This window comes from Stomoxys calcitrans, chromosome 4 (assembly GCF_963082655.1).
Source record: "Stomoxys calcitrans chromosome 4, idStoCalc2.1, whole genome shotgun sequence".
Taxonomy (NCBI): domain Eukaryota; kingdom Metazoa; phylum Arthropoda; class Insecta; order Diptera; family Muscidae; genus Stomoxys; species Stomoxys calcitrans.
The window spans coordinates 127,890,527-128,032,030 of NC_081555.1; the positions used below are offsets into that span (position 1 = coordinate 127,890,527).

Genomic DNA, 141,504 nt, shown 5'->3' on the forward strand with positions numbered 1-141,504 from the left:
TGCCTTAAGACCCTAAATTGCTAAATCGTTCTATATTGCAGATATATCTAAATCTGATCCGATTTGGCACAATCAGGAACATAACCTGCGTAGAGAAGAAATACCATTCTTTACAAAATTTCAACTCATTATCTTCATTTTTAAAGACTGTAGCGTGATTACAATTGACGGAAACACAGTGGGAGAAAATAGTAAAAAATATGCCGCATAAGATACTTGGTACGGTTGAGGTGTTCTCGAGATCGTGTGCAAAACTTCAACGCCCTAGGTGGTCGGGGCGCCTCTTAGCAGACCCATAAAGTTGGTCACCTTGACATTTCCAAAAATGGTTCGGGCTGCCAAATCTTCATTTGTAGTTCGATTTTCAAATTTTTGTTGTATGATGCTCAAAAACCCCAACAAAAAAGTCCGCTTAAAGTATACAATATCTCCACTTGTTTCGGGAATATACGAGTGTTAATTTTTATTAGTTGAAATTTTGGCCGAGATTGGCTTTGTATTTTGCGTTTTTCGTTTTTTATGTATCATTTGGATTCCTGACAAAATTTACAACAACTTTGCTGCAATAATTGTCCATATCTGATTATTCAGGTAATAATTATACAGTTTGGAATTCAAAAATATGAATCAAGTATATTTCTTGCATTTGTTGTTCAAGAAAAGTATTTTCATGGATTAGTCTTTAGTCCTGCTTACATATGAATATTTTTTCTTCCTATTTTGTGAAGAAAACATATAGTAGATTCGTTTTGAGTGAAATTTGAACAAAATATGTAAACTCAAACGGGTCCTATATGTACTTCAAAATAGGCATTTTTTTAATTAAAAAATTGGATAAACCCCTCGAATTCAAAAATTCCATAGTTCAGATGCCCCAATTAGGCACACATTTTTTATTTTCCTCCATATGTCCCCTAAACCCATGTAAAAATGTTTTTGCACCCAACAATATTTGTAGCCTCCACAGCAAATTTACTAAAAAATTACAATTTCGAACCAAAATTTGCCCGAAAGTGGTATTTGGAGATTTTTGTAAGAAAAAATTCTGGCAGAATTTATTTTTGGTTCTTTAAGGACATTTTTGTCTACAAAACTCATAAAGAATTACTTAGATATCTCTATTCGTTTTTTTCTTTGAATTTGTTTACTTACCTTTCACTTTTTTACTTTTACTTACTTACGTCCACCCTAATGTTTCCAAAATCTCTTGGAAATATTCTAAAATCGGCAACGTCCTATGCGGCTGTGTGCCTGTTATCATATTATTGCTGCTCCTGTTGTGTATCATTGCTTGGCTCAATTCCAACAACAATAACACATATGTGATAAAAAGAGATCACCACATATGCAATTGTTGTTGTTTAGAATATGCAGTGAACAGTTATTTTTGCATACCTCTTTGCAATAACAAACACACAACATTGCCAGAACAATGGACCATAGAGCGGGTAATGTTTGTTTTAAAAAATGCCACAGATGGCAGTGATTTTGATGAGATATAAATAAAGCATCTGCAATGGGGGGCTTACATTAAAGTTTGTACCTATTTAAATCTTTAAAAATTTAATTCAAATCATCAAGCTTTAATCAAATAATTGGTTTTGTTTCTTCGACCTTTTTAAAATAGATTTAACAATCATCAAGCTCGAGGTATTTTGTGTTCAATTGATGTTTGCTTATTACCGATATTTAGCAATTTCATTGAATTGCATCGGGATATAAATCAAAATTAATTGAACACCAAAGACAACAAGCTTGACTATTTAAATTCAGTTGATATATCTATTTTAAAAAGGTCGATGGAACAAAACCAATATATAAATAAAATCCTTATTCAAAATAAAATATTGTTAATTGTCGAAAATAAATATTCAAATGATAATTTTGTTCCACATAAAGTAAAAGAAGGCGCAGCGGAGCGGACCCTGTTCAGCTAGTATTAATTATAAAAAAATAAATAAAATTTGTTTTGTATTTTTTTAACAATAATATTTATATTTTTTTTGCTTGTTGTCTTGTTTTTACAGGTTTGCTTCAAATATAACCTGAGAGGTACATTGCGAAGATAAAAATTCAGTCTGGTGTGGAATTGCAAATGGATTTTTAGCTATTTTCCATAAAAATCCTCTAATTATAATTAATTTTTTTCAGTTTGTTGTATAAAAATAAATTAAACAAAATTCGTTTTTATTCTAATATACCTTATAATATTAATATAAATTTTCTATTTTTTTAATTTTTTATCATTTATTATGCCTAATTTATAATTTTTTCCAATAAAAATATAAAAAAATTCTTAATTAGTAAAAGAGTTGGGTTTTATTTCACTTCATTTGGAATGAAGTTTGTGTCTTGAAAGATGTTTTGCATTAGATGAAAAACTTGAACCCACCTTAATGTCTATTTAAATGTTTCACTTCGTCCTCGGCAACTTCATTTCATTCTGTTCGCCTGGTAATTTTGTGGTTTTTTTAATTTTTGTCTTGGATTGGGGGGAGGACATTCTTTGAAATAATAAATTCCACCAAAACAGCAGGCAATCAGAAAAAATAGCATAGTGTCTTATTTAATAGTTTTCTTTTTCCTTAAATGGCAACATTCTGTAATATATGTTGGCCTGGTAAGTAGTTAGACTTTTTCACTTCCAGTAAAGAAGGATTTGAGATCGATCCATCCGTCCGTCCGTCCGTCTATCTCACACAATCGATTGAAACAAATTTTTCTTAAAAACGTAAAATAATCAATCAGGCGAACAGAAAAATTAGCAAGAAGACTTTTCTTTCTTATGGTTGGCACTTTACCCTGCCTTAAAATTATGGTTGCCTGGTAGTTCGGGCTCATTTAATAACATTTTATGCTAAGTCAAATTGTCTGACTGACTTACAAACTGACAGTCCCACTGACTGATCCCCCCACGCACTCATTAAATTAAATTTTCTTTTAAAATGCCTAAAACTCACACAAGTAATAGGTAAACAGCAAAATAGCAAATAGACTACCAAAACTTAATTACTGAACTTAATCCAACTGACTGACGTTCTTGCTGACTTACTAATCCACCCACTCACTCACTTATCAACCACCACCCACAATAAAGTCGGTTTTATTAGCAGAAAATTTTCAAAAACTACCAGGTGAACAGAAAATCTAGCAAGTAGATATTGCATAAATTTTGCAACATGTTTGTTATTGCTTTATACAAAACATAGAGTGTAAGAGAGCAAGGGAGATAATTAAATAGTGAGAGATGATAAATGGATCTCTTACTATTTCCCTTTTTCTCACACTCACTAGTCTTATCAGCCTATTAAATGTTAGGTGATGCAAGGTCGATATTCATGGTAGTTAGAAAAGGAGTAAATGGATCAAGTTACATAGTCAATGAAATTGGAATGGTAGTAATGACAGTTTTAAGTAAAAAGGAACAGGAAAAAAGTAAAGAGTACAATTATATTGGAAAAATAGGCATACTTACTATTTATTTTACAAAACAATACCCAATAAAAAACATTTAATTTTATGTTTATGAAAAAAATTTTAAGGATTGTTTCGTTTTCTTTTTTTTTTTTTTTGTATGAATAAAAGAAGTTTAATATATTATAACAAATTAATGTAGGAAATGTTGCGTTTGCTTTGCTACATGCATACTTTTCTTATATTTTTATCAAAAAATAATTTGAAACAAATGGAATATATTCACATTTTCAAAATTTTTTAAAAAAAACTGGGAAAAAAAGACGGATCATTTGACTGAAAGAAAAAATATTAAAAATTTTTAATGTATAAAAATGTACAAAAACAATGATTAAGAGTGATAAGGACAATCATATAGGTCAAATTGCAAATTTTGCCAATGAATATTCCTCTAAGGAACAGGGGCAAACTTCTCACATATCAATGAGTGCTGTCCGATTAAGCTCATTGCCGGGTAGTCTCCTTTTAATAGCCGAGTCCGAACGGCGCACAGTGTGGAATTTGAACTCAAAAGTGTCGTTTAAGTCAACAGACAGGCCGATTTTCATGAAATTCGGCAAAGATGACTGATAGGTGTAGAAAAAGAAAAAAATTAAAGTTTGAAGCAAATCGGTTCAGATTGTGACTCTGTAATTGCATTCTTTCTTCTGTCAGTTATCAGCTGTTACTTTTAGCTTGCTTTAGAAAAAAAGTCTAAAAAAGGTATATTTGATTAAAGTTCATTCTAAGTTTTATTAAAAATGCATTTACTTTCTTTTAAAAAATCCGCAATTACTTTTTGGGCAGCCCAATATATATACTAGCTGACCCGGGCCCGCTCCGCTGCGCCTTCTTTTACTTTATATGGCACAAAACGATCCTTTGCTCTCCGCCAAATACATGGTTCCATATTTGGATATCAGATTCGTATTCTATTCCCAAATACCTTTATTTCAGCCCCATATAGCGATGGTCGGTAAATAATCGCTGTTTGTGGAGTGTTTTGAGAAAAAAAAATGGTCCCGAAAGTGGGTATCAATTTCGTGCTTTACTCCCCAATACCTTTAATTTGAGGCCAACATTGACATGGTCGGTAAATATGTCTAATTTAGGGGTGTTTTGGGCAGTGGGGTCGTCCCCCAAACACTTTACCCTGAAAATAAATCAGCATCGTCCAAATTAGAGGTGCTTACTGGAGTGAGGTGGTCCCCCAGACAATAAGCATTGTGCTCTACTTTCAAATACCATTTATTTAAACCCCATGTTGCCATTGGCTTAAATTCCCCAAACACTTGGCTCCAAAATTGGTTATCAAATTAGTTTTCTAATCTCAAATACCTTTCATTTGAGCCACTCATTGCCATGTTCGGTAAATTTGTACTATTTGGAGGGTGTTTTGGGGAAGGGGCTCTGCGCCAAATACATGATTCCACATTTGGATATCGGATTCGTATTCTACTCCGAAATACCTTTATTTCAGCCCCATATGGCGATGGTCCCAATCGCTATTTGTGGGGTGTTTTGAGCAAAAAGAATTGGTCCCGAAAGTGGGTATCAATTTCGTGCTCTACTCCCCAATATCTTTTATTTGAGCCCAACATTGACATGGTCGGTAAAATGTCCAATTTAGGGGTGTTTTGCCCTGAAAATGTATCAAAATCGTGCTCTTCTCTGATATATCATTTATTTTAACCCCATATTGCCATTGGCCTCAAAATTGGGTATCAAATTTGTTTTCTAATCTCAAAAACCTTTCATTTAAACCCCTAATTGCAAAAGTCAGCAAATATATCAGGTTTAAGGTATGGGCCCTAAAAATAATCAATATCGAACTCCACTCTCTTTAAGGCCCAAATTGTCATGGTGAGCAAATACGACCTATTTGGGGGTTGTTATGGGCGTGGGTCAACCTTTAGACAGTTTGCCCGGAATGTTGATATCAGATTCGTGATCTACTACAAAATACATTTCATTTGAGCCCAATATTGCCATAGTCTGCAAAAATGTCCGATTTGGAAGGTGGTTTGGGGCGGCCACTCAGTGACTTGGCCCTGAAAATATATATCAGATTCGATATAAGATTCGTGCTTTACTTCTAAAGACATTTCATTTGAGCCCCATATTGTTTTGGTCGTAAATTGATCCTTTTTGGGGGATATTTTTTTTGGGGAGGGCGGGTCCCAAACAATTGGTCCCAGATTTAAATATCAGATTCGTATTCTACACTCAAATACCTTTTATTTAAGCTCCATATTGCCATGATCAGTAAATAAGTCCTGTTTGGGGGTGTTTTGGGGAAAGGGTGGACCCTCAAAAAGTAGGTTCGACATTTGGATAACCCAAAATTTCGCTTAAATCGCACCGCCCATCTCCGAGATGTGGCGTTTATGAAAATTGAGTTAAAGGGAAGGGTCCCCCCCACCTTCAGAAATCAAACATTGACGCATTTATTCGTGAGATACCGGCCGAAATGTTATCGACCATATGAGGCGCAGTCACGGACAACATTTGCATGAAATAATCTTCAAACAAACAAATTAAATGGACAGTACTATCTATTCAAATAAAGATTTCATGAATTTTTCTGAACTTTATGTGTTTTGTTTTTAAACTTTCCTATAGCTTTTAAGAAATGAATGTGTACCACCTAGGCCCACGTAACATTAAACCAGCTGAAAAAAATTAAGGCATCAGGAGCCGATGGGTTGTCGGCTGAACTGTGTAAGACCGGAGACGACACGCCGGTAAGGCGTATACATCAGCTCGTCTGCTCAATTTGGCTAGAAGAACAAATACCCAATGATTTGAATCTTAGCATACTATGTCCAGTTCACAAGAAAAGGGGACATGACCGTATGTGCCAACTACAGAGAAATAAGTCTCCTTCCCATGGCATACAATGTACTATGGAGCGTATTGTGTGAAAGATAAAAGTCCCAAGTGAACGGAATAATTGGGCCCTATCAGTGTAGCTTTAGACCTGGAAAATCCACCTTTAACCAGATATTCACACTACGCCAAATCCTTAAAAAGACCCCAGGACAAATCAACACCTTCCATATTTTCGTTGACTACAAAGCCCACTTCGATAGACCTATACGTTCAAAGATATTGCAAGCCATGTCTGAGCTAAGTATCCCTAACTGATACGACTTTGCAGGATGACGCTTACTGTTACACGCTCGTCAGTTAAAATAGGAAAGAATCTCTCCGAACCGTTCAATACTAAACGAGGTTTCAGACTGGGAGACAACTTATCGTGTGGTCGCTTTAATATCCTATTGGAGAAGATTATACCAGATGAAGGATGAATATGCATAGTACACTACTCATAAAAGAACATACGCTAATCCCCAAGCTGACGACATCGATATTATGGGCCGTTCATCGGAATAGGCAATTGCAGCTCTCGAAAGAGAAGCAACGAAAGTGGGTTTGGCAGTAAATGGCGATAAGACAAAGTGGATGGTATCAACTCCCACAAAGTCCTGTGCACCCGAGCAGATAAAGAAAATTGGGAAAGTGGGGAACTATAACCTTGATATAGTCGTCAACTTTATCTTTATCTACTTTAACGCCAGTTTTAAAATAAAACGAAGTATAAGGGTTAGGTTAGGTTGGATTGAAATGAGTGTGCAGATATTACAAGATAACATGGTGCATGGTGACCTACAGCAGCTCTTTCCTAAAAGCCTATGTCCTCCTCTACAAATGTCTAGAACATTTTGTACTGCTAAGATCAACAGATAAAAAGTTGTATACTTATTTTAATTTTTTTTGCAGTTTGGCCCACTGTGCATCGTATGGTGGAAAATATTAACAAGTAAGTGCTAAGTTCGGCCGGGCCGAATCTTGGGAACCCACCACCATGGATTCTGCTACAAATGTATACAAAATAAATTCAGTTGAAGGGCATCATTTTATTCTACATACTAAACTTCTGCCAAACCAGCAAAAGTTAGAGCTTTTAGGAACTGAAAAAGGATGACGAGAGACCGGTTTACATAGGAGCTACATCAGATTATAGACTGTTTTGAACCGTATTTGGCACAGTGGTTGGAAGACGTAACAGAACACCGCATGCGAACTTTCAGCCAAATCGGACAAAAATGTCGGCTTGTAAGGACTCAAGAAGTCAAATCGGGAGATCGATTTATATGGGAGCTATATCAGGTTATAGACCTTTTCGGACAGTACTTGGTACATTGTTGGAAGTCTTAACGGAACACCACATGTTCAATTTAAGCCAAATCGGAAAAAATTGCGGCTTGTAAGTTCGGTTTACATGAGAGCTATATCAGGATATAGACTGATTCGTCCGTACTCGGCACAGTTGTTGGAAGTCATAACAGAACATTACGTGCAAAATTTTAATAAAATCGGACTAAAATTGCGGCTTCCAGGGGCTCAAGAAGCCAATTCGAGAGATCGGTTTATATGGGAGCTATATCAGCTTTAAATGTTCGACCGCTTTCGTGATTTCGAAAGACGGACGGGCGGGTATGGTTAGATCGACTTAAAATGTCGAGACGATTCAGAATATATATACTTTATGGGGTCGCAGATCAATATTTCGAGGTGTTACAAACGGTATGACTAGATTAGTATACCTCCATCTTATGGTGGTACAAAAATGCGTTGCCTACGTAAAGTTTAAAGCAGTTGAGGGTTGTCCATGGTGTTAAAAGACTATGGAATACATTTTTACATCGACCCTATTGGAAGTTGGTTTTGAAAATATATTTTTTTGGCTTACAAATATTTTGTCAAAACTATTTATTTGTTTTGGAAAAGTTAATATTCATAAAGTTCGTTATTAGTCATTTTACAATGACTAGCAAAAATGTAAACAACCAACAAATAAAACACTGTTCCCCCTCCAGCAGCATTGCACATCCCAATCAGTTTATGGTGAATTAGATTTGGCCAATGTAAGAAGCAATCACAGTGCCATCATCGACCGCAACTGAGCCCAAGACATACCCTAAAAACTTTTAGCTATGATGTGATAACCCGCACCGAATATTCAAATTATTCGATCTAAATCTTCAAAATTATGAATGTTTTGCAAAGCACAAAGACAAAAGATCTGTAAAGCATTTAGCCAGCTGCCAAAACAGACTATTTCTTTTAATTTTTTTCACATCTGTTTAAAGTGATTTGAAGGCATCGCTCAACAACACATCAAGGAGAATGAATATCATCACGAGCGCTTATCGATACAAAACTAAATTGCAACCTTCACCTTAGCTGTGTGAGAGGCCTGCATGCATTCGCCGTATCGTCTCAATTTCACAGATCTTAAAAAGATAACGTCTTATTTGAATTATAATAGGAGTTTGTTTATTTAAAAATAATGCTACACTTCGATGACACCTTATTCAAATTGCAAATTTCAAAAGGCATCTATTTATTAATTTGGAAATTAAGATTGAAGAAGGCAATTATAAAATCTAACCCAGATGTCATTAAATAAACATAATTTCAATTAAAGGAGATTATTGGTAGTTGATTGGTTTGCAATGGTTCACAGCTTTTAACCAAAAATCTGCAACAAAAGATTTGTTTTTGTAAAATCTTAAAGTATTCCAAAGCTGTTTTAGTAGCCGTTATGTAATTTTGTTTGCAATCAGAACTACACGGTAGTGGATTGTAATGCCATAGAAACAAAGAAGATGACTTCTAGTTCCAGCCACTGAACCATCCAGATATCTTAAAAATAGCCTTGTTTGCAATGTTCACATCCGCTGATTCAAACGAATCTGAATTGGAGCTTCATTCGCTTGCCTATCAATAGTATCGATAGTTTAAGAATCGGTAAAATTAAACTTTTTCTTGAAATGTATGTTTTTTATACCCACCACCGAAGGATTGGGGTATATTCATTTTGTCATTCCGTTTGAAACACATCAAAATATCCATTTCCGACCCTATAAAGTATATATATTCTTGATCAGAGTAAAAATCTAAGACGATCTAGACATGTCCGTCCGTCTGTCTGTTGAAATCCCGCTACAGTCTTTAAAAATAGAGATACTGAGCTGAAACATTGCACAAATTCTTTTTTTGTCCATAAGCAGGTTAAGGGTAAATTCGAAGATGGGCTATATCGGACTATATCTTGATTTTTTTGAGGGGGTTACCCTTATAGACCGATCTGTCAATTTAGGGTCTGAGGCCCATAAACGCCACATTTATTACCCGATTTAGCTGAAATTTGGGACAGTGAGTTGTGATAGGCCCCTCGACATCCTTCGTCAATTTGGCTCAGATCGGTTCAGATTTGGATGTAGCTGCCATATAGACCGATCTGCCGATTTAGGTTCTTAGGCCCATTATAGCCACATTTATTATCCGATTTTGCTGAAATTTGGGACAGTGAGTTGTGATAGGCCCCTCGACATCCTTCGTCAATTTGGCTCAGATCGGTTCAGATTTGGATATAGCTGCCATATAGACCGATTTCTCGATTTAAGGTTTTGGGCCCATAAAAGGCGCATTTATTGTCCGATTTTGCTGAAATTTGGGACTGTGAATTGTGATAGCACCCTTGACATTCTTCGTCAATTTGGCCGAGATCGGTCCAGAGTTGGTTATAGCTGCCATATAGACCGATCCGCCGATTTAGCGTCTTAGGCCCCATAGCCACATTTATTATCCGATTTTGCTGAAATTTGGGACAGTGAGTTGTGATAGGCCCCTCGACATCCTTCGTCAATTTGGCTCAGATCGGTCCAGATTTGGATATAGCTGCCATATAGACCGATCTCTCGATTTAAGGTTTTGGGACCATAAAAGGCGCATTTATTGTCCGATGTCGCCGAAATTTGGGACAGTGAGTTGTGTTAGGTCCTTCGATATCCTTCTTCAATTTGGTCTAGATCGGTTCAGATTTGAATAAAGCTGCCATATAAACCGATTTCTCGATTTAAGTTTTTGGGCCCATAAAAGGGGAATTTATTGTCCGATGTCACCGGAATTTGGGACAGTGGGTTGTGTTAGGCCCTTCGACATCCTTCTTTAATTTGACCCAGATCGGTCTAGATTTGAATATAGCAGCCATATAGACCGATCTCTCGATTTAATGTTTTGGGGCCATAAAAGGTTCATTTATTGTCCGATTTCGTCGAAATTTGGGACAGCGAGTTGTGTTAGGCTCCTCGAAATTTTGCTGCAACTTGGCCCAAATCGGTATAGATTTGGATATACCTGCCATATAGACTGATATCTCGATTTAAAGTCTTGACCCCATATAAGGCGCATTTATAATCCGATTTCACTGAAATTTGACACTTGACTTATGTTAGGCTTTTGAACATCCGTGTCGTTTATAGTTCAGATCGCTTTATTTTTAGATATAGCTACTAAAAAGGCCAATATTTTGTTATACTCAATTGAACAATGACTTGTACTTATTAGTATTTGGTCCAAATCGGAACATATTTCGATATAGCTGCTATGGGGCATAATGTATGCATTTTTCACCGGATTTTAACGAAATGTGGTTTACATATATACCCGAGGTAGTGGTTATCCAAAGTTCGGCCCGGCCGCACTTAATGACTTTTTACTTTTTATAATTGAGAATTATTGCATTAAGCAACAATTTAATAATTAATCAGCCAAACGTTAGTTTTGTAATACAAAGCCTTAAACATTACGACAAAATAACAAAAAAATATGAGTTTGTCCTATATTTACTCATTTTGTGGCATCCGTCAATATTTCCCCTGTAGAAGAGTAGAAAAAAGGACTCGGTAAGTGGATTACTGTTATAAAGGGTGATTTTTTTGAGGTTAGGATTTTCATGCATTAGTATTTGACAGATCACGTGGGATTTCAGACATGGTGTCAAAGAGAAAGATGCTCAGTATGCTTTGACATTTCATCATGAATAGACTTACTAACGAGCAACGCTTGCAAATCATTGAATTTTATTACCAAAATCAGTGTTCGGTTCGAAATGTGTTCATTCACCGTAACGTTGCGTCCAACAGCATCTTTGAAAAAATACGGTCCAATGATTCCACCAGCGTACAAACCACACCAAACAGTGCATTTTTCGGGATGCATGGGCAGTTCTTGAACGGCTTCTGGTTGCTCTTCACTCCAAATGCGGCAATTTTGCTTATTTACGTAGCCATTCAACCAGAAATGAGCCTCATCGCTGATCAAAATTTGTCAAAATTTGAACACATTTCGAACCGAACACTGATTTTGGTAATAAAATTCAATGATTTGCAAGCGTTGCTCGTTAGTAAGTCTATTCATGATGAAATGTCAAAGCATACTGAGCATCTTTCTCTTTGACACCATGTCTGAAATCCCACGTGATCTGTCAAATACTAATGCATGAAAATCCTAACCTCAAAAAATCACCCTTTATTAAGCAATTGTGTGTGTTTGACTTCTTGCGCATCTAGAATTCACAATTGTTTGCCACTGAAATCTGGCATGGCATCCTAACACTCAATTTGGCTTCTTAACCGCCAAGAAACCTCAAAAATACGCTGATATTTTATGTGTGAATCCCCCCCAAAACCACGGTTTCACTGCTTGAACCTCAAATGATGTAACCATTAGCCGATTTACTTTCTTAATAATAATCAACACTTTCCTAATAATAATTATCCACTGATCTAATAACACTGTGGAATTGTTTTTATCTGCCCTTTTGTTCCATCCTACTGTACTGTCCTGGTTGTTATAACCCAAATAGCCAGTTTACTGTCCAATCGCGCTTTTTTCACAATCGACGTACTCGCTTTAATACCATACCACCGCCTGCAGGATCACATTATGGTCAGGCAGTCGGAAAAAGATCACAGTCCTGGCTTCTCAATGTACACCCCCAAGCCCACTCTATTCTCTAGCAATGAGCAATACCAGAGTTTCTTCATTCCAATACCGTGCTGCTGGCAGTAGACCCTCGCGCTCGGCATCAAGTGTCATCTCAACAATCCGAGTATCGAATTTACTATCGGGGTTTTTTTTTTAGGGTCGCTACAAAGGTAGACCGATAGGGACAGCAAAAGACGCCATATTTTTCCTGCTCTTTTGACAATTCTCTTCAGTAAGGTTTGCCATTTCATGGTGGAAAGATATACGAGCCAACAATGAGTCGAAATTATTAAAATATACAGCCTCATCGTTTTGAGGCTCATTTCTAGCTGAATGGATTCGTCGATTAGCAAAATATGCGTTATTGGTCAGACAGCAATCCAAATGTACTCCATGAGTCATCATTGCATAACGAAAAAATTACGGTTTAGGGGCCGGCGGCATCTTTGGGACGTACTTCTTCTGTGATAATCAAGACGTTACTGTGAATGGGAATCGCTATCGTTCAATCATAACAGAATATTTTTGGACCCAATTGGAGGATATGGACATGGAGGACATGTGATTCCAACAGCAAGGCGGCATAAACCACAAAGCGAATGTCACAATCAATTTATTGAAAATCAAGTTTGGAGAATGTGTTATCTCATTAAATGGTCCAATCGATTAGCCGCCTCGGTCGTGCGATTTGGCGTCTTTAGACTATTTCTTGTGGGGCTAGCGACGGTTAATTACCTTCGTACGAACGCAAAATTGTCGATTTATGCTTGGAAACCATCGAATATTGGATTCAGCGTCTTGACTTCTGCAAGCGTGCCCGTGGTGGCCATGCAAAAGAAATGCCATACAATTTTAAACCGATCTCCCGAATTGGCTTCTAGAACCCTAACATAAATAAATACATTTTTATAAATTTTTAGCCGAATCCATGGTGGTTGGTTCCCTAGATTCAGCCCGGCCGAACTAAGCATTGCTTTATTTTGGTTTTTTGTTCTCAAATAACTGTAGTACCATTTTCTAATTGCTAGGGATGTAACAAGTAAAACTGTGTGCAGATTGTGGTTATGAAAGAAAAACACATAAAAAACTAACAAAGGAATTGAAGAAAAAAAATTAAAGCTATCTTATACAAGTTTATGTTTCTCATTGTATTGTTTGATTTATTGAAAAAGTTTCGTTTTACTAAGCTAATGAACTATCATTAATTAAAACAAGTTAAAACGTGCTAAATTCGGCCGGGCCGAATCTTGGAAACCCACTACCATGGATTCTGTTTAAAATTTGTTCAGATGAACTTTCTGCAAAACCACAAATAAAATTAAAGCTAATCGGGAGATCGTTTCAGAAAGCTAATCTAGAGATCGGTTCAGATGGGAGCTTCCTCAGGTTATTGACCGATTTAGATAGTACTTACCATAGATGTTGGAAGTCATAATAAAATACTACGAGCAAAATTTCAGCCATTTCTGAACACGTCAAATCGGGAGATAGGTTTTTATGGGAGCTACCTCCGGTTATAGACTGATTTGAACTGTAGTTGGCAAGGAGTCTTAACGAACGAAACACTGTGCAAAATTTCAGTCAAATCAGATATCAATTGCGGCTGCCAAGGGCTTAAGAATTCAAATTGGTAGATTGGTCTATATAACAGCTATAACTGAATATTGTCCGATCTAGACCATACCTGTCACGGATATCGAGGAGTATTATAAAACTCAATAATCCAAATTTTATCGAAATCGGGTCATATCATGCACATTTTATTGGCTCAAGATCCCCTAATCGGGAGTTCGCTCTATAGGCAGATGTATCTAATTATGGTCCGATTTGAATTTATCCAAATATGGTCTGATCTGGTTGTCAAGAAGTCAAATACAACCCAATTTTCCAAATTTAAACGAAATCGGATTAAAAATACGTCTTTGATGAGATCAAGAAGGCTAATGGAGAGATCGGAGTATTTGGGGGCTATATCAAGATATAGTCCGATATAGCCCATCTTCGAACTTAACCTGCCTATTACAAAAAAAAATTATCTTTGCAAAATTTCAGCTCAATATCTTTAAATTTTACGCCGATCAGAATACATGTACTTTGTAGGCTCGAAAATGGATGTATCGATGTATTGCAAACGGAATAACGAAATTTATATACGACTTACTTCGGTGGTGGGTATTAAAACGCTTTTATACCCTCCACCATAGGATGGGGGTATACTTGTTTCGTCATTCTGTTTGTAACTCCTCGAAATATTAGCCTAAGACCCCATAAAGTATATATATTCTTGATCGTCATGGCATTTGAAGTCGAACTAGCCAAATCCGTCCGTCTGTCTGTCTGTCGAAAGCACTCAAACTTTCGAAGGAGTAAAGCTAGCCGCTTGAATTTTGCACAATTACTCCTTCTTAGTGTAGGTCGGTTTGAATTGCAAATGGGCCATATCGGTTCAGATCTGGGCCATATCGGTTCAGATCTGGGCCATATCGGATGAAATATATATATGGGAGGTATATCTAAATCTTGATAAATTTTTTTCAAAATCAATAGCGTTTGTCCTTACACCTGTACCACAGTGGTGGTTTAGGATTTAAAAATTATCAAATAATGTGAGCATTAGTTTCTCACTAATGTTCGTGAAATTTCGCGTCTTAAGTCTTTCGATTTTATATAAAAAATAAGCACACCGGTGGCTAAGTTGGTAGCGTGCTTAAATGTCGTGGGTTCGAGTCTCATCAAAGACTTGGGTCGATCCCTAATGTGGTGTTTCATTGGTCCAGAAATTTACCAAATGTAACTCCAGCGGACTTCCCCTATTATTTACCTTATTCTGTATACTTAGAACTTCAAACTAAACAAGAACAAATAAAAACCCGTAAAAGAGCGGACTATATGGGAGCTATCTTAGATAATAGGCCGATTTAGATCGTACTTGGCACAGTTATTGGAAGTCATAACAGAACACTGCATGAACAATTTTAGCCAAATGGGACAAAAATTTCGGCTTTCCGAGAATCCAGAAGTGAAATCGAGAGATCGATTTATATCGGAGCTATATCATGTTATTGACCGATTTGAACCGTTGCAGTCACAGTTGTTGTAAGTCATAATGGAACACTACATGCAAAATTTCAGCCAAATCGGATGAAAATTGCGGATTCCAGGGGCTAAAAAAGTCAAATCTGGAGATCGGTTTATATGGGAGCTATAACGAAATCCATTTGCTATATCTGGCCCATTTGCAATCCCCGACGATCTACATCGATATTAAGTATCTGTGCAAAATGTCAAGCATCTAGTTTTACGCGTTCGACCTCTATCTTGATTTTGACGGACGGACATGGCTAGATTGATTCAGACTATCAGGTATTTATGTACTTTATGGGATCTTAGACGAATATTTCGAGGTATTGTATTACAAACGGAATGACTAGATTAATATACCCCAAGCCTATGGTTGTGCGTATAGAAATTGAAAAAAGGAATCAAGTGGGTCAGCCCCTATGACTGCTTGGCAAACAATTCAAAATTTGACATGCTTGAGGTGAGCAATTTTCAAGTCTGATGGATTAAGCTCTCAACCCACTAGGGTTCCAAAATTTTGCATACTTATAAGAAAACACCTCAACATTGACTATATTGAATTTCGTGTACATATCTCTATTCGTTCAAAAGTTCTAGCATTATTTCCAAGATTATTCGATTTGGTAAACATCCCTCTACCAACGTCTCAGTTTGTAAATGGATTTAGAGAAAAAATTCTTCATTTTGGCGAGGTAATTAATGCTATCGACCTGTTCCTATTGTATTAAGTGCCAGTCTATAACAATGTGTTCTATAATAAAGTCCCAAAACTGGGCATCTCGCTAGTCATCCAGGGTTATTCGTGGGCTGATTTTCATCCTCGAAGCAGACAACTGTCTTCGAAAGACTCCACTATTGCAGTCTTAAATCTCTTCTATGCCTTAGCAATACCAAATACCTTGCCCAGGTCTTCCTCTGAGTAGTCTTCTGAATTTTGTCCATTTCGTTTTCACCATATTGGGGAAGCTTACCGGATACGGCGCTGTCTGTGCTATTTTAAACCAAATATAACGATGGCCCGAGAACGATTGTTCTATATATACAATGCAATCCTGCACATCATCAACTAGTTTAAGTATTACTCGTCGTTGGTATTGTTGGCTTGGCCACGCTTAAGTAAGTATGTAAGGCTCCTGACATTTCCGTTTCATGTGAACACACCTGGCATATGGGATTTTCATATATGTATACACATGGGTTTTCAAATATAAGCAGTATAAAATTTTTATTCTATAGGAAAACCACAATTGCTTATATAAAATGCTTAACAATGTTTGAATATAAAGCTCTATTATTAACAAGACAGCTGTCAGTTTCATTTCCAAGAATTTTAAGAAGTATTAACATACATAAGCAGCAACATGAAATAAAATTGTATTGTGCACATGTTTCAGAGCCAATCAGGTGTTTGGGTATGAACCCACCACCATAGGGTAGGAGATATATTCGTTTAGTCATTCCGTTTGCAACACATGGCAATATGCATTTGCAACCCTACATTTTTGATCATCGTAAAATTCTAAGACGATCTTAAGAAGTCCGTGTGTCTGTCCGTTTGTTGTAATCATGCTACAGCCGTCAAAATTTGAGATATTAAGCTGTTTGTTTGTTGTTTGTTTGTTTGTTGTTTGTTTGTATGTTTGTGTGTTCCTTATAGACTCAGAAACGGCTGAACCGATTTTCTTGAAAATTTCACAGATGGTGCATAATGACCCCGTGGTGAAAATAGGGTACTACATTTTTTGATATCTGAGGGACCCTCCCCCTTACCCTAATTTTCAGAAACTCCAGTTCTAGGAGATGGGTGTTGCGATTTAAACGAAATTTTGTGTGCTCTCATATAGTACCCTAAAAATAAAAATTTGGTATTCAAATTTCGGATGGGGTACCTAGGGGGGCGGCCCCACCCTAATACCTACCAAACATATATTTAGACCAATAACGACAATATAGGACTCAAATGAAAGGTATTTAGGATAAGAAAACGTATCTGATATCCAATTGTCGAACCAAGTGCTAGGGGGACCACCCCAACCCCCAAAACACCCCTAAATCGGACATATTTACCGACCATGGCAATATGGGACTCAAATGAAAGGTATATGCGAGTAGAATACGAATCTGATATTCAAATGTGGGACGACGTTTCTGGGGGTCCACCCCTTCCCCAAAACACCCCCCAAACAGGACCTATTTACTTACCATGGGAATATGGGGCTTAAATAAAAGCATTTGAGTGCAGAATTAGAATCTGATATCCAAATATGAGACCAAGTGTTTGGGGGGCCGTCTCTCCCCAAAAACCTCCCCCAAAGGGGACACATTTACGACCATAGCCACATGGGGCTCAAATGAAAGGTCTTTGGGAGCAAAGTACAAATCTGATATCAATATTCGGGAAAAAAAGTGTCAATGGACCAGCCCACCCCCACAACATCACCCAACCCCCAAAACACCCCTAAATCGGACATATTTACCGATCGAAAAGTGTTTACGAGTAGAATACGAATCTGATATCCAAATGTGGGACCACGTTTCTGGGGGCATGCACCCCTTCCCTAAAACATCCCCCCAACAGGACTTATTTACTGACCATGGGAATATGGGGCTTAAATAAAAGGTATTTGAGTGTAGAATTAGAATCTGATATCCAAATATGGGAGCAAGTGTTTGGGGGGTCGCCTCTCTTTCCAAAAACATCCTCCAAAGGGGACAAATTTACGACCATAGCAATATGGGGCTCAAATGAAAGGTCTTTGGGAGTAAAGCACGAATTTGATATCAATATTGGGGAAAAGTGTCTACGGGGCCATGCCACCCCCATAACACCACCCCAATAGTAAGTATTTCTGACTATTGCATAATGAGGCTCAAATAAGAGGGTTTTTAAAGTTGAACACGAATCTGATATATATTTTCAAGGCCAACTCACTGAGTGACCGCCCATCCCCCAAAACACCCCCCAAGCCGGTCATGTTTGCTGACTACGGAAATATGGGGCTCAAATTAAAGGTATGTGGGAGTAGACCACGTATCTGATATCAACATTAGGGGCCAACTGTCTAGCGGACGTCCCACCACCATAACAATCCCCAAATAGGGCGTATTTGGTCACCAAGATAATTTGGGCCTTAAAGAGAGAGAGTTTTAAGGGCCAATACCCCAAACCGGACATATTTGCTGACTTTTGCAATAATGAGTTTAAAGAGATTGGAAAACGAATGTGAAATCCAATTTTGAGGCCAATGGCAATATGGGGTTCAAATAAATTATATTGGGTTGCCAAAAAAGTAATTGCGGATTTTTTAACAGAAAGTAAATGCATTTTTAATAAAACTTAGAATTAACTTTAATCATATATACTTTTTTTACACTTTTTTTCTAAAGCAAGCTAAAAGTAACAGCTGATAACAGACAGAAGAAAGAATGCAATTACAGAGTCACAAGCTGTGAAAAAATTTGTCAACGCCGACTACATGAAAAATCCGCAATTACTTTTTGGGCAACCCAATATATAGATATATCGGAATAGAAGACGTTGGTGATATATATTCTACGGGCTTAGTGTTCCGGGTTCACCAAAACACCCCTATATCGGGCATATTTACCGATCATGTCAATGTGGAGCTTAAATGAAAGGTTTTGGGGGGTAGAGCAAGAATTGATACCCATTTTCGGGACCAATTTTCTGGGGGTCTAGCCCTTTCCCAAAATAACCCACAAATAGCAATTTTTTTGTGACCATCGCAATATGGGGCTCAAATAAAGGTATTTGGGAGTAGAATACGAATTTGATATCCAAAGGGCATCACCCCTTCCCCAAAATTCCCCCAAAGGGTAAATATTTTTCGACCATGCCAATATGTGGCTCCAATGAAAGGTATTTGAGATTTTAGAAAACGAATTTGATAACCTGTTTTGTGTCCATTTGTTTGGGGGACGCTCCTAAACCACTGGCAATATGGGGTTTATATAAATGGCATTTGAAAGAAGAGCACGATGCTGATATTTTTCAGGGCCAAGTGTCTGGGGGACCACCTTACCCCCGAAGACACCCCTAAATCAGATAGCATGAGAATATCGGGCTGAAATAAAGTAATTTAAGAATGGAGTATACCTTACATCTAAACTTAAAATCGTAGACCAATAAATATGGGATTCAGATAAAGGCACTTATATTGTTACACTGTTTGTCAAGCGATATATTATTTCCGTAGCATGGTATTTCACTAAAAGTTCTTTAATTGTCGAAAATAAATATTTCAAGGGAACTTTTGTTCCATATAAAGTAAAGGAAGGTGCAGCAAAGCGGGCCCGGGTCAGCTAGTTGTATATAAAAATGTTTTTTTCCCCTGTCCATTCGCAATAAAACAGTTATGCATATTATGAGGAAATCCATTAACACATATAAAAATTTGCCAAAAATGCATGCAATGACTTTTGCCGATTTTGAGTTCAATTTAAAATCCATTAAGTTTGTGTCTTAAGTCTTTTGTTTACATTTTCATGTTGACTCAGTGACGACAAGTTTCTTTATTTTTTTTTGTTTTCTAATGATAACCACTACCAAAACCAAAAATTAAATTCTCTATATAAGCATTGTTGTTTGAGAGAAAAATTAAAATATATTTTTAAAGCAAATATAAAAAAACTTATAATTTTTATATAAATACGATACAATACAATACAAAATGTGCAACTGTTGTGGTAATGCATTCATACAATGGCACGACTTGCTATTATGTATTTTTGCCGCAAGTGGGATGATTTTACATTTTATTTAACGACTTTTGCTACTTTTGCAATTTCGAAGATATAAAAAAAAAGACTTATGCAAGGCACAAATATTTTGCATACACCGGCGAATTGGCAACAATGAAGCTTGATACAATCTCCAGCAACTAACAACGACAAGTTGTGGTGTGATAAAATGCAGAAGCATAGATCTCACCAATCCGATAAAAAACAGTGGAGATGTAGTGGCCAAACACATAGGCAATCAAAGTCTTCCTGATACATATTAAAGGACTAAGACCAAAATGTCGCAGGCAATAAAATGGATTAAAATTTTCAAACATGATTTTGAGCACACAAAAAACATTTGTACCATACACCACCCCTGTTGTTGTTGTTGTAGCAGTGGGTTGCGTTATATCTTTCGTCTGCTTGATCCTGTTGAGTGCCCAGATCCAAGAACTCTGCGATTAAGATGGGGTTTGTGCAGAGTGATCTGGGTCTGAGACAAGTGGGTCTGGCTGAGCAGTTAAATAGGTGATGTGTGTAGTGTGGTCCCTGGTCACAATCGGGACATACACGTTGGCATCAACCCTACTCTATAGGAATTGAGGTGACTGCATCTAACGGATCGTAATTAAGCCAAAACTACTCTGGTATGACGGGAAAGGTCCATTTCTTCAGGTGCAATGGGAGGCAGTCGTTCTCCAAGAACCATAGCTATTCACCGCATCTGCTACCGCGTCTGCATGAATGTTATCTAGGGCCGCTTGATCTAGAGGCTCTCTCATGAAGCGCTGCACCTCACGCTCTAGATCATGTAGATCTACCTTAAGGTTTCTGGGCGGTAAATACCTTTCCACAAGATGATGATTTGGATGGTCACTGCGATAACAGCCCAGAAGGTACCGTGTCTGCATGAATGTTATCTAGGGCCGCTTGATACGCCCCTTGATCTACAGGTTCTCTCATGTAGCGCTGCCCCTCACGCTCTAGATCATGTAGATCTACGCTAAGGCTTCAGGGCGGCGAATACATATCCAAGATGATGATTAGGATGGTCCCTGCGATAACAGCCCAGATGGTATTGCTGTAGTTATTTCTTCGCACGGGTAGGATCTTTGTCTCCTGATGGAGATGGTCCACAGGAGAACTGAGTAGACAGCCCGTCGCAGCTCAAAGGGCGGCATACTGGCTAGACCATGTAGATCTACGCTAAGGCTTCAGGACGACGATTACGTATCCAAGATGATGATTTGGATGGTCCCTGCGATAACAGCCCAAAAGGTATTGCTGTAGTTATGCCTTCGCACGGGTAGGGTTTTTGTCTCCCAATGGAGATGGTCCACATGAGAACTGAGAAGACAGCTCGTCGCAGTTTAAAGGGCGGCATTCTGGCCAGGGCTGCGGAGTGTAGCACTCGGCTGCGATTCCGGGTCGGAGTCGGCGTGTTAAGCCGGAGTCGGAGAGTGGTTCGGAGTTGGAGCTAGCTTGCTCAACTCCAAACCAAACTCCGAATCCAGCTCAATAGTCCGACTCCGACTTCCGGCCAAATAAGCTCGACTTCGCAGCCCCGATTCTGGCAGATCTGTATATTATTCCACGGCGTGTCACATAGCTGAAGAGACCATTGCATAAATTACCAAAAAACCGGCTAAGTGCTTTGTCAACAAAGTTTCTTTGCCAGCACCCCAAGTGCTGCCGACAAGTGACTTGAGGACCTTGTTTCTACTTTTGGCTTTATCGCAAATTGCTGCGGCGGCATGTGAGGAGAATTTGTAAGAGCTATCGAATACGACACCAAGTATTTTGGGACATTGATGGTCGGACTTGTCACTCCGTCGACCATCACTTTCAGCTCCCTACGCACCTCATGCGTGTATTGTATACATTGTTCACTAAACAATGTGGTGGCAGATATCTTCAAATTTCTTGCAGCAAAATAAGAGGCAAGTTCGTTGAGGTATATGTTTAACCTATTGCAGATGTCATCTACGGATGGGAAATTTAACAACAAGGCTCGAGAAGCGTATTCCATTAAGCGCCTTGACTGCTGGTTAGAGTAGGGAAATTGGTCTATACGACTCCCCCAAACTCGAGTCGTTTCCAGGATTCAGTAGCGGGATCACTCCGTTCATCTTCCGGGCATCGGGTACTATAAGAGTTTAAGGTTGAGGACTCGACTCCAGGCAGACCCATATACTTTAGCATCATTCTAGAGATTTTGTCGAGGTCCAACGACTTGGTAGACTTGGGCGCCACGGATGACATTCGTAACTTCGTCCACGGTAGATTATGATGGCTGTTCTTCGGCTCGAAGAACACGGATACGACAAATGGCTCTCCTCCTAGCACTGTCACTCTTGGGATCCAAAATAAATTGCCGGCTGAACAACCTGACGCACCTTTTCGGATCGGTCACAGTTACGTCGTCAAAAGTGACTAAGGTCTTGTCGTCCCAAGGGTGACTTAACAGTAGACCACAGTTTGCCAACACCAGTACCTAAGTTACATTGCTCCTAGTGTTCCAGCCACTTATGTTGACTTATGTTCGCTGACTGCAAATGCAAATTTGACCATGAACCATCCATTTAGGAACAGGGGCAAACTTCCCACATATCAATGAGTGCTATCCGATTCAAGTTTAAGCTCAATGATAAGGGGCATCCTTTTTATAGCCGAGTCCGAACGGCGACACCTCTTTGGGGGGAAGTTTTTACATGGCATAGTACCTCACATATGTTGCCAGCATTAGAAGGGGAAAACCATCCCTTAACATTTTTTTTCTGATGTTCTCCCAGGCGTTACGCGTCATAGGCGGAGATGCTAAACTCTGCGCTACGATGGTCTCCATGTTCGTTGACTACCTTATTAATTTCCAGATTCAGCTCGCTGATTCTGGGGTTAGTGTATAGTCTTCAATCTACTCTGCCAAATCTTTGCCCCGCTGGTCGTTTCCTAGGGGAGAATATCTTGGAACTTGATGCGCATTAAAGTCTCCTAGAACCTGACGATTATGGCCAGATAGTCCACTTATGTCGGGATTGCAAACCTGGCCGTTAATTGGGATGCAGCCACCAACCGGCGGTATGTATACCTTGTATAGCTCTATCTAGGCAGTACCGGATCTGACTGCTATCCCATGCACTCCATTTAGGGGCCACTAGCGCCAGGCGCAGGCGAGATGGGTCTATATTGCACGGAATGGAGTATCACGAAGGCCAATTCCCCACTTCCATTCGTAGCACATTGTATCCGTAACAACTGTGCAAGCTGCAGGTGTTGGTCAGGTTAGTCTCCTATATCGCTGCAACCAATATGATATTTCGGCTCATAAAATCCACAATCTGAACGATCTTGCCACGGAGACCGTTGCAATTCAATTGCAAAAATGATGCACTTAAAATGCAAAGTCCAGATTCCCTATTCGGGCTAACGTTTTTATACCTACCACCATAGGATGGGGGTATACTAATGTGGTCATTCCGTTTGAAACATTTTGAAATATTCATCTAAGACCTCATAAAGAATATACATTTTTGATCGCCTGGACATTCTGAGTCGATTTAGCCATGTCCTGCCGAAATTACGATAGCGGTCGAACGCGTAAAACTAGCTGCTTGGAATGTTATACAGATTATATAAATGTAGGTTGTTGGGATTGCAAATGGGCCAAATCGGTTCAGATTTAGATATAGCTCCCATATAAACCGATCCCCTGATTTGACTTCTTGAGCCCTTACACGCCGCAATTTTTGTCCGATTTGGCTGAAATTTTGCATATAGTGGCTGAAATTGCGCATGTAGTATTCTGTTAAGACTTCCAATAACTGTGCCAAGTACGGTCCGAATCGGTTTATAACCTGATATAGCTCCCATATAAACCGATCTCCCGATTTGACTTCTTTAGCCCGTACACGCTTTTTTGTCCGAATGGCTGAAATTTTGAATATAGTGTTCTGTTATGACTTGCAATATCTGTGCCAAGTACGGTTCAAATCGGTTTACAACCTGATATAGGTCCCATATAAACCCATCTCCCGATTTGACATCTAGAGCCCCTAGAAACTGCAATTTTTGTCCGATTTGGCTGAAATTTTGCGTGTAGTATTCTGTTAGAGCTCGCAACATCTCTTCCCAGTACGGTGCGAAGTGGTCTATATCCAGATATAGCTCCCATATAAACCGATCACCTGATTTGACTTCTTGAGCTCTTACAAGACGCAGTTTTTGTCGGATTTGGCTGAAAATTTTTATGCGGTGTTCTGTTACGGCTTCCAACAACTGTGCCAAATACGGTCCAAATGAGTCTATAACCTAATATAGCCCCCATGTAAGCCTGTCTCTCGATCATTCTTGTTCGGTTCCTGGATGGTGGTTTGAGAGGATTTTGGTATGTAGAATAAAATTGCGCCCTTCAACTTAATTCATTTTGTATAAATTTTCATCAGAATCCATGGTGATGGGTTCCCAAGGATCGGGCCGGCCGAAATTATCACGCTTTTAGTTGTTATACCCACCACCGAAGGATGGGGGTATATTCATTTTGTCATTCCGTTTGCAACACATCGAAATATCCATTTCCGACCCTATAAAGTATATATATTCTAGATCAGCGTAAAAATCTAAGACGATCTAGCCATGTCCGTCCGTCTGTCCGTCTGTCCGTCTGTCCGTCTGTCTGTTGAAATCACGCTACAGTCTTTAAAAATAGAGATATTGAGCTGAAATTTTGCACAGGTTATTTTTTTGTCCATAAGCAGGTTAAGTTCGAAGATGGGCTATATCGGACTATATCTTGATATAGCCCCCATATAGACCGATCCGCCGATTTAGGATCTTAGGCCCATAAAAGCCACATTTATTATCCGATTTTGTTGAAATTTGGGACAGTGAGTTGTGTTAGGCCCTTCGACATCCTTTGTCAATTTGGCTCAGATCGGTCCAGATTTGGATATAGCTGCCATATAGACCGATCCTCCGATTTAGGGTCTATGGCCCATAAAATCCACATTTATGGTCCAATTTCGCTAAAATTTGGGACAGTGAGTTGTCTTAGGCCCTTTGATATGTTTCTTTAATTTGGTCCAGATCGGTTCAGATTTGGATATAGCTGCCATATAGACCGATCCTCCGGTTTAGGGTCTTAGGCCCACAAAAGCCACATTTATTATCCGATTGTGATGAAATTCGGGGCAGTGAATTGTGTAAGGCCCATTAACATCCTTCGTTAATTTGGTCCAGATCGGCCCAGATTTGGATATAGCTGCCATATAGACCGATCTCTGGATTTAAGGTTTAGGGCCCATAAAAGAGGCATTTATTGTCCGATTTCGCCGAAATTTGGGACAGTGAGTTAAGTTAAGCCCCTTGACATACTTCTGCAATATCACACAGATCGGTTCAGATTTGGATATAGCTGCCATATAGACCGATATCTAGGTTTTAGGTTTTGGGGCCATAAAAGACGCATTTTTTGTCCGATGTCGCTGAAATTTGAGACAGTGAGTTTGGTTAGGTTCTTCGACATCCTTCTTAAATTTTGCCCAGATCGGTCCAGATTTGAATATAGCTGCCATATAGACCGATCTCTGGATTTAAGGTTTAGGGCCCATAAAAGAGGCATTTATTGTCCGATTTCGCCGAAATTTGGGACAGTGCTTAGTGTTAGGCTCTTCGACATGTTTATGCAACTTGGCCCAAATCGGTCCACATTTGGATATAGCTGCCATGTAGACCGATATCTCGATTTAAAGTCTTGGCCCCATAAAAGGCGCATTTATAATCCGATTTCACTGAAATTTGACACAGTGACTTATGTTCGGCTTTTCGATATCCGTGTCGTATATAGTTCAGATCGGTATGAGGTATATGAGTATAAGGTATGAAATTTTCACCGAATTTTGATGAAAGGTGGTTTACATATATAACCGAGGTGGTGGGTATCCAAAGTTCGGCCCGGCCGAACTTAACGCCTTTTTACTTGTTTTCACTTCATATGTCCCCTAAACACACTAAAAAAATCTTTGGCACCAAACAAGGCTACAAGGAGGAGGCTACAAACTCTACAGAAAATTTACTAAAAAATGTCGATTTTGAAATAATCTTTACCCGAAAAGGGTCATTTGAGGATCGGACAAAATTAACTTTTGTCTGCACAATTTAAATAGGACATCCACATTCCTTTTTTATACCCTCCACCATAAGATGGGGGGTATACTAATTTCGTCATTCTGTTTGTAACTACTCGAAATATTCATCTGAGACCCCATAAAGTGTATATATTCTTGATCGTCGCGACATTTTATGTTGATCTAGCCATGTCCGTCCGTCTGTCCGTCCGTCCGTCCGTCTGTCTGTCGAAAGCACGCTTACTTCCGAAGGAGTAAAGCTAGCCGCTTGAAAATTTCCACAAATACTTCTTATTAATGTAGGTCGGTTGGTATTGTAAATGGGCCATATCGGTCCATGTTTTGATATAGCTGCCATATAAACCGATCTTGGATCTTGACTTCTTGAGCCTCTACAGTGCGCAATTCTTAACCGATTGGAATGAAATTTAGCACGACGTGTTTTGTTATGATATCCAATAACTGTGCCGAGTATGGTTCAAATCGGTCCATAACCTGATATAGCTGCCATATAAACAGATCTTGGGTCTTGACTTCTTGAGCCTCTAGAGTGCGCAATTCTTATCCGATTGGAATGAAATTTTACACGACGTTTTTTGTTATGATATCCAATAAAATCCGATCACTAAATGATTTTTATCAATGGGTCTAGCTCTAAACCTTTTGGGTTTTACAAACAAATGTACTAAGTTGAGGATGGAAGCAGCTCATACCATCGCGGTGCCAAGTATGGTTCAAAACGGTCCATAACCTGATATAGCTGCCATATTGGTCTTTGACTTCTTGAGCCTCTAGAGGGCGCAATTCTTATCCGATTGGAATGAAATTTTGCACGACGTGTTTTGTTATGATATCCAACAACTGTGCCGAGTATGGTTCAAATCGGTCCATAACCTGATATAGCTGACATATAAACCGATCTGGGATCTTGATTTCTTGAGCCTGTTGAGGTCGCAATTATTATCCGATTTGCCTTAAATTATGTACTACGGATCCTCTCATGGCCATCAACATACGTGTTTATTATGATCTGAATCGGTCTATAGCCCGATACAGCTCCCATATAAATCGATCTCTCTATTTTACTTCTTGAGCCCCCAAAGGGCGCAATTCTTATTCGAATTGGCTGACATTTTACATAGGTCTCCAACATATAATAATATAATAATAGCAGAGCAAATCTTTTCTTATATCCTTTTTTGCCTAAGAAGAGATGCCGGGAGAAGAACTCGGCAAACGCGATCCATGGTGGAGGGTAATTAAGATTCGGCCCGGCCGAACTTAGCACGCTTTTACTTGTTTTTTCTTAAAATGGTTTCAATCTGTATCAGAAAATTTCAGTTTTTCCACATTATTGCAATATTAGTCTAAGTCTGACGAACGTATATATGGTCTGATTGGTTGGTCTGACGAAGAACCAGACGGACGTGAATCGCTCTTTCGAATTTCCGACACCGGTTCTAAAGTCCGATGACGATCCAATTCAGACCATTTAGGTATAGCTATTTTGTCAGTTAGCGAATGCTCCCATAAAATAAGGGTGACATCTGGCAGCCAGTTAAAACACATGAAAACGAAAAAAGGATCCCAAGTCTCGACGTTTATTTCGTACAGCCGCAGCAGGAAAATGCAGGCGTTAATGTCCTTTTGCAAGCCTTTCAAGTCACTACCACATTCGTTATTAACAGTAGGGAGATTAAACAACGACATCAGTTGAATATTTACAAGGACACGTTTGTTCTCGTAATGAAAACAAAGGTTATTCCAAGCGATTCGAAAATTTTCATTAGTCAGAGGAACCTTTTTGATTATATCATTGGCCTCACCCTTCGTCCTCTGATTAAGATGGAATAATTTTTAGACCTGACTTAGTCGTGGATTCTTGACACACATGGCTATGAACATATCACGAAATGCCGGCCAAGAAGGATAGTCACCGCTGAAAACCGGGATTTCCCAAGTGGGAAGTTTAAAGCCCTAATGCTGATTGGGACTAGTCAAGGACTAGGAATGTCAAGGTCGAAAGTGTATGAAGCTGCTCGCCAAGTTGTGCAATGCAGCGGCAGTACGTCGTACAAGCACTGCCAAATTTGGCCTTCTGGACGGTCTCTACTTTGGACGATCTAGTCTCCTTCGATTTCAAACTGCCCTCTCCTCGCTCTGCCTATTCGGCTGCCTCTAATTCTAAATCGAACAAGCGTTGTTCATATGAAACTCTAAATTCATAAAAACATGAACCAATTTCTTCCAATTTCAATAGGCTTTGTCTCCTGTCTAAAAAATGCTGGAGTCAGACAGACGTTGCGACAGATGGACACACAAACAGACAGACGGACAGACATGACAAAATCGACTCACTAAATGATTTTTATCAATGGGTCTAGCTCTCTTCCTTCTGGGTGTTACAAACAAATGTACTAAGTTGAGGATGGGAGCAGCTAATACTATCGCGGTATAAACGATGCAACGATAGGAAACCTGGAAGGAAGGGAAGAGGTTTCCGATCGGTTACCTGAGGCGACACTTGAGGTCGAGTGCGTGGCACTGCTGCCGGCGGCACAGTCTAGGATCAACGGAGCCCTAGTATTGCCATCTGGAAGATCATGTTACACGAATGGATCAAAGCTAGGGGACAAAGTGGGCCTGGGGTCTACATATAGAACCCAAAGACTGAGATCTGTTTTAGACAGCCTGACCATAATATGGTCCTGCAGGCGGAGATCCCGGCGATCACGGAATGCGTGAGGTGGTGTGGTGCTAAAGTGGCCATAAGGGCTATAACAACCAGGACGGTAAAGTCACGAACAGTTTTGCAGTTTAAGAAGGACGAAGGACGATAAGACGTTGGAGCATTTCCTATGACTTAGGTGGGGGCACAATACCAGACATAAACCAACTAAGGTTAGGTTGAAAAGAGGGTGCAGATATCAATCCGCCCCATGTCCCTATGGACATACACCTTTGCCAGTAATCGTCTGGTTGTGCACAGCAATAAGTGAACATTTTTTGTATATGCGGAAAATAATTTTATGATTTATCAATTTCTAGTAATAAAAATCCCCCAACTCCATTAAAACGGTGGACAAAATGCACAAAGTATTCATCACAGCATCAAAGGGGGGAAAAAACAACAATTTAGCCTTGCACACTTTATTGCCTTAGAGGAAAAAATGCAAACATTTCCAAATAGCATGGGGTAAGAAAAGGCGGAAAAGGCAGCCAGTTTTTTGTGTGTTGTCTGCAAGTGCCTTAACCGTTAATAGACAAAAACATCACGCTTGACAACAAATAAATTTTGAGGTCTTTTTCGGAATGTTTTTCCTTTTTTTCTTGTAAAAGGGGACAGACTTTTCGTTGACTTCAAACCAAACAAGAAATAAAAAAAAAATAAAATACAAAATCAGCACGAGCATAGTGATGATGATGATGGTAAAGTGATGGTATATGGCAAAGACGGCAAAGAAGTAAAAAAAAAATCCACAAAATTCAAGTTTTTTCGTTGGTAGTTGGCCTAACGACATAAAAACAAAATTCCAGTTTAGATTATGAGGTGCCGATGATTGTTTTTTTTTTTGTTTTTTGTTTGTTAGCCAAATATAACAACAACAACAACGAAACGAGAGAAAAACGGTGTCAGCAGTGTCAGCGAAACCAGATTGATGCCGTTTGCCTGAATCACTCAATAGCTGGCTGATAATACTTTCGATTTCAATACGAGTGGAAGTGCTCGTTTTTGTTTTTCAGCGAGGGCAAAAGCTTTTTTGGCCAAACCGATAGAAAGAGAATTGGTCGAATGAAAGAGAATTGTTCGAAAGAGCTAGGCTTTTATAAGAAAAGAGCACAGAGTAGATGGCCATGCGCAAGCGTACATTTTTGATGTCTGTGTGATTTAAGCCTCCTTTTCATGACACTTACAATGACGGCAAGTCACAAAACCCCTAAAAACGAGTACAATGATGGCCTATAGACTCAGTAGAGAAGGCCTCTCTGAGACTGCCATTTGTTGGTATAGGTGGGCACCTCTATTGTGTGAGCTGCCAACAATGTCTGAGTTAAGGTGTTGGTTTAGCTCACTTTGTTGTTGCTTGTTGGGGCTTTTGGGGAGGTTTTCATTGCGACAAACTGGCGTTTAAGCTTTAGTCTGTTGTGGTGTGATAAAAATACGTTAGTAATCAATTGCAACTCCAATAGCATAGACACAACTCGATATTAAAGCGCGTCTATCTAGTCCCCCCAGTGTTGAACAACAAATTTTTGTTAACCAAACGTAGATTTCTGCTTTTTGGTCGTTTGTTTCACCCCTTTATTTGCCACCATTACAAAACAGAGGATACTCGGTCAAAACGTGAACTAAAACACCGAAAACCGTTCGAACGCCAACAACAAGTTTCGACGTTTCTACTAAAAAATGTATGTGTTACCAATTGTTGTATAATATGAATGAAACAAAAACAAAACAAGCGAAAATTTTTGGATTTTTGTGAATTTTGCCAAAAAAGTAACCAAAAAAAAAAGTAAACCTTACATGCCAAAAAACTGCATAGCTAAAAAAAATGTTTAGTTAAGAAATTCAAGAAAAAACTAAAAAAGAATGTAAAACTTGTGTTGATCTAGCCAAAACAGATAAAACCAATCAATGGCAGTTCTTTATGAATATTCTGATTACAACATGTGTTATATTTCAAATCTAGAATAGAACTCAGCATTGCTCTTCAGTTTGCATGAAATAAAAACCGTTTCCAAAAAAAGCTTAGCCAAGGACGTTTAATGAACTTCAGACCCCTCAACAACAGTTAACCAATACGTCGTTTTTTTTTTCTTTTCTTCACATATTAAACACCAATAAAGTGATTTAAGTTTTTGTTGGCTTTTTTCTTCACTATTCAGTTTTACGCAATTTAACGTTGTTATGGGTTCGTGCTGGTAATTGTTATGTTGTCTTCGCCTTAATATGGATTATTTTGATGAAAAAGAATTGTGAAAAAACACCTTGCAGCAGTGTTATTGGCAACTTTGTTAACAAAAAAAAAAAAAAAACGTTTTGCCAATAAGTCTTTAAATTAGAAATAAAAATTTACTATTTTCGCAAAGCTTAATTAATATGTATGACTTTGGGCTATAGCCCAGACTATTTTTGAATAACAAATGTGAATTAAAAATTATTAATTTATACAAAAATTTTAAGCATGCTTTAAAAAATTTACAAAAACAAAATATTTTGGCTTATTTTAGAACTTCTTGGTGTTTGTTTCTTAAGTCTTTTGTTTGTTCTGACTTAAAAACGGTACTCATACATTTTAAAACTATCTATTTGAATAAATTTAAGTGATTTTATGCAGCGACATTTACATTCCCAATTTATTTTATGTCACTACACTACTACGAGTTTTAGCTTTTATTGGTGTTCGTGTCTTAAGTCTTTTGTTCTGATCCAAAAAATTTTTCTAAAAATTTGAAAAATGATTTTTTTTTCAAGAATTTTAAATACCGGCTTTTCAGATCCATTTGTTATCTTACAAAACAATGCTTTAAATATGTTTTCATAAGAATTATTTTTGTACTTGAAAAAATTATTAAAAACTATGGACATTTATTTCTTATTGATATACTTGAAGGTTCGTGTCTTAAGTCTTTTGATTTTATTGACCAAATATGCCCAAATTATATTTAAAATTGTTTCTTTAAACTTTTGTCGCTGTTGACTTCAACTAACTTTTGACTTTTTTTAAAAACGAATTTTTATGACAAAAATGTACATCATTCGGTGGCTGAGGTGGTAGAGTGCATGGGTATCATACGTTCGATTCTCACCAAAAACTTTGGTTGGTCCCTAATGTGGTCTCTCATTAGCCAAATGTATTTGCAGCGGACTTGAGCTATTAAATAACCCATTCTACATACTAAAAACTTCAAATGAAACAAGAAACCCGTATGGAAAAACTAAGGTCGGGCACGGCCGACTATATAATACCCTACACCACCGAGTCTACCTACTACTTTTAATAAATAGAACCTATGCCTAAATCTTGTCGGACGTTAATTTTGTATACATACTGAAATATCAAATAGAACAGCAAAATTTTTTACAATGGATCCCAAATTCTTGCTACCGCAGTTTTAAAGGCAAATATCATTTAAAAAATGTATATGGGAGCTACATATAAATGTGGATCGATTTTGAAGAAATTTGACACACTTATTGGAACGTCAAGCAAAAATTGTGGCTTCTCCGATTTTGAAGAAATTGTGCTGGAGTTCAAACAAATCACGTCATGTTGAATTTGATAAAAAAAGGGCTAAAATTGTGGCTTCTACAGCCTTAATAGGCCATATCGGATGAAAGATATATATGGGAGTTATATCTAAATCTTGATCGGGTTTTTTTCAAAATCAATAGCGTTTGTCCTTAAACCTGTACCTCAGTGGTGGTTTAGGGTATAAAAATGATCAAATAGTGTGAGCATTTGTTTCTTACTAATGTTCGTGAAAGTTCGTGTCTTAAGTCTTTCGATTTTATATAAAAAATAAAACAAAATTATACTTAGAGACATTAGGTGCAATATGCACTTTAGACAGCACACCGGTGGCTGAGTTGGAAGTGTGCGTGAGTGTCGTGGTTGCGATTCTCATCAAAGGCTTGGGTCGATCCCTAATCTGGTGTTCCATTGGTCCAGAAATTTACCAAATGTTACTCCAGCGGACTTTCGCTAATATTTACCTTATCCAACTAAACAAGAACAAGTAAAAATTTGCTATGTGTGTGTGGTCGAATTTTTGAAACCCACCACCATGGATTGATAAAACATAAAATTAGTTGAATGGCAAAATTTTGCTCTATGTACCAAATTTCTGCCAAACGAGGCAAAAATTAAAGCTTCTAAGATCCGAACAAGGATAATCGAGAAATTGGTTAATATGGGAGCTATATCCGATTATAGCCCGATTTGGACCGTACTTGAGAAAGTTGCTGGAGGTCGTAGCAGAACATTACATGCAAAATTTAAGCCAAATCGGACAAAAATTGCGGCTTCCAGTGGCTCAAGATGTCAAATCGGGAGATCGGTTTATTTCCAGGGGCTGAAGATGTCCAATCGGGAGATCGGGTTATATGGGAGATATATCAGGTTATAGACCGTTTTTAACCGTACTTTGCACAGTTGTTGGAAGTCATAACAGAACACTACATGCAAAAGTTTAGCCGGGTTATATGGGAGCTATGCCAGGTTAAAGACCGATTTCAACCGTACTTGGCAAAGCTGTTGAACGTCGTAACAGAACACTTCATAACAAATTTTAGCCCAATCGGATAACGATTGCGGTTTCTAGGGGCTAAATATGTCAAATCGGAAGATCGGTTTATATGGGAGCTATATTCAAATCTGAACCGATATAACCCATTTCCCGTCCCTATTGACCCACATCAATAATAAGTATCTGCACACAATTTCATGGGAATATCTTTATTTGTTCGACTGTTATCGTGATTTTAACAGAAGTATAGACGGACGGACATGGTTACATTCACTTAGAATTTCAAGACGATCAAGAATATACAGGGTGGCTGATGAAAGCCGCTACCAAAAAAAAATGTAATAACTTTTTTTCTATTTAATAATAATAATTTAATAATTAATTTAATTAATTAATTAATTAATTTAATTAATAATAATTTAATAATTAATTTAATAATTTAATTTAACATGAATAAAAGAAAAATGTATTCCATACACCGAAAAAAAAATGTAGCAATATTCATCATTGTAGCAATATTCATCAGCCACCCTGTATACATTTTATTGAGTCGCATATCAATATTTGGAGGTATTACAAACGAAGGGCTACTTTGGTATACCCCCACCGTATGCTGGTGGGTAAAACAATGAACGAATAAATATTTTTTCAATAAGAATTCTAATTATCTACTTCACCAGAAACAAGGCACAAAAATGTTTTATAATACATTTTATGTTTTTTTTTCTTCATTTTTTTTTTTTTTTTGCGGCTTCGTTTTAAATTTTACCCACGCACATCCCATTAAGCAATAAATGGTGCACTTCTCTCTTATCAATAATTGCCGCCTTGTTTAAATCTTAGCTTAATGATAACGAATATATAGCCGAATGTGATCGGTCTTTCAAACCTAAAATAATCATAAATTCATCAGCATTAGTGAGGAGGCAATCATCGCTCAATTCATTAGTAATTTATTTATTTTTATATTCTTATCAGGATTCTTGTAGATTAAATAACGGTCGTTATTCAAGTTTTTTGGTTTTAATGTTGGCCGTGCCGAATCTTGTATACACTTCTATAGTCCGAACAAGTCATGTGGGGGATAAATTTTTATGGGGGAAATTAGGTGTGTACTCCACGTTCCAAATTTAATCTAACTCGGATAAAAAACGAAGCTTCTGGTGTCTCAAGACGACAAATTAGGGAATAGCTTTGTATACCTACTTATTGAGCTATCTGGACGGGATTTGGTACGCTCGGTGAAGGATAAAAGCGTGTTTAACATACCAAATTTAAGCCAAATCGGACAAAAAATGAGGCTCAAGAAGAGCGGGGTTATATCGGCGTAACGTAATTACATACCAAATTTTAGCCAACTCGGACAAAAACTAAGGCCTCTAGGGGCTCAAAGAGTCTAATCCTGGGATCGGTTTTTATGGGGCTGTATCTATTTATAAACCTATCTGGGCCGGATTTAATGGAGGTGTTGAATCCTATGTCATATACCAAATTTCACCCAAACCGGACAAGAATTTAGGCTTCTTGGTGCTAATAAAGTCTAATCCATGGACCACTATATCCACATTGTAACCGATAATCGACGGTCGCGATTTTGACAGATGGAGAAACGCACACACTGAGGTACCGACATGCCTAGATCCACTTAAAAGTCCAAGACGATCAAAAATATATGTGTTTTAGGGGATCACGAGAGGACGAGGCTATTACTGAAAGGAAGTAAGAAGAACGTCAGTATAGCTTTTGGTGTCGTAACGGAACACATAGGACTACGAGCTCACTTATGTAAAATCGGTGCAACAAGTGATAACATGTGTAGGGAATGTGGAGAAAATGATGAGACGTTTGAGCATTTCCTATGTCATTGCCTGGCTTTCGCGGCTAACAGACAGCGGTACTTAGGTGCGGACACGATACCAGACATAAACCAACTTAGGGTTGTGGTATGGAAAACAATTAAGAATTTTGTTAGTAGCTCGGAATTCCTGCTTTAGATTTTCTTTTTCGAGCTTACTTTTTAGTTTTTAGAGCGCACAACAAGCCAGTTACTGGCTTAGGTGTATGTCCATAGTGGCATGGGGCGGATTAATATCTGCACCCTCTGATAAGGGGTTTCCTTTTTATAGCCAAGTCCGAACGGCGTGCCGCAGTGCGACACCTCTTTGGAAACAAGTTTTTACATAGCATGGTATCTCACAAATGTCGCCAGCATTAGGATGGGATAACCACTCCTTAAAATTGTTTCGGATGTTCTCGCCAGGATATTCGAACCCAGGCGTTCAGTGTCATAGGCGGACATGCTAACCTCTGCGCTACGGTATATTTGTTTTGTCGTAAAAAAACACTAATACGAAAGGTAGAGTTCCGCCTAGGGTTCTAAACGTAAACCCAAAGAATACTTAAATCTGTCGTTTTATGAAAAAAAAAACAAGCAAAGTGTAATAAGTTCGGCCGGGCCGAATCTTATATACCCTCCACCATGGATCGTATTTATCAAGTTCTTTGCCCGGCATCCATTATCCTTTGTTTGCCTATAAAACAAAGGATAATGGATAAGAATTTCTATACTATTGGAGTTATATCAGGTTATGTACCGATTCGGAACATACTTGTTGGAGACTATAGCATAAACTTGTCACGGAGACTTCGTCTATGCCCACCACAAGGTGAGTTCCTTCCTTCTGTTCCTACCTGTGGAAGACCTCCCATTTCTCTACGACCAAATCTTGGTTTCGCTTGTTTAAGAATTTTATCATGCGCTACGTCGCGAATTTTTCTCCCTCACCCTAAATGAAGACCATCGCCTTTGTGAGCTGGGGGATGTCCATCTTTCTCACCAGTTCAAGCTTTGCGCCCCAGGGAGTATGAATACTCCTAAAGAGCTTTTTGACAGTATCAATACATTCCGCAGCGTTAAGATGTCCCCTTTATACTCGCAGCTCATATGTTCGATACCCGGATTCCCAGATGGTCCACTTGGACCGATGAACTAGTGGAATTCTACCGGATGCACTGCCGATATCGATGACTGCATAAGTCAGCTCATCTCTCTTGGCGTAAGAGGGAGGCTCTTTACCTTTCTTTTTGATCATCTTCCCCTTCCGTGATGGCTGTGGCATCCTTTTGGAAGTACCAGTCCTCCATGAAGACTCAATGGCAGTGAGCATTTCCTTTGTTGCTGTTCCGACTTTGTCTAACCCCCCAGGACACAGTCTGGAGTCTGTATTGCGGTAGGGCTGGCCTGGTCTTCCCAGAGTACTTGAAAGCGAGGAGCTATTTTTCTGAGATCTGATTGCTCTTCAGGAGGTCTGATTATCCTCCCAGCTTCCGTAGAAGTACCTAGAATGGCAGGTTTAACCCTTCCAGAGGAGTACCTCTGCCGTTGCATACTCCTCTGTCTCCTTCGTCGTGTCCCGTATTACTTTCTCGGTCTTCCTGTTAGCTTAGCAAAACACTTCTGTCGTCATCCCGCTATCCTCATCTCTAGATTCGGCTGCGATGATTATTTCATTGACACTGTCGCTGTCTGAATCTGAATCGGAAACACCACCTTTTCTTAAAAGCTAGGGACGAACTGGTTTATCAGTTTCTTCTTTAAATGTTGTTCTGGCGACTGGCATTACTCCCGACTACAAGTGCCAAGGCACCCACATCTATAGGAGGGGCGGACAACATGCTTCGGTCTGATACCACCAACCCAGCTGTTTGGTCTTTAGAGTCCATTTTGAGCCTACTTCTGAAAGGCTTTAAAATATGTTGTAAGAGGAACCTCTTACGAGATACGGATATTTTTCTTCGAGGAGCGAAATGAAAACACTTCCGCTCCTTTCAACTGTTGCCATTGTTCTAACAAATTGAACTATCCTTTTCGACTTTACTATAACCTTACCTTATGAGTCCCACATTATCTCCGTAATAAAGTTTATGTCTTAAGTCTTTTGATTTGTAACATAATTTGCATACACCTTTGGCTCCAACACCATGTAAGATTCGTTTACAAAACAGTTCAAGGGAAACCATATCATAAAATAACTAAACCACTTAAAGTAGGCATATTTTTCTCACAAACATTAGTAAAAGTCATGACCTTAACATTTACCTGAATATGTCCAACAAGAATCAAAATTAAGAGGCTTACTCACGACAATGACGAGGTTTTGCTGAATTTTCAACACATGCTGACCTGTAAAACTTTCAAAAACATCCCATTTATGTTTAAATGTATTACAACATTTCTACTTACCAGTTTGCCATTTTGTATCAATGCCATAAGTTCATGTTGATTACTATCATTAAGATGTGTTGATGATGAAGATAATTCCATATTGACTTTTCGCAACTGGTTGAATACAGTATTTTAAAACCTAGAAAAAAACTAAAATTTTAAATATCGAAATGAAACATCATGGAAATTTTCAAACAATAATTGAAAGTAAGCGTCGTTGATAACATATTTTTCGAAAGATAAAATCTCAGCTTAGATATACAGGAGGATATAAAACGAATCTGATACCGAAATTTGACGGCAGGCAACTAGGGGAACGCACCACCCAAAAACTTCGCCTAGCAGCGATCCAGCTCAATAAAAGTCAATTGGGGGACGAGGGAGAGTCTGGCATCGAAATTCAGGTCAATATTAGACTCGAATGAAAGGTATTCGGGAGTAGATCACGAATATGGTCAGGAAGGAGGTATACGCTATATAATTTGTTCGTATTGGAAGGCGGCGGACTCTCCTCCGTCACCCCAAAAACACCACCCAAAATCAAAAGTATCCGTCCACTTTTGGGTGGTGTTTTTGGGGTGACGGACAATACGAGTATCAAACGAAAGGTATTGGAGAGTAGTACACACAGAACATATTAGCCGACTGTAACAATATGCGGCTCAAATGAAAGATATTTGGGAGTAGAGCACGAAACTAATATTCACTTTCGGAACTAACTGTCTGGGAGCTGCCTCACATCCTTAACATGCATCTGGGAGATGGTTTCTAAAAGCTCCCCAAATAGGCTAATTTGCCGTTCAAGGCAGTGTGGGAATCAAGTAAAATATATTTGATTAGTAGAGTATTAATATCCAAATTTGTGTTGTACAATTAAAAAGGAAGGGCAAAAAGGAACACAGGATCAAAGATATTGGAAAGTAGCTTGCATTGTATATGAAAGTAAAATCCACGATTTGAAAGCGAAAGCGTAGTGGAGGGGTTTGATTGATATTTTAGCTTAACAATAAGAACCCCTCCTTTTTATAGTTGAGTCTAAATGGCATGCCGAAAAGCACTAAATTTTTGCACTGAAGTGTAACACGCCTTAATTATTCACAATTATTCCAACTATTATTGAAGGGATAACCACTACTGAAAATTTTTTTTTCGGAATTTCATGCCAAAATTCGAACCCAGGCCTATTAGGCTGTCATTGCCGAAGATGGCACTAGATAGACCGACAAATGTGGAAATACAAAAATAGACAAAGTTATGACAATGTGAAGGAAATCAACAGCGAGCATCGCTCACAACAAATGCAACGCCATCTATTGGGCGATATTAATCATTTTAACCCGAACAAAGATTTAGAGAGCAAGAGGGAGAGAGAGAGAGAGGGATTGGTAGTGCAGAGTGTCTATAGTTGATCCCATGCTTCTCACCACGGTTTTCACAAGTTGTCTGTCCATCGAATTAACAAAATAAAGGAACTCAACTTTGACTTTTTCTGGGGTTTTAACCCTCCTATTATATACAATTTTCTATAAAATGAAGAATTTAAAGAAAAAAAAAACTATAAACAACAAGACCTGGGGGAATAACTAATGGTAGTTCTATAAAAAGATACATTTTGGAGGCCACCGTAATGAAGAGGTCCGCCTATTACGCCAAACGCCTGGGTTCGAGTCCTAACGAAAACATCAGACAAATTTTCAGCGGTGGTTATTCCCTCCCTATGATGGCTACATTTGTGAGGTACTGTACCATTTGTCCCATTACGCTGGGACAAACCTTCACAATAAGCTGTCTTAGATAAAATTTTCCATAAAATGAAGAATTTTGAAAACAAAAGTCTATAGACAACAGAAACTGGGGGAATAACTTATGGTAGTTCTATAAAAAGTTGAACGGGAAATAAAAAAGATTACTTAGTTAATGTCATCATACGGGTGGACACGGTAGCACAGACGTGTGCCTATTACGTTGAACACCTGGGCTCGAGTCCTAGGGAAAACATCAGAAAATTTTTCAGCGGTGGTTATCCCCTCCCCTCTTGATGCTGGCTACATTTGAGAGGTACTGTATCAGTCATGTAAATACTTTTCCACAAAGAGATGTCGCACTGCGGCACGCCGATCAGACTCAGCTATAAAAAGGGGGCCCCTTATCATTGAGCTTAATAGTTGTGTAATTGATTAGAAAATTGTATTTTATATGGTGTAAAAGAATGCGCAGCAGAGCGGGCCGAGTTCAGTTATTTGTTAAAAAAAAATTTGTTGCCAATGGCCATTAGAAAAAAATGTTCGCGAGTTGCATGAGTCGTTAGCTCGGTTCTCATCAGAGAAACAATAATTTTCTGAGTCAGCGTGATTGGAGACTGCCACTACAACTTAAGCTCACCAAACCGCGTTCAGAATATTTTCAAAAAAAAAAAAAAATCATTTATATGGAAATTCTATATAGAAAACTTTCAACTTAATTATCATACATACTTGTATGCCCTCCACAATACTTCGTCATTTCGTTTGTAACTTATCGAAACAATCATCTTAAAGCCAACAAAGTCTCGTCTTGACATGGTAAGTCTATTAAGCCATGCCCGTCCGTCTGTCTATCTGTCGAAAGCACGCCAACTTTCGAAGGAGTAAAGTTAGATGCTTGAAATTTGGCACAAGAACATCTTATAAGTGCAGGTCGGTTGGGATTGTAAATGGGCCAAATCGGTAGATAATCTAATATAGCTGCCATATAGTCCGATCTCCAAATTAACTTCTTGACTTTTACTTCTTCTGCCTCTAGAGGACGGAATTATAATCCAATTTGGCCGAAATTTTGCGTGTTACGTTTTGCTATGACTTTCAACTGCCGTTCCAAATATGATCCTAATCGGTCTATAACCTGATATAGCTCCGACATAAACCGTTCGCCTGACTTGAATTCTTGAGCCTCTAGAGGGCTCAATTTTTATTCGATCCGGCTGAGATTTTATGTTTTGCAATAACTTCCAATAGCCGTGCCATGTATGGAAGAAATCCGATAACCTTATATAGTAGCCATATAAACCGATCGTCTGGTTTGACTTCTGGAGCTTCTAGAGGGCGCAATTACTATACGATTTGGCTGGTATGAACGTGGTATATTTGTATGACTTCTAACTGCCATGACAAGTACTGTCATATCGGTCTATTATTTGATATATCTCACATATATACGGAAAAGTCATTCAAAGAACTTGTCACATGGAATCCATGGTGCAGGTTATTCAAGATTTGGCCCGGCCGAACTAAACGCCCTTTTACTGGTTTTAAATATTTTATTAAAATATAATAACAACAACTCCATTATGCCCTTTGCAACGTCAATGTCATTATACGAGACAATGGAAATTAACTTTCAAGTATTGATTTTTTTTCTGCACTTCAAACTTAAGTACTTAGTATTTGCATTTCAATTAAAAACAACATACGAATCTTTGCTTAAACAAACAAACAAACCTTCCACAGTGAACTTGCTTTAATACCCAGCAATAGAAATGAGCTCTTAGGCGATGACGTCACAAAACACGTGGCTGCATCATAGGTGGTGTTAGAAATACGAGAAGTAAAACAACAATGCGACAATAAATTTCCCTAGGCGAAAAAAAAACTCTCTTAATTACATAAACGTTTTAAAAATAATTAAAAAATACAACAAAAGACACATGATAAGAAAAGACAAACAGACATGAGTAAATCTCTACAAATAATAACCACAAAGGTGTCATGTTAAACCAAAAACACACATTCACCAAAAAAAAAAATTAAGCAATTGCCTCTAGAGTAGTCAACCAAGGGTGGTCCATGTGGGTTTTACCGCAACAGCCATAGCACTTCCAAAAAAAAGCAACAATACGAAAGAAAGCAATGCAAAATATGTGAACCTACAAAAAGAAACACATGACGTGCGTATGGAGAAGCCACGAAATATTGAGAGAAGACAAAAAAAAACACCATCATGCAATCACGATTATCACAATAAGTGCTCACATTTGCAATACTACCTCCTTGGACCCTTTTCTCTGTTAAAACTCGGAGACTAGCCGAAAGATAACATACATATGAATGTATGTGCGTCTATAATCGCTCGCTCAACTACTGCCACACTTTTTATTTGCAGCCACTTCCATTTGTGTATGACATAATATATATTTATTTGAGCGCAAAGAAATTTTACAACCACAAAAGAAAACGGCACAAACCGGGACAGGCAATCCCGCAAACAGGTGTTTTTTTTTCGATTTTGGGTTTTTTTTTTTTTTTTGTTTACGCCACTAGCGTCCGTTTCTTGCATTCGCTTTTTTTGCCGGTTATTATGCTAAGCAATGCTCTTTAAAGTGCCATGAGTGCAAGCAGCCTTGTCTGCTAGGCATACTTTATTCACTCATCACTTCTATTTTCGCCTTTGCTTTTATTTCCCGCCATTTGTTTACTCTTTCTTTATGTGAAGTTTGGAGTAATAGCTTGTTTGGATTTGTTTTTGTTTTCATAATTCATGCTTATGGAGCGCCACTCATTGCCATAAATTGTTGCCATTCAAATGTTGCCTCATATGTGTCGTGTTATAGACACGCTACGCGCATAAAGTTGTCAAACAGGAGTTTGCAAAGAGTTTGAACACAGTTTGAACATTTTTGTATAGGCTTTGCATGTTTTTAAGTAAGAAAATTAAATATTACACATAGTGATTATTTAAACTTAGTCTTGCTTGTAACAAGGTTTGTGTCTTAAGTCTTTTGTTTTTGTAGAACTAAAAAGAAAAAATGCAAAAAAAAGATTTTTTTATACCCACCACCATAAGATAGGGGTATACTAATCTAGTCATTCCGTTTGTAACACCTCGAAATATTGATCCAGGGCCCCATACAGAATATATATTCTTGATCGTCTCGAAATTCTGATTCGTATTAGCCATGTCCGTCCGTGCGTCTGTCTGTCGAAATCACGATAGCGGTCGAACGCGTAGACTAGCCGCATGAAATTTTGCACAGATACTTTATATTGATGTTGGTCGATGAGGGTTGCAAATGGGCCATAACGATTCAGATTTCGATATAGCTCCCATATAAACCGATCTCCCGATTTGACTTCCTGAGCCCATGGAATCCCCAATTTTCATCCTATTTAGTTGAAATTTTGCAAATAGTATTCAGTTATAACTTCCAACAACTGTGTCAAGTACAGTCCAAATAGATCAAGAACCTGATATAGCTCCCATATAAACCGATCTCACGATTTGACTTCCTGAGCCCCTTCCAGCCGCAATTTTTGTCCGATTTGGGTGAAGTTTTGCATATAGTGTTCTGTTATGACTCCCAACAACTGTGTCAAGTACAGTCTAAATCGGTCTATAACCTGATACAACTCCCATGTAAACCGATCTTCCGGTTTGATATCTTGAGCCCAGGGAAGCCCCAAATTTCATCCGATTTGGCTGAAATTTTGCAAAGAATATTCGTGTATGGTTCCCAACAACAGAGCCAAGTATAGTCTAAATCAGTCTCTCATCTCCCGATTAGACTTCCTCAGCCCCTGGCAGCCGAAATTTTCATCCGATTTGGTTGAAATTTTGCACATAGTATTCTGTTATGACTTCCAAAAACAGAGCCAATTACAGTCTAAATCGGTCTATAACCTGATACAGCTCTCATATAAACCGATCTCCCGATTTGACTTCTTCAGCCCCTGGCAGCCGCAATTTTTGTCCGATTTGAGTGAAACTTTCACATGGTGTTCTATTTTGATTTCCAACAACTGTGCCAAGTACGGCTTAGAACTGTGTATAACCTGACATAGACCCCATATAAACCGATCTCCCAATTTAATTTCTTTACCCCCTGGAAGCCGCAATTTTCATACGATTTGGCTGAAATTTTGTACATGATGTTCTGTTATGACTTCCAACAACTGTGTCAACTACGGTTTAAAACTTTGTATAACCTGACATAGATCCCATATAAACCGATCACCCGATTTGATTTCTTGAGCCCCTGAACCCTCAATTTTCATCAGATTTGGCTCAAATTTTGCACATAGTATTCTGTTATGACTCCCAACAATAGAGCCAAGTACAGTCTAAATCGGTCCGTAACCTGATACAGCTCTCATACAAACCAATCTCCCAATTTGACTTCCCCTGGAAGCCGCAATTTTTATACGATTTGGCCAAAATTTTGTACATGGTGTGCTGTAATGACTCTTAACACCTATGCTAATTACAGTCCAATACGGTCTATGACTAGATATAGTTCCCATATTTTAGCAGAACCCATGGTGGTGGGTTTCCAAGATTTTCATCCGATTTGGCTGAAATTTTGTACATGGTGTTCTATAATGACTCTCAACAACTGCGCCAAGTATGGTCCCATTTGGTCCGTAACCAGATATACCTTCCATATTTTAGCAGAACCCATGGTGGTGGGTTCCCAAGATTCGGCCCGGCCGAACTTAGCACGCTTTTTTAAACTTACATTGACTTCTACTTCATTTTCTAACAAGAGTCCCACTAAGTCCAAAACTTTTCTGATGTGGTTGCCAAAATTCTCCTTCACAGGCGGAAATGCTTACCTATGCGCCACAGTGGCCTTAGATTAATTGAAGGCTTATGCAAAAACCAACAAAAAAACTTGTAGCCTTATCACAATTCCCAGCCATAAGAGCCAATGCCCATTTCAAATTCCCATATATGAAGAAAAATCAATTGGAAATGCAAAACTATAAAAATAACGTAATACATATGCGGTCATTATCGCATCCACTGCAGAAACCACCAATACAACAAGTTTTATTAGAGCCTCTCTATATGCTGCTCAACGTCTCAACATAAAACAGAAACCATTATTCATCAAACACACACGCAATGTCTCTTATCTTTTGTACAATGTTTATGGCTGATGGTTAAGTACTACAACGTTGTCTGCATTGTAGAGTAGACGAAAAGGGAATTTGTAAAAATAAAAGTGGATTCATGAGTGATTTTGTTTACAAACAAAATGTTGATAATGAGGTTATAAGATATTATCAATTGCAATGGGGAAAAGATCAACAGCAATTGCTCCTAAAGTATGTATTTTTTTACATTTCTCGAATCTGTCCAATTAAGATTAATCAATTAGATATTTAAATTTGAGAATTTATTGAGTTTCAAATGTGATTTGCTGTAATTGGGTATAGATTTAAACGCTGTTGTGTGTTGGCTAATAGGAAAATAAAATTATATATAATTTACTTTGATTTTATAGACAATAAGTAAAATTTATAATTTGTAATGCCACAAAAAGGAATGAATCATAGCATCAACGATTTAAGCTACTAGTTAACTTGCTATTTATATTTTTGCAAAGTTTGTCCAAACGAAAGACTTAAGACACGAACATATATTATATATACATTTTAATAAAAAACAAGTAAAAGCGTGCTAAGTTCGGCCGGGCCGAATCTTATATACCCTCCACCATAGATCGCATATGTCGAGTTGTTTTCCCGGCATCTCTTCTTAGGCTAAAAAGGATATAAGAAAAGTGTTGCTCTGCTATTAAAACAATATCAAGATATGGTCCGGTTCGAACCACAATTAAATTATATGTTGGAGACCTGTGTAAAATTTCAGCCAATTCGTACAAGAATTGCGCCCATTGGGGCTCACGAAGTAAAATAGAGAGAACGATTTATATGGGATCTGTATCGGGCTATAGGCCGATTCAGACCATAATAAACACGTTTGTTGATGGTCATGAGAGGATCCGTCGTACAAAATTTCAGGCATATCGGATAATAATTGCGACTTCTAGGGGTCAAGCAGTCAAGATCCCAGATCGGTTTATATGGCAGCTATATCAGGTTATGGACCAATGTGAACCTTATTTGACACAGTTGTTGAAAGTAAAAATAAAATACGTCATGCAAAATTTCAGCCAAATCGGATAGGAATTGCGCCCTCTAGAAGCTCAAGAAGTCAAATCCCCAGATCTGTTTATATGACAGCTATATCAGGTTATGGACCGATTTCAACCGTACTTGGCACAGTTGTTGGATATCATAACGAAATACTTGGTGCCAAAATTTCATTCCAATCGGATAAGAATTGCGCACTCTAGAGGCTCAAGAAGTCAAGACCCAAGATCGGTTTATATGGCAGCTATATCAGGTTATGGACCGATTTCAACCATACTTGGCACAGTTGTTGGATATAATAACAAAACACGTCGTGCAAAATTTCATTTCAATCGGATAAGAATTGCGCACTCTAGAGGCTCAAGAAGTCAAGACCCAAGATCGGTTTATATGGCAGCTATATCAGGTTATCGACCGATTTCAACCATACTTGGCACAGTTGTTGGATATCATAACAAAACACGTCGTGCGAAATTCCATTTCAATCGGATAAGAATTGCGCCCTCTACAGGTTCAAGAAGTCAAGACTCAAGATCGGTTTATATGGCAGCTATATCAGGTTATGGACCGATTTGAACCATACTTGGCACAATTGTTGGATATCATAAAAAAACACGTCGTACAAAATTTCATTCCAATCGGATAAGAATTGCGCACTCTAGAGGCTCAAGAAGTCAAGACCCAAGATCGGTTTATATGGCAGCTATATCAAAACATGGACCGATATGGCCCATTTACAATACCAACCGACCTACACTAATAAGAAGTATTTGTGCAAAATTTCAAGCGGCTAGCTTTACTCCTTCGGAAGTTAGCGTGCTTTCGACAGACAGACGGACGGACGGACGGACGGACGGACATGGCTAGATCGACATAAAATGTCACGACGATCAAGAATATATATACTTTATGGGGTCTCAGACGAATATTTCGAGTAGTTACAAACAGAATGACGAAATTAGTATACCCCCCATCTATGGTGGAGGGTATAATTAGTTTCAATTCACAAATTGTAAAAAAAATGTTCATCAAACAAGTAAACAGGCAGGTTGATAAATGCATTTTTCATGAGCCTTTGTTTATCAATTTGGGTCATATTCAGCACGGGTGTAGGGAATCTTAACAGACATCATTGTGTCAATTTTCAACGACATTGAGTAATAAATGTGGCTTTTATGGGGCTAAGATCTTAAATCGGGAAATCGCTGTATATAGGGGGACCTTAAGACAAATCGTTGTGCCAAATTTTAGCCAAATTTGATAATAAATATAGCTTTTATGAGCCATAGATCGGTATACATAGGGGCCATATCAAGATATAGTCCGATGTAGCCCATCTTAGAACTTTAATTGCCTATGGAACGAAAAACAATCTGTGCAAAGTTTCAGCTCAAGATCTTCGCTTTTAAAGGCTGAAAAGCTTAGATTTTTATAAGGACAAAGAATATATATAGTAGACCCTCTTGTGCTATAAAGTATAAATTTTTTTGCCATTGGAGAAACGCAAAATACGAAATATTATGGCGATCGGTTAACAATAACCCGTGCCGTTACGACGCAAAGTAGCGCGGACAGAGGAAACAAGTGACAAAATCAACATTTCGTGTGCGCCTACGAAATTTTAAACGGACCTATCTTATGTCTTCTGTCTATCTTACATCTTATGCAATCTCCAAGACTTTTTCGGCCTTTCTGCATAGCAGTATGCCCTGTTCCTTAATAGAATGTTCATGGAAAATCTGGTGTTTAGTAGAATCGGACTCCTACCCTTTAGAAGAAAACTATCACATTTAAAGTCCTTATCAGTCAGTATAGAATCTCTGCAAAGGCTAGTCTCCCACACGAGGGGCGATGAACTGCAATGAGTAAATACCCAAAAAGGTATTTACCCGGTAAATTGGGTAAATACACGGGTATTTACCCATATATCCCAAAATTTGAGTATTTATAATTTAGCAGATATCTTGGCTATATAAAACATATTGCAAAAAAATTTGGATGATTTCGTAATCTATTAAAAAAACTTAAATTGTTGAGCGTTGTTCGTTTATTTGTTTGTTTGTTAGTTTGTTTGTCTGTTCCGTATAGATTCAAAAAAATTTGAGCCCCCGTTCAAAATAGGGTACTACATATTTTGATGTCCGAAGCGGGGCCGACACTCCCCCTTACCCCACTTTCAAAAATGCCAGATCACGGAGATGGTGCACCGATTTAAGCGAAATTTTGTATATCACCTATGGTACCCAAAAATTTTGTAAAGTTTTGGGATCAAATAACCAGGGGGAACGAGCCCATCCCAAAACACACCCTAACGGACTCGAACGATATGGGTATTAAATGAGAGGTATTTAAGAATAAAGATCGAACTTAGTATACTAATTTCACCCTATGTGTTCGGGGGGGTCCCCCACCCTCAAAAAACTCCTCAAAAGGACACTTTCACGCTTTGGGTTCATGAACATCAAATGAAAGATATTTGAAAATAGAGTACAAATCTGACATAAAAATGTATTTTTGGTTTCTGAGGGGCTTCCCCACCCTCCAAAACCCCCCAGTAGGGCATATTTCCCAATTGGAACATTATGGACATCAAATGAAAGGTATTTAAAAGTAGAATAAGAATCTGATATAAAAAACGTGTCTGAGGCGCCTCTGAGCGTCCCTTCAATATAAACAACATGACAGGTTGCATGTAAAAAGACTGAGAACATATTTTACACAAATGAAAGGACATGTCAGAGGGCAATGGCCCTCCCCCATCCTATCAAAAACTAAAGGAATTAAAAATAATATATGAAGGCCTATCAGGACAAAATAGGACAGCAATAAAAGGTTTTTGGTATTAGAGTACACCTTTTGCCCTTAAATTGGGATAGAAACGGGAAGGGCCTGCGGATCTATAAAAATGTGCTATTCAAAGTGGCAGCTTGAAAGTATGATTTTGAAAGTAGATAACCAAACCAAAAAAAAATTAACTTGTGTGCATCTGAACGAGACCCTAAGCCCAGAATGTCTTGATCATCAGCTTAAAAATGCTTTCGAAAAACGATTTTCAAAAAAGCCATCTTATGGTGTAGCAAAGCGCACCGGGTCAGCTAGTAAGAAATTATAAACAAGTAAGAGCGTGCTAAGTTCGGCCGGGCTGAATCTTATATATCCTCCACCATGGATCGCATTTGTCAAATTCTTTTCTCCGTATCTCTTTTTAGGCAAACAAAGAACAATGAATAGGAATTGTTATGTTATTGGAACCTATATCAAGTTATATTCTCATTCGGATCATAGTAGAAGTCATTGGGTAATATTTCAGTCCATTCGGATAAGAATTGCGCTTTGGAGGGGCTGAAGAAGCATAATCGGGAGATCAGTTTAAATGGGAACTGTTTCAGGCTATAGATCCATTCAGACCATGTTGAACACGTATGTCGAAGGTCATGGGAGAAGCCGTTGTACAAATTTTCAGCCAAACCGGGTGAGACTTGCGCCCTCTGGTGGCTTAAGAACTCATATCGGTCAATATGGTAGCTATATCAGGGTATGGGCCAATTTAAACCATACTTAGCACAGTTGTTGGAAATCATAAAAAATATTTCATGCAAACTTTCAGCCAAATCGGATGAGAATTGCGCCCTCTATTGGCTCAAGAAGTCAAGATCCAAGATCGGTTTATATAGCAACCAAATCAGATTATAGGTCGACTCGAATCATACTTAGCACAGTTGGTGGAAGTTATAACAAAATACCTCGTGCAAAATTTTATTCAAATTGAATAAGAATTGCGCCCTGTAGTGGCTAAAGAAGTCAACATCCAAGATCGATTTATATGGCAGCTATATCAAAATATGGTCCGATATGGCCTATTTACAATCTCTACCGAACTACACTGATATAAAGTATTTGTGAAAAATTTTAAGCGTCTAACTTTAGTTAGTTAGTGTGCTTTCAACAGACGGACGGTCATGGCTAGATCGATTTAAAATGTCATGAGGATCAAGAATATATATACTTTATAGGGTCTTAGACGAATATTTCGAGGTTTTACAAATGGAATGGCGAAGTTAGTACACCCCCATCCTTCGGTGGTGGGTATAAAAATGGTACAAAATGTTTTTAGTTACAAAAATATCAGAAACTTTATAAATACCGAAAAAAAACATTTGTTGGGTAAATACCCACGCACTGAGAATTTACTTGGTAGAATCCCATATCTACCCATGCGGCATCCCCTTTTTTTCTTATACTACTTATTATGTCATGAGACCCACAATATATCTATCTATTCCTATGAACACTCCACTAAGGAATTCCGATTAAAGTATAAGCTCACTGATAAAGGCCTCTTTTTTTATGCCGAGTCGGTACGGCGTGCCGCATAGCGACACCACTTTGAAGCGAAGATTTTACGTTGAAATGTAACCAACATTAGTAAGGGGATAGCCACCACTAAAACGGAATTTGAACCCAGCCATTCGGCATCATAGGCAGTCGCTAAGAATCAGGTCCATTCGGTGCTGGTATAAGTTTTGGATGAGTGTGGCAGTCTTCACATTGATGCCTCTTGGATATCAACGCATTCCGCTAAAGTATACATCTTGACATCGAAAGAATCTTTTATTTTATACACAACCTTGTCACCCTCGAATGCCCTTGAATGGCGGCACGCTTCTTATGTCTGAGCAATTCACCGTGTTTCTAACTCCTTACCAAGGTATCCATTATTCAAACTACAGTTTTGTGTAAAAGGAATGCGAGACTTACAGGTCAGTATGCCTTTTAGGCATATAAAGTAAACTTGAATGGTTGGAAGTTCCTCAAAGTTTCCTTTATTGATTAACTTCATTGTTCCTAAACTCCAATGTATCCCTTGAAAAATGTGCTTTCATATACAAAATTCCTATATTTTTAAACATTTAAAATGTTTCCGTTTTTAGTTTTTTTTGTTGATTTTACATACAACCTCCAATACTTCAAATTGCTTGAAAGAAGAACATTTAAGTCATAACTAATGTTTCCGTTCACACAATTACAGATTTATTGCTGCAAGCAACAAATCTTTCAAAATCACACCTTTGATCTCAAACACGTCGTAGAATTTATGGCATTAAATCGTTTATGCGAACACACTCATTCATGCAAAATATGACAAAGTATCTTCACAAAAAAACACCAACACCAACAACAACAACAGATTCATAACATTCGATATGCATATGCATATGAAGAATATATTATGCGTATATTGACATTATAAATTAACATAAATTCGTGATTACCATGAAATGAGATTTTTCCAAAGCCACAAACAAGAGACCCCAATAACCATCTAAGGCAACATCCCCCAAAGAGCAAAAAAATAAAAAGACTAAAAAAACCCAAGCTTGAAATGCACGCAAGAAACAAGAGCACTGTTGTTGACCTTGGCCGATAATTGTGGGGTCTCTTGGCAGACGTTTTAGATGATTTTGTGACTTTTAAAACAAAATAAAATACAAAATTTGAATATTATCAAAAACTATATTTAAAATGAATGAAATGACAACTGGCAGCCTCAACAGCAGCAGCATTGACGTCTGGTCAGACATCAGCACTGCTAGGCACACAAATTAAGAAATCATCCACAAGGTTAACCAACCATCAAAACTTTGGCTAAACGATAACAGCCAGAAGAAGAAAAAGAAAAAAAACAAACGATAAAAAAAACTGCGATAGCACACTACAAGCCCAATAACAACAAACAATGATTGATTTAGCATCAACAATCACCACACCGTCTTTTTGGAATGTTAACCGGTTTCATTGAAATCATTTTTAAGGGTATCCAGTTCAAATTTTTGTTATGGACTTTGACTTGGTTTTGTTTTGCGCTTGGCTAGAATATGCACACAACAACAAAAAGCGGAAGCTATCGTTTTCATTCGTTTTTAGTCAACGATTTATCGAAAACTGATTTTAAAAGATTTTTTTTCAACGTTTATTTTCTTTTCGTTTTCTTTGCAGTTTAGTTTAGTCTACGTACTCGGTGTGGCATAAACCCCCTCATCATCAGTTGTTGGCAGATAAGCGAGACGGAGAAATCGTTTACAATTTACCAAAAAAAAAAACAAAAACAAATCAATCCCTTCCCAATACTTTTATAACAAAATCTTACACACAAACACAAGTCACAATGAGGCCTTATTTAATAGCCCTAGCCTGTTTTTACACAGTCCTCGCCATTGTCACAGCTGTGCCCGTGCCAGCATCCGATCAGGAACTCGATGTATTACAGATTCCACTGTCAAATGGAAAGGTAAGTACAAAAAAAACACAGTTACAATATATCATACACACGCATACGAACATATATGAAGAGTGCCGGTATTGATCGACTATATTCCCAGAATCGAAGTAGAAGGTTCTCAATTCGGTAAGAAGTCTGTCCGAATTCTTAACGAAAATTATATGGAGTGTTTGACACGAACGAATTGTCGGAGGGAAATCTGTTTCTACAGAATTTTGAACAAAATTTATAGGAAATTCGGAAGGAATTTAGAGTTGTCATCAAGACTTCTGAACGAATTCCCATGTTGAGTATTAATGAATACAAATTTGGTCTTAAACATTTCATTAAGGATATCCTTTTTTAGAGCTGAACAGCACGCCGACACCTCTTTGGGAGAAGTTTTTACAAAGCATAGTACTTTTTAAAGTCCCCAGAAAGAGAAGGGAATAAACATTAAGTTTGCTAGTAATAATAAGAGTCAAAAGAAGATCCTTCCTGCCAAATTTCGAAACAATTGGTTAACATATGAGCGCTTTATTGCAATATTTCTCAAAATCGGACGAACATATATATGGAAGCTAAATCTAAATCTGAACCGATTTTGGCCAAACTGTATAGATATTTTGGTAATCATTGATTGGCAAGATTGGTCAATAAATGTGTAAATCGGGCGATATACATATATGGCAGCTATGCCCAAATCTGGACCGATTTCTATGAAATTTACCAGTAATACTAAGAGTCGTAAAAAATCCCTCCTGCCATATTTCTCATAATCGGAGGTACATATATATGGCAGCTATATCTAAATCTGAACTGATTCAAAAAAAAAACTTCTTCTTAGTCGATGTGGTAATCTTCGAGGAAAGCGTTACACAACATTTTGGCAAGTTTAGTCAATAAATGCGCTTGCAGTGACTCTAGGAGTGAAAATCAGGTGATGCATAAAGGATGATTTTTTACGAGCTATTGGAAAGTTTTTCAAAACAAAAAACACATAAAATTCAGAAAAATGCATGAAATCTTTATTTGAATCAATAGTACGCCCCATATAATTTAATGTTTGAAGATTATTTCATGCAAATATTGTCCGTGTCTGCGCCTCAAATGGTCCATCCGCTTATTCCAATTTTGGCATAAATTTCCAACATTTCGGGCGGTATCTCACGAATAAATGATTCAATGTTGTCTTTCAATGAGTCAATTGAAGAGCGCTTGTCTGTATAGACATGAGCTTTAACATAGCCCCACAATAAATAGTCTAAAGGCGTTAAATCGCAGGGTCTAGGCGGTCCCGAACGTGAAATAAAATGTTTACCGTACTCGCCTCTCAATAAGTCCATTGTTATGCGTACCGTATAGCATGTCGCACCGTCTTGTTGAAACCACATGTCATGCAAGTCAAGCTCTTTTGAGCTTGCCAAAAACATAATAGCCAAAAATCACCCTTTATATATGAGAACTATATCTGAATCTGGACTGATTTCTATGAAATTCACCAGCAATATCAAGAGTGAAAAGAAAGTCCCTCCTGGCAAATTTCAGGATTCGATGTCAATATTAGTCCAAATCGGACGAACATATATGTTGGAGCTATATCCAAATCTAAACCGATTTTTTTCCAATTTCAATAGGTTTCGTCTCTAGGCCATCTAGTCATCTCTAGGCCTCTACTTTGTAGACAAATTAAAATGGACGGACAGACTACCATAACATAACATAACATAACTAAACCGAATCAGAAAGTGATTCTGAGACGATTCGTATACTAATCAATGGATCTATCTCTCTTCCTTCTGGATGTTACAAACAAATACACTAAGTTATATGCCTTATACCACAGTGGTGGTGTAGGGTATAAAAATTTAATTTTCGTGATGAGGCCAGAAATTTATATATACAGACACAATTGCGAGTCAGCCGTTATGGCGATGAAACTTTAAGAAACTTTTAGGAGAATCGATAGAGGAGAGGAGCACTTCACTCCATCGCGGTAATATCGAGGCTTGGATAGAAAACCTAGAACTTGGGGTCGAGTGCGAGGCATTGCTGCCAGCGGCACAGTCTTGGATTGGCAAAACTCTTGTTTTGCCATCAAAGCTGGAGGACAGAGTGAGCCTGGGGATCTATATTGAGAACCAAGGTAATGAGATCTGTTTCCGACTACCTGGCTATAATGCTGTCCTGCAGGCGGAGATCCGGGCGATCACGGAAAACGTGAGTCGAAACAACCAGGACGAAACGGTCACGAACAGTATGGAAGTGTTAGAAGGGGTTAATGCCTTCACTGAGGATGGCACGATCCGCAGTGTTTGAGGGCCGCACCATAGCGGAGTAAGAGAAAATGAAAGGATACATGGTTGGCTGTAGGCGCCAGAGGACTGTCATCAGTGAATTTAGTGAAAACGAAACCTTGCGGGTGACGCAATCCAAGTTAAGGGCATGAGCGACGAACGGTATCATAACGGGATACTAAGAACTAAGAGCTAACTTATGCAGAATAGGTACAGGAAGTGATAGTGTTTGTAAGGCATAGGGAGGGGATGATGAGACGTTGTACAGTGAGATAGAATCAAAAAAAACTAGTAAAAAATCTGTCATTTGAGAATGGAAATAGATATCTGTTATCTAGGCACCTCTTGGCTAAGCCCTATGTTGGCTACCAAATCTTCATTTGTAGTCCGATTATAAAAATCCTCTTTTTGCTGGATGGCACCCAAGAGTCCCAAAAAATCCAATACCTCTTCTAGTTTCTGGGATATTCGACTTTCAATTTTTAGGAATTTTCGCCAAGACTGGCTTCATATTTTGCGATTTACGAGAGCATTTATGAATCACTGAGAGTTTAACTACCACTTTAAACATGTATCTTTATCCGTTTGGCAAAAGGGTCGACCTCCAGAAATTTGGTCCAGAAATTGAGTATCAATTTAATGCTCTACTCCCCAATACCTTTCATTTGAGCCCAAATTGCCATGGTCGGTATATATGTCCGGTTTTGGGTGTTGTATTGGGTCCTGCAGACACCTAGCCCTTAAAAAATATCAGCATCGAGCTCTACTCTCATATATCATTTATTTGAACCTCATATTGCCACAGGTTTAAGGGAAGTTTATGGGATCAGGCGTCCCCCAAACAAAATGATATCCAATTCGTTTTATAATCTCAAATACCATTCTTTTGAGCCCCTTATTGCAATTGTCAGCAAATATGTCCGGTTTGAGGGGTGGTCCCTGAAAACTATCAACATCGTGATCCACTCTCTTTGAGCTCCAAATATTCATGGTGAGCAAATACGTACCCAAGTACCTTTCTTTGAGTCCGATATTGTCGCAATCTGTAAATATATCCCGCTAGAGGGTTTTGTGGGGTGGGGAGACCCCTCAGACGCCAAGGAATACATTTTTATGTCAGATTTATAACCTACTTTTAAATGCCTCTCATTTGATACCCAATATCGCCCAAAGCGATAAAAGTGTCCCGTTGGGTGGTGTTTTTAGGGGTGGGGGAACCCGCCAACACTAAAGGTAGCATTTCTATGCCTATGGAAGGTGGCATACAAAATTTCGCTTAAATCGGTGCACCCATCGCCGATATCTGCATTTTTTGAAAATGGTGGTAAGGGGGTCCCAATACCAAAACACCTGATGTTACTATACGACATTTTCTTTAGGATACATAGCAAGCAGCCAACAAATTTATGAGTCCACATTATTATTAAGATGGAATCTAAACATCATAACTTTTGGTAAATAATATCGTTTTTATTTTGATATGCATCATTTGAATTGCTAAGCTAATTATTTTAAAGACTTTTAAATTTATACAATTCTATTGTTTGAACATCATTTCTTTGTGGCAATAGATTTTTATATCAACACAAAAGTGGGTAATGACCTTTGGTTTTGAGTGTATGCAAATGGTTATTCACATTTCAAGTTGTGGTTATATATTAACAACCACCTATTAGGGAATGAGAGCTATAGGCAGGCTTATGTTACACCATTTCCATAGACAGATCTTAAACTTTTTAATGTCATAAGAGATTGAACTACGGAGTGAATTCCGAAAGATTGAGGAAGCTAATTTTTGAGTTCTGGTTCGAAATTTGTACCGTTGTTTACTTTGTAAATAAATTAACATGTACAGGCATAAGGATAGACAGAGGGACAGACAGACGAACTTATAAATAGGCAGAAAAACTGACAGACAGAATGACGGATAGACAGACGGACGGATAGGTAGACGGACTGATAGACAGACGCACGGACGAACAGATGAACGGACAGACGGACGGACAGACAGACAGGCGGACGGACAGACAGACAGACGTACGGACGGACAGACGGACGGACGGACAGACGAACGGACGGACAGACGGACGGACAGACGGACGAGCAGGCGGACGGACAGACGGACGGACAGACGGACGGACAGACGGACGGACGGACGGACAGACAGACGGACGGACAGACGGACGTACCGACAGACGGAGCGATATCCATCTTATGTCTTACGAGTGAATTAATATTCATGGCGCTCACGAATATAATATATGTATATTTACTTTATAGGGTCTTAGACAAATAATTCGAGATGTTGCAAACGGAATAACCAAATTTGTATACCCCCCAACCTGAACCTGAGTAGGTTAAGTAAGGTTTCAGTAGCAGTCTGCCATCAGACTCACTTAGGCGTTTTCGTCCATGTAATTCCCCAGGAACAGAAGAGAGAAAATGCCCTCTAGTTCCTACCATTGAAACATCCAAATCCCTTTAAAAAGCCCAATAACTTGCGAATATTCACATCCGCTAAATCAGACAGGTTTTCAAAGAAATGAGAACCTAAAGTGCAACTCCTTCTGACTGCTAGTGCGGGACACACACAGAAGGTGTTCTATAGTCTCTTCTTCTCCGATGTCCTCCCAACTTCTGCAAAAGTCATTGCTGGCAACCTTCAGTCTGTCAGCATGTTTTCCGATTAGACAGTGACCTGTCTATCTAAATCTGAACCGATTTCGACCAAACATTTTTTTTTCGACGAGAAAAGCGGTATACGAAATTTTGGCACTTTTGGTCAATAAATGCGCTTGCAATGGCTCTAGAAGTGGGAATCGGGAATCGGCGTTATACATACATGGCAGCTATATCCAAATCTGGAAAGAAATCCCCCCTACCACTACCGAGAGCACTTTTTTACAATATTTTACAAAATTGGACGAACATATATATGGGACCTATATCTAAATCTGAAACGATTTCAAGCAAACTACTTAGATGTTGTGGTAGTCATAGAGGAAACCGTTGTACAAAATTTTGTAAATTGGTCAAGATTAGTCAATAAATGCGCTTGAAGTGGCTCTAACATATATATGGGAACTATATCAAAATCTGAACAGATTTTTTCCAATTTCAATAGGCATCGTCTCTAGGCCAAAAATTTGCCTGTACCAAATGTTAAGATGATCGGATGAAAATTGCGACCTCTACTTTGTATACAAATTAAAATGGACAGACGGACATAACTAAACCGAATCAGAAAGTGATTCTTAGCCGATCGGTATACTAATCAATGGGTCTAGCTCTCTTCCTTCTGGATGTTGCAAACAAATGCACCAAGTTATATGCCTTATATAAAAGTGGTGGTGTAGGGTATAAAAATTGCATTTTCATGATGAGGCCAGAAATTTATATAGCAGCCCTCGTACAGATACAAGTGTGAGTCAGCCGTTATGGTGATGAAACTTTAAGAAACTTTTTGGAGAATGAAAAGAGGATAGGAGCACTTCACTCCATCGCGGTAATATCGAGGCTTGGATAGAAAACCTGGAAGGAATGGAAAAGATTTCCAATCGAATACCTAAGACGACACTTGGGGTCGAGTGCGAGGCATTGCTGCCAGCGGCACAGTCTTGGATTGGCGAAACTCTAGTTTTGCCATCAAAGCTGGAGGACAGAGTGAGAGTGAGCACATCTCTTCTAGCCAATGACAGCAAAGTGGTAGACCTCTTCAAGCCTAGATTAGGCCACATAGATTTGGAATGCTCACAGGCCAATTTCTTGACAGCGAGAGAACCCTCTATGTAGCCGACGAGGTCGTGAAAGGCTGTTTCGGTGGATTTGCCTTTACTAATTTTTCAAAGATGCTGTTGGACGCAACGTTACGGTGAATGAACACATTTCGAACCGAACACTGATTTTGGTAATAAAATTCAATGATTTGCAAGCGTTGCTCGTTAGTAAGTCTATTCATGATGAAATGTCAAAGCATACTGAGCATCTTTCTCTTTGACACCATGTCTGAAATCCCACGTGATCTGTCAAATACTAATGCATGAAAATCCTAACCTCAAAAAAATCACCCTTTATATGCATGCTGCTGCCGCGACATGCGATCTCCAGGAATCTTTGCTCTAAGATATGTTTTTATCAACTTCTCAAGAGCTTTCAGAATAAAGTATGACAGTCCAATACGAAAAACTTTCGTCTTCGTGTGGTAGGGTTTTCCTGCTTTCGAAATGAAAATGACCTTCGTGTCCCTCCATTCCACAGGTATATATGACATTCTGATACAAGCAGAGTATATCTCCCCTAAGCCAGGAAACCAGTCTATCAGACATAGCTTGTAATTCAACCGGTGATACATCATCAGGGTCTGGTGACTTATAAGAGTCGAAATTCTTATCTCCCCAAGAATTTTCGGCTCAGACACAATTTCCCTAATAACCTCCGACGAATGCATACCAGTGATAACCACTTCTGCATTAGCATCACTTCCTACAATGAGGCTCTTCTTCCTTACAGAAGCAGCTTCAACTAGTGAGGTTTAAAGGCGGCATCGTTGCCATATATAGAGTAGCCAGCCAGTAATGAGACCCGTTTATTTCAAGGCTGGCTTCTATTAAATCTTCAGTGCTTAGCGACGGAAGAAGAAAAACATTTAGACTACTCTTTGCAAGAGGCCACCGCAGCGCAGAGGTTAGCATGTCCGCCTATGACGCTAAACACCTGGGTTCGAATCCTGGCAAGACCATCAGAAAATGTTTTCAGCGGTGGTTTTCCCCTCCTAATGCTGGCAACATTTGTGAGGTACTATGCCATGTAAAACTTCTCTCCAAAGAGGTGTCGCACTGCGGCACGCCGTTCGGACTCGGCTATAAAAAGAAGGCCCCTTATCATTGAGCTTAAACTTGAATCGGACTGCACTCATTGATATGTGAGAAGTTTGCCCCTGTTCCTTAGTGGAATGTTCATGGGCAAAATTTGCAATTTTGCAAGAATACAGACTCTGTGTCTCCAATTCTTAGTCCACAAACCATTCCTCCACACTCCCATGGCTCCTGGATAAGAATCGTCAAATCCCCCTGCCATCAGGAGTACTTGAAGGGTATAATCAAACAAAACACAACTAACACTAACAAACACAACCATGAACATTCCATAAGGAACAGGGGCAAACTCCTCACATTCCACTGAGTTCTGTCCGGTTCACGTCTAATCTCAATGGTAGGGGGCCTGCTTTTTATAGCCGAGTCCGAACGGCGTGCCGCAGTACGACACCTCTTCGTGGAGAAGTTTTTACATGGCTTGCATACCAGATGGTACAGTACCTTATAAATTTCGGCAGCCAGGGGATAACCACCGATTAAAAAAATATATATTATAATGCTCTGCACAGGATCCGTACCCAGGCGTTTAGCGTCATAGGCGGACATGCTAACCTCTGAGCTAAATTATCCAATACTTAAAGTTAACAATAGAGCGCATAACAAGCCGATTACAGGCTTAGGTTTATGTCTATCTGCACCCTCTTTTTAACCTAAGCTAACCTAACCTAAAGTAAACAAACACCGTCACTTTTAGTCTTCCTTTATTACACCTTCACTTTTGGACAGAAACCATGTTTTTTACTGCTCAGACTTTCATTATCGAAATAAACTAGATTTATTTAACTTATGATACAACACTTTTGATTGACCTCGAAAAAGGTTCCCAAACTTTACGGTAAAAATATAAAAAAAAAACACACACACACACAATGCAAAGTTAACAGCTCGTTAACGCTTGCTACTAGAAGTCCTTCAGCGCAATTGGGGAGCGCAATGTTATGGGACAGTTGTTATGGTCTTATTGAACCAGATGCGAGGCTACAGTGTGTGGTGGTGAAAAAAAAACACCACAACTTCCTTTTACTAGCAATGCCAGAAATAAACAAAGAAGAAGAAAAAAATAAGACTACAAATCAAAATTCAGGTCTTTGGGCTTATTGCATGGCGAATTAAAGAAACCAGTTCCTGATTTACCACGAATAATCGTACTTAAGGAGTGAGCTGATTTTATGCACATTTTATATCTATGTATGTTTACGAGTGTGTGTGTGTATTTTTGGATAATTTTCAACTTCTTGCCTCAACGCCTAGGCTAAAATTGAAAGTAAGTTTCCATAGGTTTTTTTTTTCAAAAGCTCACAACATTTGGTGTATTTTTCCATTACATATGGCCCCAGCACAAATTGTTACAGAAAGCAACTAAAGTTTATACTTAAACCGGCTTTTTTTTTGTTGAAAATTTTTAGTTCATATTAAATTGAATGCCTTGGCTGTAAGTGTGTTGCGATTGTGGTTGTGCGCTTTTGTTTTGATTGGGCGTTGCGATTCCATGGAAGCGTCTAGCGAAACGGCTGACGTTTAATTTGCCTTTTGTACGATATGCAGAAAATGCTAGAGACACCTTTTGAGTTATTCCAGTAGCCAAAACATAGCCACAGAGTTTAAGCAGTACTAGATGGCTGTTTATTTTTTGAATGTTGCCTTAACGAGTCATTGTCGCTGGCGTTGGGGTTTGGCGCATGCGCAAACCCCAACGCCAACATCGATTTAATTACAACATCGGCGATGCTATACTTGTGACACCAGCTTAGTAACAATTTTGCATCAGTGCCTTAGCCATATGGAGCTATTAAATACCCGCCGGTTTGGCACGATAGAAGTGACGCTTGCATTGTTCATTGCTGACTTAGTTAACCTCTCATTCTATTGTCTTTGATGGTTGTTATTATTATTATGATAAGTTTTCAAAGATCATTTTGGTCAATGCAAGTGATCTCTTTTGCATGACATGAGGTAATTAAATATTGGCAAGAAAATTAAAAAAATTGAGATTCAAGAATAGTGTTTGTTATTAAAAAAAAAAAAATAGGCAAGACCAATTATAAGTAGCAAAATGGCAAAAATATTTCAGTGATTAATGTCAGTAGTACTTTAATACCCTCCACCATTGCTTGGGGGTATACTAAATTCTCCATTCCGTTTGTAACTCAGTGAAATATTGAACTGAGACCCAGCAAAGTATACACCTTCTAAGTCGATATAGGCATGTCGGTTCGTCTGTCTGTCCGTCCGTATAGGTGCTTGAAATTTTGCACAAATACTTTTTGTTACTGCAGGTCGGTTGGGGTTATAAATGGGCCACATCGGTCCATGTTTTCGTATAGCTGTCATATAAACTGATCTCGGATCTTGACTTCTTGAGCCTCTAGAAGGCGCAATTATTCTCCGAATCGAAATTTTCCATATAGCCTTTTGTTATGACTTCCACTAACAATGCTAGTTGTGGTCCAAATTGGTTCATAACCTGATATAGCTCCCATATAAACCGATCTCCCAATTTGACTTCTAGAGCCTCTGGAGAGCGCAATTCTAATTCGATTTCACTGAAACTTTGTACAATGACTTCTTTTGCGACCTCCAACACACATGCAAGTATGGCCTGAATGGGTTTAATACCTGTTAATGCTCCCATATAAACCGATCTCTCGAATACACTTCTTGAAGCACTAGACATTTTGAGCAACGACATCTTCTATGACCTTCAATCTACGCTCCAAAAATGGTCTGAATCGGTCTATAATCTACTATAGGCCCCTTATAAAGCGATTTCCCGGTTATAGTTGCGCCTGTACCAAATTTCAGCGAAATCGGTTAATAAATGCGCCTTGTATGGGCGCAAGAACTTCAATCGGGAGATCGGTCTATATGGAAGATATATCAACGAATATCGAAAAGCTTAACATAGCTCACTGTGCCAAATTTCAGCCAAATCGGATAGAAACGCGCCTTTTATGGGTTCAAGACCTAAAATCGGATGCCGAGGAGCCTAACGCATCTCACTGTACTAAATTTTAGCGACATCGGGTAATAAAAGTTGCTGCTATGGGTCCAAGAACTTAAATCGGGAGATCGGTATGTATGGCAGCTATATCCACATATACTCCGATCTCTATCACTCTAAGAGATATACAACAGGAAGCTCTACGTGCAACAGCCAAGTGGGCCGTGCAAGACAGAGATTGTTCTTTTTAGCAGGTGATACAAGTTGCCTACAGTGGCACCTGTCTCCTTGGAAGTAGAGAATGTTCCCTTTACAGAAAGCGCAAAGTACCAACAACATTTTGGGAAGAGCAAGAAAGGCAACTCTTGCCCTATACACCTGCAAGAGAGCCATTGGCAAAAGTTGGGGATTTAGACCAAGCGTCATGCATTGGGTATATACTACAGTTATCAGACCTATAATGCTATATGGTGTTGTGGTCTGGTGGACGGCGCTTCACAAATCGTCATGCATTGGGTATATACTACAGTTGTAAGACCTATAAAGCTATATGGTGTTGTGGTCTGGTGGACGGCGCTTTACATGTCCACCTACTACTCAATACTCAACCGGATCCAAAGGATGGTTTGTTTGTGCTTCACAGCCGCACTGAGGACGAAACCTTCTGATGCACTGAATTTAATGTTACATCTTATGCCTCTAGACATTGTGGCTAAACAAATTACCACTGCTGTGAGGCTAAGTAAGCTTTGTCTTTGGTCATGTGGCGGCTACGGACACTGTGTTATCCTTGATACAATGCCCAATGTTCCAGGCAGTGTGGATTACAAACTACCTGAGTCCCCTTTTTATAAAAAGTACTGTACCACTACTCCTGATAGAACCGATTGTAACTACGATATCCCTGGTAATAGAAATTGCATAGACTTCTACAGGGATGGTTCCAAACTAAATGACCAGGTGGGCTTTTGTGTGAACTCTAAAAATCTAGAACTAGTCATATCGAAAAGGTTAACGGACCACTGCAGTGTATATCAAGCAGAGATCCTTGCAATTAAGTAGAGGAAGGCTAAGATATAATGTCATAACGACGATTGGCATAAATATCTTCTCAGACAGCCAGGCAGCCATTAAATCCCTGGAGAACGTATTTCTGAACACAGAAACCGCTCTCGACTGTCGCAGATCTCCCAACGAGATGGCTGAACAGTTCAAAATTCACTTGTTCTGGTTGCCAAGCCACAAAGATATCCCAGGGGTTCTCTGAACATTCCAAAACTATGTGGCCTAATCTAGATTTCAAGAGGTCTAACGCTTTGCTGTCCTTGGTAGAACAGACATCTCAGTCATTGTGTCCGTCAAGACAGGTCACAGTCTAATTGGAAAACATGCTGACAGGCTGAAGGTTGCCAGCAACGAGTTTTGCAGAAGCTGTGAGGACATCAAAGAAGAAGAGACTATAGAACACCTTCTGTGTGTGTGTCGAGCACTAGCTGTCAGAAGGAGTTCCACTTTAGGTTCTCATTTCTTTGGGAACCTGTCTGATTTAGCGGATGTGAACATTATCAAGTAATTGGGCTTTTTTAAGCAATCTGGATGGTTCAACGGTAGGAACTAGAAGCTATCTTCCTTCTTCTGTTCCTGTGGCATTACAATGGACGAAAACGTGAGTTTGATGGCAGACTGCCACTTAAACCTAACATAACCTATCCTTATCATACTCGGTACGAATGTCAAGAGGCCTAACGCAACTCATTGTGCCAAATATCAGTAAAATCGGATGATTTATGGGCCCAAGACCTGAAATCAGAAGAGGCTTTTACATGGCATAGTATCTCACATATAAATGTCGCCACCATTAGGAGGGGATAGCCATCGCTGCAAAATTGGTTTTTGTGTTTTCGCCATAATTCGAACGCATGACGCCAACCATAGGCGGACATACTAACCTCTGCGCTACAGTGGCCTCCAACACAACTCACTGTGTAAAATTTCAGCGAAATGGAATCGGCTATATCAGACTGTATCAAACAAGTAAGAGCGTGCTAAGTTCGGCCGGGCCGAATTTTATATTCCCTCCACCATGGATCGCATGTCGAATTCTTTGCGCGATATCTCTTTTTAGGCAAACAATTGGCGCTATATTAGGTTATAGTCCGATTCGGACCATAAGTTAATTGAATGCTGAACATTGTAGAAGTCATTGTGTAATATTTCAGTCCATTCGGATAATAATTGCGCCTTGTAGGGGCTCAGAGAGCAAAATCGGGAGATCGGTTTATATGGGAGCTGTATCAAGCTATAGATTTGCGCCATACTTAGCACAGTTATTGGAAGTCATAAATACCTCATGCAAAATGTCAGTCAAATTGGATGGGAATTGCGCCCTCTAGAGGTCCAAGAAGTCAAGATCCCAGATCGGTTTATATGGCAGCTATATCAGGTTATCTACCGATTTGTGCCATACTTAGCACCGTTGTTAGAAGTGATACCAAAACACCACGTGCAAGATTTTGGTAAAATCGGATGAGAATTGCGCCTTTTAGAGGCTCAAGAAGTCAAGACCCAAAATCGGTTTATATGGCAGCTAAATCAAAACATGGACCGATTTGTGCCATACTTAGCACAGTTGTTGGAAATGATACCAAAACACCACGTGCAAAAATCGGACAGGAATTGCGCCCTCTAGATGCCCAAGAAATCAAGACCCAAGATCGGTTTATATGGCAGCTATGTCAAAACATGGACCGATTTGGTCCATTGACATCCCAACTGACCTTACTAACAAAAAGTATTTGTGCAAAATTTCAAACGCCTAGCTTTACTCCTCCGAAAGTTAGCGTGCTTTCGACAGACAGACGGACGGACGGCCGAACAGACGGACGGTCATGGCTATATCGACTTAAAATGATATGACGATCAAGAATATTTATACTTTATGGGGTCTCAGACGCATATTTCGAGGTGTTAGAAACAGAATGAAGAAATTAGTATACCCCCATCCTATGGTGGAGTAGGATATGACGATCAAGAATATTTATACTTTATGGGTCTCAGACGCACATTTCGAGGTGTTTCAAACGGAATGACGAAATTAGTATACCCCCATCCTATGGTGGAGGGTATAAAAATAGCTATGATGAAATTTAAAATGTTCAAAGAATTTGCAGAAATTTGATTTTCATGGGGTGACTCTTCGAAATAAAATTTTTATACAAATTTTTTTCCAAATTTGATTTCTGATTGTTAGGGTGTTTAATAGATTTTTGATTCAACTCTATTTGCGAAAATAAAATGTCTGCCCAACATACGCAATACCAACCCTCTAGCAAAACAAGTTCGTTTCTTAAGTCTTTCGTTTTCCCTAGGAAAAGAGTATTAAGAAATTATGTTCTAAAAATCTGGGCAATTGAAACTGGAGGCCACCGTAGCGCAGAGGTTAGCATGTTCACCTATGACGCTGAACGCCTGGGTTCGAATCCTGGCGAGAATATCAGAAAAAAATTTCAGCTGCAGTTATCCCCTCCTAGTGCTGGCGACATTTGTGAGGTACTGTACCATTTGTAAAAACTTATTAACAAAGAGGTGTCACACTGCAAATTTGCAATTGAAAGTGAAATCATTGTTATACATCAAATGACAGAAAACAAAAACCCAGAGTTGATCATGATAAAACATAAAGTTTTATAAGCACTAAAAAAACTTTAGCATATAATCTTGCCTTTAAAAAATCAAAAAAAAAATTATGTATTTTTTTGTACTAAAATATAAAACAGTCTTCATTTTTAAAGCATCCTTTTATGCTTATTTCATAATGTCCATGCCAACATAATTATTCATAACGGCCTTAGACTTTCCATTTCCATACAAAGTCCATGTTGTAATAGCCATCATAAATCTATGACTCAATTTTACTATGGATTTGTGATAATCGCTTCTCAATTTTTTTAGTTTTTTTTTTCCTATTGAACACAACCCGTTTATAATTGTTTTAGTCATACATACGCACACACTGCAAGTAGAGTTTGAAAAAGTAACAACTGACACATTCACACAGTGACATAAAGACCCAAATGCTGTTGCAGTCATAGCAAATTTTCCTTGGACCAAACACGCCAGAGACACCGCAACTGGTTGGTGGAAAGGAAAAACCGGCAAGTCTCATGTCCGATCACTATGCCATATGACCAATAACTTAGAAAATTAATAAACTTTGTTTTATGGCTAGCCAACAGTACATGAAAAAATTAACAAAAAATATATGGGAATTTTAAATTGAATAACCTCCCAAGGAACACCTAAAACTTTAGCCGTTTGAATCTATTGTAATTAATGCAGTTAATATCCAGAGCACTGGAAATGATTTGTCAATTGTAATTAAAACAAAAGTTAAGAAATAGATAGGAAAAAACATTAACACATTATTGTTTAAGCATTAAGCTTAGGTTATAGATTGTGAGAATTTTGTCACACATGTTGCGAATAATTCCATTATTACCCAGTTATACAAAGTTTTAAAGTATCTTTTAAAAGACGTAGGGTGGTTTAACTGGCCAATGAATTTAGTATTCTATGCATGATAACAGGAAATTTAATTTAAACGTACCACAATACCTGAAATGTTTTGCTAATGTTTATGAGACATACCCTATTTATGCAAAAATGTGAATGGGATAGAATGATGTGACGTATGATTCTAGTTATTTAACATATGAAACATTTCACCGCATTTTGCTGTATTGTCGTTTTTCTGTTCCTAAGAAAAAAAGAAGAAAAAGGCGGGCCGTACCGGCTATATAATACTCTACACATATTTATATATGTGAAAGATGCTTTATAAGTTTTGAACTGAAGTCCAACAAAAAGTGCTCAGAAAGATAAAAAAACAATGTATTCCAATTAAAGATGTAATTCAAATAATAATAATATCTCATATATATATATATATATATATAGAAATTAATTTGTGTTTATTTGTCGGTTTGTTTGTTTGATCCGTATAGACTCAAAAACGGTTGAACCGATTACTTTTGAAATTTTTACAGATTGTGTAGGTTGGTCTGGAAGGAAACATAGATTATATAATTTTTTGTATCGTAAGGAACACCACCCAAAATCAAAAGTGGGCCGATCGGGAAAATATGGGTATCAAATGAAAGGTATCAAAAATTTGAATACGAATATGGCATAAGAATTGGGTCCATGTACCCAAGAAGTCGCCCTAAGCTCTAAAACCCTTCAAGCATACAAATTGAACGTTCATATCAATGAGCCCCCCAATGAAAGATATTCAATAGTAGATTACGAATCTGGCATACAAAAGCAGGTCGAAGTGTGGGGGGTCACCCCACCCCAATAAAAACGCCCTTAATGGGCATATAAGCCAATTATGACTATATAGGACCCGATTTGTTTGTTTATTCCGTATAGACTCAAAAACGGCAGAACGCTTTTTCCCGAAATTATCACAGATTGTGGAGGTTGGTCTGGAAGTAAACATAGGCTATATAATTTTTCCATATTGGAAGGGGTGCGCACCCTACCTGTTACTACAAAAATACCAATCAAAATCAAAAGTGGACCGATCTTAACAGTACGGGTATCAAAAGAAAGATATTGGAGAATGGAATACGAAAATGGTATTAAAATGTGAGTCTAAGTTTCCAGCGAGCCGCCCAACCTTAAAACTCCCCCAAAAAGACATATTGGACGTTCGTGTCAATATGGGACTCAAATGAAAGGTATTCGGGAGTAGATAGCGCATAGGGCAAAAAAATAGTTTCATGTAATGGGAGGTGTCCCCACCCCCAAAAACCCCTCAAATGAGTATATTATTCGACTATTGTTATATGGGACTCAAATGAAAGCAATTTCAGAGTAGAGTAGGTGGCGATTAACCTTTTTAAAACACCTAAAATAGGTTATTTGAATCCACATGGCAATATGGGACTCAAATTTGAGTGTTGAAAAGGAAACCTATTTTGAAGCGAAGTGTTTGTGGGTAAGCACCAAAGCACCCCCTAAACTGAACTTATTTCCTGAACATATCATTATGGGGCTCAAATAAAAGGAGTAAAAAAACGAATTGGATACCTATTTTTAGGGCAAATTGGCGTAGTGCCCCACACCCAAAACGCCCTCCAAACCGTACATATTTATCGACCATAGTAATTTTGGGCTTACATGAAAGATATTTGGGAGTATAGCACGAATTTGACTCTCCCCCTTACTCCCATTTTCATAAAAGCCAGATCTCAAAAATGGGTGCACCAATTTAAGCGAAATTTTTTATGCCACCTTATGGTACACCAAAAACACGAAAAAATTGTATACAATTTTGGTGTTTAATAACCTAGGAGGGACGCCCCATCCCAAAACCCACCCGAACGGACATGTTTACAGATTGGGACAAAATAGGGGCATTAAATGAAAGGTATTTAAGAGTAGATTACGAACTTGGCATAAAAATGTCACCCTAAGTTTCGGGGGGTAACCCTCACCACCCAACTGGACACTTTTACCACTTTGTCCAATATGGGTATGAATATGATATTTAAAATTGGATCCACGTAACCAGGGCACCGCCTTAAGCCCAAAACCGTCCCAAAAGTACCGCTCAAAATCAAAAGTGGATCGATCGGGACAATATACGACCCCAATGAAAGGTATTCGGGAGTAGAATACCAATATGATTATCGAATATTAAAAATTGGGTGTAATTTCCAAGGGTCCGCCCCAAAACCAAAACCGTCCCAAGACGGTCGCGATAATACGGCACTCAAACAAAGAGTATTCATAAGTAAACTACGATTATGGTATTAAAAATGAGGTTCAAGTGATAGGAGATTTCCTACCCCCCAAATCACCTCCCAAAATATGAATATTTGTCCATCATGCCTATATGGGGTTCAATAAAACATATTTGGTAGTAGATAAACAAATTGTACTGGGGAGATATATATGGTAGTATGTAAGAAACTTATTTTTCGCGGGTATAGCCAGTTTATTATAAAAACTTGTACTCAACCATACACTTCTACCGTGGCTGTGATAAAATGTATGGTTGGACTAGGAAATTCTTTCTGATTCGGCTTAACCATGTCCATCTGTCCGCGTATCTTTTCTCTACTGTTGTTGCTGTTTTTTGCTGTCAAGGTGGGGATTGCATTTTTATCCAATCAGCAGAAAATTTCACATATATGACATTTTTAGTATAGGGACGAAAGTTATGAATTTTGGTAAAAATCAGCACAATTCAAGTTTGAAAATCTTTTTTAATAAAAACTCAAATTCATCAACATTTTTAGAGAAAAACTATTTTTTCCTTATTTTTCCAAAAATATTTAATTTTTTTACTCTGAACAAATTCTAACAACAAAAATCTATAACAATCAATTTTCTGAAAAATCGAATTTTGCAAAAAAATTTCTAGAAATTGATAGTTTGTCATACGGAACTATGAAACCGAAATTTTTTAACCACCGCCATAGGATGAGGGTTATGCTAGTCAAGTTAGATATCCGCTTGAAATTTCGCAGATATACTTCTATTGATGTTGATCATTGGGGATTGCAAATGGGTCATAACGGTTTCGATTTGGATATAGCTTCCATATAAAACGAATTTGACTTCTTCAACCCCTGGACGACTCAACTGTTTTGACCGACATAGCTGACAATTTGCACATAGTGTTCTGTTTCAACGTTCAACTACCGTGCCAAGTGTGGTCCAAATCAATTAATAACCTGAGATAGTTGGGCTGGAATTTTGAAAAACTTAAAACTTTTCTAGGGGTGCTTGGCCCACCCCCAGAGGGCTTATGGTCGGACCTCGAAATCAGTACTCTCATTCGCGGAGGACAGCGTCATTCTTTCATATTCATTCGACCATAGGCCGAAACTGTGGACAAGAGGCGCATTATGAAATGACACCCTTCCCCGATGGTGAAACGCCCTCCCAAGATTTTTTGGGCATTTCCAAGTGGGATAGAATGAACAGAGTAGACTTTAATGCACCAAATACCCAGTACTGTTTCTTGTCGCACAAGCGATTCGTGGACCCACAGCAATTGTCACTTTTGATGTTCTGGTCATGAAGATACAGTGTGATGTCCTTTGATCAAAATATGTATTTGAAGTGTCGAAGAAACATTCAAGTGTTTGGGCTTTCTCAAGCGGCTCAAAAAGAATTTCACTTCTTCAGATATTTTTAATATCTATCCTACCAGCATCAGACAGAGGATGGAATATTGGGGACAAAAGATGTCCAACTTTTTTGCTACCCTCGATCATGGTCGGGCTAAGGGACATCCCCTGCGTTGGTTAAAAAAAAAAAGGTAAAAGCGTGCTTAGTTCGGCTGGACTAAATCTCATATACCCTCCACCCCATGGTCGCATTTGTCATGTTCTATGCCCGGTATCTCCTTACGGATAAGAATTGCTATGCTATTGGAGATATATCAGGTTTTGGACCGATTCAGACCATACTAGATTTGGACGTTGGAGAGCATAGAAAAAGTCACTGTGCAAAATTTCAGCCAAATCGCATAAAAATAGGGGTTCAAGAAGAAAAATCGGGAGATCGGTTTATATGGCAGCTCTATCAGGTTATGGACCGAGACTCAAGAAGTCCAAATTCTTAGTTGGTTTATATAGCAACCACGTGAGGTTATGAGCCGATTTAGACCATACATGGTATAATTGTTGGAAGTGAAAACAAAACACCTCATGCAAAATTTCAGCCAAATCGGATAAATATTGCGCCCTCTAGAGTCAAAATTCAAGATAGGTTTATATGACAGCTAAAACATAGACCGATACGACGGACAGACGTACGGACGTACGGACGGACGGACAGACGGACAGACGGACAGACGGACAGACAGACGGACAGACGGACGGACAGACGGACGGACAGACGGATGGACAGACGGACGGACAGACGGACGGACAGACGGACGGACAGACGGACGGACAGACGGACGGACAGACAGACGGACGGACGGACGGACGGACAGACGGACGGACGGATAGACGGACAGACGGACGGACAGACGGACGGACGGACGGACGGACAGACGGACGGACGGACAGACGGACGGACGGACAGGCGGACGAACGGGCAGACGGACGGACGACTAAATATACTTGGAGTGTCAAGAGGTTCAAAAATATATATACATTGTTGGGTCTCAGATCAATACTTCATAGTGTTACAAACGTGGAGGGTATACAAAAAATTACCGACCATGGCAATAAAAGACTCAAATAAAATAATTTAGAGAGTGAATGAAAGGGCAGCAGAGCGTACCCCGTTCAGCTTGTTTCCTATAAAAATAGAATGAAAATGTTGACAAATTAAAAAAAAATCAATTAAACAAATTATTCAACGATTTTTATACAGAGATATTATTTCTCAAATCTTAGAATGTTTTGATTGAGTTCCACTCAATGCAGAACACTGGCCCAACTTGAAATTTTATACTTTGATCATTTCATACACAATTCTCACAAGAATCTAAAATAGCAGGTTAGGCTAGGCAATTATACGGTTTCCTTATAAATGCACAATTTGCATCTAAACGAGCATAATTATATGCAATTTATGAAAAGTAACAAAAAAAAATAGATTAGCCCAATAGAATTGCAATTATATTTGGTTTGTTTAACCCATATATTGTACAATTATTTGCATGCACATTGCGAGTAAAGTACGAATTATAACGATTTCTACAATTAAGACATCATCTACACCAAATTAAGTAAAATATTTTTTTTTAAATGCTCACAAAAAAAGTCTCACAATAATTTAAGCCAAAATAGATTTACCAACTGAAAAAGAATTTCAAACTTTCAAAAGAAATCCACATCAGCTGGCGGCGACAATACAAATTACTGCTCATAAATTGTTCGCTTACGTATTTAACCAAGTCATATCATGGTATTTCAAATGAAAAAATATGTAATAAAATAAGCGAATACTTCTTGTTGCTTTAATGATCATTAAAAATGTTGATGGTGTCTGGCTGTCTTAGATACGCTCGGTGCATGGTGCCATTACTCAAAAATTTTTGCCCAAATCACAAAAGTGCCTTTTTTTTGGTTGATGGCTGAAAAATGTTTGTGGCAAAACGCTATGTGCATATAGACAGCCATTATGTGTGCTTTGTTTTTTATGGTCTGAAAACAACAATTTGTTTATTGCACAATAATAGTGTGTAGTAAAAAAACAATATAAATGTATAAATTAACAAATAAACAAGATGTGTAATTATCCTCCAACTAAAAATGAGATGTGTGGGAGTCTCATAAAAATAGTTGAAGAGAACATTTTTTTAAATTAGTGGTTATAACTAAGAAGAATTAAGTTTTAATTTATTCTTCCAGCCTTTTATATGAAAATTTTATGATTCTTCAAAAAGCCGCGGGACTTCTTTTAAGATTGTTATACCAATGAAATATAAGGAGACCAAAGGGAAGAAGTCGATAGTATTGGACCTTTGGAATCAATATCACTAGAATGAAGGTTTTTTTCTTTATTACTGTAAAGAACTTGAACATACGGATTGTTCACAAATAACACACCTTTGACAGATATTCTTCAGTTTGGCTAAGACCGATTATCAGTACCAAAGTGTTCGTTTCTTGCCTTCAGTCTTTTGGGCCTACATTTCATAGGTTGTTAATCGATTTTACATTTGTCTATGATATTATATTTTGTATTGGCAGCTTAACCGTTTAAATGATTGCTTTATAACAATCTCAAGCACCTCAAGCACATTGATGCCAATTTATTTAAGACACCTGCTCAATGAACTTAAAAACACATCTTCACATTTTTCCAATCAACAAAGCTACTAATTAACAAAATGATGTGAAACATTCATCAAACTTAAATTCAATTACGTGAACCCGCATTGCCATAAAGAGTGCCATGTTAAAAACCTAAAACCATAAATATCATAATAAATATTTTCTGTTTCATATTTAATGCCACAATAATGCCAGAAGATTACTTGCTACGCAATTATTGTATGAAGGTAAAAGCTAAAAATTATGTTTAAAATATGTAATGTATGATATGAGGCCTTCAATTATTACATGGAATATGGTAGGGGCCTATATCAGTGTATATAACGATTTGGATCATACTTATCTCAGCAGCTGAAAATAGAGCTGGCACAATATCTATGGCACTATCGATACTATCGATATTTCACTTTTTTCTTAATATCGATTGATATATTTCCTATCGATACTATTAGCAAATTTTTAAATTTTTTCCAAAATTTAACAAAAATTAGCGTTCGACACCAAATGTATCCTTTAAGATACATTGCACCTATAGAGGGCGCAATTTTGTCCGTTTGGGCTAAAATGTTGCACAATGAATTCTCGCATAACTTCCAACTGACTTTATTAAATTTGGTTCAATTCGGTCTGTGCATTGATATTGCTTCTATATAAATATATAAATTGATCTACTGATTTTTACTTCTCAATTTCGTTTTAGAAAAGGGTGATGGGAAATTAGCGATAGTATCGATACTAACGATATTTGTTATTAGAAATATCGATAATTGTGATTATCGATAGTTTGTCAGCTCTAGCTGGAAGTCATAGGTTTCAAAAGATTTTGTCAAATTTCAGCCACATTAGATGAAAACTGAGGCCTCTAAGAGTTAAAGAAGTCAAATCAGCAGATTGGTTTTTATGGGGGCTATACAGACCGATTCGAATCACATTTGGCAGACAAAATAGATGAAAATTCAGGCTCTTAGGGGCTCAAGAAGTCAATTCTGGGAATCGGACATATTTGCCGACCTAGGCAATATGGGGTTCAAATGAAAGATATTGGGGAGAAGAACATGAAACATGAAAGTGATACCCACTTTCGAAACCAAGTTTCTGGGGATCTACCCCTTCTGCAAAACACCTCAAAATAGGACTTATTTACTGGCCAGGCTAATATAGGGCTCAATAAAAAAGTTTTTGGGAGTAGAATACGAATCTGATATCAAAAGTGGGACCATGTATATGGGGCACCGCCCTTACCCAAAACACCCCCCAAAAGAGAACAGTTTTTAAAAACTAAAATTTTGACGAAATTTTCTATGAAAATAAAATTTTCACAAAATTTTGACAATATTTTCTACAAAAATAAAATTTTGACAAAATTTTCTATGAAAACAAAATTTGACAAAATGTTCACAAAAAGTGAAATATTGACAAAATTTTCTGTAAAAAATTAAATTTTGACAAAACTTTCTGTAAAAATAAATTTTTTTTTTTAATTTTATTTTTATAAAAAAAAAACTTTGTCTATATAGAAAATTTTGACAAAATTAAAAATAAAGAAAATATTTCGACAAAATTTTCTATAAAAATTAAACTTAACAAAATTTTCATAAAAAGTAAAATTTTGACAAAATTTTCTGTGAAATAAAATGTTGACAAAGTTTTCTACATAACTATAGTTTGGAAAAGTTTTCTTTAAGAACAGAATTTTGACAACATTTTCCATGAAAATAAAATTTGGAAAAACTTTTCTATAAAAATAAAAAAAATAAAATTTTCTATATAGTTGTAAAAAACAAACAAAAATTTTCTGTAAAAATAAAATTTTTACAACATTTTATTGCCATAAACTCGTTGTGGCAAATTTAAGTGAAATCAAGTAATAAATCCGTCTTTTATGGGCCCAAGAAATTAAATCGGCAGATCGATATATATATATTGCACCTGTATCCAAATATAGTCCTATATTTACCATACTCTGTACGGATGTCAAGGATCTTAACATTACTCGCTGTGCCTAATTTCAGAAAAATGGGGTGATAAATACGGCTTTTACGGGCTTAACGCCCTCAATTGGCAGACCGGACTATATGACGGCTATATCAAGTTATAGGAGGTGGTGGTTTCCCCTCCTAATACTGGCAACATTTGCGAGGTATTATGCCTTGGAAAAACTTCTCTCCAAAGAGGTGTGGCACTGCGCAATTCGGAATCGGCTGTAAAAAGGAGGGCCCTTATCACTGAGCTTATATCATTGATAAGTAAGAAGTTAGCCCCTGTTCCCTAGTGGAATTTTCATGGACAAAATTGTGCAATATCAATTTATAGCCTGATATAGTCTACTTTATAACTCCACCTGCCTACAGATAAAAACAAGTAAAAGCGTATCAAGTTCGACCGGGCCGAATCTTGGGAACTCACGGATTCTGCTAAAAATCTATACAAAGGGGCATAATTTTAATCTACATACCAAACTTTGTCAAACTAGCAAAAATTAAAGCTTCTAGGAACCGAACACAGATAATCGATGACTAGATTAGTATAACCCCATCCTAGATTCGGCCCAGCCGAACCTATCACATTTTTATTTCACCTTCAAAACGTTAATTACGCCCCACCTCGCCCCATATTTGGATTTCAAACCCGTACTCTATTCTTTCTATCCGTCTTTCTGCCTATCTATCCATTGGTTTGACTTTCTGTCCTTCTGTGTGTTTATCGTCTTCTGTCTGTTCATCTATTTGTCTTTCTATGCATCTTTCTGTCTGTATATCTATTCGCCTATCTGTCCGTCCCTATGTCTGTTTCTGCTTATTTGCGTACAAAGTAACGATCACGGTTTTGATTCGAATGTTTTTAAATTTGACATAGAAATTTTCTTTGACATAGAGCCCGGTATTTACTAAAAATTTGGAGAAAGCGACCATAGAATGATATCGTCCGATTAATTCTTATAGTATCCGAAGTTGTCACATTTTTATTTCACCTCCAAAACGATCATTTCCCAACACTTCGCCCCAAATTTAAATTTCAAATCCGTACTCTAATCTTCCTAGCCGTCCGTCTGCCTATTTATCCGTTGATTAAACTGTGTGTCCTTCTTTTTGCCTATCCGTCTGTCTATCATCGTTCCGTTTGTCCATCTATCTGTCTTTTTATCCACCTATCTTTCTATATATTTATCCGCCTATTTGTAGAGCTAACAAACTATCGATAATCGAAATAATCAATATTTTCGATATTTTTAGTAGTAACTATCGATAGTATCGATACTATTGAAAATTTCCCATCACCCATATTTTAAATGAGAAGAAGAGCTGACAAACTATCGATAATCGAAATAATCGATATTTTCGATATTTTTAGTACTAACTATCGATAGTATCGATACTATTGAAAATTTCCCATCACCCATATTTTAAATGAGAAGTAAAAATCAGGAGATCGATTTATAAAGAAGCAATATAAATGCACAGATAAAACCAAATTTAATAAAGTGAGATGGAATTCATGAGAGAAAAATTGCGCCCTCTATAGGCGGATGTATCTTATATAGGCTACATTCAGCGTCGAATAAGCGAATTATTTTTGTTCACTTTGCAAAAAATTTAACTTTGCCGATAGTATCGAAAGGAAAAATATCAATTGATATTCAAACAAAAAATAAAATATCGGAAGTATCGATAATGCCATCGATATTTTGCAAGCTCTACCTATTTGTCCGTCCGCCTGTACATCAATCCCTTTTTCTGTCCATGCTTACTTGCGTACAAAGTACCAATTGCGATTTAAGTCCGAAAGTTTTCCTTATCATTGAACTTAAACTTGAATCGGACAGCACTCATTGATATGAGAGAAGTATCTCCAGTCATTGCGTCCATCATGACAGCTCACTGGCTACTTGGAAAACATACTGATAGTCTGAAGGTTGCCAGTAACGACTTTTGCAGAAACAGTGAGGACATCGAAGAAGAAGTGACTATAGAACACCGTCTGTGTGAGTGTCCCGCACTGGCAGTCAGAATAAATTCCACTTTAGGTTCTCATTTCTTAAAGAATCTGTCTGATTTAGCGGAAGGGAATATTCACAATTTGTTATGATTTTAAAAGCGATCGGGATGGTTCAATTGTAGGAACTAGAAGGCATCCTCTGTTCCTGTGATATCACAATGGACGAAAACGTTTAAGTGAGTCTGATGGCAACAGCCACTTACACCTAACCTAACCTATCCCCTGTTCCTTAATGGAAAGTTTAAGGGAAAATTCGCAAAATTTGTTTTCAAATTTGGGACAGACAGTTTTTTTGGCATAGAGCCCGATATTGACCAAAAATTTAGAAAAAGCGAAAAGGAGCGTAGGTCTGTGTATAAAACACGTTATGACGACCTTTTGCCTTGAGTTGCAAGTGACACGAATATAATCTGCCGGTATTTTGACTCATTCCTGTTCCATGGATTTATTCAGTGCATCCCTACTAGCATATTATTTAGTCCTTACATTGCTCTCTAAAATGGCCCAAATAGTAAAGTGGACGAAATGAATCATTGGCGAATGGAATGCGGCCATCGACGGTCCCAACTGCCCATACCTTCACTTGGGATGGAAAATATTTCAGGGGGTCTCAAATTCTTGTACGTGCACTTGCTTAAGTAAACATGATCGTTTCGAATTGGAATTGGTCCCCTCAGAAAACACGATGTTTGGAAATGCACCACATTCGTGTTAGCGCAGCAACTTTTTTTTACTTTGGTGTTAGTTTATGGGCCTTTTGAAACTTTTAAGGCTGTGTTTTGAGCTCGTTTTTTAAGATATGCTGCATCCTTTCATGGGGTATTTTCAAATCTTTAGCAATTTTATTTCCTCTACAGGGTTGAAGCCTTCACTTGTGGAACTGTTTCAGGCGTTGTAACCGTTTTTTTTTTTTGGACCACCACCATGGCATTTGGCAACGCTACCAAATTGCAAATTTTGCCCATGCACATTCCCCTAAGGAACAAGTGCAAACTTCTCACATATCAATGAGAGCAGTCCGATTTAAGTTTTAAGATGAATGATAAGGGACCTCATTTTTAAAGCCGAGTCCAAACGGCGTACCGCAGTGCGACACCCCTTTGGAGAGAAGTTTTTACATGGCATAGTACCTCAAAAATGGAAAAGTGGGGAAACATTTTTTTCTGATGTTCTCACCAGGAATTCAACCCAGGCGTTTAGCGTCATAGGCAAACATGCTAACCGTTGTGCTACAATGGCCTCGCTGTCAATATCATTATAACGCTTTATAGTGCCGTACACAAACATTTTGTTCACTTTGAGGTATTTAAGTTCGCCAACAAAAGGCGTTTATGAATTTCCAGTCAAATATAACGGAATTACACTATAAAGCTTAAACTCCATCATGAATAACTTTCTTTTAAAATAAAATCAGAAGAAAATGATCTTGGTGGTGGTGTCAGTGTGACGGATATACCAGTAAACTTGGTAACATTTTGTTTCAGCCACCCTGTATGGTGAAAAACAATTGAAACAACCAAATTTTAAATTTTAATTGTCATCGTCACTATCATTGTTTTTTTTTTTGCCTAAAACGGATATCCTATTCATAGCATCATATTAGTCAAAGTTCACGGTCATTAAAATTCAATGGAATTAAAATAACGAACAATTAGTGCTTAAATACCAGCTGATATCACCTCTTATAAACAATAAAATTTAATTTTTTAATGGGAAAGACGTAATTATTCGCACTTAAATACTAACCACCATCAAGTAATAGCAAAGAATTAATGCGAATTTTTGCAAATAGACCTTTTCAGAGGTCAACAATTAGGCCCAAGCGAACAATACAAGTTGAATTGGCGAAAACAAAAAAACCTCATTCGTTTAAAAATTCATCAATCAAATGGCAATACGATTCATTCATTTCAATTCGATGCGATTAGTAATAGTTGTACTTTATTAAAATAATTGGCTAAGCGCAGCAAAGACTTTATTAAAATTGCCGACCTTAACCGACATTGCGAAAATATCGACGTGCCAATAAGACGAACTCACCTGATACAACAGAAACAGAAGAGAGTAAAAGGGGGGGGGGGGGGGTGATTGATACATTGTAAGGTGAACTAAAACAAAAATGCGAAATACTTTGATTTTTAATGAATTTGAAATACATAGCTAAGAAACTGAAACAAAAACCAATTACAAATGGCATTTAAGCGCATTCTATGGCATTTGCTACGACCGAAACGACCACAGGGAGACTAAATGATCCATAGACACTGGCACAAAACGACATAAATAAATTTAGTTATTAACATAAATCCATTCCAAAGCTAGTTGTTAACATGTACTTACTGCTTGCGTGATTTCAATTTAAACGCAAAACATTCTTTTAATTACTGTGGATTTCGAAAGTGAATCATTTATCACTCAACGTTTGAAAAGGGGGGTAGAAATTAATAAATGATTTATGATTGTTTGAATTTGGCATTTGACAAACCGACAATAGGACAATATGAGCCACAAATAGATAGTTTGGAATACAGTGCGAATCTGCCATCAAAATTTCGGGTCAACACCTCAATTGGACATATAGATCAGGATATTATATGACAAAAGTATGGTCCAAGTACCAAGCAGGCCGCTCCAACCCCAAAACTCCCCCAAACCAGATATATTAGAAGTTCATGTCAATATGGGACTCAAATGAGAAACATTCGGTAGTAGATTACGAATATGGCATAACAAACCAGTAAGGAAAGGCAAAAATCGGGCGGTGCCAACGGTATAATACCCTACACCTACCCTATAAGTATTCTGAACCAATTTTGATGAACCTTGGCTGATGTTTTCAGATGGGTTATTAAACAATCCGAGAGAATCGGTTAACAAATGGGCATTTTATTGCAAAATTTCTAAAAATCGGATGAACTTATACCTAAATCTGAACCGAATTGGAGCAAACTTCTCAGATATTGTCGAAGTTGACAAGAAAAGCGTTGTACAAAGTTTTTTCAAGATTGGTCAATAAATGCGCTTGCCGTAGCTCTAAAAGTGAACATCGGGCGATATACGTATATGGCAGCTATACTAAATCTGAACCGATTTCTATGAAATTTACCAGTAATGTCGGAAATCATAAAAAAATCGCTTCTGCCAATATATGTATATATATGAGAGCAATATCAAAATCTGAACCGATTTCCATGAAATTCACCAGTAGTATCGAGAGTCAAGAGAAAATCCTAGCTGCTAAAATTCGCAAAAATCGGCTAACAAATGACCATTTTATTGCATTATTACTGCAAATCGGAAGAACATATATATGAGAGCTATATCTTAATCTGAACCGATTTTTTTCAATTTCAATAGGCTTTGTCTCTAGGCCGAAAAACATGCCTGTACCAAATTTTAAGGTGATTGGATGAAAACTGTGACATGTACTTTGTACACAAATTAACATTGACAGACGGATAGACAGACAGACGCACAGACAAACAGACGGACAGACAGACAGATAGACAGACAGACAGACCTAATTTTCAGAAACGAAAGCGACATTTTTTTGTGCCTTCTTTGCCGACCTAGGCAATATGGGGTTCAAATGAAAGATATTGGGAAGAAGAACACTGAATTGATACCCACTTTCGAAACCAAGTTTCTGGGGACCTATCCCTTCCGCAAAACCCCCCAAAATAGGACTTATTTACGGGCCAGGCCAAAACAGGGCTCAATAAAAAAGTTTTTGGGAGTAGAATACGAATCTGATATCAAAATGTGGGACCATGTATATGGGGCACCGCCCTTACCCAAAACATTTTGACGAAATTTTCTATGAAAATAAAATTTTCACAAAATTTTGACAATATTTTCTACAAAAATAAAATTTTGATAAAATTTTTTATGAAAACAAAATTTAACAAAATGTTCACAATAAGTGAAATATTGACAAAATTTTCTGTAAAAATTTAAATGTTGACAAAACTTTCTGTAAAAATAAAAATTTCTTAAAATTTTATTTTTATAGAAAATTTTGTCAAAATTTTATTTGTATAGGAAATTTTGTCAAAACTTTGTTTATATAGAAAATGTTGACAAAGATTTAAATAAAAAAAATATTTTGACAAAATTCTCCATAAAAATTAAATTTGACAAAATTTGCATAAAATGTAAAATTTTGACAAAATTTTCTGTGAAATAAAATTAAGACAAAATTTTCTACATAACTATAGTTTGGAAAAGTTTTCTATTGTATAAGAACAGAATTTTGACAAAATTTTCCAATTTTTTCTATAAAAAAAATTTTGACAAAATTTTCTGTAAAAATAAAACTTTGACAACATTTTATTGCCACAAATTCGTTGTGGCAAATTTAAGTGAAATCAAGTAATAAATCCGTCTTTTATGGGCCCAAGACCTTAAATCGGCAGATCGATATATATTGCAGCTGTATCCAAATATAGTCCTATCTTTACCATACTTTGTATTGATGTCAAGGATCTTAACATTATTCGCTGTGCATAATATTAGCAAAATGGGGTGATAAATACGGCTTTTACGGGCTTAACACCCTCAATTGGCAGGACTTTACAGTCATAAACAATTAATATAATCAGCTGAAACTTTGCACAAATTTTTTTATACCCTCCACCATAGGATGGGGGTATACTAATTTCGTCATTCTGTTTGTAACACCTCGAAATATGCGTCTAAGACCCCATAATGTATATATATTTTTGATCGTCGTGACATTTGAAGTTGAACTAGCCATGTCCGCCCGTCTGTCTGTCGAAAGCACGCTAACTTTTGAAGGAGTAGAACTAGCCGGTTATTGGTGTAGGTCGGTTGGGATTTTAAATAGGCCAAATCGGTCCATGTTTCGATATAGCTATCATATAAACCGATCTTGGGTCTTGACTTCTTGAGCCTCTAGAGGGCGCAATTCTCGTCCGATTTATCTGAAATTTTGCACATAGTGTTTTAATATCACTTTCAACAACTGTGCTAAGTATGGTTCAAATCGGTCCATGTTTTGATAGAGCTGCCATATAAACCGATCTTGGGTCTTGACTTCTTGAGCCTCTAGATGGCGCAATTCACGTCCGATTTAACAAAAATTTTGCACGTAGTGTTCTGGTAGCACTTCCAATAACTACGCTAAGTATGGTCCAAATCGGTTCATAACATGATATAGCTGCCATATAAACCGATGTTGGGTTTCGATTTCTTGAGCTTTTAGAAGGCGCAATTCCTATCCGATTTGGCTGTAATTTTGCACGTGGTGTTTTGGTATCACTTCCAACATTTATGCGAAGTATGATCCAAATCGGTCCATACCCTGATATAGCTGCCATTTAAACCGATCTGGGATCTTGAGTTCTTGAGCCTCTAGAGAGCGCAATTCTCATACGATTTGGCACAGATTTTGTACAACTGCTTCTCCCATGGCCTTCAACATACGTGTGCAATATGGTCTGAATCGATCTATAGTTTGACACAGATCCCATATAAACCGATCTCCCGATTTTGCTTCTTGAGCCCCGAATCGGACTATAACTTGTTTTTTACCAAATTTTTTTTAAATTGGGATTTAAAAAAAATTGTCTATGAAATCCAATTTTAGCGTAACTTGCCACAAAAACCAAATTATGTCACTACATATAAATTAAAGAGTCTAATTTGAGTTTCTTTTGTAATCTTCAAAAAAGAAGCCTGTCGTCTCTCTATTACTCACTCACTCTCTTCTTGCTTAATAAATGTCTGAATAATCTTTTAAACATTTTTTTCAGCAATTTACTATTTCAAAATGTTTGCAAGCATTTCAGTTTGTTTACTAATGACTAATTACTTAAAATTGTTTTTAATAAAATAAAAAATCAATGACAAACAAATGGACGTGTGCGTTATTTCTGCTCCAACCGATATATGGCTTTATTGATATTTTAAATAAATAATCTCTTATGTATGGGTTAATAAAAGTAAATAATGGTCACATATGTATTCCCCATAACTCAAACTCAACCGTTGGTTATACGATTCTCAATACTTTGCCATAGCAATTTGTCTGCCACTCACAAATTTCAAGTGCTGTTAGTTTAACAAATTACGATTTTTTTTTAACATTTCCTCATTACTCAAAGGTGCTAAATGATTGTTTTCCCAAAATAGGAAAACAAATGCTAAAAAAGAGTACGCCGTAAAAACGTCCACCGATAACAATGACAGTTGCAATAAACCCAAGGCTATATTTGTCTTGAGTTAAAACATTTCCTTCCTAGTCAAAAAAAAAAGTTGTTGGTGGTACAAATTACATTTAATTTACACATTATTTTCGTTGTTACCCTTCTCAATGAGTCTCTATGTAAGACTCCCTCTATTTTATAAAAATAAAAGGTAACAACAAAATAAACGTAATAATTATACCTCTTTGATTTGTTGAAACAAAGCCTGCTGTCATTATCGCATTTGTTACAGCAATCCTTATTATTTGTGTAGCTGTGCTGTATGTTGGCAACATTGCAACCTAACTCTCCCTCTATCACCCACTCACGCACACCACTAAGAGAAGTGATGCCAATCATTAACATTGCATTGTAAGTGGTGCACTTTGATGCTCTGTTTGTTGTGTTTATTATTTTTGTTGAGTGCTAACCTAGCCCCCGCATTGTTTGTAGAATCGTGGGAGTGTGTAATCTCGTGATCGTTAGCCCGTGCTAAACTGTAATCACATTGTGGTGCAAGGAAGGAAAAACAATAGCATTGCTTTGATGATTTAAGCCTCTATTGAGTTAAGTTATAATTTTGAATTTATTTACACTTGGTGTTAATTTGTCACCAATTATAATAACATATTTTATACAATAGAATACACTCAGCTCAATTGAATGATAGTGGGAAATTATTTTAAAATTAAAGTTACAAAGTCACAAGTATAAACACATTAAGTTTAGTGGGGCTGAAATTTGGATACCCAACACTTCTGATATATAAATATAACCACATTTCGTCAAAATTCGGTGAAAAACGTACCGTTTATGAACACATAGAAAACGCTATATAGAAATATTGTTCGATCTGGATCAAACTCGGTACGGATGTTGAGGGGTCAAAACCAACCAACTGTTCCAAATTTCAGCGAAGTCAAACAATATGGGCAATGGGCCTTATATGGGTTAAAGACCGTAAATCTCAAATCTATTGTCATCTAAATGGCAGCTATATCCATGTATGATCCGATCTGCAACATATTCGGGAGAGATGTAAAGGTAATATAACTCACTGTACCAATGTTTAGCGAAATGGGGTATTAAATTTGCCTGTTATGGGAGGAATACCTTCTATGGGCGATCGGTCTATATGTATGCTAAATCCGCTCAAGAGATACTCACGGCTCATGAGACACTCATGACTCATGGGCAATGGGCCTTATATGGGTTGAAGACCGTAAATCCCAAATCTATTGTCATCTAAATGGCAGCTATATCCATGTATGATCCGATCTGCAACATATTCGGGAGAGATGTAAAGGTAATATAACTCACTGTACCAATGTTTAGCGAAATGGGGTATTAAATTTGCCTTTATTAAATTTAAATTTGTCAAGAGATACTCACGACTCATGAGACACTCATGACTCATGAGACACTCATGACTCATGAGACACTCATGACTCATGAGACACTCATGACTCATGAGAGACTGATGACTCATGAGACACTCATGACTCATGAGACACTCATGACTCATGAGACACTCACGAGGCGCTCACGAGGAACTCACGAGACATTTTCGACTCACGAGACGCTCATGACTCACAAGGCACTCACGACATGATTTTTCTCGTGAGTTTTAAGTGTCACGTGGGTCGAGATTTTCTTGTGAATCTAGGGCAAGAAGAAGATCAATCACGGTAACTCACAAGCATGTGATTTGGATCACGAATCACATGACTTACGCGTGATTCTCGCTAGACACAACGATTCATGACTCACATCCACACCTCTAGTAAGGGCATCATATTATTGAACCATACTCCAGAATCGACAGAAAGTGGCACGGGACTCGACCAACATAAATAGTCTACTATGGATTTTGACTGAAGAGGGCTTCTGTTTCGTAAACGATGTTTTAGCACATCAAGAGGTAGGAGTTAAAAGTTATGAAAGGATCTTGGAGATAGCATTCGGTTGGGCTAGACTTAGGAGTCTGAATATAAACCTCGAAAAGTCTCAGATCTACCTCTTTCAGAGGAAGAAGAAGGTGAGCCAATTTGAGACGCAACACAACGATTTCGATATCCGACAAGGTCAAATACTTGGGAGTGATGTTTGACAGGAAATTGAACTTGAAGTGCCACATCCAAAAACGTACTGAGAAGGCTCACGGATGTTAGGCTCTATGTAAATGGGGCCTGAATCCGAGGATAGTCTACCGGCTCTACAGGAGCGCGATCAGACTAATACTAACATAAGCCTCATTCATTTGGTGGGCGGCGATGGATAAAAAGTGCAAATCAAGGATGTTACAAAAGATTTAGAGAACATGTTGTCTCGGCATAAGCAGGCCGATGAGGACCACGCCTAATAGGGCAGCGCAGACAATTCAAGATATAGCAATAGTGATAGAGATAAGGTGTGAGAGAGCTATTGCATCTATGAGACTTAAGGTCAAAACAGAAAGAGCGCGTTGAGGAGCGTTGCGTTGAAAAATGCAACACTGGAAATAAATATAAAAAAAGCTTAGCGCAGAAGTTAAACAAATCTTAACTTTGATGCCTTAAAACACTACTTCACATATGGCAACACAAAATGACGCTCGATTTTAGTCGTTAAAGTTGAAAATTCTTTAACTTTGGTGCATTTTTCAACAGAGGTGCATTTTTCAACGGAGGTGCATTTTTCAACGCAACGCTCTTCAACCCGCTCATTCTGTTTTGGCCTTTACGGCGATGAGAGAATGGATGGAGGATAGAAGCAGGTCATAACATCGCTGTATAATCGAGTCGACGATAGGATACCTCGATGAAATAAAAGAGGTTTCGCATCGGATATCTGAGACAATACTTCAGCTCGAGTACGAGGTACTTGCTGCCAGCGGCACAGTCTTAGATTGACGGTAGATTGATTTGGTATTATCATCTGAAAGTTCATCCAAACAGGATGAACCAAAGCTAGAGGAAAGAGTGGTCCTGGGGTCCACACTGTTCTGTAGGCGGAGATACAATCAAGGTGGTGCATGGTTTTAAAGCTGTAATACTTCTCCGATTTGCTCTCATGGTATTATGTGTAGGAAATTCCAACTTTGGGTAATAGAAACAGAAAGGCAAAGCCCAAAAAGGGTTTGGAGTTCTCAAATCAAACATTTGTAATGCGCTTAAATAATTGTTTATCTATCGCGATATTAGTAGTGGAGGGTATAAAAATAAATGGATTTTTTACCCCAAAACATATGTAACCCATCACATAATGTAACCAAAAAATACAGCACCTTCTTTCCCTCGCTTGTTTTTACTCTCCGCCAACTATTTCATTCATTAACCGCAATTAGTTACTTTGACTCTTTTTAATGTTTAAATAAGTGCGTTACCAAAGTTGTATTTAACCGTCGCCAACATACTAAACCTCAAACGTCGTTGTCCATAGCTGCGGTTTCAGCTACTCAGTGATCTTTATGCCAAAGAACACAAAGTAGGGCCACACATATCACGCCCTGATCTCTTTTTGCATATTCGTATTCTCGCACATACCAGTCATCTCTCGCACATACCAGTCATCTCTCGCACATACCAGCCATCTCTCGAAATCTCACCATTAATACTCCCACCTAAGTAAAAAAACAACAACAATATGCTGTGTTTCTGCTTCGTCTTTTTTTATTGAAAATTAATTCCTCATTTTCATGGATTTTCTTTTCGGAAAATTTATCATGCCCTACACCACTACTGTGGTACAGGGTATTATAGTTTAGTGCAATTGTTTGTAACACCCAGAAGGAATCAATGGGTCTATCCCCCATTGATAAGTATGTCCGTCTGTCCATGTTAATTTGTGTATAAAGTACAGCTCGCAGTTTTCATCCGATCGTCTTCAAATTTGGTACAGTCATATTTTTTGGCCTACAGACGAAGCCTATTGAAATGACCATTTTATTGCATTCAGTAATAATGCAATAAAATGGTAATTTTATTGCATTCAGTAATAATGCAATAAAATGGTCATTTGTTAACCGATTGTCTCGAAATTTGGAGGGAAGGATTTTTTTACGACTCTCGACATTACTGGTTAATATAATGGAAATCGGTTCAGATGTAGATATAGCTCCCATATATATATATATATATATATATATATATATATATCCCCCGATTTTCACTCCTACAGAAACTGCAAGCACATTTATTGACCAATTTTACCAAAATATTGCACAACGCTTTCTTCGACGACTACCACAATATACATAGAGTTTGGTCAAAATCGGTTCAGATTTAGATATAGCTCCCATGTATATGTTCGTCCTCTCTCGTCCTCTCGACATTACCGGTAAATTTCATAAAAATCGGTTCAGATTTAGATATAGCTCCCATGTATATGTTCGTCCTCTCTCGTCCTCTCGACATTACCGGTAAATTTCATAAAAATCGGTTCAGATTTATATATAGCTCTCATATATATATATCGGCCGATTTTCACTCCTAGAACCACTGCAAGCGCATTTATTGACCAATCTTCCCAAAATTTTGAAAAACGCTTTCCTTGACGACTTCCACAACGTCTATAAAGTTTGGTCGACATCGGTTCAGATTTAGATATAGCTCGGCTCACATTTAAATCTAGCTGTTATATATGTATATCGCCCGATTTCCACTCCAAGAGCCACTGCATGCGCATTTTTTGATCAATCTTGCCAAAAATTTTGCACAACGCTTTCTCCGATGACTACTCCATTATCTAAGAAGTTTGCTCGAAATCGGGTCAGAATTAGATATATCTCCCATATATATGTTCGTCAGAATGTGGGTAATTTGGAGTAGTGATGTTTTTTGTGGAATTTTTAATAACCCAACCGAAAATATCCGCCCAAGTCCATCAACATTGGTTCAGAATTGGATATAGCTCCCATATTGTACTTATATGGTAGGTGTAGGATATTATACAGTCCTTACTGGTTTTTATATAAATATATTCTGCACATCTCTGGAAAAATATCTTTCAAATTCGCATTATAGAAACCTAATAATACCTAATGGAAGCCCACCGTAGCGCAAAGGTTAGCATGTCCGCCTATGACACTGAACGCCTGGGTTCGAATCCTGGCAGGACCATAAGAAAAATTTTAAATGTTGGTTATCCCCTCCTAATGCTGGCGACATTTGTGAGGAACTTTGCTATGTAAAACTTCTCCTCAAAGAGGTGTCGCTACGCGGCACGCCGTTCGGCTATAAAAAGGAGGTCCCTTATCATTGAGCTTAAAATTGAATCGGACAGAACTCATTGATTTGTGAGAAGTTTTCCCCAGTTTCTTAATGGAATGTTCATGGGCAAATTTGCATTTGCAATAATACAATAATGATATTTTCATTTAAGTACCAGTTGGTCAACATCTTCCTTTGGTTTGATTTGTTGTCAAGGGGTCCCATTTGTCCAGGAGTCTTATAAAAATTTTTGCTTCAATGATTAAAAATACGCATTGTTTGGCTCATGAGAGACCCCCTAGGTAAGGTTCAGTTTCTGGCACTCTGCAATCATGTTGGCAATGTCCATTGTGATGGCACAGAACCAAGAGCAGGCCCCAAAAAGCTTTATGTTTTAGTGATATAGTTCCTCCCTAGGTACCTCTACAGATACCCAGGGATTTTTGAACTGTTCAGCCGCTCGAAATTTTGGCACAAACACTTCTAATTGCTGTAGGTCGTTGGGAATTGCAAATGGGACACATCGAATCAGATTATGAAAAATCTCCCACATAAAGTGGTTCTTAAAAACACTTATTTTGTAAATTGTAAGGAAAACTTACCTTCGTTAGAATTGATCTACACAGTAAATTGTAAGGTAAACTTACCTTCGTTAGAAATGATCTGCAGTCATACCCGTCCAGTTTAATGAAGAACCATGTGTTAAGTGTAGTCTTGATAATCTTTATCATGATGATTCCCTAAAAATATAAAAAATATCATAATTTAATACATTAAGATAATGATAAATCGATGAACTACTAAGCTACATCTTTTTTGGTAATTTAATTTCATATGCAAATTTTGCACATGAACATTCCACTAAGAAACAGGGGCAAACTTCTCATATATCAATGAGTGCAGTCCGATTCAAGTTTAAGCTCAATAATAAGGGGCCTCCTTTTTATAACCGTGTCCGAACGGCGTGCCACAGTGCGACACCTCTTTGGAGAGAAGTTTAACATAGCATAGTACCTCACAAATGTTGCCCGCATTAGGAAAACCACCACTGAAATTTTTTTCTAATTGTCTCGCCAGGATTCGAACCCAGGCGCTCAGCGTCATAGGCGGACATGCTAACCTCTGCGCTACGGTGGCCTCCACCGTGCCTTATTTAATGTTGTCTGGCCTTTATTTTACAGTTTCTCTTGAATATGTTCATCAACAAATTTCAATGTTTATGGGATCATTGTAGACAGTCATACACACGCATGCATTTTTTTTCAAAAAAAACAAGTATCCAAAAATTTTGCAAAAATCACTCAATGTCACGTACAAACAATTAATCTTGTTGTGTTATATTTTTTTTTCAAAGTCATAGTAAATTATGCAAAAACAAACAGCTTTTATGCGTTATAGGTGTTAAGTCTTTTTTGTTTTTTTTTTTTTATTTTGAACAAAACATACAAACTTAAATTACATAATTATTGCACATATAACAATAAATATCCAGCATCATATCGAAAACGAAAAGAGTAAATAAAAAATCTTATATAACATCAATTACAAGATAAAAATTTATTTAACTCAATCAAATTATAAATAAAAACACAAATTTTGTTACCGGTTGTTAACGTAATCAAAGGTAAAATTCCTTTCACTTAGCGGTGGTGAGAAAAGAAAGATAAATAAAATAATTGCCAAAAGGCCCAACTTCACAGATTCAGATACAGTAGAATAGATGAATAAATAGCTGGAACACACCCACACCGCTGCGCATTTATTCACTCGCTAATGCCTTTTATTTGAGCCCTATTTTGCCATGGTCGGAAATAAGTTCTTTTTTAGGGTATTTTAGTGGTGAGTGCATCTCTTTGTGAGCCTTTTTTTGATGGTTGTCCCGCCCTATAAAACTTTTACTCTCTCAAGCCCAAAGTGGTGATTGTCTTCCGCACAAGTTTAAACTCAATGGCAAGTGACCTGCCCACTTTTGGGAAGCAGTTTTTACAGGACTGCTATACCATTTTTCAAATGAAATAGTACCTCACGAATATCGCCAGCATTAGGGGGAGATAACAACCGCCGAAAATTTTTTCGGATGTTTTCGCTAGGATTCGTACCCAGGTGTACGGTGCCACATGCTAACCTCTGCACCACTGTGGCCTCCATCAAGCAGTGTATTATATTAACTGACATTAAAAATAAAACGAAAGCACATGTAGTGCTCTAATATGGGCCTGTAGCCTGGATGTTTAAGATAGAAATCCTTTTAAGTCAGCAATGCGTTAACGGAGAATAAAGGTTTAACATATTCAAAGACAATTTTACGTGGGCAAGATTATGGGTTGAAGAAGCTCTAACCAAATAGACGTGGAAAGGAAAAATCGTCATGTTTGAAAACATTATTAAAACAGAACCGGACAAAATCCTGAACCTGTCTTCCATTATTATTAATGCAAATTTACCCATGAACATTCCATTAAGTAACAGGAGCAAACATCTTACATATCAATGGGTGCTTTCCGATTCAAGTTTCTAGCTCAATGATAAGGGGACCTTCTTTTTATAGCGGAGTTCGAAAGGAGTGCGCAGTGCGACATCTCTATGGGGGAAAGTATCTCACAAATGTTGGATACCCGCCGCTGAAATTTTTTTCTGATCTACTTGCCAGGATTTAAACTCAGGCGTTTAGCATCATAGTCGGTCATGTTATTCCATTATTCTATTCTTCCATTTTTTATAACTTAAAATGCTTGTAAGTCCTTCATGGAAAGCATTGAATTACATTTACCTAAAATTAAAACCAAAGGAGGCAAAGAGGTAGTGCTCTTATATGGACCAGTAGCCCGCATATTCCAGATAAAAGTGCTCCCAAAACCACCAATCTGCGTTTTGGGTCGCCCCGGTAGACGACTTGGAAGATTGCTCGGATTACGATTACAAAATTTTTGATGAATCAAACAAAATCCCGAACCTGTCTTCCATAAGAGAGATCAGAGCAAATGTACACTATTATTTAGGAAAAGTGTTATCAATATCAATTTGTACGTATAAAACTTGGGGAAATTTTTTTATATTACGAGAAGCAAGCTACCGCGCTTAATAATTGAGAGATATGTCGTAATCAGCGTTCTCACTCAAAAAAATTATTTTTTACCAAAATTTGAGATAAATTCCACCAAATCCTACCAAAAAATTGGGGTATAAGTTTTTATACCCACCAAGAAGTAGTAATTTTGCCATTCCATTTGCAACACATCAAATTATACATTTTCAACCCTACAACCTATACCTACTAGATCACAGTTATATTCATAGGCGATCAAGATATATCCGCCTGTCTGTTTCTTAAAAGATGGCCCATATCTTGATATAGCACACTTTATACGTTTCTCCCAAATAAAAAGTCATATTTTCCCGATTACAATGAACGACCGTGCCGAGTTTCAATAAAGTGATCTCACGATTTAAGGGTTTGAGCCCATTTTTGCCTTTACAGTGAGTACGGACCAGATCTGACCAAATTTGTTTGCAGCTGCTTTATAGGCCAGTTTTCCGATGAAGGCACTGAACGCACAAAGCCGCATTTAATTTCATTATTTAACCAGAAATTTTTAAATTTGAAAGAGATTCCCCAGCACTCGTACCAGTTTCAGTCAATATAGGATCTTAAGTCGTTTTTCCTGAAATTTAAGGAAGTGAGATCCCTTGAAACAGTATTTAGCCCCTCGATATCCTTGATTTTATTCTGCTCTCTTAACAAAAACACAGAAACGACAAGAAGTGAAGTAAATTTTTGTTATCATCGGTGATAACTACCAAAAAAATAAATACCTACTAAATTTGGTAGGAACGGCAACTCTGGTCGCAATCACAGTGGATTAAAAATAGTTCAAATGAGTCTGCTTAGAAAATATACTGCCACTCTAAACTAGCCAAACCGAACCGAACAATCTGCGTTAACAGAGAATATATGTATCCTAAAAACCAAGAGTATGAGGTATGTATTGCCATTGACGTAGTAAAACATTATAAAATACAATGTCTACGTTGGTAGTGCTTTTATTGTCATGTCCATTACATACAAACTTTCGATCATTTAGCTCGTCTCGAAAGAGAAGTAAGCAATTAACATCGCCCTGATGTTCAATCTACAATGGGTTGGAAAATGTTTCACAGTGTTCTTTGAGGAACAAATAATGTCTGGTGATTCGGTTAAAATCGATAATCCTGGGACTTTTATTATCAATAACTTAAAATGCTTGTGAGTCTTCAACGAAAATTAGGGAATTACATTTAAATCAAATTAAAAGCAAAAGGGCGCAAGGTTCTCTTGAATGAACCAGTAGCCTGGGAGATATTCAAAACAAAAATTCTCTTAAAGTAAAAAAAATAACGAATATAAAAAAAATAATTTTCCCATTAATATTTCCTAAAGTAACAGCGGATCCTCCTCTCTAATGAAAGTTTGAACTCATTACCGAGGGACCTCTTTTTTTAAGTCTAGTCAATTTCTTAACTACATATCGTTTCTGAACACTACGATTAAAAGGATTTGTCCTAGTCTTTTGGGTGAAGAGGCCAAAAGCTGGTATTAAAGTATATTTGCTAGGATTTATAAACTCTTCACTTTTATAACGCAATTTTTTGTGAGAAGCTATATTTATAAACAATCTTCACTTTCTTCTTTTCTTTTAGGAATTGGATGTTCTAACACTGGGTGCTCATGATCAAGAACAAATTATTGCAGAACGTAATAAGAGAACTATTGGTTTATTGCGTGAACTGTTCCCCGATTTAACCAAGGTAAGCCCAGAATATCAATACATCTGAACATATCCATAGCGCATACATATATTATTATAACTAAAAAATTCTCATTCGCAGTAGTATTAGATAGAGCACACACGTTATCGTAGGCTCATACTATATTCGTACATAATCGAATTGAATTTGAAAAAAAGAAAAAAATTAACTATTTTTAACTGAATGCACAGCACAATACAATAAGACAGGAAATGAATGAAAAGCTTATCAGAGATGTATGTATGAAAAAAATCACCACAAATTGAAATTTAGGGAGTGTTAAGCACATGCCGAGTTATATTTACAATAAAATTGACACCTGACAATTCTTCGTATGTTATATTCACATTTGTTTGCATGTCTCAAGCTATGCAAAGAATATTGAATTTAGATTTCTTTCTTTTGATTTTCATTACAATTGTCAGATAGTAAATGAGGAAATCGATCGTTATGTCAATAATTTACTTAAACAAGTTGGGCCCAGTATCTTGGGTACAGCTTTGAACCCCAGTCTAAATGCTCCACGTAGACCTATAAGCGATGATGATGATATTTTCAATGATGTGGTTACGAGTGGTAGCACCACTCCACCGAATTTAACCGTATTTGAACCTGATGAAGAATTTGAATCTCAAAGAATCAACAGAAGAAGATCCTTCAATGGAAGAACTAATTAAATGGAGGATAATAATTGGCTACCATTGACACACAAGAAATTAAATTGGCATCACTCTTTTAAAAATGGAAAAAAAAACTCAATTAACAAAAATAATCGGCAAAAACCCAAATTAAATGTGGAAATTTATGACAATGATTTCAAAATAAGTTATATTGGCATCACTTATAAAACCAAATGCATGAAATATTGAAATTGCAATAAACTGCATTAACAAAACCAAGAAACACACACTACAATACATCAATACATCGCTACGAAAACCTAAATTCCAGTACTTAAAGCATTAAATGCATCTAAAAGTCGTGAAAAATTGGCATTACTAAAATCATACCCTTTATCACAATAGGGATATGGGGTAAATTAAATCTCCCATAAATAAAATAATAAGGAAAAGCGTCACTGAATTCCAATGAATAAGAATTTAACATTAAAAAAATTCCGACATTTAGCCACACATTGTCATTACAACAAATCTACACAAGATTTGAAAATATGAAGAGGAGAGTTTATTTTGACTCACTTTTCCAAGAACAAAAGTCATGTGTAGAGAAAACATGACTAAACACACATTTCTACACTGAAATTTACTACACGTCAAAAATTAATCACATTCCCATAAACCGGAGAACAAAAAAACATTATTGGCACTATTATACCGAATGAACACCTCATTGTTACAAGCACTTAGTAACTAACACACTCCAAAAAACAAGAACACCAAGCTAAATTTTTATCAGAAAAAAACCAAATCAAGACAAATATCTGGCAAGCTCCTACCTATTTCAATTACTCTGAAATGATAGTATCAAGTTTGCATTGCATGCTATTGGATAAAGAAGTTTAATTTAAATATTATGTTTACACCAAATTCAAGAAATCTGGATATCATTAGAATTACAATCTAAGTAGATCAATTATACAAACGGCCAAACATATTATATAGGTAATAGATGACATAATTAATCGAATTATTGCCCAAATGATACGTATGGAAGGTGGTATATCTCCGGTAATACGTAGTCCTAATGTACCATCTATATATTTCGGTGATGATAAAGCTGATGATGATGACATGGAAGACGAATTTCATTAGTGGTTATAATAAATGCAAATTCCAACAAAACCAATCCGTTGACACCATCAATACCATCGCCAACAGACAATGTAGTTTAATGTAACCCGCCCACGTGATCCCATAAATAATTACAGAAAAATCTATCAACAACGAAGGCGAATTTTGATTCAAGCTTTACAATCTCAACGACTAAATCATCCTCAACAATTGATAATAGCAGACTAAATGTCTTAAAAACTATTTTTGCTTCAACAGATATTATACAGGAAGATATTATACAGAAGCAAAAGATAACATTAAATGCAAGTCAAGAAAGATCTCAAATTGACCTTTAACTAAAACTTGAAAATAAAATTGATTTAGACGATTTTCAAACTACTATCGGGTAAAATCTTCGTTGAACATACATTTACTTTACTTTAATTTAATTGGCTGTGACAGAACATTTGTTTCACTAGCCGAACACAGAATAGCGTTCCAAGCGTCTTGATGTTCAGCGCTTATTCTCTGACACCAAGTTTCAAGGTGTCCCCCACCACTTGATCTTTCCATCGGGGTTTTGGCCATCCCGGTTTGCATGTACCACCGTGTTTGCCTTCATAAGACTTCTTTGCTGGAGCTTCTTCATCCATTCTGACAATACGACCTAGCCAACGCAGCCTCATCATGAACATACATACTATTTTTAAAGGCCCTTTTTAAAAGAGGTTTTTGATGAACCGCACATAATCCAGTGTCTGTTGCCGTTATTATAACTAAAAAGGCTTCCAAGTCCCTAATATGAAGTAATAAATTACATTTACTGTAAAGCAGATAACTTAAAATGCTTATAAACTCCTTATATGAAAGATCAGTTCAAAACCTTGATATTGAAACATATACCATATATAGTGTGTCTGTCAACAAGAACGACGAGTTTTACAATCACTACTTGCTCAGCTGATTTTTAAATAACCTTTACAACCGAAAGTTCAACCACTTCTATGTCTACAATAAAATAATATTAAGTTGCGTTCGGTCCGGTCATAATCCATATCAGATGGCTTTAATAAATATGACGTAAAATGCTTGTAAAACCTTAATGTATATGAAAGATCCGTTAAAACAACGTCTTACTTGCTCGCATTTACCAGAAATCGCTTCAAACATTTCTATCAACAGAAACTGCAAGTTTGGATCATAGATTACGACTACACCATCCAAACCAAATTTAAACTCTTCTTTCTCAAACGACTTCACCACCAACTCTACAACCGAAAGTTGCACCACATTTCTATAATATCTACACTTTGACTGACATAGTTCCAGGAAGATCCTTAAATTAAGAACAGACATTGAACTCATACCGTAAAAGCGAATTAATTTGATTTTCACAAGTTCACAAAAACAAAAAAGGTTTTGGATATCAATGAAATTCTTTATTCCTGTGGAAGTACGTTTGATGCCATTATGTATGTAACCCGATTTCTTTTGCATGGCCTCTACGGCCACGCTTAGAGAACCTCCAGACGCTGAACCCAATTTTTGACGGTTTTCAAACATAAATCGGCTGATACTGCTGCAATTTCGCTTTCGATATTCGTACTAAGTTCATCAATCGTCGCTGGCTTGTTGGCATTGACCATTGACTTGATGTAGTTCAACAGGAAATAGTCTAACGGCGTTAAATCGCACGACAAAAACAGCCAATCGATTGGACCATTTCGTGAGATAACACGTTCTTCAAACTTGGTTTCCAATAAATTGATCGTGACATTCGCTGTGTCGCTTGTGACACCGTTCTTTTGGAACCACATGTCCTCCAAGTCCATATCATCCAATTGAGTCCAAAAATGTTCTATTATCATTAAACGGTAGCGATTCCCATTCACAGTAACGTGCCGGTCTTGATCATCACGGAAGAAGTACAATGACGCCGTCGGCCCCCAAACCGCAACAAATCATAATTTCCTCGGGATGCAATGCTGATTCATGGAGTACGTGTCGATTGCTGTCTGGTGAATAACGCATATTTTCCTTATTGACGAAGCCATTCAGCCAGAAATGAGCCTTGGACGTAGCGCTCTTAACGTTGAGGCCACTGACTCCGAATTTTGATTGTAAATTTTGTAGCGTCCCTTTTTAAAACCCCTTTACTACCATCATACAACGTTTCACAAATCTCTTTAAGGAACAAGGTATTTTTTAATACATAATTGATGTTTGTTGATCTAAATATAATATTGACCCTTCGGCTTTCATTATTATAACTTAAATTACTTGTAAGTCCTTAACGGAAACTTTTGAATTTCATTTAGACGCATCATTTACATAAAACCAATAAAAAATTATCTTTATCAATCATCCATCTTTAAATGAAATGTCCGAAATAAAAGACCTTGATGATCCCGCCATAATCCAGATCCTATGACTTCCATTATAATAACTTAAAATGGTTGCAAGTCCTTAGCGGAAAACTGTGAATTGCATTTACTCAAAAGAAAAATATAACTTAAAATGTTTGTAAACTCCTTAAGTGAAAGATCCGTTAAACCTACGATCTTCAAATACATAACTGCGTACATTTGATAGTAAATTTGAATCAAGCACGGCAAGTTTTGAGACAGTGACTACATTTTGCAAACCAAAATTCGACCATTATTTCTTCACTTGGTTTCACCATAAACTTCACAGGCAAAAATTATACCACTACTACCTCCTGAATCAAAATAATGAGTCGTAGGATAAATTTTGAAATTATTGCCAAAATTTTAAAGGCACTTTAAATCAATTGCAATGGATTCAAATTCTCACAGTTTCACAAAAAGTTTTTTAACACTCAGACACACACACACATAAAAAACCAAAAAAAACTGAATAAAACAAATTGAACCAACAATCTGGCAATCTGTATCTTAACATCAAAATCAGAAAAAATCCACGAATTCATAGTATGTCATCTGTTATTGCATGTCAATGGCTATAGAAATTGTATTAAAAAATATTTCTTTAAATTAAGCACAAGAAATCTGGCAACCATTTTACTACACTCTAATAAGCAACTACATTAAACGAATCAACAATTGGCCACATCATTCGCTGAACACTATATGCCACCATCGAAGTATAACTTGAAGGCAATTCCAATCAAATAAAATCTCCTCAGTTTATCAATTAAATCTTAAACTAAATTGTTTTATAGACAATAGACGACATAGTTAATCGTATTATTGCCCAAGTGATACGTACAGTAGGTCCAGATGTTCTACGCCAGCTTTTGGGTAATCGTAATACTTCACCACGTACATCCATTGATGCTGATTTCGACGATGATGATGATGAAGATGATGACGATGTGGGATCGAGTAATTCCATTGAAAGTAAATCTTCAACTTCGACAACAGAAGCGAATGGGGCAAGAGTTAAAATTGATTTGCCCACATTCCCCCCAGAAAGCTCAACAGAGAATTCTAACGTGAGTCCAACAACTGTGACTATAAATCCAACGACTACACCTGCTCCTACAACGATAGCTAGCAGTTTTAGTTCCTCTAGCACGATTACTACCTCCACTACAACTACTACCACTACTACCACTACTCCCTCTACTTCCACCTCCACAACCTCTACAACTGAAAGTCCAACCACTACTACAACTACAGCCTCTCCAACCACGACTACAACCACCACTGCCTCTCCAACAACAACTACAACCACTACTGACTTTCCAACCACTATTACAACTACTTCCTCTCCAACCACAACTTCAGACTCGATTTTAGTCATTCCTCAAAGATCGACTAGAGAAAATCCTATAACCACAGCTTCTATTCCCCAGACCACTACTCCTTTAAGTACCAACTTACCCAACACAATTGGCAATCAACCATTTACCAACTTGCCAAATTCGTCTTCGACTTCTACTTCCCCAACACCATCCTTGTCCTCAAATTTCCCCCAATCTACATTTAGTCGTAATCCTCAAATTTCCGATATACTTTTAACCAATCCCCTTTACTCTTCCCCTAACACTCGACCATCAACTGAAGATTCATTAACAGTTACTAGCGGCAATCCTACTTTAAATACATTACAAAGGACTGGTAATGAATTACAGTTGATGGAAATAATAGACAATTTGAATCGTTTATTAAATAGTACCAATTATTTTATTGCCAGTAGAGATAATTTATCGACCTCCTCATCATCGTCGACCACCACTGGAGTAATCACAGCAACAACTTCAGCAAACACGCCAGAAACGACAACACCTAAAATAACAAAACTTATACCAGTTTCCAACAACAACATCTAGGAGTAGTATACCTCATCATCAGAACAAAATAAAATAATTTCGACTCTAATGTTTTGGTTTTCCAACAAACACCATCAAAATGCAACTCTGTAATTTCATCACAGCTGTAGTCATCGTCAACAATGAAAAACAAAAACAAAAATCAGCCAACTCTGTAATTGTATCAGCTGTAGCTGTAGTAAAATCAAGTACTTGATCCAAGCACTTCATAAAAAATCGCCTGCACACTAATTGTTCTCTTCCAAAACGTGAAAATTGACCAGAGCAAATTAAAAAACCATTAAATAGTATATCGCATCAGTAGACCATGAAAACCATCATTCGCCGATTTGTCTTATAACACATTTTTGATTGCATTACTTTTTTAGTCTAAATATTTTTTAACGGATTTTTGTTTCTTTGTGTAGCAAAAATTTGCATATATGTGGGCACTAGTATTAGATTTGCATTCAAATTTCATTTATGTATATTTTTGTAAGATCATGCCAACGTTTCCATAGTAGATCTCTAATAATGAATTGATTTTGTATAGATCGTATTTTTTATCATTTATTGAAAAACTCCAACAAAAAGCATGAGAGCTTTTTGGTTTGTTACAATTTGATCAAGTCAATCTTTCAATTGGCAAACATTTCTTCAGTGTGCTCCAATCAATAATTATCAAAAGGTTGGAAATATAAAACTGCAATGCATGCAACATAGGAAAGAAAATCATTTTGTAAGACGCAACTTCACTATTGGAGGATATTTAGTAGAAATGGAAATATTTCCTATAATATTTTCACAGTTTCATTTAAAATTAAGTTTAATTATATAGCAGAAGCAAACTAGCCGGCAGGTGTTATCATGTTTTCCCATGACACTGAGCGCCATGGTAGAAATCTAGCTGAGAACACGAAAAACTCATCAGTTATGGTTATCTTCCCACTGTTGCTAGCGACATTGGTTAGGTCTTCAGTCATATAAAACATACCCACTAAGTGAGGTTGTTCAACGGCATTTAATTTAAACTCGGAAACAGGTCCCTTATCATTGAACTAAAACTTGAATGGAATATATAATTTATAGTCTAATAGTCAAAGACTACAAAGTGGAAGAAATTTCATTTTTTTATACCCACCACCAAATGATGGGTTATTTCCTTTTTGTCATTCCGTTTACAACACATCGAAATATCCATTTCCGATCCTATAGAGTATATGTATTTCTGATAGTCTGTTTGCATTTTCGTAAAAATCTAAGGCGATCTAGCCATGTCCTTCCGTCTGTTGAAATCACGCTACATTCCTTAAAAATAGATCTATTGAGCTGAAACTTTGCACAGATTCTTTTTTTGTCCATAGGCCTTAGAAAGTACTTATAATCCATTTTCTACCCTATAAAGTATTTATATTCTTGATCGTCGTAAAAATTGAAGACAATCTAGCCATGTCTGTCCTTCCGTCTGTTGAAATCACGCTAAAATCTTTAAAAATAGAGATATTGAGCTGAAACTTTGCACAGATTTTTTTTTGTTCATAGGAAGTTTAATTCGCTGAAATTTGGGATAGTAAGTTTTGTTAGGCCTTGTTTATGTATGAACACAATGAGTTGCGTTAGGACCCTAGACCTTCGTGCCGAATATGGTCAAGGTCGACCTATATTTGGATATAGCCGTCATCTGTACCCATCTCCCGATTTAAGTTCTTGGGACAATAAAAGCACGTTTATTACTCGATTTCGCTGAAATTGGGCAGAGTGGGCTGTGTTAAGCTTCTCGACATCCGTGTTCTATATGGTTTAGATCGGTCTATAGCTGAATATAGCTGTCATATGCATGCACTCATAAAAGGATTTTTTTTACCGATGAATGTAGTACAATGAGTTGTGTTAAACTCTTACATAGCCTTCGTGAAAATGGTGGAGATCGGAATATATTTAGATATAGCTGCAATGGGATTAGATATGATGAATTTTTCACTGTGTTTTGACGTAATTTTTTAAGAAGATTGGATGATGTAAATCTGGGTTTACATTACTTGTAATCAAACATACCTTATGAGCTCCTTGAGTGATATAAAATTCAAACAAAATTACTTAAAATTATTTGAAAAGAAAATATAACTGAAAATACTCATAAGCCCCTTAAATTATCTGGAACTGAAAATAGAAAATATTTCACAATGCGCCCTTCAATTTGAGAGAAAATTACAAAATTACTGCAAATGTTTTCACCAAAATCCAATTAACTACTGCTGGAAAGAACTTTTTTTTGTTTTCGCCTATATTCATATCCAGATGTTCAATTTCATATGCGGATATAATAACCTATGCGCCATGACTGTTTCCAAGCATTCTATTGGTATTAAACGGGGTAATATTATTGAACGCAGTTCCTTAATGGAATGTTCATGGGCAAATTTGCAATATTATTGAACGTTTTAAACTCATGTAAATTCTTTTTATGGAATTTCACACTCCCAAAAACTTTTGAAAACCGTTCCAATGCGAATTTTGCCAGCTAATGTTATGATCCTTTCTTTCAGAAAGCTATAGTTTCTTAGCAAGCCAATGTAATTCAATACCAAGCACTTAAACATTGTAATTTTTCTGTCGATAGGAGCATATACCAAGAGTCTAGAGTCAATAAAAGAGTGTAGAGGCAAAGCCGAAGTTTGGTATGTACTCCAGCCTTCTTGATTGCATTTAGACTCTAAACTTCTTTAAATCTACAGGTACCGTGCTGAATGCATCTGCATTGTTCCCGCCAATTGGTTCCACAGGCCTTTTGAAAGTTGTACCATAGTCTCCGAAATCAAAGGAGATGCTGACACCAAAGGAAAGGCTTTTGTTAGAGACATAGTGATTGCTCATTCTGTCATACACTGTTCTAGTGTAGCACAATTCCCTTCATTATAGTGACCGCTCATTCCAGATTACTGATCTAGTTCAGTTATTTAGATCACTAATTCAGTGAGCTGTTTTTTGTCTATTTATTATACGTACAATTTTATGTTGGAACATTACAAGTTCTACTAGGCTTTACACAATTGATTGCTAAGTGAGCGAGGTTAATATAACGATACCTGTAACTGTAGGGTTAAAAGTTACTGAATTTAATCATTTGCATTCGGCCACTAAACTAAATTTCGAATAAGGATTTTTTTTATTAAATCTTTTAAATATTACTTTTTATTCTGATCTTCCTAGGCGTATAAAGAGGAAACCGCCGAAAAGTTCTTAATTTAAGTGAAAAGAAAACCTTTCGGGTTCCTCAAATATTTTGCGAGTTATACAGTTATATGTTCCTCATCCCGATTGACAATATCATAATGGGACCTTTACACATTAACGCTGGTATTCACAAAATTTAATGCAGCTTTACAGTATACCTATTTGTCAGATTTCGTTTATAGAACTGCCAAATAAACCTAGTTTAAGGCTGCATTAAGTTTTGTAAATACGGCCGCAAGATATCATCTTCAGTTTTTTTATGGAGTTTCGATAATCTAAGGCAGGGTTGTCTTCAACGTCATTTGATACCTTTACTTACACCTAAAAACACGACACCTAATGGGATGTTTACACTTTAAAATAGTTTGTATCAATTGAAAAGAAATTTTGATATACATACATAGATTTAAATCTCTTAAATTATGAAAAACCTCAGAATTTCTTAAAAAAAATTACAAATCCACTTTAATGTGTAAACCTCCCTCCCTCAAGCACATGATCATCTGCAAATTTTCAACTATCACCATACCTACACCAAATAGAACACAAAACACTAAAATTATCTCCTCCCCTTCCAAAACAAAAAAAAAATACTTTTTTCGAAAACTGTTGTTGTAGCAAATCGATGCACAAGCGAACATGATCATATCCAAGGTTTTGCGTACATTGGGACCTACCATACTGCGAACAGCCGTCCAAGGCAATAGTGCCAATCGGGCACGTGCTAATTTCGATAGCGATTTTGATGACGACGATGACAATAGCTCATCTGGTGGAGCTACACGTGTCCAAGTTGAATTGGAAACATTTGAACCAGAGGATGATGCGGACAATGAAATTTCGGGATCATCATCGACAACAACAACAACTACAACAGCAGCACCAAAATGTGAGTTGCGAATCGAGTGGATTGAAGTTGGTCTTTGCTACAACAACTGATTGCAAAATGGAGAGAATATCCTTTGCCGTTTGGGCATATTTTCCTCCATTGAAATTCGAATTTTTAGAAATTGGTTTTAATGATTGGTTTTTATTTCTTTCTCTCTCTCTCTTGTTTAAAACTTTTTCTTAACAGAATTCCTTTAAAAATATCAAAACGAAAAGAAAAACAACAAACCTCACAAGAATTGGCAGTTACAACAACATTATACAACAACAACACAAATCAACAAACAATAATAATAATAAAAAAAAATCTTTAAAATACCAGCCATCATTTTTTCATGTGTTTCCTTCTTTTCCATTTCTGTAATCTAACCCTACGAATTTCGGTAAAAGCCGGTGCCGTGTTTGCTTTTTGTGGGTCAGATTTTAAGAAAATTTATCCAAATTTTAAAACAAAAAGTAAACTTTGTACCGTCGCTTGTTATGCGGTTTTTTACAATTCAGGAGTTTCTATGGCCTGCGTAAGGTGAAATCAAAAAAACTAAATGGCAACACTATGTATTTATCCCGCCACTTCTAATAGAATTGCCATTTGTTATGCCTCAAGTATGCTGCAGGTCTTTTTCGTATACAGGTTCAGTTCCTTATTAACACACGTTTTGTTACTTATTCAAAATCATTTTGTTTATAGTTTTCCTTTATGTATATGTAGCATTCCTTTGTCTTCATAACGTGGCCTATGTTTAAGTTTAGGAAAATTTTCTGCTTTACTTTTATCGAAACAACCAAACACCAAACCATATGATTGACCATGATTTCTCATGCTTTTTGTTTTCTTTTTTCTCTTTTTATATCTACTTTCATGCGCATACCACATTCCAAAACAATCTCTAAATCGACTTGTGAAAATAACTCAAATTTTTTGGAAAAAAAAAAACAAAATCCCAAAAATTAAATCATCATACGACAAAATATTGAAAAAAAAAAATAATAAAAAAAAAATAAATCACTATGCACGGGTATTAATTTACACAAATAAAAATAATAATGTAATTAAATTGTGTGCGGAACTAACAAAAAAAAACCAATATATTCAAATAATAAAATTTGAATATTACACTTTTGTGTGGCACACTTTTACACCTCACGGTAACACATGGATGGAATGCACCTCTGCATTTTGTGGCATACATTTTTGTATTTAAAATCATTGTCATTATCTCACACCACCTATCCTATCCTATCCCGCTGATTTCTATCCACTCTCTATCACTTTTCTCACTATATCCTACCACTATTCGTTCCTATATGTCTATTCTTTCTATAAAAATGTCCTCAAACTTTTTTACTAACACCAATTGAAATAAAAAAAATATATGTGAAAAATGCACTATAAATAAAACATAATACAAAATCAACAATACGGCAACAACACCTGTTAAATGTTTATTAAACAACCACCCTCACAACTACACCTTCAACAATATATGCTATATGGCAACTCCTGGTTACAAAACTCATCACCTTCAATAAATATTTTACCACAAACACACAAAACTCCTGCTTCACCCAACTTTGCATGATGATGTTCTCTTGTTGCACCTACTCGTCCGCTGCCCTATGTTCTCCCCCTCCCTTATGTCCTTCGAAAAATCCCAAAAACAAAATCGCCCGCACTTTGTTCCGTTGCCCTTGTTTTTCAATTTTAAAAGAATGGTGCCACTGATACACAAATTGACTTATCGGCCATTAACAAACAATTGGAAGAGACTATACGTGTTGCCCGTCAAGTAAAAGAAGCTGAAGCTGCTGCTGCCGCCGCTGCTGTCTTCCATAATGCCGCCGATCAACAAAAGCAACCCGCTCAATTGCCCATACCTTCGCCCAAAGTTGAAGAAACCATTCAATTGAGTTTCAACAACGAATTAAACAGCAACGATTCACCAAAAAGCATTAGCAATGAATTACAATTGAGCGAATCCAAGTCTCCTGCCATTGATGAATTATCTTTGGATTCCAGTGAGGATACTGCTGATTTGGATGATAGAAATAAGAGGTATGTAAACTGAAATTTTTTTTTGACTAGATATAACCAAAGGGTAGGTGAACGCCCCCGGTATACATGATACATTGAATGGGGGTTCTTGTAAAAGGGCATAACAAAATTTTATTACGTTTACGACATGGATATAAACAATAAAATAATTACCAATATTGCAATTTTTTTCGTTTCACCCAAAGAAAGGACTTTGAACACTTTCGTTGATAAGGAGTAGTTTGAGTATCTAGTTCGGTTGTACGGGGGCACAGCTCGTTTATAAACGAGAGTATTAATGCCCTGCAGGGTAGCTTTAGTACCTTAAATGTTGGGTGGATTTAGTACCATAAGGATAGTTTTATCACCCTAATGGGAAGTTTTAGCACATTAAAGTGTAGATTAAGTGCCTTAAAAGATAGTTTTATTGCTCAAAAGGGTAGTTTTAGTACCCAAAGGGTAATTTTAGCACCCCACAGGGTAGTTTATGTACCCTAAAGGGTAGTGTTATTACCCAACAATACAATGTTAGTGCTCTACAGGGAATTTTTAGTAACCTACAGGGAAGTTTTAGTACACTACAGGGAAGATTTAGTACTCTACAGGAAAGTTTTAGTACCCTACAGGGTAGTTTCAGTACCCGAAGAAAAGTTTTAGTACCATAAAGGGTAGTTTTAGTACCCCAAAGGGTAGCTTTAGCACCCTAAAGATTAGTTTCAGAAAACTAATGGGTAGTTTTAGTACCCAAAGGGTAGTTTTGGTACTCTAAAGGGTAGTTTTAGCACTTAAAAGGTAGCTCTAGCACCCCCAAGAGTAGCTTTAGTACACTAAATTGTGCATCTACTATCCTGAAAGATAGATTAAGTACCCAAAAAGGTGTATTTACTATCATAAAGGGTAGCTTCAATACCCTAACGACTAGTTTTTGAACCGAAAAGGGTGGTTTAAGTGCTCTAAAGGGTAGTTTTCGTGCTCTAAAGGGTAGTTTAGTGCTCTAGTTTTAGTACCCAAAGGGTAGTTTAAGTAGCCCACAAAGTAGTTTTAGTACCCTAAAGGGCAGGTTTAGTAAAATAAAGGGTAGTCTTAGTACCCTAAAGTGTAGTTTAAGTACCCTACAGTGTAGTTTAATACCCTAAAGGATAGTTTTAGTACCCTAACAGATAGTTTTAGTGCTCTACAATGTAGTTTTAGTACCCTAAAGGGTAGTTTTGTACCCCAAGGGTAGTATTAGCACCCCACAGGGTAGTTTAAGTACCCTACAGGGTAGTTCAAGTACCCTACAGGGGAGTGTTAGTACCCAACAATGTAGTTTTAGTACTCTACTGGGTAGTTTAAGTACTCTACAGGGTAGTTTTAGTATCCTATAGTTTAGTAACCTAGTTTTAGTTCCCTAAACCTAAAGGGTAGTTTTAGTACCCTTAAGTGAATTTTTGGTACCATAAAGGTAAGTTTTAGTACCCTAAAAGGAAGTTTTAGTACCCTCAAGGGTAGTTTAGTACATCAATGGTAGCTTTAGTACCCTCAATGATAGCTTTAGTACCCTAAATGATGCATCCATTATCCTGAAGGGTAGTTTAAGTATCCTAAAAGGTGGATTTACTACCATAAAGGGTAGTTTCATTACCCTAACGGGTAGTTTATGAACCTTGAATAGTAGTTTTAGTTTTTGGAGTAATGGTGATTTTGGTTCTCTGAAAGTTAGCTTAAGTACCCTAAAGGGAAACTTTTGTGCCCTACAGTACCCTGAAGGGTAAACCTTAAGGTACAAAAACTTAAGGTGTACTTTTAGTAAACTAAAGATTAGTTTAGTACCCTACAAAGTAGTTTTAGTACCCTAAAGGGTAGTTTTAGGTAACCCAAAAGTTAGTTTTGGTAACCTAATAGTTAGTTTTATCACCCTAGAAGGTAGTTTTAGGACCCTAAATGGCAGTTTTAGTACCCTAAAGGGTAGTTGTAGTACCCTAAAGCGTAGTTTTAGTACCTAAAGAGTATTTGTAGTACCCTAAAGCGAAGTTGTACTACCCTAATGGATAGTTATAGTACCCTAAAGGGTAGTATTAGTACCCTAAAGGTTAGTTTTAGTACCCTCAAGAGTAGTTTTAGTAACCTACAGAGTAGTATAGTAACCTAGAAGGTAGTTTTAATAACCTACAGGGTAGTTTTGGTACCCTAAAGGCTAGTTTTAGTTACCTAACGGGTTGTTTTAATTCTCTATAATGTAGTTTTAGTACCTTACAGGGTAGTTTTAGTACACAACAGGGTAGTTTTAGTACCATAAAGGGATGTTTTAGTAGCCTATAGGGTAGTTTCAATGCCCTAAAGGATATTTATAGTACACTATAGGGTAGTTTTAGTACTCTAAAAGGTATTTATAGTACCCTTAAGTGTAGAATTATTACCCTAAAGGGAAGTTTAGCGCCCTAAAAAGTAGTTTTAGTATCCTAAAGGGTAATTTAGTACCGTAAAAGGAAGTTTTAGTACCCTAAAGAGTAGTTTAAGTAACCTAAAGGGTAGTTATAATTTTCTGCAAAAAAGGGTAGTTTTAGTACCCGAAATTGTGGTTTTAGTACCCCAAAGTTTAGCTTCTGTACCCTAAAATATAGATTTAGTCACCTACAATATAGTTTTAGTACCCTAAAACAGTTTAAGTTCACTCAAATGTAGTTTTAGTACCCTCAAATGTAGTTTTAGTACCCTTAAATGTAGTTTTTGTACCCTAAAGTGTAGTTTTAGCATACCATAGTGTATTATTGGTACCCTAAGGATTTGTTTTAGTATCCCAGTTTATTTTTGGTACCCTAAAATGCAGTTTAGGTATCCAGTGGTATATTTTTAGTACCCTAAAGGATAGGTTTAGTATCCCATAGTGGATTTTAAGTACCCTAAAGGATAGTTTTAATGCACGTAATTGTAGTTTGGTACCCTAAACGGTAGTTTTAGTACCCCACAGGTTATTTTTAATACTTTAAGGAATGGTTGTAGTACCCCAAATAGTCCTAATACCCAAGCGGAAAATCCTAGTACCCTAAAGGTTAGTCCTAGTACCCGGAAGGGTAGTCATAGTACCCCAACGGGTAGTCCTAGTACCCTAACGGGTAGTCCTAGTACCCTAAATGTTACTATTACCACATCAAATGTAGTTTTAGTACCCCAAAAGGTACTTTCAGTACACCAAAGCGAAGTTACACTTAAGGGTAGTTTTAGTCCCCTTAAGGGTAGTTTAAATACTCTAATGGTTAGTTTGAGTACTGTAATGGGTAGTTTTTATACCCTAACGTGTAGTTTAAGTACTCGAATGGTTTGTTTTAGTACCCTAAAGAGTAATTTAAGTTCTCAAATGATTAGTTTGAGTACACTTAAAAGTAGTTCAATTACCCAAAACATAGTTTTAGTACCATAATGAGTTGTTTTAATAGCCCAGTTTTAGTACCCCAAAAGATAGTTTTAGTATACTTAAGGGTAGTTTTAGTATTTTAGTATCATATTCCTGGGAAGAAGCCCTCTGTCATGAGATTGAATAATGTTTAGGATCTTTTACCTTGTGAAGGAATTTTTATCCTTTTTCAAAAGAAAATGTATTTTTAGTACCCATGATTTAAATGATAATTTTATAAGCCTTTGCACTGGAAAAGGACATTTAAACACTTTAACTATCTTTAGTAAAATGGGCATATTTGTATATTAATAGTAATACTATACTTATGGAATCAGAATTTGGTAATTAAAACTATTCATTCACAGAAAATGTATTTCCTTTTTTGTTTGTTAAATTTGTTATGTCCTTTTTGCTGATCCCCCCTAAATGACAATAAATTGATTTTCATAATTTTCAACTTAATCCCTGACATCATTTTCCAAAAAGCTAACACTTAAACACAACATTTTTCGTTTCCATTCTCTTCTGGGTTTGTGTTTCTTCTTCTGGTATTGCTTTCGTGCAATCTTTTCATGTATAGCAATATTTTCAAAAGATTCTTGCAGTTTGGCGGTGCAGGTTTAGCTGGTGGTGCCAGTTCAAGTTCTAGTTCAGGCAGTTCTAGCGGTTCCGGCGGCGGTGGTGCCGGTGGTGCTGGTTCCGGTAACTTCTTATTCGATATTGTCAGAGTAAGTATGATCTGTCTACATGTGGGAGACAAGTAAATTTGTGTGTATTAACTCTTTTTCCATTTTCTTCTTTACTAATCATAACAAAACAATTGGAGATAGCTTTTCTAAAACATTGTCAATAATTAATTTGGCAGTCTGAACCCGTGAGGAGGACAGGCAATGTAAAAAGTTTAACCATATTTGTAGTAATAAATTTAGTGCCTTATTTGGTATGCACACAAGCCATCCTTTATATCCGGCTAAGTATGTTACAACAGTGGGATTTTTAAAGTTCCGTCCACCAAAGAACAACACCATATGGCATTATAAGTGAATTTATATTACTTGGCAGCGAGAAAGGTCACCGTAGCGCAGAGGTTAGCATGTCTACCTATGACGCTGAACGCCTGGTTTCGAATCTTGGGGAGATCATCATGAAAATTTTCAGCGATGGTTATGCCCTCCTAATGCTGGCGACACAAAGAGGTGTCGCACTGCGACACGCCGTTCGAATTCGGCTATAAAAAGGAGGCGGAGGAGGAGGATATGTTCCTAAATGGATTGTTTATGGGCAAATTTGCATTTGCATTTTGGCAGCAAGAAAGCCTTCTATGGAACCGACTAGGTCATAAAGATCTATATCTGTTGACTAACCCTTGCCCTTACCTGTGCTGTTGTCGAGACAGGCTGAATGATATGCTTATACAACCAGAGTATATCTCCCTTAGCCAGGAAGCCAGTCTAACGGGTACCGCTTGTAATTCGGCAAGTGCTACATTATCAGGGCCTGGAGATTTAGAGGAGTGGAAACTTTTTATCGTCCAAGAGATTCTTGACTCAGATAACACATACCTGTAACGTTTCCATCCAAGATTTGTTCTGAGCATTTTTGCTTGGCATTGTATTTTCTTAATCCTGCCTTGGTTTGGCCAAGAGTGCCACAAAACGCCCCAAGCTCAACAACTACATGTTCTGAAAATGCAACCAGTTTCGTTTAGAATTGTCCTGAGCTCCTTGTTCGATTGGTGGAGGCCCCCGTGGCGCAGAGGTTATTAGCATGTCCTCTTGTCACGCTGAACACCTGAGTTCAAAACGCGGCAAGATTATCAGAAAAATAATTCTGACGACATTTGTGAGGTACTAAGTCTTGTAAAAACTTCTTCCCAAAGACTATAAAAAGAAGGTGCCTAATCATTGATTATAGCAATTTGCCGGGGTCGGTGTTTTTCTAGCCCTAGTTATGACAAGGCAATTTGTCCGTTAAACGTTTTTAGTATCCTTATGTTGCATTTTCTCTTCATGGCTATGCTACCGATGCGTACGTAAAATCATCCAAAATCTCGTTGAGTCTATATTCTTCTTCATGGTTAGATTAGATTGAAAAGAGTGTCCATGCCACTATGAACATACACCTAAGGCAGTAATAAACTCGTTGTGCGCTCTAAATCTGAAAAGTAACCCCGATGTCAATAATATTACAAAATCCTTAATCGTTTTCTATTCTATGCTCCTATGATGGCTCGAGTCTGATATCATATCTGCATCTAAGTACAGGAGGAGTATTTAAGCCGGACAACGGCATAGGAAATGCTCCAACGTCTCATCTCCACTTGCCGCACCTATTCTGCATCAAAGCGCTTTTAGTCCTATGTGACCCGAAATCATTACGAAAGCCATACTGACCTCCTTTCAATTCCCCCTCAGTAAGTGCTCTCATAGGATTTTTGTCGTCCTGCCTACAATTTCTGTGATACATGGGCGTTTGTGGCTTCACATTCACTAGGTTAACTGATGACAGCCATGTTTGACCCTACGACCAATTCGTCTCCCCTTTTATTCCCCCTTACACCGAAGTGGTCTGGCACTCAAACGATTCTCAGAGAAGGCGTTAATTTCCTTCTAACACTTCAAGATTGTTGGTGACTTTACCGTCCTTTCGATGTCTACGCGTTAACACCATACCACTTCATGCATTCCATAATCGTTCTGATATCTGCCTGCAGGACCGTTTAATAGTGAGGTAGTCCTAAACAGTTCTCAGTCCCTGAGTCCTTAATGAAGACCCACTCTGATCCCCGGGTCCACCAATGATCCATCCGTATCATGCACTTCGAGATGACAATCCCAGAATTCCCTCAATCTAAGATTGTGACGCAGGCTGCCGTGGTGCCTGACACTCAAATGTTTTTTAGATTAGTTTTGAGTCAAAGACCACACTCATACTCAATTCGATAGGATATTGATCTCCTACATTGCCTTTAATTTTCCCACAATATTCACCTTTAATCTATTAATCTCTTAAAAACATAAATTCCACTTGAATTCTAAACCTTGTTTTTCGTTGAACTTAATTGGATTTGGTATTGTGGCCCCATCTATCTATCAATCTTACTTTCTTAACACATTAATAAGCTTCCTTTTTGTTTGAACATTTCTTATTTTGATTTAATGGCTCACCCATCCCCAATGTAGCTATTCTCTGGTAGTGTACAAACCCAAGCTGGAGATGAAGCAGCCAATAGTGCCAACAGTGTAAGCAGTTCCTCTGTCAGCGATTCTGATGGTGATAGCCAACGTGGCAATGATGGCTATACGGAAGGTATTCCCGGACCAGTAACAAGATTGGTTGTCTTAGCTAATCGTGGTTTGGCCAATCTGGTGCAAGATTTGATCTTGGTAAGTACTGTTATATTACGCATAACACATGCGTTTATTGGACAAGTGATATGGCAACCCTTTTTTTGCATGGGGCGTTGACACATTTAAATTTGTATGACAAATTAAAATAAAATTCTGTCGTTTTTAGATTTTAATATTGTAAAAAATTAATAATATTTTTATTTTGTTTTTATTTTATAAAACAAAAATATTGTTTTATTTAAATCATTTATTTATTTAACCTTTTAATAAATTAATAATTCCTTAGTATTGCTCAAAATACGTTTTGTAACCCCCCTATTTATTGTGTTTTTCTAATGTTTTTGTTTTATTTTTTAATTCCCCCTACAGCGTGTGGCAGCTACCAGCGAGAAATTCGTCAACTTCAAGGCCAAACTTATTACAGCCCTCATTTAAGCTGCAGCATTCGCATACCACCTCGCACATTTGAAAGCGTTTGCCTCTCCTTCCACCAAAACATATCAAAATTAGTCAAATTTTTCGAAATGCATTCACATACACCAAGGCAAACTATCACCAACTACATACCACTGCCCAAACGCTCCTAGGCGCCCCTTTCCCCAAACCTACTCTTAACTCAACGAACATCCTAGATATTCTTGTCAAAATTAGTCTAATTCATTTTTTGCCCCTGCTCCACCGAAATCGAACATCCCAAAAGAGAGAAAGAGAACAAGGACATCGAAAGGCAGCAGTTTTTTTCGAAAAATTCTTTGCTGCAACATTTGGATATGTTTCATCATTACACTCGTTTAGTTTTATTTATTAAAGTTAAAAAAAAAAACCAATTCCAAATCAACACATTTTGTGAAACATTTTCATGTAGAAATTGCTAAAAAAAAAACAACAAAAATATTCAGGAAAAAAATTAATAGAAAAGGAAATTTTGTAAATGTTTGTTTAAAACAAGAAAGCCTATTTTGTTGCTCTGTGGTAGTGTAAACTACTTGTAAATAATTATTGTTTATTTTTTTTATTTTGTTTTGTAGTTTATTGAAAAAAGTCTTCCTAATTTTTTTGTTTTTTCTTAATGTAAACCGAATAAAAAAAACCTAAATATGACTGTGGTGTTTAAGAGATCTAAAACTAAACTATTTTAGAACAACAAAAACAACAATGATAAAAAAGCTGTGTTTGTGGTTATAAAAACTTGAAAGAATTTATAGAAAATTAATATGTCTAACAATATACCATGCAATATTTTTTCAACTCTTCCCCCCAAATCCTTCTATGAAGTTGTTGCCACCTTTTTTTTATCTTGTCATTCAGTTTTCAATAATCCCGTCTGTCCAATTTTAAGTGAGTATAACTAAAAAGAATGTCCACACGCTCACACACACACACACACACACACTTAAGTTAATTGTATTTTGATCCTATAAATACTGGAGTTGTTTTTCTATATAATGTTTAAGCTTAAACTATTAAATTGTTTTTTTTTTGTTTCTTTTGTTCTTCCCCTATAGTTTGTAAGTTTGTAAAAAATCTTTCTTTCTTAATACCTTTGGTTTTTTTACCACAAATATCTTATTTTGAATATCGTTTCAAGCTTTTTTTCCCCACATTTTTTCGTAGTTTTCCGGTAAGGTTAAATTCCAACATTTTTCACTTTTTGCAATTATTTTTTTGAATATTTTTCTCAGTGCATAATTTTTAGTTCTTCCACATATATAAATATATTTTTGTAATTATCCCGACTATTTTCTCTCTGTGTTAATTTGTAAGTGTTGTAAATACAAAATAAATAAAAAATTATTTAGTTAAAAATTAAAAAAAAAAAAACATACTTTTATGATTTTTGTTTTGTTGGGTATTCGAAAAAGATTTTGATTGGCTATATTGAGGCCAGACGCCACCGTAACGCAGAGGTTAGCATGTCCGCCTATGACGCTGAACGCATCAGGTTCGAATCCTATCGAGACCAGCAGAAAAAATTTTCAGCGGTGGTTTTTCCCTCCCAATGCTGGCAACATTTATGAGGTACTATGCCAAGTAAAACTTCTCTCCAAAGAGGTGTCACACTGCGGCACGCCGTTCGGACTCGGCTATAAAAAGGAGACCCCTTATCATTGAGCTTAAACTTGAATCGGACTGTACTCATTGATTTGTGAGAAGTTTGCCCCTGTTCCCTAGTGGAATGTTTATTGGCAAAATTTGTAATTAGCATGACAGAATATTTGTGTTATTAAAATAGATTTCCAAGCACCATGCTAGCGTGGCACAGTGGGATGGAAAAAAATGTGGAAATGAGTCTGCCATTTGCGAACGGATAAATATATATTCACGATGTGGTTATAGCTGAGGTGTTTTTCATGTGATTATAACTGAGGTGTTATTTAGATTATCTCGGGGCTCTAGAAGACCTGGGGGCCCATTGGTGGGCGTTCAAAGTTGGTCTCCTCGATTGAAGAAAATTTTGTTCAGATTTCCAAATGCGCTTTAAGGTCCGATGTTCAAAATTTTATTATACCCACCAACGAAGGATGGGGTTATATTCATTTTGTCATTCCGTTTGCAATACATCGAAATATCCATTTCCGACCCTATAAAGTATATATATTCTTGATCAGCGTAAAAATCTAAGACGATCTAGCCATGTCCGTCCGTCTGGCAGTCTTTCTGTTGAAATCACGCTACAGTCTTTTAAAACAGAGACATTGAGCTGAAAATTTTCACAGATTCTTTTTTTGTCCATAAGCAGGTTAAGTTCGAAGATGGGCTATAGCGGACTATATTTTGAGATAGTCCCCATATAGACCGATCCGCCGATTTAAGGTCTTAGGCCAACAAAAGCCACATTTATTATCCGATTTTGCTGAAATTTGGGACAGTGAGTTGTGTTAGGCGACTCGACATCCAGATCACTCCAGATTTGGATGTAGCTGCCATATAGACCGATCCTCCGATTTAGGGTCTTAGGCCCATAAAAGTCATATTTATTATCCGATTTTGCTGAAATTTGGGACAATGAGTTGCGTTAGGCCCTTCGACATCCTTCTTTAATTTGGCCCAGATCGGTTCAGATTTGGATATAGCTGCGATATAGACCGATCCGCCGATTTAGAGTCTTAGGCCCATAAAAGTCACATTTATTTTCCGACTTTGCTGAAATTTGGGACAGTGAGTTAGGGTCTTAGGCCCATTTATGGTCTTGGGCCTATTAAAGCCACATTTATTATCCAATTTTGCTGAAATTTGGGACAGTGAGTTGTGTTAGGCCACTCGACATATTTTCTCAATTTGACCCAGATCAGTCCAAATTTAGATATAGCTGCCATATAGACCGATCCGCCGATTTAGGGACTTAGGTCCACAAAACCCACAATTTATTATCCGATTTTGCTGCTATTTGGGACAGTGAGTTGTGTTAGGCCCTTAGACATCCCTCTTCAATTTGGCCCAGATCGGTTCAGATTTGGATATAGGTGCGATATAGACCGATCCGACGATTTAGGGTCCCCATATTATTATCCGATTTTGCTGAAATTTGGGGCAGTGAGTTAGGGTCTTAGGGCCATCTATGGTCTTAGGCCCAAAGAAGCCACATTTATTATCCGATTTTGCTGAAATGTAGGACAGTGAGTTGTAGTAGGCCTTTCGACATCCTTCTTTAATTTGGCTCAGATCGGTTCAGATTTGGATATAGCTGCCATATAGACCGATCTCTCGATTTAAGGTTTTGGGGCTTTTAAAGGCGCATTTATTGTCCGATTTCGCAGACATTTGGGACAGTGATTTGTGTTAGGCTCTTCGACATCTTTCTGAAACTTGGCCCAAATCGGTCCAGATTTGGATATAGCTGCCAATATCTCGATTTAAGGTTTTTGGCCCATAAAAGGCGCATTCATAATCCGATTTCACTGAAATTTTACACAGTGACTTATGTTAGGCTTTTCGACATCCGTGTCGTTTATGGTTCAGATTAGTTTATTTTTAGATATAGCTACTTAAAAGACTTAAATTTTGCTATACACAATTGAACAATGACTTGTACTTATAAGTATTTGAAACATCGAATCAAATCGCGACATATATTTTGATATGGATTTTTCACCGAATTTCAACGAAATCCGGGTATCCAAAGTTCGACCCGGCCGAACTCAACGCCTTTTTACTTGTTTTTATTTTTATTTGCTGGAAAGTGCTCAAAAAACCATACAAAAATCCCCTTCAGGGTATCTTTTATGGTGTCCACGAAATTCAACAAACAATTTTTATACCCTACACCACTACTGTGGTACAGGGTATTATAAATTAGTGAATTTGTTTGTAACACCCAGAAAGAAGAGAGATATCGATTTAGCTATGTCCGTCTATCTGTCTGTCCGTCTGTCCATGTTAATTTGTGCACAAAGTTCATCCGATCGTCTTCAAACCTAGAGACGAAGCCTATTGAAATTGAAAAAAAATCGGTTCAGATTTAGATATAGCTCCCATATATATGTTCGTCCGATTTGGACTAATATTCCAATAATGGGGTCTTTTGTTAACCGATTCGCATGAAAGGATTCCCTTGTGACAAAGGATCCTCTTATGACTACAGGTATTTCTATTGAATTTCCCCATTGTAAGGCCGCTTCGGCGGCACTAAAGGTCCTCCTGATGGCAAGGGGATTTTGCATGGTTCTTATGCAGGAACCATGGGAGTGTGGAGAAATGGTTCGTAGACTAAGAATTCAAGGATTTAAACTACTCAAGGGTACGGGGAATGGGAGACACAGAGTCTGTATTCTTGCAAAGAGTAGTCTAAATCTTTTTCTTCTTCCTTTGATAAGCTCTGAAGATATAGTACTAGCCAGTCTTGAAATCAACAGTTCTCATTACTGGCTGGCTTCCCTATATATGTCACACGATTTAGTGATGCCGCCTTCAAACCTTAAATCGCTGGTTTTAACCGATTCTGTAGGGAAGAAGAGCCTCATTGTAGGAAGTGATGCTAATGCACATCACCAGATATTGGAAAGTTCGGATGTCAACGAAAGGGTTGAGCTGCTTATCGAATATATTACAAGTTGCAATCTGGCGATTTGTAATAAAGGGGATAAACCGACCTTTACAGACCTTGGATGACCACAGCTTCTCTGATCACGTGGGCCCTCGGCTAAACAGAAGAAAAGCGGATTGGGATATATTTCGGCAGAAACTCTGCACGTCTATCCCTTCTAGACCAGAAAAGGAAATGGAAACTGCGGAGGATATAGCCATAGTGGTCAAGCGGATAACTAAGACCCTGAATGACTTGCTTGTGTCAGCATATCCTACTCAGTGTTGCCGTTTTTGGTAGGTTCCTACCAAAATTGGTAGGTTTTTATTCTCTTAGTATGTTGGTAGGATTACCTCAATTTTTGGTAGGTTTTCCCAACATATAAAAACTCTAAATTATTTCAGTAGTTTCTGTGTATTCGTTAAGAGTGCAGAATAAAACCATGGATGTCGAGGGACCAAATACTGTTACGACGGGCCTCACTACTTCAAATTTCAGAAAAAAGGGCGTAATTCTGATATTGACTGTAACTGGTACGAATGTTAAGGGATCGCTTTCATATACGTTGGAACAGCAAATGAGGCTTTTGTGCGTTCAATTCCTTCAATCGGAAAACAGGGCAATATGGCAACAGAATACAGATCTAGTCCATACTCAGAGGTTGAAGGGTCCATGCAACTCACTGTAACGGCCCAAATGGGTAGTGAAAGTGCATTTCTGAGTATTTCCATTCGGCACGTTTGTTCGTGGAAATCAAGGCAATAATACAACTTTTATGAACTTAAGATTTCTAATCGGGAGATCGGTATTATGGAAGCTATATCAAGATATAGGCCATCTCTGGGCTTTAGGCTGTCGAGTGTTTTCAACAAACAAACGGACGGACATGTCTAGATCGTCTAAAGTACAACAACGATCTAGTATGTGTACTTTGTAGGTTTGAGTGGGTACAAAACATATTTGGCTTGCAGAACATTTGGTACGTTTTGGTCGGGATGGTAGGATTTTTCTTAAATTTTGGTAGGAAATAATTTTCTTGAGTGGCAACACTGGTCCTAGTGACGAACCAGAGATCAAACAGCGACCGCCATGGCGGACCGCAGAGCTGGTTGGTCTAAGAAAGGACTGCAGAAAACTCTTGAACAGAACAAAAGCCACGAGAGCACCACACGATTGGTACATCTATAAGGCTGAGTTAAGAAGATATAAGGGCGAGCTGAGAAAAACTCAGAAAAAATCTTGGGTAGAATTCTGCAGCTTCGTGGAGGATAAATCGGAAGCCTCAAGGCTAAAGAAGATTCTGTCCTATTACAGCGGGGTATATTCAGAAGTCAGAGAATGTATGGACAATGTCTAGTGAGGAAACACTAGAATTACTACGAGGACGTCAAATAAAACACCTCATGTCAAATTTTGTAAAGATCGGACCAAACCTGTATCTTCTACAGCCTTAAAAGACCATATCGGATGAAAGATAAATATGGGAGCTATATCTAAATCTGATCCGATTTTGACGAAATTTTTCAAACATATGAGGATGTCAAATAAAACAACTCATGCCAGATCGGACCAAAACTCTGGCTTCTACAGCCTTAAAAGGCCAGATCGGATGAAAGATATATATGGGAGCTATATCTAAATCTGAACCGATTTTTTCCAAACCAATAGCGTTCGTCCTTGGATCAAAAAAAAAACGCTTGTGTAAAATTTTGTGAAAATCGGACAACAAATGCGACCTGTACCTTGATTACAAAAATACATGGACAGACAGACAGACGGACATAGCTAAATCGAATCAGAAAGTGATTCTAAGCCGATCCGTATACTTATCGATGGGTCTAGCTCTTCTCCTTCTTAGCGTTGCAAACAAATGCACAAATCTGTAATACCCTGTACCACAGTGGTGGTGTAGGATATAATGAATACCCTACCCTTCGGTGGAAGGTGTAATGAGGATATGTGTATTTTAAAACAGTTTGTATTCCGTCTGTCTGTCCATCTGTCTGTCAAAAGCACGCTAACTTTCGAAGGAGTAAAGCTAGGGGCTTCAAATTTTGCATAAATACTTTTTTTAGTGTAGGTCGGTTGGGATTGTAAATGGGCCAAATCGGTCAATGTTTTGATATAGCTGCCATATAAACCGATCTTGGGTCTTGACTTCTTGAGCCTCTAGAGGTCGCAATTCTTATCCGATTTGACTGAAATTTTGCACGTGATGTTCTGTTAGAACTTCTAACAACTATGCTAAGTATGGCGCAAATCGGTACATAACCTGATATAGCTGCATATAAACCGATCCGGGGTCTTGATATCAGCTTTTGGAGGACGCAATTCTCGTCCGACTTGACTGAAATTTTTCACGTGGTGTTTTAGTATCACTTCCAATAACTGTGCTAAGTATGGCGCAAATCGGTTCATAACCTGGTATAGCTGCCATATAAACCGATCTTGGACCTTGACATCTTGAGCCGCTGGAGGGCGCAATTCTAATCTTATTTGGCTGAAATTTTGCATAAGGTGTTTTGTTATGACTTCCGACAAGTATGGTAAGTATGTCGCAAGTCGCTACATCACCTGATATAGCTGCCATATAAACCTATTTGGGAACCTGACTTCTTGAGCCTCTAGAGGGCGCAATTCTCATCCGATTTGGCAGAAATTTTGTACAACGGCTTCTCCCATGACCTTCAACATGCTTGTCCCATATGGTCTGAATCGAACTATAGCTTGATACAGCTCCCATATAAACCGATCTCCCAATTTTGTTTCTTGAGCCCCTACAAGTCGCAAATCTTATCCGAATGGACTGAAATATTACACAATGACTTCTACAATGTTTAGCATTTAATTCCATTTATGGTCCGAATCGGACTATAACTCGATATAGCACCAATAGTATAACAGTTCTTTTTCATTATTCTTTGTTTGCCTAAAAAGAGATGCTGGGCAAAGAACTCGACAAATGCGATCCATGGTGGAGGGTATATAAGATTCAGCTCGGCCGACCTTAGCACGCTCTTACTTGTTATTTATTCAATATGGCACTTAAACGAAAGAAATTTGATAACACATTACGACTTCAAAAGCAATATCACATATCAGAATTTGAATTCAAAACAGACATACAGATCTCTAAAAATGATACAGCTCGAAAATTTTCGAACAAACCTGTATCCCAATCACGACAATATAAAGAGTAGATTTCGACTACTCAAGAGACTCGAAAAGTTCCTATGACCCCTGGAAAACACCCAACTTTAATACAATATGGTACTTCAATAAAGGGTTTAAAATGGTTAGTTTAAAATATCCATATTAAATGTATTACACGAAATTTTATATTTAATCCTCGCTTTTGTAGTAACTATCCAATCAAATATTATTTTGCTGCAGACATTGCGTGTTGTTGTAGCATTTATTTTATTATTGAATCATTTCAAAAATCAGTTTTCAAAATCAAATAAAGTTTTCGTCACGCAACTGTTTGTGAAAAAGAAAAAGCCAAGATTTTCCATTAAGTCAAGGGTTATGTTCTTGAACTCATAGCAAATATTACAACAACTGACACATAAATTCATGTGTAATACACAGTGTTTGTTGTGCATATAGTACATGACAATATCAGAGTCCCACATCGCATTAAAATTTCCCAGAATTTGTTAAAACAAATTTAAGTTACATATACATGTGCATGATGATGTATGATGAATGCATTCGCAAATCTACCCCGAATAAATGAATGTTTTATTGAAAAATTCATTTTAATTAACTTATCTGAGAGAATATCAAAAAAATTTTAATTAAATAAATCGCTTTTACTCTTCGCACTCTCAAATGCGCAAGGCAAATGAAATGGCTAAGCAGACTGAAGTAGTCACTACACTTTCAAAGCTATTGAATTTTAAAAAATTTAAAAATATTCAGAAAAAGTTTAAAAGTGTTAAAAAAAATATTTTTTTTTAACTTTATGGGGTTAGCTCTAAATTTGGATGGGGGAATTTGAAAATTATCTTTAATATATAAAAACCAATTTGTGTTTGTTTGTATATTTGTTCCGTAAAAACTCAAAACGGTTGAACTGATTACCTTGTAATTTTCACAGATTATGCAGATTGGTCTGGAAGTAAACATAGGCTTTATAATTTTTTTGATATCGGAAGGGGGCCGGACCCAAACTCCTACCCCAAAAGTACTACCCAAAAATAAAAGTGTACCGATCAGAACAGTATGCGACTCAAATGAAAGGTATTCTGGAGTAGAGTACGAATTCATTATAAAAAGTGGGGTCAAGGTAATTGGGGGCCGCCCCAACCCTAAAACCCCCTAAAATAGTTTTATTGGACGATCATAACAATAAGGGGCTCAAATGAAATGTATTCGGGAGTAAACTACGAATATGGTCAGGAAGGAGGAACAGGCTTTATAACTTATTAATATCAGAAGGAGGCGGACTCTCCCCCGTTACCCCAAAAACACCACCCAAAATCAAAAGTGATCCGATATGATATTGAAGAGTAGAATGCGAATATGGCATTAAAAATTGGGTTCAAGTACATAGGAAGTCGCCCTAACCACAGCTCCTCCAAGCAGATAAACTGAACGTTCTTATCAATATGGGTCTCAAATGAAAGGTATTCGGGAGTAGATCTGGTATACAAAATCAGATTAAAGTATAGGGGTTCACACCAACCTCCCGAAAACGCCCCAAACGGGTATGTTAACTGATTATGAGTATATGGGAATATGTTTGTTTGTTTGTTCCGTAGACTCAAAAACGGCTAAACCGATTTTCTTAAAATTTTCACAAAATATGTAGGTGGGTCTGGATGGAAACATAGGCTATATAATTTTTTGATATCAGATGGGGGCGGAACCTCCCCCATACACCAAAAACACCACCCAAAATCAAAAGTTGGCCGATAGGCACAATATGTGTATCAACTGATAGGTATTAAAGACTAGAAAACGTATATCGTATTAAAATTTTGGGCCCAAGTACCCAGCGGGCCGCCACAACCCCAAAACTCATCTAAACAGAAATATTCGACGTTCATGTCAATATGGGATTCAATAAGAAGTATTCGACAGTAGATTACAAATATGGCATATAAAATTAGGTCCAAGTAATGGGAGGTCGCCCCAACCCCAAATACCCCCAAATGGGCACATTAGCCGACTAGGGCTATAAGTTACTCAAATGAAAGGTATTTGGGAGTAGATTATAAATATGCCATTAAAATTTGCGTTCATCTCTAGATGACGCTTTTCTCCTACAAATACGTCAAATAGCTTCATTGACCCATTATGACAATATGGGACTCAAATGAAAGGTATTTTCGAGTAGAAAGCGAATCTGATATCCAATTTTGGAGCCAAGTGTTTGGAAATACGCCCTAAAGCACCCCCTGAACTGAACTTCATTTCCGACAACATGGAGCTCAAATCATCGGTATTTGGCAGTAAAGAACAAATTTGATATCTGTCTTCAGGGAACGTCCCGGTGGGTGTTCCATGCCCAAAACATCCTCCGAACGGTTCACGTTAACCGACCATGGCAAAATTGGGCTCAAATTAAAGAGATTTGGGAGTGAAGATTTAACATCGATATTTGAGTCAAAAAGTCTGAGGTGCCATCCCTTCCCTTTCCCACTTCTGATTACCCAAATTTCAAAAAAAAACAGAACTCGGAGATTGGTAATGCAATTTATTCGAAATTTTTTTGCACTCTTACAGTCACCTTAAACAATACATGCTTTCTATTGTTGGGGTCGTGTGCCTCGGGGGCCACCCAAAACCCGGCTAATAGATATTTAGACCATTCCCGACAATATAGGGCGCAAACAAAAGTTACTTGAGAGAAAAAACGAATTTGATATCCAATTGAAGAGCCATGTGTTTGGTTGTCGCCCCACCCCAAAATTCCTTCCTAATCGGACGTATTTACCGACCATTGCAATATGTGACTTATATAAAAGCTATTTGGGAGCAGAGTACGAAATTAATACTCAATCCCATGGCAGCCGGTTGTACGTACCGGATTGACCCGATGCACCCCTAATCGGCAAGGGCTGCCGCCACAGTGTACGTGTTCGTCTTTTTTCGTCATGTGAGAGGCACATACCGGAGTGCCTTCTCCGCACGCTTCTGGTCCGTGCCGGGATTGAAAAGGACCCCGGACCCTGGTTCTGTTCGGTTTGCCAGAACCGCCTCCATCATCGATCGGTGTCGGTGAAGTGTAACCGGTACATGGCATGGTTACATTTTCGATCTTGCTCTGGCCTCACTTCACTACGGAATTTGTGGCTGGAACATTTAGAGCAATGTAATTTAGGCAAAGGTTTAGGCAAGCTGTGGTCTACTGTTAAGTCACTCTCGATCCCCGGTAGACGGGATGACAGGACCTCAGTCACTTTTGGCGAAGTAACAGTGACTTATCGGCAGAGATGCGCCAGGTTGTTCAACCGTCAATTTATTGTGCATCCCGAGAGTGATAGGGCAAGAAGGAGAGCCATTCGCCATATTCGTGGTCTCCGAACCGATGGACAGCCATCACAATTTACCGTGGGCGAAGTTACGAATGTCATCCATGATGACAAATCATCCGAGGCGTTGGGCCCCGGCGGAATCTCTACATTGATGTTGAAGAATCTGGATTTACCTGGAGATGAGTACCTTACTACTGTCCTCAACCTGTCTTTGAACACTCTTATAGTTTAACTGCCCAGCCAGACCCACTCGACTCAGACCCAGATCCCTGTGGACGCACCCCAACTTAGTCGCAGATTTCCTGGGTCTTGACACTCAACAGAATCAAGCAGACGAAAGATAGAACACAACAAACTGATACAACAACAAAAACAACATTTACTTTAAGGGCCAAGTGTCTGGGTGGCCAACCCACCCCTGAGTTAATAGAAAATATTTACCAAAGACTCAAAAGAAAGGCAATTGGGAGTAGAGTAAAATTTTGCCCACGAACTGAGCAGGGGCAAACGTCTCACACATCAATGAGTGCTTTCCCATACAAGTTAAAACTCAATGATACGGACCTTTTTTTATAGCCAAGTACAAATGGCGTGCCGCAGTGCAACACTTCATTGGGGATAATTTAAATGATCATGCATGGCTTAGTACCTCGCAAAATTCGCCTGCATTAAGAGGGGATAACCACCGCTTTACATTTTTTTCGATGTTCTAGCCAGGATTCGAACGCAGGCGTTCAGTGTCATAGGCGGACATGGGCTACAGTGGCACGAATTCGATATTCACATTCAGGGCGAAGTTTCCCAACCCTAAAAAGATATTAGAGAGTTAAAGAAGGCGCAGCGTAGTGGACCCGGCTTGGATACAATACAATCAAAATTTTTAAAAATACTCAAAAATACATACTCAAACATTTATATCTTTCTAGAAAATCAGGGGCAAACTTCTCACAAATTAAGCTCAAAGATAAGAGACCTCCTTTTTATAGCCGAGTGCGACAACTCACAGTACCTCACAAATTTCGCCAGCATTAGGAGGGGAAACCCGCCACTGATAATTTTTTTCTCGCCAGGATTCGAACCCAGACATGCAGCGTCATAGGCTACGGAGGACCTCCTGTTCCTTAGTGGCATGTTCATGGGCAAATTTGCCTTTGTGTTTTAGAGAAATTGGTTTTGACAGGGAGATTGTGAATGTTTACAAAAGTTCTCATATGAACCATCCGGAAATTTTCAACTTCCGCTTTCCACACATGCAATTGTGCTACAAACATAACGACTAGTATCACATTACCTTACTACACACAATGTTCAATAAGCCGGGCAGCCACTTACCATTCCCGATTAGAGAGTATTAAACCTCACACTTCTCAATTGAAACGGCAGCAATTGACCACCCAACAAAAGAACAGACAAACACCCAAATATGAAGATCCCTTATTTTGTTTTTGTTAAACCAACAACACCCATTGACTCCATGGCTGACAAAAAACTGGCAAAGCGTTCAGAAACATTTTTTTTTTCTAAATAAGAACAATAAACATTACGATACAGTAGCTGAGCTGAGTTCATGAGCACAAAAACCACCAATGGGTGTATTATCATAAAAATACATTGATCAATGGCATACGAGGGTGATATGTTAAGTAAGGTGGGAGACGAGATCATCTAGGATTTTTTTGGATTTTAAAGTCCTCTAAGTAGGATACATGTCATGAAATCCAGCTGGCCTCGCCCTCTCTACAAAGTCTTAATTTTCCAATTATTTCAATGATTCCAGCTTAAAAGTAAGTAGAGACGATAGGTCCCATCTTCACTGTTCAATTTCTAAGGAGATGCCAATTTGGTTACATAATGTCGACCAGTCTCTTCCGCAAATACCCGTCGTACCCTACCAACGTCAACCTTTCTTATATAACACAAATGCAAATGAAGAGTACCTATATATAGTGTTGGAATGCCAGTTTCCAGATGAAGCATGTAATTCGGAGTATTTTTCGGCAAAATATAAAATTTTTTAAGAAGTAACTAAGCAACTTCACAACCTGCTCGAATCTTTGAAAGTCCCAAATCTCTGCACCGTTAAATAGTATTGACCTCGCTGCCGAGTTAAATATCTTCCGTCTTATTCGAAAGATTAATCCTCGGATCATAGACTTGGCTCAGCCAGTTGGCGTTTATAGCCGTTTATGCAAAAGCGAGCTTCGATTCTAGATGCTTAGATGTAGATAGGTTTAAATTTCCAGTTCAATTGTCAGTTCTCGACATCAGTTCTCGAACCTGTTCTAAAATCATCACTGAGATTAATTTCTAAACATCATAAGCTGCAGGAAGAAAAGAGAACATCTATCATACTCTGTAACCCGACCGTTGAATCTGATAAAGGACAATATCGCCCGCATACATTAAAACTTTCACTATCGTTTCACCAACAGATACTTCACAAGGCAAACATCCTGGCAAGTCGTAAGACTGGATTCAACAGCAAACCTGTTTAACGCCCTGAGTGTCATAAAAAGGTTCAGAGCGTGCAGAACCATCCCACACATGGGAGGTCGTAACCTCATACAGACTCCGCAATACACTGAGCATCTTGCTCGATAAGACTGTTCTGCTCACTTGGAAAGTTACGCGGGATCTTTTCGAGAAATCTGCAAGAAAAGCATATGTTTTTATGCCGAGCGATGGTTTAAATGTACAATAGACGTCAAATTGAGTTAATTGTCTAGAGTGGAAAGATCAAGTGGTGGGAAATACCTCGAAACTTGGTGTCAGAGATTATAAAATGAGCGCAGAAGATCGAGGCGCTGGTTGCGAAGCGTTCGGCTAGTGGAACAAATGTTCTGTCATAGCCAATTAAAGTGAAGTAAGTCTAAAGTGGAATATTCCTTACGGAAACCAGGCTGGTACTCATTTATGACATCATTCACCTGTAGCCAGCTTTTGATCCGATTATTTAACATTCCAGTGAAACACTTATAGATTGTGTATAGAAGCGACAGGCCTCTGTAATTTGATACTAAGTTCGCATCACCCTTTTTGAATAATGGTACCAATATAGATTTAAGAAAAGATGTGGAAATAGCATTATGCAGGAACATTTGGTTAAACAGATGTAGAATCTCATTTAGGAACGACGTTGGGACATTTTTGTAAAATTCATAACTGATTCTATGATTTCCTGGGGCTTTATTAAATTTAGTTTTGTCTAGACGACTAAGGACTTGGCATCATCCTAACCTAACCTAAGAAAGTAAATTTGTCTGCATTGTGAAGAAGAAGATAGTGTTAAACAAGTAAAAGCGTGCTAGGTTCGGACGGACCGAATCTTACGAACCCACCACCATGGATTCTGCTAAAAATTTATACAAAATAAATTTAGTTGAAGAGCATAATTCTATTCTACATACCAAACTTCCGTCAAATCAGCAAAAATTAAAGCTTCTAGGAACCGAACAAGGATGATTGAGAGAATGGTTTACATGGGAGCCATATCAGGATCTAGTCTGATATGGACCGTATATGGCACAGTTGTTGGAACGCATAACAGAACACCGCATGCAATATTTCAGCCAAATCGAACAGAAACCGGTATAGCCCATTTGCAGTCCCCAATCCCCAACCTATATCAATATTAAGTATTTGTGCAAAATTTCAAGCGGCTAGCTTTACGCGTTCGACCGCAATCGTGATTTCGATAGACGAACGGACGTACGGACATGGCTAGATCGACTCAGAATGTCGAAAGATCAGGAATATATATACTTTATGGGGTCTTAGACGAATATTTCGAGGTGTTACAATCGGAATGACCTAACGGATTGACTAGATTGGGTATACAAAATCGATATTGACACAACAATTAAACTATCGATACTAGCAATAGTGCCATCGATGGTTTTTCAACTTTTCTTCTCTAACACAATTTATTATTACCGCATCTTATTTGTGTATCCTCGTATTGGCTCTTCTTGTTCGCACATTTTTCTTCACAACAAGTGTTTGTATGGACAATTTGTCGTCATTAATGACTTAATTCATTTTACAGTTTTCATCGAAGCAAGAGTTCCATTTCCATTAGTTTAGGTTTGAGCGCGAGCGCATATGCGGTGGCGGAGGCTACCCACAACAAACCAACCATGGCACAAGTGTGGAATTGTTTGTTTGTGTATTAACAACTGAGGCAAAACCAACAAGAACAACAAGCAAAAACAGTAGCCCTCTTTACTGATCTCAAATGACCATCTCTTCTCATCTCTTGGCGAGCATCCTCGTCGTTGTCGCCGTCGTCGTAGTCTTTCACACCAAACCAAAGACATCCCATACCCAACAACAAACAAAAACAATAACAAAGATGAGCGCACTCTTTCTTGCGCCATGAGGACGAGGAGGCGAAAGAAGAGCATTTGGGAGGAATTCCCAAATGTCCAACAAATGATGGGATGGAACAACGAAATACTGCTGCTATAAGTGCGGTCGAGAACAATGTAACGATTTCAGTCAGTCGTGTGGGAGAAAGCCATCAACAACTTACAGAAGAGCCAACCCGCCAAACAACAAATACTTAAAAATAATAATTTTCTACTTTAATATTCTAATTAATTTGGTTAATAAAGCCTACCACCACCCCACCAACCATTAGTCACTCGACCATGGATTACTATGCAGCGAACTATGCCCAAGTGGAAATGTGCTCGTCGAACAGTCGCATAAGTCATTCCGAATCTGATTCATCCAATGGAAAACCAAGACAAGCGGTAAATGCCCGGGAGCGTTGTAGAACCCAAAGGTGAGCGAAAATGACGGTTGAACATCGTTGAAAATCCATTCCAAATTTTTTTTTTCAAAGATAAGGGAAAATTGAAATATGGAATATATGAAATGCAGGTAAATTTATAAACAACTAGAGGAAGGCAAAAGTAGGGCCATACTGACTATACACCTACACCTACTCCATAAGCATAAATTGGGTGATATCATTAAATGGGCGCTATTTTTGAATTTAAACCAATTTCGGCCGAGGTGTGACAATGGGTAAGAAAGCAATCGGTGCAAAATTTTTGGTAGATCCCTGCAAAATTGTTGTGACAATGGCTATATAAGTGAAAATTGAGCGATTATATATCGCTAAAGTGTGAATCTGATACTAAAAACAAGTAAAAGCTTGCTAAGTTCGGCCGGGCCGAATATTGGGTATCCACCACTATGGATTCCACTAAAAATGTTTCCTTATTAACTGAGTTTGTGTTTCTGGGGGCTATATCTGTTAATGGACCGATTCGGATCATAACTCAAGTCTTTGTTCCAAATTTCAGCGAAATCAGATGAAAACCCGGGGATCGGTTATTTGGGGGCTATATCTATTTATAGACCGATTCGAATCATACTTGTCAAGAAATTTGGAAGTCATAACTAAAATCTTTGCTCCAAATTTCTCCCAAATCAAATGAAAATTGAGGCTTCTAAGGGCTCAAGAAGTCAAATCTGGGAATCGGTTTATATGGGGGCTGTATCTGTTTATAGACCAATTCGGATCATACTTGGCATGGATGTTGGAAGTCAAAACGCAAATCTTTGTTCCAAATTTCAGTCAAATCAGATGAAAATTGAAGCTTTTAAGGGCTCAAGAAATCAAGTCTCACGTCCCTACAGTGCCTGAAGTCTGACGTTCTAATATTAGGATCTTTGCCTATTCTAGTCTTCCAAATCGTAAGTCACTGGGTTTCTTGGGAGTAGGTGATGGTCGCATTGTCGACTCTCTGTTCGTTAGGCTACATTTAGATTGCTGTCACTGCACTGCCTGATGTATCAATATTAGGATCTTTGCCTATCCTAGTCTTCGGAATCTTGAGAAAGACAGTGATGGTTCCATCGTTTAGACCCTGTTCGTTAGGCTGCGTTGAGTTATCCCAGTCCTCCCATTATTGGGACAGTTGGTGAAGATCTCGTCGTCAACATCCTGTTTGTTAGACGGTATTGAGTCACCTGCCACTACATGGTCTGATGTCTCAATATGAGAATCTTTGCCGATCCTAGTCTTCCCAATCTTGAAAAAGACAACCTTGGCCCCGTATTGCCCCTTGGCTTTAGTCTCAGCCAAACTTGTCACGGAGACTTGATCAATGCCCACTAAAAGGAGAGATCCTCTCTCCCTCTCCTACCTGTGGTCAACTTCTTATTTCCCTGGGACCAAACATTGGTTTTGCTTGCTCAAGAATCCCAACAACATACCAAATTTGCAAAAATTAAAATTTTCAATAAAAATGTGCAAAACTTAAATTTTTTATGAAAATTTTAATAAATTAAATTTTTTTTATGAAAATTTTAATAAATTAAAATTTTCTATCAAAGATTGCCCCAAAACCTCTTAAAATAGGTTTATTTGACCATCATGACAATATGGGACCCAAATTAAAGGTGTTCGGGAGTAGATTACGAATATGGTCAGGAAGGAGGAATAGGCTTTATAATTTATTGATAACGGAAAAACACCACCCAAAATCAAAAGTGGACCGATAAGGAGAATATGGGTATCAAATGAAAAGTATGCGGGAGTAGATATCAAATCTGGCATACAAATTCATGTCGAAGTATAGGTGGTCACCACACCCCCACAAAAACTCAAAAAATTTGGACATTAGCCAATCACGGATATATGGGACTCGGTTTTTTTCCGTATAGGCTGAAAAACGGCAGAACCGATTTTCTCGAAATTTTCGCATATTGTGTTTGTTAGACTGGAAGGAAACATAGGCTATATAATTTTTCGGTATTGGAAGGGGGACGGACCCTCCCCTTATGCCAAAAACACAACCCAAAATCAAAAGTGGACCGATCGAGACAATATATGTATCAAATGAAAGGTATTGGAGAGTAGAATACAAATATGGTATTAAAATTTGAGTCCAAGTACCCATAGGGCCGCCCCAATCCCAAAACTTCCCCAAACAGACATATTGGACGTTCATTTCAATATGGGGCTCAAATAAAATGTATTCGGCAGTAGATTTCGAATCTGGCATACCACCCCTCAAAAACGCCATTGGCTGAACCAATTTTCTTAAAATTTTTATAGATTGTGTACGTTTGTCTGGAAGGAAACATAGGTTATATAATTTTTAGATATCAGGTAGAGGCGGACCCTCCCCCTTACCCCAAAAGCGCCACCCATTTCCGAAAGTGGTCCGATGGGCACAATAAGGGTATCAAATGAAAGTTTTGGAGACCAGAAAAAGAATATGGTATTTAAATTTGGTTCCAAGTACCCAGCAGGCCGCCAATCCCAAAACTCCGCTAAACATATATATTCGAAGTTCATGTTAATATGGGACTCAAATAAAAAATAGTATAAGCCAGTAGATTACAAATATAGTATAAAACATTAGGTCCAAGTAATGAGAGGTCACCCACCGCCAAATACCTCCAAATTGGCATATTAACCGACCATGGCTATATGAGACTCAAATGAAAGGTATTCGGGACTAGATTACGATTATGACATTAAAATTTGTGTTCAAGTCTAGGTGGCGCTTTTCCTCCTAAAGATACGTCAAATTGGTTATTTGACCCATTTTGACAATATGAGACTTGAGAGTAGAAAACGAATTTGATATCCAATTTTGGAGCCAAGTGTTTTGGGGTACGCCCTAAAGCACCCCCTAAACTGAACTTCATTTCCGTTGGGAAAAGAAAACAAATTTGATTTCTATATTCAGTGCAAAGTGCCGGTGGCCGCCCCAGCCTCAAAACACCCTCCATATTTACGGGCCATGGCAATATGGGGCTCAAATTAAAAGGATTTGGAAGTGCAACACGAATTTGACATCCATATTTAAGTCGAAATGTCTCAGGTGTCATCCCTCCCCTAAAAAGCACTTCTCATTACCCTAATTTTTAACAACACCAGGAACCGAGCAGGTGCAATCTTCTCACACATCAATGAGTGCATTCCGATTCAAGTTTAAACTCAAAGATAAAGGACCGTTTTTATAGACGAGTCCGAACGGCGTCCCGCCATGCGACACCTCTTTGGGGAAAATTTTTTAAATGACCATGCATGGCATTTTACCTCGCAAATGTCGCCAACATTAAGAGGGGATAACCACCGCTTTGTCCAATGTTTTTGCCAGAATTCGAACGCGTTCAGCGTCGTAGGCTACGATGGCACGAATTCAATATCCGCATTCAGGGTGAAGTATCCCCACCCTAAAAAGATATAAGAGAGTTAAAGAGGGCGCAGCGGAGCGGGTCCGGTTCGGTAAGTAATTTATATGACGCAATTAGTAAAGGGGGTATGCTATGATGGGGTGGTCGCCTAACACCATCCGGTGAAAATGTTTAATATGGGTTGCATTAACGATTATGGAAGGGTTAATTTAAATATATGAAACAAATAATAAAAAATTGTATAGCAAAAGCGTAATCTACATAAAATTCTCCGAAGAAACCAAACCCACATCCGTACCTCTGGAACAGAAAAAAGCTAATATTTCTAGAAATAATTTTTTGGAAAAGGCGGACATATACATTTTCAAGTTGAGAGGAGCGGATTAGGATTTAATTTTAGATACATGGTTTCTTCGGAAAATTTTCTTAGAATTTTATGTAGTTTACGTTTTTGCTATACGATTTAAAACAAGTAAAAGCGTGTTAAGTTCGGCCGGGCCGAATCCTATATACCCTCCACCATGGATCGCATTTGTCGAGTTCTTTTCCCGGCATCTCTTCTTAGGCAAAAAAAAAGGATATCAGAAAAGATTTGCTCTGCTATTAGAGCGATATGAAGATATGGTCCGGTTTGGACCACAATTAAATTATATTATGTTGGGGACCTGTGTAAAATGTCAGCCAATTCGAATAAGAATTGCGGCCTTTGTGGGCTCAAGAAGTAAAATAGAGAGATCGATTTATATGGAAGCTGTATCGGGCTATAGACCGATTCAGACCATAATAAACACGCATGTTAATGGTCATGAGAGAATCCGTCGTACAAAATTTCAGGCAAATCGGATAATAATTGCGACCTCTAGAGGCTCAAGAAATCAAGATCCCAGATCGGTTTATATGGCAGCTATATCAGGTTATAAACCGACTTGTACTTTATTTGACATAGTTGTTGAAAGTAACAATAAAAAACGTCTTGCGAAACTTCAGCCAAATCGGATAGGAATTGCGCCCTCTAGAAGCTCAAGAAGTCAAGTCCCCAGATCTGTTTATATGACAGCTATATTAGGTTATGAACCGATTTGAACCATATTTGGCACAGTTGTTGGATATCGTAACAAAACACGTCGTGCAAAATTCCATCCCAATCGGATAAGAATTGCGCACTCTAGAGGCTTAAGAAGTCAAGACCCAAGATCGGTTTATATGGCAGCTATATCAGGTTATAAACCGATTTGAACCATACTTGGCACAGTTGTTGGATATCATAACAAAACACGTCGTGCAAAATTTCATTCCAATCGGATACGAATTGTGCACTCTAGAGGCTCAAGAAGGCAAGACCCAAGATCGGTTTATATGGCAGCTATATCAAAACATGGACTGATATGGCCCATTTACAATACCAACCGACCTACGCTAATAAGAAGTATTTGTGCAAAATTTCAAGCGGCTAGCTTTACTCCTTCGGAAGTGAGCGTGCTTTCGACAGACAGACGGACGGACGGACGGACGGACATGGCTAGAACGACATAAAATTTCACGACGATCAAGAATATATATACTTTATGGGGTCTCAGACGAATATTTCGAGTAGTTAGAATCAGAATGAAGAAATTAGTATACCCCCCATCTTATGGTGGAGGGTATAAAAATCAACCCGCTTTTATGCACATCTATGTATGCATCACAGTTAAAAGGTGTGTATTTTAAGGCTTACGTATCGAAAATTTGTTTTTATACCCACCACCATAGGAGTGGGGTATATTTATCTAGTTATTCCGATTATAACACCTCGAAATATTCGTCTAAGACCCTATAAAGTCTGTTCGACTGTCGAAGTCACGATAGAGATCGAACGCGTAAAGCTAGCCGCTTGAAATTTTGCACAGATAATTTATATTAATGTAGGTCGTTGGGGATTGAAAATGGACCAAATCTCCCGATTTGACTTCTTGAACCCCTGGAAGCCGCAATTTTCATACGAATTGACTGAAATTTTGCATATAGTATTCTATCATGACTTCCAACAACTGTGCCTAGTACAGTCTAAATCGGTTAATAACCTGATTTAGCTCCCATATAAACCGATCTCCCGATTTGATATCTTGAGACCTTGCAAACCGCAATTTTTGTCCGATTTGGCTGAAATTTTGCATGTAGTGTTCTGTTAAGACTTCCGACAACTATGCCTAGTACGGTCCGAATCGGTCTATAACCTGATATAGCTCCCATATGAACCGATCTCCCGATTTGACTTCTTGAGATCTTACTAGCCTCAATTTTTATTCGATTTGGCTGCAATTAAGCATGTAGTGTTCTGTTAAGACTTTCAACAACTGTGGCAAGTACGGTCCGAATCGCTCTATAACCTGATATAGCTGCCATGTAAGCTCCCGATCTCTCGATAATCCTTGTTCGATTCCTAGCAGCTTTAATCTTTGCTAGTTTGACAGAAGTTTGGTGTGTAGAATAAAATTTTGCCATACAATTGAATTTATTTTGTATAAATTTTTAGAAGAATCCATGGAGGTGGGTTCCCAAGATTCGGCCCGGCCGAACTTAGCATGCTTTTATTTGTTGAATCTAGGCTTTGTTTTATCTTTGGTCCTCTTATCTTTAGATTTCTGTCAATGTCCTAAGTATAGTGTTTTTCTTTTTTAAATTTTTATTTTAGTGTCAACAGTGCCTTCAACACATTACGGACCCTAATTCCAACCGAACCCTATGATCGAAAACTATCAAAAATTGAGATATTACGATTGGCTAAAAGTTACATCGCGCATTTGGATGCTGTTATCGTAACAGGTACATAAAAAAATTATTATTTTTGGTTTCGAATTTTATCACAGTATAGCCTACTTTGTTTGCAATTGTTGGAGCAAAAATTTGATTATAATAAGGGGACTGGTATTTTTAAACGAGATAAAAATTTCATGTGGAGACGATTTACAAATCTCACAGGCGAAGATGCCCACCCAGGATGCACTTATAAGGTGAGGTCATGCGAACAGCTGAGTACAATTTTTTTTAATATGTTTTGTTTTTGCAGTAAATCTAAATGTCAAAGGCTTGATAACACAGCTGTAATTTTTTCCAAAAATCTTAAAAAGAAATTCTATTTGATCCAATATTACACACCTAAGCAACAAAACAGTGTTATAATGATGAAAATACAAATATAAAACAAATTTGAAGAATATTAGTTGTATAACAAAGTTTATTTCTAAAAACACTTTGACATTTCAATTTACGGCATTCGGTTTTTGGTTTCGTTGGGGGTGGATTTTTGTTGTTGTGCAAATGACGCTACCTCTTAATTGTATCATGATGCTCACCTATGTGCCAGATAGTCCCCAAAAGGTTTTTCATGGAAAAATGTTTTGTAATATTCAACTTTTTCCTTTTTATTATTTTCTCTCCATTCGTTTCATAATGCTGTCGTTTAGAGAGTTCGCAAGCCGGCGTGTCGCTGTGCGAGGATTTAGCTTGGCTGAGGACTACAGAATAAACATCGCTGATTAAGTTTTCGACCATTCTTGTTCGTTGGGGTTTATATGTACACCGAATGCCTGGTGTACATGTTAACTCCTACGCTAAGTTTTCCCTTCAAACTTTAACCATATTCAATATATCAGCTAAATAGATTTAGGGATCAAGCATGGTACAATTAAGAGATAGCGTCATTTGCACAACAACAAAAATCTACCCCCAACGAAGCTACCTTGAGTGGCAAATACCGTAAATTGAAATGTCAAAGTTGTTTTAAAAATAAACTTTGTTTTACAACTTATCTTCTTCAAATATGTTTATGTTTGTATTTTCATCATTATAAGACTGTTTCCTTGGTTATGTGTGGAATGGAATGTCCTATCAAATAGAACATCTTTTAAAGATTTTAGATAAAAATCACAGCTGTGTTGTCAAGCCTTCGAAATTTAGATTTACTGCAAAATCGCATGACCGCACCTAATGAGTGCATCCTGGAAGTCAATAAGGAAACTTTCAATGGAAAACTTATAAAACTGCATAAACAATGGAAATAAAATGGTCAACAACAGCCTATTAAGTTATTCTGCTAGATTTAAGCTTTAGAGACCCTTCCCTGCATACGATTTTGGAAGAACCGTCCACGTTTGGACTGTTGATTGTTTAACTAATTGAATTTTTATAGCGACCCACAAACTGCCATTTTAACCTTTTATTGTGTTTTATAGAAACGTTTTACTAAATGAATTCTTTACATGTTTTCCTTTTTTCTTTTCAGGCAACACGGAGAAGCCATGTTCCATGTATTCCGCTGACACCCATCAATGTAAAGATCGAACTGATGGCAGAACCAGTATATGTACATTCTGTGCCAATAACTCTAATAGAAGTTAAGGCAATAGTCTAACTTAGAAATAGTCACATATACCTACATACGGCCGTATTTACAGAACTATTGGGTTGCCCAAAAAGTAATTGCGGATTTTTCATATAGTCGGCGTTGACAAATTTTTTCACAGCTTGTAACTCTGTAATTGCATTCTTTCTTCTGTCAGTTATCAGCTGTTACTTTTAGCTTGCTTTAGAAAGAAAGTGTAAAAAAAGTATATTTGATTAAAGTTCATTCTAAGTTTTATTAAAAATGCATTTACTTTCTATTAAAAAATCCGCAATTACTTTTTGGGCAACCCAATAAATAAAGCCTTAAAATAGGTTTATTTTACAGTTCTATAAAGGAAACCTGTCATATAAACCAATTTCACATCTACATTAAGTTTTATGAATGCCGGTGCTAGTATATATATGCATGTAAATATTTAGATATAAACTTACCAATAAAATTTATGATAACTACACAAAAGTTTAATGCTGCATAACACCCCAAAAACAACTTGACACCTTGGGGTTCTGAAAATAAAAAAAAAGATGATATTTAAACGAATATTGGAAATATGGATTTTTCAAAATATGTAGAGTTAACGTTATTTTTGCTTTAGGTGCATACATAAGACGTTTGAATCGCGAGAGAATAAACTTTTTTATAAGTGTGTGTAATAACACACTTATCGCGCACATTTTTAAAATGCTTCCATTTTTACACTTTAAAATTACTAATAATTTTCCAAACCAAATAGTAATTAAGGAACATTTTTAGACTGCATTTTAAGTATTCACTGTCGGTACTGATTGCCATGGTACAAATTCGAGGTAGCGTCATTCGCACAACAACAAAAATCGACCCCCAACGAAACTACCTTGAGCGGAAAATGATGTACAATAAAATACAACTTATCTTCTTCAAATGTGTTTTATATTTGTATTTTCATCATTATGACACTGTTTTGTTGCTTATGTTTAAAATATCGGATCAAATAGAAAATATAAAAAAAATACTCAGCTGTTCGCATGGCCTCACCTTATAAGTGGATCCTGACTGAGAGCTGGCAAAATATAGATGGCATTATCGATACTTTATTTTTTGTCTGAATCTCGATTGATATTTTTCCTATTGATACTATTGGCAAAGTCACGAAAACCAACTGGACAAAATTCGGAAGGCTACTCAGAAGAAGACGAGGGCAAGATAATTTAGATTGTCCAAGCATAGAAGACATTGACGAAAATGTCAACAGGATTACGACTGCACTGGTGGGGTCCTTCGAAGATAGTTGTCCTCTTCGGGAAATGAAATGACCCAAGAAAAAACCCTGGATGATTGAGGAGATTCGCAATATTAGGAAAGAGGTCAGCAGAATTTTTAACAGAGCACGTCGTAAAAAAGCGGAAGTTTATTGGGATGTGTATTACATACGGGTCATGGAATACAATAAGATCACCAGAGCGGTAAAACGTGCCTCCTGGAAGCTTTTCTGCGAACAGGTCGATAGGGTTAATGGCGCCGCCAAGATAAAAAAAGTTTCTCTCAAAAACCCATGTCCAAACTGAAACTTTATTAGACGACATGGGAGTGAGAGCAGAGACAACGAAGGACATGTTGAGGCTTTTGGTGAAAACCCATTTTCCACAGGATGCGACGGGACTCACGGAGACACCTGAATCTTGGAATAATGACGTTGATCTAAGTTTTATATTGGGTTGGGTAATTGCGGATTTTTCATATAGTCGGCGTTGACAAATTTTTTCACAGCTTGTGACTCTGTAATTGCATTCTTTCTTCTGTCAGTTATCAGCTGTTACTTTTAGCTTGCTTTAGAAAAAAAGTGTAAAAAAAGTATATTTGATTAAAGTTCATTCTAAGTTTTGTAAAAAATGCATTTACTTTTTTTAAAAAATCCGCAATTACTTTTTGGGCAACCCAATAATTACGGAATTTATGGTGAAGGAATCCTTGAGGAGCTTCAAACCATTTAAGTCATCCTGACCTGATAGAATATTTCCGGCGTAACCATAGAAATAGGCAGACTATCTGGCGCCTCATGTGACCAAAATTTTCACAGCGTGCCTAAGACTTGCATACACTCCGAAAGTCTGGCAGGAGGCAAGGGTGATGTTTATATCCAAGCCCGGCGAGGCAAGTTATGCGACACCAAAGGGCTACAGACCCATAAGCCTTACGTCCTTTCTACTCAAAACCATGGAACGTATTGTGGACACCATGATAAAGAGTAAAACATCCAGCAAACTGCTCAAATACAAACAGCCTATGTCAAAGGAAGGTCGGTGGCGACTGCCGTGCACGAGATTGTGCATAAAATAGAAGAATCTTTCGATGCTGAAAAGGTACACCATGGCGGTATGCATTGACATTTAGGGGGATTTAAACAATATGCGGACTGACACACTGATCCAATCCTTAGACCAGTACCGGGTGGACCCTATCCTTAGCGACTGGATAAATCATATGCTAAGAAACAGGTAGATAAATTGTGTGTCCATTGGTATAAATGTAAGAGAGAAAGTGGCACAAGGCGCGCTACAGGGGGACATTTTATCGGCCCTCTTATGGGTGACCACCATTAATGACCTATTACAGATACTTACTGAGGAGGGATTTGAACCCGTCTGCTAAGCAGACGATGTTATAATACTTTTAAGGGGTAAGGATCCGAACGAGCTATGCAGAAGGACCGAAAGGGTGTTGCGTATGGCATATGACTGGGTTAGACCCAGAGGTCTCAATGTTAACCAAGAGAAGAATGAAATATGCCTGTTCACGAGGAAGACGAAGGTGGGCCAATTTAACGCACCACGTTTCCTCAACAAGACAATTTTTATATCTGACAAGGTTAAATACTAAGGTGTGATCTTGGACAGGAAACTGAATCGGAAGTGTCACATTCAGGAGCGTACTGAGAAGGCTCACAAATGTTGGGCACTATGTAGACAGGCCGTAGGCTCGAAATGGGGCCTGAATCCGAGGATAATCCACGGGCTCTACAGGAGCGTGATTAGACCTTACTTACACCCCAGTAGTTTGGTGGACTGCTATTGAGAAAAAGTGCAACATAAGGACCATACAAAAGGTTCAGAGAACATGTTGCCTTGGCATAGGCGGAGCGATGAGGACCACTCCCACTAGGGCTATGGAGACTATTCTAGATATCCGACCCATTGACATACAGATTAAGTGTGAGACAGCCACTGCAGCTATGAGACTTAAGGAGATGTGAGAATGGATTATAAACGAGGCGACGATAGGAAACCTGGAAGGGAGGGAAGAGGTTTCCGATCGGATACCTGAGATGAACCTTGAAGTCGAGTGCGAGGAACTGCTGCCATCGGCACAGTCTTGGATTGACAGAACCCTAGTATTGCCATCTGGAAGATCATGTTACACGGATGGATCAAAGCAAGAGGCCAGTGTGGGACTGGCGGTCTACATTGAGAACCCATGGACTGAGATCTGTTTTAGACTGCCTGACCATAATACGATCCTGCAGGCGGAGATGCGGGCGATCACGGAATGTGTGAAGTTGTGTGGTGCTAACGCGAGGACGTCGAGTATGAACATCTTTACGGACAGTAAAATTGTCATAAGGGCAATAACAACCAGGACGGTAAGGTCACGAGCAGTCTTGCAGTATAAGAAGGAGATTAACTCCTTCTCTGAGGGTGGCAAAATCCGCATCGTTTGGGTGCTGGGCATTAACAGGGAAATGAAGGGGCAGACGACTTGGCGGTGTAGGCCAGAGGACTGCCGTCAATAAACTTGGTTAACCCGAACCATTTCGGGTCGACGCAGTCCGACGAATGCGCACGCAACATCATGGGATAGCGAAACGGTCGGTAGGACGGTGAAAATCCTATGGGGCATCCAGACCTATTGGTATCATAACGGGACTACGAGCTCACTTATGAAAATCAGTGCGACGATAGCATTTGTAATGCGGGAAAAAATTATGAGACGTTGGCATTTTGAGCATTTCCTTTTCATTGTTCGGCTTTCGCGTCTAACAGATGCCGGCACTTAGGTGGAGACACAATACCAGACATGAACCAACTTAGGGCAGTGGTACTGAAAACAATTAAGGATTTTGTAAGTAGCACGGAATTTGTAGCTTAAAATTTTCTTTTTAGAGGTTACTTTATAGTTTTTATAGAGGGCGCTATTTTCATGTGATAGGGCTAAAATTTTGTACAGTGATTTCTCTCATGACTTCCAACTTATTTTATTAAATTTAATTTTATTCTGTCTGTGCATTTATATGACTTCTATATAAAACCGTTTACACTGGTCATTAAATCCGGATTTAAGGCTCTCCTCAGCTGATTTTATATAGGCATAAGAGATGATCGAGCCATTAAATCCTGATTCAAATAATAGTGTAAACGTTTCGTTTGAAATAAAGGTGATGGTGATTTGAAATAGTGTTGCATTTTTTGTATTTTCAATCGAACATGGCTATATGTAGTATGTAGTCATTTCGACCAAATAATACGTCAAAAATCGCATCCTAGGTAAAGAACATTCTACCAATACATCTACTTTTCCATTTTCATATTAACTTTGCATATTTTACCGCTTTGTATGGAAACATTCAACAAATTTGATCTTCTTCTTCTGTTCAAACAAACGAAAACAAACTTTCGATTTCAGTGCAACATGTCGAAAAAATTATCCACTATTTTGCACAATCGAAGTCACCATCAATAAAACATAAAAGAGGCCATGAAGAAGAATAATCTGTTGGATTTATCAAAACTAAATCTTATTTTACGATAAAACTTAAAAACATAATAAATAGGTCTGTTATATCGGCACCCAGGATTCACTAGTAGAAGGTGAAGTCACTTACAAAAACATAAAGTGGATAGACCCCTAAACATCATTAAGATTGTCAAAATATGTCTATTGTGAATGTTAACTTTTTGTTTGTTTTGTTAATTTTTCTTCTCTTCAGCATATTCAGCATACTGCACATCCACGCATTATTTTTTCTTTTTATTTCAAATCTTTTCCAAACACGGCTTGAAATATTTCAATTTTGTGTATTTTATTAATTCAATTTGAATGTGAATAAACGCACATTGCCAAGGCGGACTTAACAAGGTGGCCGGTCACGTTTGACGGTATTAAGATGTCTGATTTTTGTTTGGTTTCTCTTTGTTGTCATCTTCTTTCTCGCATATTCTCTGCTCATGTACGCATACGCATGCACACGCACACAAATTTCTTTGTGTGTGTTGGCAAACCGTCGATCAGCTTGAGGGCAAAATGGCGGATTTCACCTGTTAATTTGTGGTTGTTGTACAAATGAGACCATCCTTAATTCTTTTGCCATGGCACATTGCAGACAAATAAGAAAAACGTAAAGAATGAAAAGTTTAACAAGCTTAGTGACGAAAATTTAAAAAATTTTATATCGGCTGATCGCTTGGCTTAACCTTGAGTGAATCCTGATTGGCACCAGGGTCTGAATACAAATCATAGAATATGTTCTACTTTCATAATTTTCTCTTTAAAAGGCAATATGCACCTTTGGCGAAATTTTCTTT

At 37.7% G+C, this 141,504-nt stretch overlaps 2 protein-coding genes and 1 long non-coding RNA gene across 4 annotated transcripts; 2 read left to right on the forward strand and 1 right to left on the reverse strand.

Moving 5' to 3' along the window:
* Positions 1 to 30,401: 30,401 nt before the first annotated feature.
* LOC106084253 (uncharacterized) lies at positions 30,402 to 113,643 on the forward strand. Its single transcript, XM_013247826.2, has 7 exons — positions 30,402 to 30,650; positions 51,624 to 51,915; positions 92,877 to 92,984; positions 104,843 to 105,186; positions 109,137 to 109,269; positions 111,724 to 111,927; positions 112,261 to 113,643. Exons 2-7 carry the CDS (start codon positions 51,793 to 51,795, stop codon positions 112,324 to 112,326), a joined length of 978 nt encoding a protein of 325 aa, XP_013103280.1. The 5' UTR covers positions 30,402 to 30,650; positions 51,624 to 51,792; the 3' UTR covers positions 112,327 to 113,643.
* Positions 37,590 to 89,384, reverse strand: LOC106084254 (uncharacterized). 2 transcript variants are annotated; one of them, XR_009397993.1, is made up of 4 exons: positions 89,214 to 89,384; positions 88,847 to 88,939; positions 37,735 to 37,855; positions 37,590 to 37,682 (listed from the first exon to the last, which is right to left on the reverse strand). It is a non-coding gene; the product is annotated as an uncharacterized LOC106084254 (long non-coding RNA). The 2 variants fall into 2 exon arrangements; XR_009397992.1 differs by having other exon boundaries at positions 37,735 to 37,866.
* Positions 113,644 to 127,544: 13,901 nt separating the features above from the next.
* LOC106084260 (transcription factor 15) lies at positions 127,545 to 136,027 on the forward strand. The gene is made up of 3 exons (XM_013247833.2): positions 127,545 to 128,185; positions 134,237 to 134,367; positions 135,827 to 136,027. The coding sequence occupies exons 1-3, from the start codon at positions 128,049 to 128,051 to the stop codon at positions 135,940 to 135,942; spliced, it is 384 nt and encodes a 127-aa protein (XP_013103287.2). The 5' UTR covers positions 127,545 to 128,048; the 3' UTR covers positions 135,943 to 136,027.
* The last annotated feature ends 5,477 nt before the right edge of the window (positions 136,028 to 141,504 follow it).

What these genes read in the sequence shown, in the direction of transcription:
- LOC106084253 (XM_013247826.2), top strand. Translation starts at nt 51,793, where the DNA reads ATGAGGCCTTATTTAATAGCCCTAGCCTGTTTTTACACAGTCCTCGCC. An exon ending in TCTTATTCGATATTGTCAGA is followed by an intron (nt 109,270 to 111,723) that starts GTAAGTATGATC and finishes TCCCCAATGTAG; the next exon opens with CTATTCTCTGGTAGTGTACA. An exon ending in TGGTGCAAGATTTGATCTTG is followed by an intron (nt 111,928 to 112,260) that starts GTAAGTACTGTT and finishes TTCCCCCTACAG; the next exon opens with CGTGTGGCAGCTACCAGCGA.
- LOC106084260 (XM_013247833.2), top strand. Translation starts at nt 128,049, where the DNA reads ATGGATTACTATGCAGCGAACTATGCCCAAGTGGAAATGTGCTCGTCG. An exon ending in GAGCGTTGTAGAACCCAAAG is followed by an intron (nt 128,186 to 134,236) that starts GTGAGCGAAAAT and finishes TTTTTATTTTAG; the next exon opens with TGTCAACAGTGCCTTCAACA. An exon ending in GGATGCTGTTATCGTAACAG is followed by an intron (nt 134,368 to 135,826) that starts GTACATAAAAAA and finishes TTTTCTTTTCAG; the next exon opens with GCAACACGGAGAAGCCATGT.